The sequence below is a fragment of the Scomber japonicus genome, chromosome 17 (genome assembly GCF_027409825.1).
Source record: "Scomber japonicus isolate fScoJap1 chromosome 17, fScoJap1.pri, whole genome shotgun sequence".
NCBI classification, from domain to species: domain Eukaryota; kingdom Metazoa; phylum Chordata; class Actinopteri; order Scombriformes; family Scombridae; genus Scomber; species Scomber japonicus.
The window spans coordinates 17503262-17625157 of NC_070594.1; the positions used below are offsets into that span (position 1 = coordinate 17503262).

The window sequence follows — 121896 nt, forward strand, 5'->3', positions numbered from 1 at the left end:
GGAGAGTTCACTAGCCACTTTGTGCCTTTTGACAGACAAAATATAGTTTGTAAAACAACCATAAAGTAATAGTTGATTACACAGTATGTTGATTGTTATTTGGCTGTTGATAGTTTAACATCCTGCTGTAACACCAGCTAGAGAAAATGTAACTAGGAGGGCAATTATGCAATTTGGTGATTGTTGTCTGTGTTTAGGATTTCAAAACAATCCATGCAATGTCTTTTTGGCAATGATTGAAGTGTTACTTTTTGCAAAATGAAACACAGAAAAGATCAACCAAAATATACACGCTGCCTCTCACCACATTCAGTGGGAATGTCATGTCATCCTGTTTGTCATGGCAACAAAGTGAAGACCCCTGCCATGCTGTGTTTGTCCACAGAGTTGTAAAGATGTCCAAACCTGTAATTTGGGTTCAGGCAACAGTTTAGCCAACAACACAACAGTGTGAGATCCTCTTCTTCTTGTTTGCCCAGTACAATTAGACAAGAAGGGATACAGCCTGTTGTCAAACAAATATGGGGAGTCAAATTACAAAAGAGTGACAACTTTAAAAAATACTCAAAACATTCCCAGATCAGGAAGTAGGAACACCAGATAATGCCGCATTGGTTTCGCTGAGAGTTCCTGGGAAGGTTGCGTTGTCTGCACAAAAAGGCTTGTCAGGCAGGTGTGAGAAAATGCGTATCTGTGTGTGTGTGTGTGTGTGTGTGTGTGTGTGTGTGTGTGTGTGTGTGTGTGTGTGTGTGCATACATGGGCGGATGTGTCACAGTGTAAGCCTGTTGTTTACATGCTAGGGTGGCCTTGTATGCCCACAGATAAAACTGAGCCTGAGAAAAAGGGAGAGAGATAAATGAGGGAGGTGGCAGTTGTAATTGGATGCTTACGGTGTGTGAGTGAGTCACCTGTTCATACACACACACACACACACACACACACACACACACACTGAAGGTTTTTTTGACATTGTTTGACCCCTGTGTTGTAGTATATCACTTCCTGCAATATTGATGTAGGAAGGTACATAAACACCACCTGGAAGTTGGGATTAAAGCACCCCCCATCCTGTCACCACCCAGCCCCAGGGGTCCTAACTGAAAGCCAACAGGTGTCCAGTGAGAGCATCTGTGTTGTCCATTTGATTCTTGGTGTGTGTTTTAGCTCTTAAATTCCTTGTCCACTCCCAGGAATTTGAGAGTGGAGGTTAAACAGTTACAGTTTAGACATATAAGAACAGATTCAGGCCTTTTCTTTATGCATGTTTCTATAGAAATTAACTTTAGCCGATAAGAGACAACTGTTATGTTACATTTTATAATTAAGATATTATATAAGGAGGTTAAACCATGTGCAGCCTCGGCTCTCATGCACATGTTACCAGTCACAATATCCAGTGACACCAGCATGAGCATGGCATGGTACACGAGTTTTCTCTGCTGTGCAAAGTAATCAATAACCAATCAGATGACAATGTGCTTTGTCTCTGTTTTTTATGAAACACTCACATGGGTTTCAGCTCATACTGAAAGGCGAGGCGGTTGCAGGCAGCTCGCGAGTTACATTCAACATAGTTGAAATGCACCGGACAAGTTGGGTCATACAATTATTGTCATTAACCTCTAAGGATTATTCATTAGTTTTGATAATTAGGGTCCTGTTTTGTTCCACAGTAGAGCCAGAGTGAAGGTCGTGGGGACACTGTTAATCACTGTTAAGATAGACACATAACCTGAATCAAAATGAATTTAAAAAACAGTTTTATGGTTAATGGTTAATCACAGTTTACTCAGGCTCCAAATAGATGTCGTTTTATAACATATGATACACTTAAGTGAAGTGGAGCACTAAATATACACAGAACTGCCAGTTTCATTCAGTATTACACATTTACTGTAGCTTACATGCCAAGATATGTAAGATATATACATACCTGCTCACATCATCATACTATATATTTCCAAAACCTACTTTATTCTCTCTGCTTGTCTTCTCTCGTGTCACTCACTGCTGCTCTCCCATCACTTCTGCCTAGCAACAAGCAGCTCATCAGAGCTTATTTACTTTATCCGCCGTCCCCAATCACGCAACACCAATCATCTCAACAGCTCTGCTCTCCGTAATCATCCTCATTAGCATCGTGCTTCCCGAATCCCTTCTTCCACACCGCTGCCACATCATCTCATTGTTACAGTAGCTACCTTTTGCCAGCCCCTTTAGGAGCCATTAGCTGAGCGTATTATTCATTCACTGGTGTGTCTCTCCATAGAGATGGATGGTAATTAGTTGTGGAGATAGATGGCACTTAAAAGGGATCAAAAGCAGCATCTTTGAGCTGCCATGCTTGTAGTGATGTGCATGTGTGGAGCACCCATTTGTAATACACCATCACACACACACTGAATAAATGCCAAAGATGCAAGATAAATGAGCAGACAGGAGGGTTTTACATTTTTATGAATCAGGTATAATATTTACAGAAAGACGGTACATAAGAAGACACATGTATGCTTGTCATTCAGGCCAGAGAGACATGCATATATTTTGTCACGTTACAGTTATCTGCTTTATTTGGAAATAAATACATTTGCACTCACACTGTTTATTAGATTTCTTTATCCAGTAGGTTATAGAAATCGGCAAAAGCACACAAAACTCTTCAGTGTGTTTTTTGTTGAGGCTGTATTACTCAAATGTAATTAGCTATGAAAACACAAGACATAGAATTCATCAGTAGATATTTGCAGGAAAGAAAAAGAGGGATGATGTGCTAAATGCCCCCTGAGAAAAGGGGGGATGGAGGAGAGAGAGAGAGAAGGACAGTTCTGCCATCTGTGTGTGACAGACTGAAACTGATACCCCCTCCTCTGGTTACATACACACACATTTCTAAAGACAGCTCTTATCACACATTGGGGTATACACACATATATCACAACCCCATCACAGCAGGTGGTGATGCAAGGAGGTGTGAGAAGTGCTTGGCAGCATCCAACAGGGACTCTCTCTCTCTCTCTCTCTCTCTCTCTCTCTCTCTCTCTCTCTCTCTCTCTCTCTCTCTCTCTCTCTCTCTCTCTCTCTCTCTCTCTCTCTCTCTCTCTCTCTCTCTCTCTCTCTCTCTCTCTCTCTTTCTCTCTCTTTCAGCATCAAATGTGTTAAAATTGTGAGTTGAATGGTAAATATTACCATACATAATAGACATGTTTTACACCTGCAAAACAGTGAATAGTTCAGTTAAAGAAATACATTTTTGATCATATGTTTCTTTCTCCAAACTAAAAATTGTGTATCACCTTCTCCAAAAGCTGTGGTCTCAGATCTGGCTTCTCAAGATGAATTCTTCTCACATGGAGATTAGTTATCATATAGTTGCAGTCTTGAAGAGACAAAGTTTATAGCTAGTATCAACATGTCATTTTTGTTGCTAACATATTTTTCTCTCCCACTTTCTGCCCTCCAGAATGTGACAAGTTGAGGAAAGATGGTTTTCGGAGCTCCCAATACTACTCTCAGGGTCCCACCTTTTCTGACCCACTACAGTCCTCCAGCAGCCTGCAGGACGAGGAGGATGATGACAATGATAAGAAGGTACACATGCATACTCACTTCCATACATATGAACACTGCTTTTACACACACACAATCACATCCAGACACATAAAACTGTCCAGGTGCAACTACATTGTGAGACATATAAGTCTAGTGTGTATGTTAACAGCACTGGTGTGTCCTTGTGCTGATTAAGCAGCGCTGGACTAGTGTCATTCTGCCCTCCAGTGGCTGGAAATGGGAATGCATGTTTTATATCATGCCATCAGAATTTTGCACAGTAGCCATCTCTCAGCTCATGACTTTATCTTCTCATTCATACTAACAAACAAAATTAGCTGTTTTAAACCAAATTACCTAAAATGTTATATCTATTCAGTGGTCTAGTTCAGTTTTTGTTTAAAATAGTTTATTTCAACCAGATTTTTCCAGTGAATTCTTCCTCTCTTTATGGGATTATTTGTACTCTTTGCCTGGTCTGTCATCATTTTTTAGGCAGAGGTAATAAACTCTTAAAGACTCATGTTGTTATGTTGTCCTACACTTGGTGGGGCTGTTGTTTGACTAATGTCACAGAACTGCAATTTTCTAGGAGGGAGGGACATGGGGAGAGAGAAAGATGAAGAAGGAAGAGAGAGGTGGGGGTTAGGCAGAAAATGACAAAAGACAGAAACTACTAGTTATTGCTCTTTTGTCTGGCAGACAATTAGCATGAAGGTTAAATGGTTTGACAGCCAGATATGCCTCCTCTCCTCTCCTCTCCTCTCCTCTCCTCTCCTCTCCTCTCCTCTCCTCTCCTCTCCTCTCCTCTCCTCCCCTCTCCCCTGCAGTTTTTGTTTCTCAGTGACACAAACACCCACACAATAAGAGGGGTCCTAAAAGGGTCAGAGGTTCTCCCACTAATTATCAGGGTCTCTTTTGTCCCACAGAGCCCCTCAATTCCAGCCGTGATCGTTTCATTCCTGCCTCCACCCATGACCTTCATAGCGTGCTGTTGTCTTTCACTTTCCAAATTGCCGACTCCCATCTCTCGTTATCTGTCTTTCTACTTTCTGCACTCTCACCTCCTCTCTTTCTTTAACCCAGGCCAATCCCCTTCCTCTCTGCCTTTCTTCCCCCTTCCTCTCTTCTGCTATTTGTCCCCTTTCCCATCACTTCCTGTTGCCTTGAGGCCAGTGAGCCTAACTTTGCCTGACAGCAGCTTCAAAAGGAGAATCAGGGCTCCTTGTTGAACCACAATGATGCAAAGTAACAAGCCATTCTTGCTACCAAATTATCTATTACTGAGATTTTTTTTTACATCCATCCTCCTCTCCTCTCCTTTTTCTATAGCTCCCTCCTCCCAATTTATCCATCCATCCATGCATTGCCTGTACAAAAGCAACAATAGCCATCTTTTCCACTCATTCTAATGTTTTGGAATGCCAAGATGAACAGAGGTGGACATAGGGAATACTAGTGTAACATGTTTGGGATTATGGAAAACTTTTGCTGCACACTTTTCCATCTTTGTCCAACAAAAGGGTTAGGACTTTCCATCTTCTTTTTTTTTCGGCGGCAGAAAAGCTGAAGGTTATCCATATATGTACTGTAGGTATATGGAAAGTTTGAGTGATGCCGTCAAAGTGACAAGTAATAATTTTGCTTCTGGAATAAAAAAAAAAAAAATTGATTATCTGTGTTCACTGTGTTCTGGACTCAAGTGTGTATTCACATTCATTTTTAGAATTTAAGCTCATATTAATCAGACATTGACTTTTTGGACATGAGGATATTTTTAGTCATGTTTTCAACAGCATTTTGAGGTTCAATTTCAAGCCTAGATGTTGCTGTCTGTGTAGTAAAGTCTGTGCAATGATTGAGACCTCTTTGTGTGTGAAAACGGTTTAATGGTCGAATGATTCTCTCTCTTCCCCACTGTTACTCTCATGCTTTTATCCTGCCATCTCCAGCCGCTGTGTCAGTTTACACTCATACATATTTGTGTATGACTGTATTTGTGTGTGTGTGTGTGTGTGTGTGTGTGTGTTTGTTTCCATTCAGGCATGATTGATCACAAAACACATTTACAGCGCCACAAGCTTCTAAATGTCACAGTAGTGTAATAAAGTGTGTTTGTACGTGCCAATATATCCTGGGCAGTCGGTCAGTTACGGTTTTGGACAATTAAGTTCTATTGTTTTTTATGCGTTTCTATTCCCACTCACATTTTCTTCTACAATCTTTACATTTTAGCTTATTTTTAAAAATCTTTATCCATAATTTCTATGCTGTAATTCAATATGACTAAATCTTTGTTTTCTATTACGTTCCATTACCTTACTGTTTCCTGTCTTGTCACTTTTTCTTTCCCCACTGCATTCATTTCTCTTCCTTTACTGCCTCCCATCTCACTCACTTGTCTTCTTTTCCATTCTTTCATTCTGTAATCCTTGTGTCTCTTCTTCTATCTTTTTTTCTTTCTTCTCCTCTGTCCTCTACTCTCTTTCCATTCCTTTTCCTCCCTCTTTTTCTCCACTCCTGTCCCTCTGCACTTCAGGTTTTACAGCTTTTTAACTCCTTCTCTCTTTCTTTCTCATCCAGTCAACAGCTTCATCAGTGGATGATGACAAATCTCAGCTGTCTATGAGGCCCCAGACCCCACAGGGAGGCGGCAAAGAAGGGGAAGTGTCAGAGGTTGACGGACAGTTGGTATGGACCAAAACCGTGCCCCTCCCCACCCCAGAGGAGAAGATGAGGCAGACTGCCAAGGCCGTGCCCACAGACATAGTTGCCATCAACGTCACAGGTATGACCTCTTGGTAACAGCACTCCTCCAATCATTTTGTCCATTTCTCAACCACTAGACAGCCAATCTCTAGTGTCGGTAGTGGAAAACAAATATCCCACTCCTCTAGTTCCATTTCGCGTAGTGACCTAGAAAGATCAAACTATTTGAGTTGGATCTGGCCTCATACATCCACGGTGTTTATTCTCTAACATTAACTTCTCACCATCCATCACACATTTTGTTTTGTTTGTCTAAAAGGAATTTTCTGGCATTTTTGGAAATTCCCTTTAATATTGTCTTACTGAGAGTTTGATGAGCGGATCAATATCAATTTCATGAATTTAATAGACATGTTTTGGCTCAGTGTTACCAGACCGGGAGCTGGAGGAGACATTTCACCTCTACTAAAATTAGAAAAATAATCAATAATTTCAAAATTGTTACATTGACCATCTCCAACTCTCAGTGTTAGAACATATATAAGTCAAACAAGCTAAATGTCAGACTGTTCCTTTAATCATCAACCCTCTGTGACTGAGTTGATACAGACTAATCAATTACTGTATCCAGTCATCCACAGAGATAAAAACCTGTACTGTATGTGTCAGTCATGGACGTCTGCCTCCTGTCCCTCTGTGTGTTTTCTGCCTCCTTCCATCTTGCTTCTTGGAAATTGACCTTCACCTTCTTTTATGCGTGCGTGAGCGAGCGTTTGTGTGTGAAAATCGTTTGACAGCTTATCCAGGGGTCAAGGTTTTTTCAGTGACTTCATGTCAGATCACAGGGCATTTGACAGATGAACACTTGTGCACAGTAAAACCTGTCGAGGCAATTCCCTTGTTAGCATGCCACATTTTTTTTTGTTAGATGATTGTATGAAGGGGTATTGTGTATTATTTGGGTTATTTGACTAAATTTCAGTGTGATCATCTGAATTTAGCTACTGTCAGGGCCAATATAACTGTGATCCAACCGTTCTTTAGACACTAATGAGGGCTTTATGTGTTCCCACGTCACGCAAATCACTGTTGACTCCATCAGCTGTCACTTAAGATTACTGAGAAAGAGAGAGTGAAACATACACATACACACAGATCAGGGACTTTTCTGTCACTTTGAGCCGTGGTGTGATAGACACTATCTGCACTCATCAATTTCTATTTCCCTAACGCCTGCAGGCTGTCACCAGCAAGCTCGATAGCAGAAAGAGCAGTTCCTAGCGAGATATTGCAATTGAGAAGGATATTGAGAAGAATGAAGTATTTGTATGTGTGGGTGCATGTCTTTCTGTGTTTAAAAGAATGAATTTCAGTTTAAAAACAGTGTTGTTAGGACATTTCTGTGTTAGAAGGGCATTTTGGCCAGTCTTCATAAATTCAAAGGGCAATTTGAGGGCTAAGACTTGGTTGAAAGGTTAAGATTAGAATTGGGTTTACGTTCAGTTTAGGGTAAGAGTTGAGTTTAAGCATTTAGTTGTGATGGTTCAAGTTTGGGTAAGTCGTGAGGGAATGCATTGTGTCTTTATATCCTTGTCTTCACAAGGATATAAAAACAAACGTGTGTGTGTGTGGGTGCATGCTTCACCTCCTATCTGTCCTGTGCATGTGTCTTTTTTGCATGTCCTCAACACCTCAGATTTTTTTATATGCATGTTTACAATTTCTTTTATATTCAATATTGGAAATGAATACAGACCCAGATTTTCCAGCCTTTTTTGGGAGACAAGTTAAGTCTTTACAGTAGATTTTCTATTCTAAAGATTAAGCTTTTAAGAGTGAAAATGGCTGGTGAATGTTGTATTCTTTAAAGCATCTTGGCTTATAAAATAATCAGATCAAACCAAATTTCTCATGTATCTCTAGTGGTATCTAGCAAGGCAAAACATGTAAGATGTTGCTGCATCAATTGATACCACTAGAGAGAATAGAGGGGTTTTTTTTGGGAATTTGGCTGAACTGTCCTTATATCTTTCCTGCTTTGTTAACGCTGCATGTTCAGCTTGGGAAAAAACAAACAAACTTTCTTGCATGTTGATGAGTTTGTTCCTTCCACTAACTGACTACTGTTTGCCTGTGTGTCCGCCTGCCTTGCTCTCGCCCTCCCGGCTACCAGGGGCAGTGTTTGACCGACAAGCGAGTGTCCGGCGCTCCCTCATTAACACTGACACCGTGTCCCGCCGGCCCAAGAAGGTCAAACGCAGAAAGACTATATCAGGGCTGCCTGACAACTTCAACCAAGAGCTAGGTATGGATCACTGTGGGGCAATATGTTGCCCGTTACTGTCCACAGACCTGTACCAACACTCTGGACAAGCATCACTTGCTTTACTTCTGTCCTTTCTTAATCTCCGTAGATTTATTCTTTTATCAAGTATAAGCGTATACACTGAGTTGAAAATGAACTCACCAGCAGTATTGTGAGTATTGTAAGTCACATCGAGTGGGAGAAAATGACACATGCAAGTCCAAAGTGTTGGATCAAGGCCTTGCAGTCGTTCGCTGTTTGATTTCTGCACACCATGTGTCGCTTTGTTGCTCTTGTCCACCCTGTTTATCCACAGACAGGACTCGCTTATGAAATCATTGTCAGTAGTTTTTGTGATTTTAATTTCGCCCTTTCATCTAGAAAATGTCTGCCATTATAGAGTCTCGTGTTCAAATTTTTTCATGTTTAAAAATCAATGTCACACAAGAAAATTCAAGTACAGGGTTTCCATCATTAAATACGTATTGTGTCATAATCCTTTGGGGTCAACTCTCTTCAGCCCTATATCTGTGTGTTGTTTGTGTCTGTGTTTATGTGTGCCTTAATCCTGGGCCATGTTGAACATCTTAGTATGTTTCCCATCTGTGTCTTACTTTTATGAACTTGGAGCAGTTATTAGTAGATCAATAAAAAGGCTTCGTACAGTCTTCTTTTTTCTCTTGTTTGACATACAGTATATAGAATATATGACCCAAAGCCCCCTCAACATATGAGGACTGTATGACAAATATGAAGGTTCAGAGGTCTGCTACCCTGAGCTGAGTGTCAAGCGGGCAATAAGCTCACTAAGCTGACACTGCTGTGCTTTCGACACTGCATGGCTGATGTTTATTTACACGTCTGTGAGCTGTAGGATAGCTGCAGCGTTTCAGGAGAATGTCATTTCTTTGTGCGATAAGATCAGGAAGGCTGATAGGAAAAGAGCTTTAAAGTCTAGTTAGTGGCCAGCTGACGACAGCCCCTGAATGTCATGATTACTGGGCCGGGGTAATTGTCCCACTGCCTCATCCCTCCCACTCCTTGCAATAGAGCTGCCTGCGAAGTAGACCTGCAGCTTAATCTATCGCAGCAGCAGCAGCAGCCAAGCTGTCACTCCAGCTTTTAGCAAAAGGGGGGAAGAGAGTGTATGTGTGGATTCGAGATAGAGGAGAGAGAGAGAGAGAGAGAGAGAGAGAGAGAGAGAGAAAAGAAAGGACGCAAGAGTGTGTGTTTTGGGGATACAAGCATCAACAGGAGAGCCACCACAGATGGGAGACACACTAGACATCCTCTCCCGTTTTACAACCCATTCTTCAAATTGTTTGTTTACAAGCCGGTATGTTTGATGTGTGTCTTTTGTGATGTCCGCATGTTTGTGTGTCCTTGTCCCTGCCTCGGTCTGCTCATTCTGTATGATCTGTTCTGTATGATTGTGCATGACCATATCAAGATTATTTTTACGCATGCACATGTGTCTCTCTGTTTGTGTCTATGTATGTTTGTTTGTTGGCTGCTTCGTACCCCACCAGCTGCCTGTCCTCGACTCCAGGGGACTATTTGCTTTTCTATCAGCCTGAGACAGAGCTAGAATAGGAGGGAAAGCATATTAAGGAGTCTATTTCTCTTCTCTCTGTCACCCCTCATATCCTCTCCTCCTTAATGAAGAAGACCAGAAGTTATTAACGCATGAGACAAGGTTACAGCAAATCAAATTAATTAGCTTCCCTGTGACCACAGTTTATCTGACAGTCCAGCTGGAATAGCAGAAGGCTTTGTGGCTCAAGAAGTTAAAGAGAGGAAAATGACAGGTAGCAGAGCAGGAAGAGAAAACAACAAATATTTTTATCAATCATGTATTTCATATTTTCTGTTCTCTTTTGACAGCAGCAAAAGGCCGCGGAGGAGAGCTCCGGCCGCAATCCATGTTCATCCCGGGACAGTATTCCACTTTGGGCCGAGTTGGAAGTGTCAACTCAACGCTCCGACGTTCCCAGACCAGAGACTCAGGCTGCCAGACAGAAGAAGTGAAGATTGTACCCCCGTCTATGAGAAGAATTCGGGCTCAAAGAGGACAGGGGATCGCTGCTCAGATGGCTGGCATTTCTGCTTCCTCCTCTACAGGAAGCATATCCATCTCCAGTAGTGACAGTTCTGGAATCTTGATGCTGCCACATCAGTTTAACGGAGATCCTTCCCGTTTTCACAGTCTACCCCGACAGGGTGCCAGGGTGTCTCTCAGTGCTGATCCCATCTACAGCAGCACCCCCATTAAGTCAGAGGAACAAACTACACCCCATAGGCAGATTGGAAAGCTTCAAGTTGACAATACAGTGGTGCACATGAGGAATGCCCCAAGGACAGGCACCCTGCCCAGGCCCAAGTCTCAGGAGGTGAGGGGGACGCAGTCCAGTGAGTGGGGTGGTGGTCCAGCTTGTGTGGTCTCCCCACATGCTGCTTATGCCACCTCACTCATCCCCAATGCCACCATGTCTAGCTCTTCTGAGGTCATCACCCTCAACACTTCCAGTCAGCTCTCCAACTCTCCGGTCTCAGCTTACCCCGCAGCTCGACCGCTCAGTGTAGCTTCCTCCACCAACACTGACCCCCTGAACTCCAGTCCCACACCCTTTAGCCACAGCACCTGTCCAGCCTTGGCCACCTCCACCCCTACTCACATACCACAGGATGGTCGCCTGAATGCAGGAGGACCTGCCAGCGAGTCAGGGCATTCAGACAGCAGCGCACACAGTCACAGAACCTTGGCCCCCACACCACCATCCTGTGTGACAGAAGAGCAGTGGATCTACGACACACCAGAAAACGTGGTTGCCCAGCACCGCACTCTGACCTCCAGCTGTTCCACTCCTATAAACCAGCTGTACAGCAGCCTGGAGCTGTCCTCCAGGACCACTACTGACTCCAGCTCCGTCTATTCCCAGGACAATGACGGATATTACACCTCCATGCATGTGGACTCAGGCCTTCGCTCACGCACCCATGGCAGTGGGCACGGGGCAGCAGCTGGACGGGCGACCAGACACAGCATGTACGAGTGCCGTGAGATGGCCAATCAGGAAGACTCTGGAAGCTTGTACAGTGACCGCTCTCTATCCCGTAGCATCTCCCTCCGCAAGTCCAAGAAGCCTCCGCTGCCCCCAGCCCGTACAGACTCTCTCAAACGCAAGCCTGGTGCAAAAAAGCCCCTTGGAGGTGTCAGCGCCATCAGCGGGCCAAATGGCGCTATGCTTAATGAGACTCTTATTGCCAGCTTGCAGCAGAGCCTACAAATGGGACTCAGAGGAGGGAAAGGATGCGGCTCTCCCTCTTCACCCTCCCACAGCCCCAGTAGTGACTATGATGACCCTTGGGTGCTACGGCCACGAAGTCAGAGTAGCGTTAGTGCAGGTAGCTCTGCAGCATCGCTAGTAGCTAACACAAACTGTGGCGGTGTGTCTAATGTATACTCACTATGCCACGTGACGCCTGCTCACAGTGACACCAGCAGCTTGCGTTCCGACTACGCCGATTCCTGGGGATACTATATGGACTACCCTCGTAACCATGGAGACCAGAGGCCACAGACTCCTCTGGCCCATGCCACAGATAACATGTCAGCCGGGCCTCACCCAGGAGAACTACAGAACGGAGGTGAGATTCACAGCAACAGCCAGGGCCCTGGAGCTCCAGGCCAGGAGGGTGGGTTGGCAGTGAAACCCAAAACATCCACCTCCTCCCCTGACAGGGTGCACAGACTGACTTCCCCATCTAGTGGCTACTCCAGCCAGTCCAACACCCCAACAGCTGGAACCCCAGTACCCTCACTCATCAGGTCCATGTCTCCCTCCGGCAGCCGGCCCAAGCCTAAAGTACCTGAGAGGAAGTCCTCTCTCCTTTCCTCTGTTTCCATGTCCTCCTCTTCCACTTCTCTTTCTTCCAACACCTCTGACTCAGTTAAGAGTTCTGGGCCTCCTCCCCCACCACCTCCACCCCTTCCACCTCTTCCCCTTTCCTCATCCTCAGCTCCAAACACCCCTCTCAGCCCTCCTCCACCCTTCCCTCCCCCTCTACCTCCAAATTCAGGTTCCCCAACTCCTCCGCCAGCTCCACTATTACCAAACACTCCACAGGGTCCAACTCTGAGCCCTCCACCTGCTTGCTCCACCTCCCCAGAATTCCCTCCTCCTCCATCCCCTGAAACACTAATCCACACCAGTTTGTCTTTCAATGGGAGCTTCAGTCCTCCCCCTCCGCCTCCCCCTCCTGTTCCCACAACGGGTCCCCCTCCACCTCCTCCATTGCCTACTTTTATCCCACCTTCTTCCTCCCCATCTGTTGTGAAAGTGAAGGATGCTCCTAAACCTGCTGTTCCCAACAGTCCCACAAAGTCATCTAAGCCCCTCATCACTCCCTTTGCGCTGCAGAGTGTTCAGCTCCGCTCAGTCAAGCAGCCAGAAAAGGAGATCAATGGCAAAACGGACCACACCAAAGCTGAGGAACCAAGGGTGAACCTCATCAAGGGTCTAAAGCCCCAGACCCTGGGCAAGTCTGACTCCCAGGAACATCCCACCATATTAACCCCACTGAATTTCTCTCCAGAAGATTCACGTAATTCCTCACCGTCACCTGTATCAAAGCTCCTAGAAGAGTTGTCATTAGACTGCAGTATCACAGACGACACACCAGACTGTGCTGTCTACAATGGAATAACTGAGGATGAGAGTTGCATTCTTTTAAATGGGAAAGAAAAAGAAGAATTGCAGACGCCACCACAGAGCTCCCAAAGCTCCCCTGTCAAACAGAAGCCCCCAGTAGTCTCCAAGAAACCTCTCTTCTTTGTCCCACCTGTTAGCCCCCAACCAACAATCAAAGAACTGTTTCTATCTCAGCATGAAGATACAAACAGCCTGTCCAGAACAGAAGACCAAATAGATGCCCCGCTAATCCAAGTAAAGGGAGAAGAGAAAGAGAGGAAAAGTGAGCAACAGGAGGTGGAGAAGGATGAGGAAACTTTAGCAGAGAGCAGTATATCATCCACAGAAAACCAGGAAGGGTCCTACATCTCTGCCTCTGCCAGCCAGAACGCAAGCCTTGACCACGAGCTGCGTACAAATGGAGATGATCATGAAGAGGAAGAGGAAGAAGAGGACGGAGATGGAACGAGTAGCACGACTGGATCCATCAGCTCCAGGGAGGATGACACAGGTGAGTTATTTTAAGATGATTTGAATTTATTTATCCTCAGTTCAGAAGTAGAAATACATAGCCTTTGTGGTGAGTGAACAGTTTGAGTCAGTCACCATCATTTACCTATAACTTGAGCCCATTACCATAATCCTGTTTGGTTAGTAGCTGTGTGGCCGGCTCCTCAGGCAGCTGTGAAATTAATTTTGCCCTCCAAAGCAAAGGAGCAACACTTGAAACCACAAGCTTTAGAGGTCTGAAAACTGTGGAAAATAGCGCAGGAGAAAGGCCTTATCACTGGGACAGCAGTGCTGCATCCTCCCCGACTGTCTCTTCTACCCGTCCTTCTATATTTCATATGAGAAGAGGTCTTGTGGATGCTGTCCCATCACTTCTTTCTCCACTGCTATTTTCCTACACACCTCATCCTCCACTGTACTCGACTCCTCTCTGCCATCCATCCTTATTTCCAAATATCAATTTTTGCCTCTCTCTGTTTTTTCTTCTTCTTTTCTCTCATCCTCAGTCTGTCCTACTCAGCCCCCCCCCCTACTCTAACTCTCTCTCTTTCTCTCTCTCTCTCTCTCTCTCTCTCTCTCTCTGTCCTGCTCCCTATCTCTCCCTCCTTCTCTCTCGGAGGTAAGTGAGAGGGGGGCGGGGGGGGGGGGGGGCAGCAAGTGTCCCAAGGGAGATGCTTTTCGAGGTTGGAGGGAGAGGGGGGAGGGGCTCCATCCCATCAGAGGGGAGGGGAGCAGAACTGGTAAGGGGATGAAGGGGGAGGATGGGGGAGAGAGAGTGTAAAGTGAGACAGCCTGCAGCGGCTCAGGCAGTCGGAGCGCAGACGTGAGTGAGGAGGGTTGTGAGAAAGAGGAGGAGGAGAAAGAAAGGCTGAACTAAAGGAGAAGAAAGAAAAGGAGAGGAAAGCCAGAGACAGAAAGAGGATGTAAGAAGACAGTCCGGCACCTCCTCTATATCACTTCATATTTCATAGACAGCCAGGTTAAAGTGATGGGATGAAGTCCACATGAGTGTGCGCATGTTGTGCAGAGTTAATCTGAAGTGTGTGGAAGCTCCTGTAATTGTGTAAGTTCTAAATATTTAGTTTTTTCTCAGGTGACGTGTTCGACTCCAGTACGGTTGAATCGTCTCCGGCCCCATCTGCCAACGGGGCCTCACGGGAGATCATGGTGACCCCGACTCCCACACGGACCCGAACCACTGAGGACCTCTTTGCCGCCATTCACAGGTACCGTGATGTGCACCTCTGTCTTTTACACCTCTTGTCACTCATTTATCTACTACCACTCCAACCCTTTTTACTCCTCACTTGATGCTCAATATAGTTAGTTCCAATGTCTGGTTTATTTTTCCTTTCTCCATTTGTTTATTACCCCCCCCCCCCCCCCATCCTTCTCTATATCCGTGTAAGCATCTCATTCCCTCTTTCTTACATCCTCATAAAACCACAACGTATCACCCTGAACTCTAATCTCCTTCCTCCCCCTTCACCCTTCAACACATGATTTCTCTTTTTTCATCTCCATCCCCCCCTACTCTCATCATCCTCTCCTCCTCCTCCTCTTCCTGCCCTTTCTACCTCTCAGTCATAACTTTACCCAACGCTGTCCCATCTGAAAGCATCTGTCAAATAGCTCCTCTTCCAGAGTCTCCCAGCTCTGGAGAGAGAGTTGCTTTTTCTGGTCCTGGTCGGTGAAAGAGGCGACAATTCAGGAAGCAACACGAGTCAGTGATAAGATGTTTACCAAGGCATCTGTGTTAACGTAGTCACATTAGCGTTGCTCGTTCTCAGCAGGGAAAAAAAACGACTGTGGCTTCATTCATTATTTAACTACTCGACACCCTCTGGTCCTAATCTAGGTTAGAGGCCACCGGAGAGAGTGGCTTGTGCTTTTTTTTCTCCCTGTGTCTCCATCTCCGTCTCTCTCTCTCTCTCTGCTCCTTTGGACTGCAGTCTCTGACATATATTGCATACGTGCAGCCGCGCTTCAAAGGGAGAACGCACATAAATTTCACATGCAGCCCGCCAGTTTGTGTTTCACGGTCACGTGCAGCGGCAGTCGGGAGTTCTCTTGAGCATCACAGGATTTCATTTCACGGGATTTTATTTCTGCCGGCTACAAAGCGTCGATGTATTTATGGTGCACGTATGCGCTCGTCACGTGTACGCGTGCAATTTATTGTGCAGTTTAATTAGACATGAAGAAGATCGTGTAACAGAAGACAGAGCTCTGTTTGTTTACCATTTGCCTCACTGCTCTCCTCCTCCATTGCACCTCTCCACCACAGAACAGAGAATAACTTACAGATTTTTGAGAAGTGGGAAGTGATGATGGACTCCTGGCTGTGCTGTAAACCTCAGTTTATAATGGTGTACACCGAGTTACATTGTAAAAAGTGAAATCATTTCTGTCATTTAAGTTAAGTTAAAATCAACTTAACAATTAAGAAACATTTGTCCTTTAAGAAAATAGTATTTGATATGTCAGGACATGGATTCCAAGTAATGTTCTCACATTGACGCTGTCCACTTACATCTTCACCTCTCTTACGTTTCTTCTCCCCTTTACACATGTCCAATACCTTTGTGTTTTACTCTGTCATTTACTTTCCACATCCTGTGTCTTCTCTCTCTCTCTCCCTCTCTCTCTCTCTCTCTCTCTCTCTCTCTCTCTCTCTCTCTCTCTCTCTCTCTCTCTCTCTCTCTCTCTCTCTCTCTCTCTCTCTCTCTCTCTCTCTCTCTCTCTCTCTCTCTCTCTCTCTCTCTCTCTCTCTCTCTCTCTCTCTCTCTCTCTCTCTCTCTATGGGAAAACAGTGATGAAAAAGCTTAATGAAATGCTTTCACAGCTGCAACAGAAAACACAACTTGTCTGGAGGGAGATCCTCTAAACCAAATGTAATATAGCCAAGAGAAAGAAATCGATCAAGTACTCTGAGCAATGTTTTATATTGCAGTCTTGTTTACCTCTATAACTGAGATTGGTATCGCTGCCTCTGCTGTGTGTGTGTGTGTGTGTGTGTGTGTGTGTGTGTGTGTGTGTGTGTGTGTGTGTGTGTTTGTATTTGTGCATTTTCCATGTGAGTTTGGCACAGAGCCGTCTTGGTTCATTGGATTCAGGTGTGTGAGTGTACGCATGTGTGAAAAACTGTTATGTAATATATATAATGGGCTAATGTTGTGAGCTCAGCTCAGAGAACACTAGATGGTGGTTGAATTTAGGGCACAGACAAATACTGTCTTTTTCAGTCAGAATTCACTCTCAAACCATTTATATCCTCTCTCTCTCTCTGACCTTCACCAAGTATGTTCTCCACAGGTTTTTTGTCCTTTATGGAAGAATTTCTTTCCCCTGATCTAATCTGAGGATTAAGGATTTTGTCTCACTGCGTTCTTCACTCCTCCATTTACTTTTTGCATCAAACCACTCTCCCTTATCACAGAATCTGTATTTTTCATGCCTTTAATCATCTCCCCTCTTCTCATCTCTCCTCCCCTGTACAGAGGGGACATGCAGTGGGTGGGTGCATCCTTTCTAGAGAGGTGCGGAGTGGCAAGTAGCCCCTTACCTGTAAATAGCCAGTCCCATTCCCACCATCATGGTGACCCTACGTTTGGATTAGCAGCAGTGCAACCCCTGGACTACACATTAATAAGCCTGTCTCCCTGCTAGCCCTAATCCCCTGTACTCTGCTAGTCGCAGCTTTATTGCTATGCTTTGGTACAGGAGTTATAGACAGTGTAGGCTGAATGGCACAGTAAACTACCCTGATACCCCCTGCTGAGAGGAGGATAAATCGTCCTTGTGTGATTAAAACCGCTTTGGGCACTTTTCCCAGTTTGTGTTTTGGATTAATTTCATTGTGCCCCGTCTTGAGCTTTCCTGCAAAGTTGCAGCGTCTGCAGCTTTTAAAAAAAATAAAAACTCATTGGATCTCTTTGATGAAAATGTATAACTAGCCTCCTCATCACCCTGCCTTTCTTTTTTTTGAACATATCTGCCACTGATTGCTCCTTATAATTTTACTTTGTTAATATTCACAATGTGGTGTCTGATTGCTGGGGGCAGTACTGGCATATGGCAAATTTGGGACAAGGATTTGATGTGTGCAGGCCAAGTATTTTAAGTAAAATCTTTTCTTTTAAAGCTGCAACACAGAAACAATAAAAAGGCTGGCCTGAGCTTTCTGCTCAGTTGTGTGAAATCCCACATGCTGCAGCCGTATTTCAATTTGAATAATTTAGTTTGATGTCCTCGTTTCCTCACAAAACTGCCCCCAACTCTTGCATTTCTACGTCTAATGGATTTTCTTCTTGCGCTTCTGTCAAGTCAACGTTTAAAACTCTTTTTTACATATACAAATATATTAACCCTGCTTGCTTTCACTCACTCTGCTTGATTTCTCAAAGCATGTAATAAATCTTGGTATCCACATCTCACTGCCCACAGGTCCAAACGCAAGGTCCTGGGTCGCAAGGAGTCTGAGGAGGAAAAGTCCCGGGCTGGAAGCCAGTCACAGTCTCCACCCGTCACCCCCACAAGCGTGTCCCCAAGCCCGGTGTCCCCAAGCCCGGTGTCCTCACTGCCCCGTCAGACAGGCTCCATCCAGCGCAACCTGCGGAAATCCTCCACCAGCAGTGACACCTTCAAGGCTCTTCTCCTTAAAAAGGGCAGCCGGTCTGAGACCAGCTTCAGGATGTCTGCCACTGAGATGCTTCGCACCACTGATCCTCGCTCCCACAGGACACGCTCCGACTCAGCTTTAGACTCCCCTACTGCTTCGGCCTCCTCACCAACGTCGCCACACAGCCCCTGCGCCTCCCCTGGCCGTGGCAAGAGGGCAGCAGATGAGTGGAGCCGCTGCGAGGCATTGGCTCTGTCCTCACCAACGTCATCATCCTTCTCATTGAGCGGGTTCAAGTACGGACGTTCACGCACGCCGCCTTCTGCTGCCAGCAGCAAGTATAACGCACGCAGCCGAATCCTCAGCAGCCCAATGACAGTTATCTGTGAGCGCGAGGGTGAGCTGGCTGAGAGCGAGTACGGAGACACTGCAGACAGCCAGACTCTCCCTGTGCTCCAGGACTCTTATGGCACTTTATCTGAAGAGAGCAGAAGTTAAAGAGCAGAGAGCGCCCCACAGACACGGTGGGCTGAACTCAATCATTGTAACCAGGTAGGGGGGGGCAGGAAGAGGAGCCAATAGAAGGCCCTCTTCAGACTCTGACACCTTCCCGAGCCCCACCCCCTCAGCGCCGCCTCTGAGGGAGTGGACATGTCGGGACCTGATGTGAGGTCAGAGGTCACCCCATCATGGACCAGGCTGAAATCGGTCTGAAGTGGAGAACTTGGTTCTACTGCAGCTTTTCAAGACTCCCGTGATTTTCATTCTCTCCTTCGTTTGCTGACTCACCCTTTGTGTTAAAAGAATAGTGTTTCTTTTAAGCCTGGTGTTCTTAGTTTGTTTTTCATTGCTCAGTTGCTGTTTTATTTACTTTTATCCTGTCAGAGCTCATGTTGGCTCTCATAATATGCAGGAACCCTTTTGTGTCTTTGAAGGACATGGTGAGATGGCAAACTAAGGTGATTTGAAGGAATTGAAAAGTCACAAGGTGTTTGCTTAACTTTGCTGCTGTGGTGCTTCGTAGCTAGGCAGTTGGAAAGAGTGGAATGTAAACCTTCTCAGCCTCTGCTGCTCTTCTGTTGGCTCTGGAAAGTGTTCGAAGGCACCATGGCTCGCAAGTGTTGGCTTCAAACAGCCCATAAAGAGGAAAGAACGTGAGGACATGGTACAACGGACAGCTCCCACGGTACAACTTCAGCTATCGCCAGGGTTTTCGCTTTCTGCTCTTAGGTCAGCAGTTTAGTTTGCAGAGCTGGTGTGTTCAGTGGTCCATAGAAAGTGCAGAGGGCTCAGTGCTGCCACCTAGTGAACAGTGGTTGGGGCGTATAAAAGCTCAACCAAAACAGCAGATTAACTCTTTAAAAAAAGGCTCATAAAACCTCTATTAATTGAATTTTAGTTTGTTAGTTTTGCACTGTGCATAGGTCTTTTTCTTTGTTTGTGTATGTTTTAAAGATTGTTTTAATAAACAAGCGATGTCTTGACTTGTGTTTGGGAATTAAGTATGAATCTATAAATGTAAAGCCAGAAACAACATATGGAAAACAAAAAGCTTATTTTACTGTCTTTTAGTGGATCATGTTGGTTACCAAAGAGCTGAAAATTAAACTGTAGCTGGCTGTTAATCTGGACGTGGACACAATCTGAGAGCACAATTGCTTGTCTGTTATGTTTGCCGAGACCTAATAGAAACCTTCTATCTAGAGCTTAAACAATTTCTATAATGCTGTTTTCTGCTAAGTTTATCCGTTTGCAGTTTTATATTGTTCTGTATGTAAATACATAGAGAAATGAGTTTTAAGTAACATTTGACTTATTTTCAAAAGACTTTGTACATTTTTAGAGCCCTCTGTTTTGCTGGAAGGGAGTGGTTTCCTTTTTTTTGTAGATTATTTATTTTCACATAGCAGGGCTACAGTCCAGCACAGCATCCTGGTCAGAGTCATTGAAACAAGGTGATGGAGGCAGGACGACGAAAGATCACATTTACTAAGCTGACCCCACCAGGCGTTTTCTTTTTTTAAAAGGTGCTTCTTCAAAAATGCAATAATGTCAATATTTATGCTTAAGCCTTCTACTGCCCTTAATCTTGAGTAATGCAAATCCCACGCTGGTGCTCACAGCTGAGTAAATGTGGTCTCTTCAGAGTCATAAACCGAGGTGACAGGCGTGAGACTTCATAACCTCCTAACAGCCATAACACCCTGTGGTTTAATCACCTGTGACCAAAGTGTGTCTCCCAGCTCCAGCCATGATTGAGCACATGGGGGCCCGGGCTTATCTCATGACGAGAACGTCTCAATCCCAGTTTGTGAAGAGCAGACGGGAGGACAGACAAAGACGTGAAGTAATGGGAGTGGAGCTGAAAGGCAGGCTGCTAACGCTCTTGTGTATGTCTGTGTAATAAAACAAGGTGATATTTAAAGAGCCGGTCTCTGTGTCATTTTTCTCTGTGTGTGATTCACGGCCATCTGCCTGCCCGGCACCCCAAATCACTGCCTCATTAGCGCCGTCGCCATGGCACCCACACTCGTCCATCATCTGGAAAACTCCGGAGGCCCTGTTTACCCCTCCTGCCCTCCCCCGCAGGGTCATCCATTATCTGTCCTTCTGGACATCCTATTAGGACACACACACTGAATCATAGGCTTGGGTCTTAATAGAGCTCTCCTCTGACAACTGTTGACGTATCCTGCATGACTTGCAGTTTGTTGCCCACATCTGTCTCTGATGGCACAAAATGACAACTCCCCTCTCAACATTCCCCACAGGTCCTTGATGTTGTTTATACTGCCATGGCACGTTCTGTGGATGCTTTTCATTTGGTTAATTTATGCTTTCTCGTGTCCTCTCCCCTTTGTCCTCCGGTCATGACTCAAAAATCGATCTCCTTACGCCATTATCAGGGGTCTCCAAATCCCTTAAAGGACCAGTGTGTAAGATGTAGTGGCATCTAGCGGTTATGTTGCCGATTGCAACTAACTGACTCCCCCTCCCCTTTCATGTAGGAGAAACAGTGGCCGCAAAACTTACGAAAAACGCAAAAGGTCGTCTCTATAGCCAGTGTTTGGTTTGTCCATATAAAACGGCTCATTCTAACGTAAGAAAAACACAATTCTTATTTTCAGGTGATTATACACCTGATTAAAACATATTTATGAATCTTATACTTCCCTTTGTTCTGCTAGATATCACTAAATTCTACACAATGCACCTTTATATGAAAAGCACCCACAGAGTATTTTCAATGAGGTCCCTCCACCTCTAACTCAGCAGAGTCACCTGCATGTCCTCTGATGCTGGCTGTGTCCATCTGGCTGTCAGACAGGAATCAATACAAACTCCTCCCAGCCATAATCACACTATTGACACTCCAATGCTTCCCTACCTCCTCTTTCATTCAGCTCATACCGTACAGTTTCCTTACAAGGCACCAACATATGAAATGACAAATTAAACATGGCAGAGAGTTGAGGAAGAATTGTTTCCCAGTGTTTTTGGCTTATGTCACAGGTTGTATTCAAAAGTTCTGTGCACATCAACTGAATAAAGATGTTCCCTTCTCAGGTTTTCATTGTTAGGAAAAAACATTTTTTTTTCTTATTTCCCATTTTATGCATCAACTAGTGATCCTGCAGGATTATCATTCCCTAATTTGGGATTCCCAGGTTGGGAACTACTTGGGCCTAATGCATCCATATTCCTTATTTGCCTCTGCTATGTAACTTAAAAGATGCAGACCAGGAAATATTCACTGTCGCTCTTATACATCAAGTCTTTGCAAGTACATTCTGTATAATCTTAACAGTGTATTTTAAAATACATCGAAAACAAATGACTTCCTGGATGTGATGAAGTAAATATAGCATCCTTCTTTGGAAAATAGTTGCCAGAAATGTAAGTATCACACTTGTGCAAACAACACAATCACTCCCACATCTACTGTCACCTCCAGTTTGAGGGAGTCTCCAGTCTGCTGTGATGTGCAATTATATAGGATGTGGGAGGAAACTGGATTAAAACTATCTGTAAAAAGTGCATTACAATGTGTCACTGCATAATTTTCATTAATTTCTTCCACTTTATCTCAGTCACAAGAAAATGAGTTTTGTCATGGGAGTATTTTTACACTCCGCCCTCTACATCAACTCAAGGTCTCCAGCAGGCTTGATGGTGAAGAATAAAGCTAAAATACGAGACCGCTCTTTGGAATAAAACCATGAGCCTCGTTATGCATTTCCTGTCTGCAGCAATGTTTCATCCCGCTGAACACGAGCCAATGACATCGATCTGACTAGTGAACAACACACTAATAAGGAGAGTGTGTGTATGTGTGTGTGTGTAAAAAAAGATGTAATTTCTGCTGAGTGTCTGAACATGATATTGCGAACAAATCTGCCACAAATAAAATGAATGACTCAGCAGACATCTACCTGACAGCAGTGAGGAGAGTGGGTGAGGAGAAGGTGAACGAGGATATAAGGGTGAAATGAACTGTGGCAGGAATTTCAACCGGTTGATAAAAGGTCACGATCGAAGGACAGTCGGATCAAAAATTAACCACTGCAGTTGAGACAACTCACAATGAAGCTTTCTGTGGAAACTTCAAACACTAAATAATCCTTCACATAAAGGAGAAAACTAAAATATAATTACATAGTGAAGATGGAGGCAATTATCAAAATAATCAATCATTTCAAAATGAGTTATATTTATTATTGATGAGATAATGTTACATTGTTAAATATCAGTCATGGGCAATGTATCCCATGAATCATAAATGAGTGCAGTGCTTATGTCATTATTCTTTTTTTCCAAATAGCATGTAGTTTCCCTTCTTTAAAATTTCTAGTACATCATGAGCTTTAAAAATGAATATGAGTTCATGTATAAAAGGATGTCAAGTCAGATTAAAAAAGGCTTAACATGTATGACAACTCATAAGTGTGAATCTTTGCCAACTTCTAACACCAGCCAAGCGACAAAAATGTTGATAGGTTTGATTTTGAACCACACAGACAGGTAACTGCACACCTAATTAATTCATCAAGAGGATGTTTATTGCAAATGACACGTCAGTGATGAAGCGATGACAGTTCCTGATCTGCTATGAGTCAGACATTCATCATCATGGGTGACGGTAAGCAACTTCTGAGATCAGATAAACTGAGATTTACCAACATTTTGTCAGGCAGGCGCGACAGAGTCACCTTTGAAACGCCACCGCTGACTGACAGGAGAGACGCCTGCACTCAAACTTTGCAACTGACCTACAAAATTAAAGGATAGATTTGAAAAAATATTAACAGTCAGGTGCCCAAATGAACACTGAATCACGTTTTTATTGCTGTAATCATCCCTCCTGTTCATACTGGCCATTTAGACATCCCTTTATAATGTAAATGATGGGCAACAAAATCCACAAACCCATCAGTGCATTAAAACAAAAATATTCAAAGCTATTATGAAACTTCCAAATTAGTCAAATCAAGAGAATATCTTTCATAATTAGTCTTTTTAGTACTAAATTCCTTTTTTTATGATGATCCCGCCACTGCAGCTGCACAAAAGATTTCTTACTAAAAGAATGTAAAAAACTTAATTTGAATATCTCAGACTGCTGAAGCCATGTTATCTTATAATAAACTATTAAATCCATTTCTGCTCACATAAATTTTGTTCCCCATTACTTACATTCAAAGATCATTATGAAGGGATTTTCTAATAGTCAGTATTAACAGAAGGAAAACAGGGTGAAATACTTCTTCAATGTTCATCGGAGCACCTGACTGTTGTTGTAAAACAAACTTTTTAAAAAAAGCGAACCTATCCTTTAAAGCATAGATCCACATTTTTAAAAATGAATTCATAAAAAAATAACAGTATGCCTGTTGCTGTAATCATTCCTCTTGTTCATACTGGAGCAAAGAGATCCCTTCTGATATGGTTTCAATGTAAGAGGTGGTGGTGGTGGTGGTGGTCATCAATACTGCCCTTACTTCAAGAAAGAAGTAAGGGTTTTTAGTTACTGTTCAATAGATGTTAAACATGAGCTAAAATCAGGTGGAGATTCTTATAGTAAAATTATTTATATTATAGCATTTTGTGTACAAAATGACACATTTGTGTTTTTACGGACAGTGTTTCCTTCCTGAGCTGCAGTGGAGGAATACTGACACCAAAGAGGGAATTTATAAGATTGTCTCTTGATTAGACAAAGTTGAACAGTTGAAGACTTTTCAAAGTATTTTTGCACAAAATGTGGACTCTGGATTTTGTCCTCCAATCACAGTGCTTTTAATGTTCATGTAGGTATTGTGGAATTATTACTGAATGTGAATCTATCCTTTATTTTTTCACTCTTCAGTCTTTTCACATTAAGGGTAAGGTGTAAACAAACTACTCAAGTATTGTAAGTATTCTTTAAACTTTAAGAATTACAGAATACATAGTAATAAGCTACATGTGCAAACAATAGCTGCAATTTTAGTGTATTTGCAAGAAGTCATTCATTAAGAAGGGAAGAGGCACTTGTGGTTTTAGACCTAAGAAGATGCATCATAAGGGAGAAATGTTTTCTCACTACTTAGCTCCACCTGCTGGAATTATTGCCCCACTGTGGCCTCTTGCTTTATTCAGCAAATGATGTAGCCTGTTATCTAAACTGTGAATGACTTCAGTAACTTTTAATAAGTATTCAAGACACAGAATAAAAAAAAATATTTTAAGATGTCTTAGTATGCCTCATGTAATAACAACGATTGTAATGTGACACTGAATCTGATATGAATGTTTTCTTAAATGTGACTTTTTTCCCTTTTTGTGGTGGGCAGGGTGTTGCGTGACCACTGAACTCTCTACTTTTGTTCTTCTTCCTTCTTGAGGATCCAGACCTCGTTCGTGCGGTTGGTCAGCTTGAAGGGGCTGTCATAGCCAGCTGTGTAAAACGGCTGATCCACAAATGGGACGCCGTCCCTCTGCAGACTCTCTATAAGTTTCTTGAGCTCCTCACGCTTCGCCTTCTCCTTGGCGAAACCCCCGTATGTCCTAGAAGAAGAGATAAGAGGGGAAAAAAGTGAAATATTGTGTTATTAGGGATATGAGTTAGGCACTGAGGTCTTTTTTGTAATATTACTCCTGTTATGTAATTGGACTTGGAAGAGAAAAAAAAACAGGTTGATTTTGACATTTTTACAAGTTACTAGCTAGAAATAAATCTACCTAATCACATTAATGCCTCAGTTGTACCCTACCTGACATAAACTGTCATCTCCTTCCTGTGCTCCACAAACACATCTGAGTCGCTCGGCTCTGGTGGATTTTCCTGATGCTCCTCTGGGATGTAGAAGGATATAGTGAACTTAGATTCACATGCAGGACCGGCTCCAGGTTCCACACGACACGTCACAGGGGCCGTCATTTCTACTTTGGCCTCTGAGGAAGCAGCAGGCATGAAAAATGATCAGTTTGACATGTAATCAGCATTTATAAGATGCACAGATATTGAATTAACCAAACAAACGCTCAATTGCCAGCTGGTAGATCAAAACTTCAGTACATAATAACTGAACAGATGGCGGACATATAATCTCAATGTGTGGAGATATGTGGAGGATTAAACACCACGTTTAAAGGCCATGCTCTTCTTATACTACACATCTCAGTAGTCAACGTCTCAGACAATATGTATTCTCATAAATATTGCTTGTGTAAACTGCTGAGTAAGACAAAAGACAGAGGCGCTGTTACAAACTGCTGAGCAAGAACAAAAGTGCAGTTTTTCTTTTGCATTTATTCATAGACTCCCTTGTCTTGTCGAACCTAAAGTCAGCCATAACTTAACTCTAACATTTGAACATTATTTACTTCGCTGATCGTGTTTCATCAAGTTTAATGTCATCTTGTCAAGGTTTATAGTTTGCTTCCAGCAACAACAAAACAACCAACACATCCTAAAGCCTATAAAATACACCACGCTCTGACACAACCAATATTATAAGCTACAAAAAAAGTTTTCATTTTAGAAACTCACTGTTTTTATTTTTGCCTTGAATGTAGTTGAACAGCTTGCCGAAGCACGTTCTCACGGTTGCGTCCCACTGCATCCCACTCATAGAGGTGCTCATCCACTTAGTGGCATGATAGGTGCGGATCTCATAGTCTTGTGCCTGCAAAAAACACACATAGTCACACTTGGCCTGCAACTATTTAACAAGTTCATTCTATAAGATGACCTGATGAGCAGTTTCAGCTGCAGACATTCTTACTATGTCACAACTATGTTTTTATTTCCCTTACAAAAAAAGATGATTCTACAGGATTTAGAGAACAACTGAAACAATTAGTAAATTAATTGGTACGAAAATAGAAATAGAAAATATCATGAAAATAAAACTATGTTGTATTGGACAGCTGGTTAGACAAAACAAGTGATTATCTTGGGCTTTAGGAAAAAGTAATTGCAATTCTCACTGTTTTCTGACAGTTACTGGACTGAATGATAAAAATGTAGGAAATAATTGGCAGATTAATTGATAACGATAATTATCAGCTGATGTGATTAGGTATGATAATTAGTATGTATTATTTTATTGAAAATCAGTATTACAGTCATTATGTGTATGCAAATACTGAAATGACAATAAAATATGACACTCTACTGTTTGCATGGGTCATGGTCAAGGTCAATTTTATTATCTCCGAGGGGTAATTGCAAATATGTAATCACATATAACACACAATAATAATGGGTTACATACTCAGATAGCCATAACCTAAGGTAGTGACCCCCTAATATTAAATAGTCAATAGCATTAATAGTTATATGTTTTGAGAGGAAGCCCTGTCCATGTCCTGTGTCAAACAGTATAAAACCTAAAGTTAAATCGTAAGATGTTCAATTCATTTAGTTTGTCACATTTGGGAAGGTGGGAAAATTTGAAATCTTGCATTTATAAATAGTTTTTGTTCATCAACTAATTGATTAGTTACCTAATTACACAACATTTGAGAAAAATTAAGTGAAAGGTGACTTTGTTTGTTTTTCTGTCTAACACAGAGTCCAAAATCAAACATAAATTTACAGTTCAATAAAACAGAGAACAGCAGCACTCTCCTTGAACCTAATTATCATTTCTTTTTCTTAACAACTACTACTTCTTCTTCTCAGCATTAGTTAACTCACAGCAATCACTCCTCTAGTCATATGACAGTGTGACAAACAGACCAATTAAAATCCGGCCAAAGGTCTGAGGTCTTGTTAGGCTACTGGGTTTTCTTTTTATATAGGGTATCATATCTATAAAACGTTTACCTTTGTCTCCCCTTCCGTGAACTTGGGAGTCTGTAACCCACTGGAGAACATAGCTTTCAACATGACTGCTGCTGCTGCTCAACTGTGTGCTCTATTCAAGTTAGTCAATGAAGCTCTCCAACGCCTGTAACGAATGAGAAGTAGAGTTAGACAGTATAAAACTTCACACCGCGGTGGAACTGTAGAGTTTAGTTATGTATCTAATAACAACTGTGGAAAGACACCAATTTGATTATTTACATCATGCAAACACATGACGTCATTCTCCACCATCTATAATTTAACCCTTTGACGTGTTTTTAATTAACAACAACTTGTAAAATGATTAAATGAAGAGAGACAAACACAGTACCTGTGCGCGTGCAGCTTGTCGTTATCAGGGTGTAGTAGGTGCGAGAACATTTGTTTTCATAACCTTCACTTCCTGTTATATAAACCCAGAGCTCTGATTGGCTGAGGGACTATGGACTTCAAAATAAGAGTCCTTATCTTTAATGTAAATAAAGGCAGAATAATTCAACTTTGTCCTCCGTTTAATTTTAGATGTGGTGTGTTTGAGTTCAGCTCCCAACACACACTGTGCGTGCAGGAAATTCAACAAATGTAAATGATACAACAAAACAGAAAAGCACACTAATGTTTGCTTAGTTTAAACATTGCTTTAAAGACAAAATAATGAAAATATAAAGCAGCTGTTGAACGTTTTAAAAGACTTCAGTTGAAACATCAGACTAAAAAGTGACTGATTTAAGTAGAGAGATATCATACTGAGATATTTATTCATGTGTTTGTTTTATTAGGAAAATCTATTTATTGGCATTTCCAGTTTTAATATGTACAAATCATATATTGAATTATTTTACACAGTGAGTCCCCCAACTCCCGCCCTCCCCAACACCCACTCACAGATCCTCTGGATGAAAAATAATTTAGAAAAATGATAAATTACACACAGGTGAATCAAAAATACAGAGGAGAAAGAGGAAAACAGTAACAAAGACATTAATTATCACACTGTTGAATAATTTTGGAAAACAAAAGAAACAAACTTAATCGTGTACTTTTATACACACACAAGTACAACAAAACAAGCTGGGCCTTTCCAGATTCTGGTCAAAATGCATCCCAGTTTATTACATTAGATTATCAAAGGACATCAGAAAAGGCATCCAGACTTTCTTGAACTTAACCCTAAAGTGATTTTATCTTCACGAATTTAAGATCAAACATGACATCCCTGATCCATCTGACATCACATGGAAGTTTTGAGCTCCTCCAATTTAAGACTTTTAGACATCAGGCCAATTATGTAGCAAAGGCCACAACATTATACATGCTTAATGATGGCCAGCCACATTTTTCAGGTCTCAAACCAAATATAGCATTTTAAAGGACATAGGCCCAAATGGCAAAATGAACTTAGAGAAGGGCATGTCCAAAGCATGTGTATTAAGGTAGCTGACACCTGTTTGCACCAGTCACAAGTGGTATTGATGAAAGGTGTTGACATATTATTTTCCTTATTATTTTTAGTGTATCCTCATCATCAACATCAATTAAATTTCACCGGGCAGTCGAGAGTAATTGTTGGGAAGCACATTTCCCATTTATTTACTACATAGTATTTACATCAGAGATTGATAGCCAACTTTACAAGAAAAAAATAACTAATTTGCAGTATTTAAGAAACACACAGTCCAGGCGATATGAGGCACAATACAAAGAGATGGGGGGGTAGAAACACCCTAAAACCAAACAGGACACCTTCAAAAATCTTGACACACAAACTCAATGACAGATCACACATGAACACAGAAAAAGCTGCTACATCTGTAACTGATATGAATGTTGAAATTATCTCTCAGTTTTCATGATTAATGTGTACGTGGTGTTGTTTTGGGGGTCAAGCTAAAGATTTGCAGGAGCGGCAACAAGGAGCTTGTAGTTGTAAGAGACTGGGTAAACAGATCCTCGTTACTACGGCAATGACAGGAAGAGCAGTCGTGCTTAAAGCAGGTGTAGAGTGAGGTGAACAGAACTGTTTTCAGATATAGATGCTTAGTTTAGCATTTGTAGCTCAATCTAGCTTTATTCAATTTGCAGATGCTTCTCTCTTGTCATCGCTAATGTGACATTTATATAAAGACACACACTCACACACAAGCATAGCATGTATGGAAACAGTAAAATTTCATCTACAGGGACATGCATTTTAATGTAGAGACAATGGCTGCAGCTTTTGTCTCTATATTATCCTGTGAGGGGACTTATTTGTTTTCATTACAATTCATGGAGTCAAGGGCAGTGGAAAAGGCAGAGACAAAGTGGTTTGTCAAATGTCTTTTGTTTACAAGGAAACCAGATATCACCGCTAGAAACAGCAGAGAACTCCAGTTACAACCTGGTTATCTTTTCTCTTCAGAAACATATCATGGAGGGTTTGTGGAGGGCCTTAAAAATGGTTATGAAGCAGTTTATTAATTGATATTAACTGGACAATAAAAGCAGGGATTAAAAATTCATAATAAGCTGTTAAGTCTTTTTAATAATCCCTGAAATATCAAATAATGAACTGCACTGTAACAATTTCTAAGGCTAAGTCTCCTCCATAAATTAGTGCATTCTGTGTACAGGTAGTAGCCAGCAGAGCTTCAAGCCTTTCATGGCTGGTAATTCTGGTGGATGAAGGACAGCACATCATCTTTGGACAGTTTCTCCGGGTCCATCCGTGTCTGAGAATCATGAACGATGACTCCTTCCACCCAGGCCCAAAATAGACGCTCTGAGTGGCAGACACTGAGGGCAAAGACAAAGAGAGGATACTACTCATTCATAAGAACAAGGTTACCACCATTTTCTAATATAAAAAACACCAAATTCCCCACGATAGAGCTGACAATTTCAAATACAAAATGTCAAATTCAAGAAATACACAGGAAGAGGATGATACATACTGGAAGGGGGAAGCAGAGTTGGGTGGCATATCATAAGTTGATTCCTTGGTTGTCTTATTATAGAAGAACTTCATCTTGGAGTTTTTACTGTACGCCATTGTCCACGGCTCTAAGAGATGCATTTAAATCGATTTAACTTGGAACAGCAAAGCAAGATTAATTTGCCATTGTCTGACACTAATTTGCAGCACACACACAAACACACACACATACACACCATTGACAGTCTTAACGATGTAGAGGCCTGTCGGAAGGAAGTGTCGGTCATCTCTGCCGGTGTAGGACAGACGTGGGACACCTCCTGAACTCTTTGTTACCTTCATCTCTAGTCTGAATGAGCAAAAGACGAAAAAACATCAATGGTAGAAAATCTTTATCACTTAGAAAATCCCTTCATGTTGACTACTTGTTATCTTGTCATACCTGACAAAGATTTTCTCCATTTCCTCCAACCTGTAAACCTCCTTCACTCTGTTTAGGAAAAGAAAGTTATTAGGAGCATTTCTAACAAGAGTTCCTTCACACGTCTGCCTGGATTTCTATAACTTTTGTTTTTTAAATCACAAATGCTATACCAGTGTTTTTCAGCACCTAGAGGAGTGTCAGAAAAGTTGGATTCTGATGTCATATTGACTTTGTAAACATGTATGATTTACATAATCAGAAAAGGTGTCACTTGGTTTTACTCCCTTCTCATGAATGACAAAGTGGATTTTGACTTGTTAAAATGAAATCAAATGAATACCTGATGGGGTTCATGTCAGGTCTGCTGGGTTTGGCCACAGCTTTCACAAACTTCTCAGCCATCTGGATCCTGGACAGACAATAGGCCTCATTTACTTAAATACACTAAACTACTGTCTGGACTGATATGTGACATATGATGTGTGATATTAGTATGAGTATGATGATGGAAATGTTTAGTGCAGGGTTAGAGGCAACATTGTTGTACCTTTGGTTGAAGTGCTGATCTCTTACATCAGTGCCATTCAGTATTAACACATCCATAACATGAACAGCATTGATTCTACGCTGAGCTTTGCCCTGTGGACCAAACATGTATATAAGCAGCAAATTAGATGTCTGTTCAGGTACATTGTAACAAAATCCAGGTTACTGTTAGCTCTAATTTTTACAATCATGTTTTGAAGGAAAGAATAAGGATGGCCAAGTTCTTGATTATCACAATTTGTGACAAATAATGAGATGATTGTTGAAGCAAGAACAGAAACTGAGGCAATGATAAATAGTTTGAAATACTGGCACCCATATTCCGTCTGTTTTAGATCTTCAAACTCCCCAATCCCTCCTCTCACCTCGCCCTTCAGCTCTTGGACGATCTCCACGCTTAGAAGTGTATCTCTTGGCAGCTCTAGCTTGAAATTCTCCAGTTTCCTCCAGCGCAAAGGCATCTTTCCATCCCATGTGTATATCTGGGACTTCTATATGAGTCAGTGGATAACAGGGAAAACAGATAAGACAATGAAATCAATGTCAAATGCAGGTTATCACGCACAGAAACAGCCTCTCTGACAGTCAGGTTAGCCTCTCTATCAGGTATTTTAATCTTTTCCAGAAGAGACACATAGCCAGAATATCAGGAAAACCATGAAAAAGACAAACTGCTTGTGCATGCAAAAAAAAAGTTGAATATGGAAGTAGTGCAGTAAGACAAAAGACAAGTTCAAGATCTACATTTTCTTTAGACTTACCCCCAGCGCGAGAAGGAAGATCTGCTCTCCACCTCCCACAATGCACCGATGGTCCAGGACGTGTCGCAACTTATCAAGTGTAGTGGAATTCAGAGGTGTGAGTTTACACTGGAACGAGTCCACATCTGAATTCTGAGGTGCAACACATGTAAGTAGAAACAGACAGACAGACAAATTTAACATTTTAAACCAGCCTGCTAATAACAGCTTCTTTTATTACTACAATTTATTTGGACAGCCCACCTTAACACTCACGACAAAAGTGCATTTTTTATTTATCACTTACTGAAATGAGATATAGGAACATTATTCCTATAGATACATAGACATAAGAGATATTATTTAAACCTGAACACACAAATGTATAACAGTGCTTAACATTTTTATTTTACTTACATAATTACCAAGTGGGGGAAAAAACTATATGGGTTTCTTACTCCTATATTTATAAACTGACCTTAACCAGTTCGTAGAATTTTGACTTTGGGTCTGAAGAACCAGGAGCAACTCTGGCCTTGTCTGGGACCTGGAAAAAGACATATAATGTATTAAATCGGTGGAAATACAAAAACAATTTTTATTATTTTTTTCAATTCTTTAATTGTATTCGTTCTAGTTCTATTTAGACATCTCACACTCACCCCCCAGAGCTTGAGACACTCCTTTCTTATGCTGGCTTGCCGCGGCTCTGAAAGAGTCCTAAAGACACCAACAGAGTCACACAGTCAGTAACATGTTATACATAAACACAATCCCTACTCACCAGTGAAATAGTGTTTAATAAGGCAGGTTACTCACGGATCAACAACGAAAGCATGGATCTTAGCCAAAGCCTTGATCTGGACCGCACAGAGGCTGCAGTGAAAGATAACGTAATCACTGTCAGTCACTGGTTTAAAATGTGATAATGCTTCTTTTTTTTAGTGTGTCTCTACCTCTCATTTGAGTTGACCATATACTGGTAGAAGTCAGTGTCATCCTTGATGATGCTCATTGGGACCACCTCTGTAATGTCTCTGTCTGTGTTCTTCAGCTGGTTGAGTTTCAGGTTGATTCTGAACATGTATTCCCTGACAGCGTCTGAACCAGGCTTTAAACCACGGCACACTACGTACCTGTGAGAAAAGACATTTACAGCTTCACGTATGCAAGAATGCTTATATAACAATTCACTTCTCTTATTCTAAAATCATAAGTTGGATTGCTAACAGACGAGATTGTCAAGTTTCATCTGACTGAGATGCGGCAGAATCAACTACTCAAATATCACGTCATAAATTCAGTTTTCTGATGTTCTTTTGGATGGCAAAAGACTCTGAGGTAATGTTCAACATGGGATCCAATAATGTGTAGGAAAACCAGAATCAAATGTGCCTCCATGTCACATCATGCAGTGATGTGGCTAAGTTTTCCATTACTGTATGTTGCTGCCACTTTGTTTTACAGTCAGCACAAAGATATAAACATGAAACGAATTACAGGCATGGGTGCGTCCATGACCTATGATCTCTTTTGTAAGCCTTTCTTTGTTTTTAATTGGCTTAATATTTGGCAAATATTCATGCTCGAAAATGTATTTGGGAGAGCTCTCAAGAATTACTTCACAACCCCTGATCAGCCACAAAAAGCTGTTAATGTTAAAGAAGGGTGATGATTCCTTGTGCTACATTATATGACTTCTAGCTATGATATTCTGGTGAATCAAACTTTAAACCCCCGCCCCCCGGTCCCCTTTGCCTCCGCTAATGCGCACTACAATAGTTTTCTGATATAGTTTTCTTTTTCCCCGTGGGAGCGGCTGGAGGTGGAAGCCATGGCCCGCTTTTGTCGGTCATTGTCAGTCTTTACTGTTTGTTTACGGCTATCTCCATGGATCATGGATGTATTATAATGCCTTGGATCCACAACACACTCTCTTCTGGATGGGGGTGCGCGCGCGATTACGTAATGCAGAAGAGGAAAACAGGCAGGTCACTCGGCCAATCACATCATTCAGACCGAATGATATGATTGGTCAGAGTTTTTCACAGAATATTATGAGTGGAATGGAATAATGATGAGTTTCTATGCCTGGTGGATCTCTCTAACATTTTAGAGTGCCATTACCTTATTAATAGCATTTTAAACTAAACACAAAAATGTGCAAAAATGTAACAAAGGTATGGGTAGCTTTAAATAAATAACAAATCCACACTGATTTTGTTGCACAGATGTAGCCCCACCTCTCAGAGTTGGCAGGCCTGCTGGTGACAGGTTTGAAGATCGAGATCCTCTCGAAGCAGAGGTAGAGCAGGTAGACCAAACCCACACTGAAGGGGGTGAAGAGGTCAAAGGTCTTACAGACGAAATGGCCACCTGGAGAAGTCAAAGAGACACTAAGATTTAGCCTAGGCCTAAATATACAGTACAAACCCATACAAACTGATGAAAATACTGAATATTTTCATCAGTTTTATACTTCAGGCACACACATACCTGTCCTGAGTGTAGAGACGGCAGTGAGGAACTGACAGAGCAGCAGCTGTTTGCTCAGGATCTCCTGAATGTTCTCTTGTCCTTCCACAGAGAAACCCTGACAGTCACAGAAACAGTTATCAAACCAAAAGTCTCACAGAAAGGTAAAAATCAGTTTAACCTGTCATCTCATTTTCTGTTTGATATGGAAATTTAGGATTTCTGCATGCTTTGAGGAAGTGCAGTGATTACAAACTCCACAATTGAAGAATTGTAGAATTGTAGAACGGGAGGCAGAGCCTTCAGCTATCAGGCTCCTCTCCTGTGGAACCATCTTCCAGATTTGGTCCGGGGGGCAGACACCCTCCCTACTATTTAAGAGTAGGCTTAAAATTTTCCTTTTTGATAAAGCTTATAGTTAGGGCTCCTAGAGCCCTTAGTTTATGCTGCTATAGGCTTAGACTGCCGGGGGACTCCCATGATGCACTGAGCTCCTCTCTCCTCCTCCCTCTCTCTCTCTATCCATCCATCCATATCCATTAACATTCATGTACTATTAATTGCATTCAATAACCTAAACGTCTTCCCCAGAGATGTCTGTGCTTTCTCTTCTCACAGGTAATCTGGGCCTGGACCTTCTAGCTTCATTGTTGATTTTCATTGTGCTCCTCTATCCTTCCTTTCTCTCCTCTCAACCCCAACCGGTCGAGGCAGATGGCTGTCCACTCTGAGTCTGGTTCTGCCTGAAGTTTCTTCCTGTTAAAAGGGAGTTTTTTCTTGCCACTGTTGCCAAGTGCTGCTCATGTGGGAATGTTGGGTCTCTTTAAAGTTAAAACCTGAAGAGTTCGGTTTAGAACCTGCTCTATGTGTAAAGTGCCTTGAGATAACTCTGTTGTGATTTGGCGCAACACAAATAAAGATTGATTGATTGATTGACAATTAAAAATGTGTGTGGATAATAGTCTCACCCCATCTGCCATGAGTGAATGTAGCCCTCTTCTCTCTGTACTCTCCAGAATGAAGTTTCGGAAAGCAGTCACATTTTCTGGCCTAGTGATGTCACCGTCCCCATCCACTCCTCCCTCACCTGGGACACACAGAGGTTAAGGTTTCTCTGAATAATTTAATAATCATGTGAAACTTTTTTTCTCCACTGAGTAAGATGTGGAGGTTTTAATGACATACCGTAGTATGGCTCAAACAGCTCACTCGGCGCTGCAAAGAAATCTTCCAGTTTGAAGTCACAAGGTCCTTTCAGCGTCATGCCAAACCCCTTGGCATGCCAGCGTCTTTTCCACAGTATGAACTCAGAAAAGCCTCCAGGCCCTGCACACACGTCACCGAAGTACAGAAGCTCGCCCTCGCGGTCCTTTGTCAGAGATTTCTACATAATGAGAGACAGAGGAGACATCACCATCTGTTTTTATGGGCCTGCATATCCTGGTCTAACAGAAGTTCAAAACAGCTTTGACCAACTCACCCCTTGTGAGTCCCTTGGGTTGGTGAACATATTGTCGAAACAGTGGTCGATGTTGGACATTTTCATAGCTGCTCTAAATACAATAACACATAATACAAGTTATAATTGTCTTGGAAGCATTAGCATGTTACAGACTAACTACATACTAAAGAAGAAAACTCACTATGATGTTTATTCATATCAATTAACAGTATTGTAATGTCACTTTACTTTCACAAAATTATTGTCATGTACAAATGACATCCAACAACAAGACAACTTTTTTCTCTATGTGTCTAGATCAAATGAAAATGAAAATCCATAACAATACATTGGTATTTGTGTAAAGACTGACCTGTTGAGGAAGATACCTCCTCTGATTGTCTCGTATGGGTTGGAACGTGTCCGCGCTCTCCTCATCTCCTCGCCCTCCAGGTTATCAAATATTGTCTGACCATGGACAGAGTGTTCACACAACTCAGCAATATTAAAGTCACATAATTTGAGTCTATTCAGTGTAGAAGGTATTAAACTGAGTTTTGCCAACACAGTGAAATGCTTCATTTCTACCACTCACTACAAGATTGCAGAAAGTGTTTTTAAAATGCCAACAGTCTTTCAACAAAGGTAATGTACAGTACCACATAAAGGTATACCATGCAGTATATGTCAAAGAGAGAGAAATAAAATGTTAATTTCTGATTGTTTGATCATCGGACTACACACACACACACACACACACACACACACACTGCACAAAGGTTGACACTGAGAAGCATCATGAAAAAAACAAAATAATAAGAATATACAGGCAGAGTGCAGAGTCTCTGTAGATATATACACCATCACACACTCCTAGTGGGTCTAACTGATGACTGAGAGGGATTACTTCTGTATGAGATATGTATATGTATATAAACTTTAAAGACATTTTTTAAGGGGACAAACCTTTTGAAAGTCCACAAATATGTAACATTAACCCATCTTTCCTGAATTTTATCGAAAAGGTATACTAAACAATGAAGGCTTTTGAGGAGCTCAAACTACATGCTCTCTGTTGCCATCATAGAAATTAAAATAAATACAATTCAAACCTATTGTCAATGTAAACCACTGAGGTATTTTAATATGTAGTCTGTTTTACATTTTAAATTCCCTTAAAGTCTGTGTAAAGTAAGAATAAATATGTGTTCTGAGTTAGACATACCATGGAAAAGTGTGTTGTTAACCACCCTGCCAAATTTGAATGATTAAAAAAATCGCCAAATATATGAAATTAGGCTTCAAAGTTGTGTAAAAATCAGCCTCTTTCTCTGCTCCCAAACGCTGTGGGAGTGCCCGCTGAGTTCGCTGAAACCCCGCCCCCTACCAAGTGTCACCTATCAATCAAACTGGGTTTATGCCAATCACCGTCACGTTACATAACGCAGCAGTGATTTTCAGACCCGCCCACTAAATCCTGAACACAGAAATCTTGAAACACAGTTTGTGAAGCCTAGCTCCATAATTCAAATCTAAATGTTTGAAATGCTTTTTACACCTTTTTTAGAAATACATTTATGACCTATTTGATGTTTTTACAAGAAAATGTCACTTTACACCAGGGGTCTCCAAACTATTCCACAAAGGGCCATGTGGCTGCAGGTTTTCATTCCAACCAAGCAGGAGCACAGCAGACTTGATTCATTTAATCAGCTGATCTCAGTCTTCAGACAGCTGATTGGTCAAAAGGTGTGCTCTTAATTGGTTGGAACTAAAACCTGCAGCCACGTGGCCCTTTGTGGAATAGTTTGGAGACCCCTGCTTTACACAGTCTTTAAAGTTTCAAATATGACAGAAGTGAACAGTAGATGTTTATTTTATAACTCACCTTGCACCTTAGAAGAGTGTGCAGGAGGTCTTCAGTGCAAAACTCGGTCTCGTCCTCAATCTTAAGTTTTCTCTGCAACAAGTCCAAAATGAGTATTTACCATTTATATGATGTGCAGAGGTGAACAATAATCACTGGATTTATCTATGAATTTTCAGTGTATTTACTGATCCCAGTGTCATCCAGTCCCTCAGCTCATCTGCATCTGGCATCTCTGTGGTGCATTCAGGGAACCACTCGACTTTCTCTGTGGCACTTGGCTGGACGGACGGAATGAAATGGAAGAGAGGCAGACAAAGGGAGAGGACAGTAGAGATGACAAATTCAAATCGTGGTATATGCAGCAGAGCATGGTACTCAGGAGTCATGTCAACATAATTTACATTTAAATTATTGGCACATAATTCAAATAATTGACAGACACATCATTTAAAATACCACTGAAAACAATAAAAAGGTCATTATTTTATGCTGCATACCTCTGGTTCATCTCGCCAGTCGACATTGAGCTCCCCCTGGAAGCCCTGCAGTGTGAGGCCCAGACCCCTTCTCCCTCTCTGTGTTGAAGCCTCCACTATTTCCTTACGTCCCTGGCCAAACTTCCCCAGACCCTCGCCCTCACGGAAGCCCATTTTGGCCTAAAAGATAAGAGGTAACAGAACGGAGGAGTTAGATAAAGGAAAGTGACTTTTTTATTTCATCTGAACACTTTTAAATATATACTTGTCTAAGATAAAAGTGTCTGCAGTAAAAACTGAGTCAATTGTTAAAGACTTTGTGTTAATACATTACCATGAGCTTCTGTGACACACTGTTGTACATAGAGAACTTGGAGTTGTCTGAGGCGGCGTCTGTGTCTTGAGAATCAAAGGATATGGAGGGCATGGAGAAGCCCGGTCTGTGATCTTCCTGGTCACTGAGGGAGTCATTCTGGCTCGAGTCTGGACAGGAAAAAACCAACAGACACATTAACAATCAGATGGTGAAAGACTACAAGTACCTGGCCATCCACATCGACAACAGACTGAACTGGAAGACAGTCACTACGGCTGTTTATAAGAGGGGCATCAGCAGACTTTCTTTCCTGAGGAAGCTGAGATCCATCGTTGAAAATGTAAAATGTCAAGCACACCTTGTGTGCAGCAAGGTGTTGGAAATCTACCAGTCTGTTGTGACTCCATAATTGGCCGCAAACCAGACACTTTTGAAGTTGTGGTGTAGAGGAGGACACTGAACAAGCTGTTATCCATTATGTATAATCCTGACCACCCACTCCACCACCTACAGGACAGACAGTGCAGCACTTTCTCTACCAGACAGGTTCAGATTTGCCGTCACATGAACCAATGCAGAAAATGTTTCCTGCCCAAAGCAATAACTGACTACACCACCTCACCTCTGTCTAACAGAGTACTGTCAGAACTCTTAGCCTTATAGTTTCTGTCTCAACCAAACTCCACTCTGTTTTGCTCCTTCCATAAATTTACTCATGGTGAATTTGCACATATTTACACATTTTGCACACTTATCTCATGTATATAGCATGTTTTACTATATTTATAGTGTATTCTAGTATATTCTTTACATTGTGCTCCTGTTCTATATTTCTTGTGTTTATTTTTCTATAGATATATGTTTCTCTTCTTGTGTTAATATGTATATTTACTGAGTATTTACTGTCCCACGCAAAGTCTGGATAACCTGCAACTATTACAAAAGACATTCCCATTTAGGGATCAATGAAGTACATCCATCCATGCATCCATCTCAAGCTCAGGACATACATTATGGCGCAATAAGAGTTAACCTAAAATCTTGCAAGACTTGGGAATGGGAACAATGGGAAAATAAATTTAATAAAAATATGATCTACCTTGTCTGGATAATCTCGACTCATCATCTGAACTGCTGTCATCACGGCGCTTCTTTGACCCCAGCAGTGAGGCCGACGATGCGTCGTTTCTTCTCTTCATTATGGCTGGAACAGAGCAGAGAGAATAGTAAGAATAAGGTACTCAGAGGGATCAGGTGCAACAGCTCAGATAAAATGAACAACGATTGTATTATGGTCATTTTAAATGTGATATTGAACAGAGCAACAGAGTCAACAAATGTAGAGAATTCCACACAAGATGTATGACAGTAATGCAGATGTAGCCAAAAGCATGGTAGCATACAGTACTGAAGCTTAAATAATTAGTCAATTAACTGATGTTGATATGGAAAAATTCAGTTTTACAGTCTCAACTAGAAACTCTGTGCACACACAGAATCACACTTACATTGTACAGTAAAAATACCAAAACATTTGCTGCAGGCTTATAAAGGTGAAGATCTGCATATTCTTTAAAATGTCATTATGAAATGTATACTTTGTTGTTCTTCTTTAACTATACAACAGGACAAGTAAGCGATTTTAAGAAATCCCTGCAGCCTGTGTGCTTGACATTTTACATTTTTAACGATTCATTATCTTTTAAAAACTGTTGATTATGAACAAATGTTTTGAGCTTCAAGTGTGGCCCAGCATATAGTTACCAACACACATATAGGTAAAAGTAGAAAGCATGCTCAAAGTGTACACGGCATGTGTATGAAGACAGGAAGGTCATCACAACAGTGCCATAAATATAACTGACCTCTGGACTCAAATATGTTCTCAAAGTAAAGAAATAATGCCAAAACACTTTATTATTTTCTGTTTCATAAAGGATTCACAGGAAGAAAAACACTAACAGAATATGTATGCTTAGGTGTGTTAGGTGACAATAGTGATTTCTGTTGAAGGAAAACGTATTACCACTTGGTTATATTGGACATTTAACCTCAGTTTTTTCCTGTCATATTTGAACATTATGTTCATTAGACGTGCAGACTGGAGCGACTCAATGTATGACTTCACTTTCGAAGCCTCGTTATCACAACTTAACGATTAATAATGTTACAATCTCGAAAACTTAGTGTTAATATGACCCTTTACCTCTTGGTTATGTTGTAGTTAGCTGCTGTCAGACATTAAAATGAGGTAAAGTCTGTCCATGCCACTCTCCAAAGATGTATTTCTGCAGGATAACTCGGCTAAGGTAAACAACTCTGTGTCAAGTGTTTTCTGTGAAACGAAACTGCGCAGCTAGCTTTAGCTGTTAGCTTAGCCAGCTAGTTTATTTTACCAGCTCAGAAGGAAAAATTCACTCTTCTGTGGTGAGACAGCATCGACAGGACGTTAAATCCATGTGAGCTTCAATATTTCCCAGTTATAGTTTTGATTTCATGGAAACTTTGGAGGTAAATACGCAGTTTTTTGAAGTTTACATTAGCCCGCGTTGTATTTTCCAGTTTCCAGGGGTCCTTATCTGCTTGGCGGCACGCATTAATGATGCGCGTGACGTAACGACTGTCTACAAAAGTGCCTGTGTGTTTTTGTTTGTTTCAATTTTTTATTTCATTCATTTATTCTATTCATTTTCATCAATGTTATGTATTATAATAGCATATAGGGGCGGACATTGCTAACTATCTTAGGTTATAAATGTTGTGGTATGTGACATATGTGCATGCTATATTCTTGTCCCTATACTGTAGCCTACATACCAAAAAAACAAAACATAAAATAAAATCCATGCTTGCATAATTTCGGAACTATAACTTGAATCATAATGTTCTCGAAATGTTAACATAAAAATGTATGAAAGAACAGTAACAGTATCACTCATCATTCATCTAGAATCTAGATAATATGTTGTATATACGTGACTGCAGAGATTCAAAGAATTAGGAATTTATTTTAAAAAGTAATAACCAGGGATGTATATTTACAGTATATATATAAATCTTATAATACAACATGACAACATTGGATTTTCCCTGCAGGACTGCTTTTTCAGTTTGGAACCACAGACAATTGCTTCTCCAGGAGAGTATAGCTTTAACATGGGTGAAAACAGTTAAACATACCTTGATAAGTACCTTAAAGTTAATATGGTAACAATATTGTAAACCAAGTCAGCTTACAGTCTTTGTTATTAATGGAAAAAGGGCTTGCATTTTCATTAGCTTGGACTAATTTTGTCATAAAACTTTAATTTGTTTTTTGTTGAGTTTACGTTGTTTTTTTGTGGAATTAAGTGATTGGATTTTCTTTTAATTAGTCTTGCATGTCTGTAAGATTGGGCTAATCCACTCATGGCATGTCAGTTAAGGGATCCTGAGTTGTGCGTCAATGTTCCTCCTATTATTGGTCTATTTCTGATGGTGATTGGTACAATGTTTTGTGAAAACATTAATCTATGCTTTGTTGTAAGGCTAAATAATCTCCATGGTGTATTTTCAAAAACAGCTAGTGAAGGTTTATTAGGTTTCCCAGAAATGTTCATCTTTTCCTGATGTGGCTTAAATCAAACCTTTCGGTGCATGGCATGCCTTCATTGATAAGTCGGGGAAATCCTTCTTAGAAGAAACAGTGTCAGTTGCATGTGTCATGACACCAAAGAAATAACCCAACAAAGCAACCGAGCTCCTCTTCCTGACAACAATTCTTACAATAGCCTACAATACTATTGAAAAAACAAACAACTTTATTAATCGCACAATTCTTGGACAAATTTCCAGTTGTTGTTCAGCCTCTTTGCAGTTACATTAGAGGGCAATATTTTCTTTTCAATAGGATGATGGAGAGGCCTTCCTTAGCACATATTTTACTCAGAGTGTACCATGTTTCTGTGCTTCACACTTTCAAGTAAATTTGACAATGGTTTTGAAATCAGCATAAAAACAATACCTGCAAATGCAGAATACCAAAAAATACAAACAGAAGATCAAATTAGTTGGATGCCCATAGGTGAGAATATGTGTGTGTTTCTGTGTCCAACCATGTCAGAGGGACTTTTCTGTCTTGCCTTTTGACCAATCCATGCAAATAGAGACTTCAGCACACATGAACCTGAACAGGTAAAAGTACATAAAACGAATGGATGACTCATAACTGAGATATGAGAATGTATGTTTTTGCTTTTCTTATGCCTGTAGACGCCTTTGTCTGAATCCTTTGTGCCATTGTTGTAATGCGATTTGCCTTTTTAATTGTACCTAATTGTTGGCCTGCCTCTCATTGACCTCAGCAGACGTCATCATGCTCTTGTTTTGTCATCCTTTGATGGGGTTATGTGTTTATTTCCCACACAATTGGTGGTCAATGGATTTAGAACATCTCTCACAGGTATATTAATCCAGCACAACTCCAATGGCTCTGCTAATCCTCGGCTGACACAAATGGCACATACACACAAACACAGGCATGTATGCTAACATCATGTGACCAGCTTACACAGTGATGCCAAGGCTTTATATACTACCTATAGGGACTGGACTCCCTGTAGAGAGAACATCACAGTGTAAGGTGTGTGGATGATCTGAGTGAGGGAACAACAAGTTTCTGTGTGTGTCCCCGGCCACAGGGGAGAACTGCTGCTGCTGCCACACTGGTGAAGAGGACTGAGGCAAGAGAGACACAGAGGGCAAGAAAGGGACTCACAGCGATAAAGTTGCCTAGCAGAAAGTCCTGCGGGTTGGTTGCAGAGGGGTTTCTGTGGTGTCAGCTGTGCAGCATTGGAGAGAACAACAATGTTTTTTCGCATCCCTCGACTGACCCCTGGATACATTAGATACCTCCAGGTGCGTAAGATGCTTTAGGGTGATTTTCTTCTTTAGATAGATTAATGATTAGCCTTAGACATCTGCAGTAGTGCAACAGTAGAGTAAATTCCATTAGAGCCTCTAATAACAAACAAATGTTGAGATCTACAGTCCAGGCCCTATTTTCCCCTGTTTACCCTGCTTCAGTGAACAGTTGGCATTGAATTACAGTAAAACAGAACCTTAGAGGGTAGATTTGACATATGCCTTTGAATGTGTTGAATGTATCAGTTAAACCTTCTTATACATACCCAAAGAAAATTTGTCTTGAATTATATCATTTAGCTACTCTGAAATGTCTTTGCAAACCAATGCCATTGACTCATCATCGTCCACAAAGTGCTCGTTTGTGTGTTTGTGTCATAGCGGGATTTAGCATAGAGGATTACAGCAGCCTGTTTTTGAATGGATTTGAATTAGGGATGCCTTAGCTCCCCAGGGTCAGGTAAATGCCCTCTAATTGGATTTCCAGAGGAATAGCATTAGATCCATGTTCTCAAATCACCCTACTGGGTATTTCAGAAACCTGCATTTAGGCACCTTTTTTAAATGGGCAGTATTAGTCCTCATTATCTGTATCTCATTTCAGCTGTGTTCATGTTAGATAATACTTACTGGTTCATATAATAGTTCAGGCCATTTGCATAAACAAAACTCAAAGGGGAAAACCTTTTGTGCAGTGACGTTTTGTTTTGTGTGAAAACCATGTCTCTAAAATATCAATCAGAAAATCCATTTTTTAAATTTAGCATTAGAAATATGAGAAGTTTCTCAGTACACTTATTGCTTCACTTTATCTAAAAAATTCAAAATCAAAAAACCCAAAAAATGTGGTTATCATTATGGTGATGATTGTGCCTGGTGGTGGTGGTTGCCGTGGCTACAAGGGTTGTGACCCCTGCTTTCTCTTTCAGACTCAGGCAGCCCAGACTGTGCTGCAGAGTCGGGAGGGCCCTGTGATGCAGCGCGTGGCCGTCCTGATGGGTCTCATGGGCGTTGGCGTGTCTGGCTACAGCTCCCGCCAACTCACACTGCACTACAAGCCATCAAGTCACCTCTTTAGATAAGATGGATGGAGGGCATGGAGCACACACACGCTCACACACACGTATAATGAACAACAGCATTTGAAGACCAACAAGACTGAAAGAAGCGATGCTACCAGGTTCTTTGTTTCTGTTGTTTGTCTCTGTGCATCCCTATGATTAATCCCCTCTGTGTGGTTCAAGTTTGATCTCACCCTTGTTCTGGATTTCATTATGATTTTGTTGTGTTTGAGTTAAGATTGTTGCCTTAAGTCTCCACTTGTGCAGTAAAAGAAGTCACCATATTTAAAACTACCCCCACTTTTAAGCACAGTGGAGTCCCCCCTGCCCCATCATTTTCTATATTGAATGTGACTGACATGCGTTGTAACAGAAACACAGCTTTTGATGTTTCTGCTGAACTTGGTTGATGTTGCACTTGAACCACCCCCTAACCCCTCCATCCCGTGCCTTATCATGGGAGAATTTAGTCAGAGGTGACGTTCAAAATTTGATTCACAGGTTAAATCATAAGTAAATATGTATTCAAATATTAAATTAATCTTTAGTCATTTTTAAAGACTAAACACAGCTGAGTTGAGCCTCAAGAAATCTCCTCCAAAATCCTCCATCTCTTAATCAGTGCTACTTTTCCTCTTGACATTTTGGCAATTCCCATGATGTAACACAGATCTCCCAGGTCCCTCCTCTTTCAGAGTACAGCCAGTGGTGTGTTTGCTCTTTCTGTATTTGGAAAGATTGTACAAGAAAGAAATGGAGAGAGATATCACATCAGAAGTATCTTCAAGTCAGAGAATCAAGGCATTTTGTTATTTTTCCTATTTTGATTCTTGATTCTGGACTTGACAGTATAAGTTCTTGACTTCCTGATATCTCTTTCACAAAAAGCAAAAATCTACCAGGTCAAAAAAAAGACCTGTTTGGCTGCACTCCTGACAATGCACAGAGAAGATATTCAGACAGAAACAAGAAATGACGTTTGATGTGTAAAAACTGCTACTTTGCACCTTTTTTGTGTATATATCCTGTACATAATCATGTACATATCACTTTGATGCTGACTGAGATTAGTAGCATGTGACATTGGGTGCTACCAGCTCTTGTTATGAGCTGGACTGGGTGACATCTAGCTGGATTGACACGCAGCATTGCTGTGTTGTTGTCAGGCAGAGGAACCAGGACAGCCACCCTGGATACCACCTTGACCAACATGTGAATCCACCCAGATCTCTCCCAGTTACACACCACTGTCAAACAAGATCAATGTAGATGAATGACCAGTAAGGTCTCTTAACATAGAGAGATTTTTTCCCCTGTGTTTTTCTCTGTATCAATGCTTTGTAATAGAAAAAAAACTTTGACAGCACATGAATGTATCACCGACAAGGAATGAAAATTAGCAGTTAAACTGTGACTGTGCAGATGATTGTGTTATAATCTCTTGGCTCAAGCAATGAGAGGTTATGGCAATAGATTGAATACAGAAGAAAAGCTTAGCATGTAAACAGGTTGCAGTGCGAGCGCAGAGATACAGTGATCCTTCACAGATCCTATTACCATACATGTCTTTTTTAGACCAGCTTATACTTACATATGAGAAAGGTCGCTGACCCTGAAATGGAGAACCGGACGAGTGTGAAAGCATAAGATGCGTGTTTATGAATGTCATTGAAACAAGCAGTGGGATTCCTATTGAACAAGTAAATGTATAATATTTCCAATGGGTCATTGGTAAAGGGTGATTTTGAATTATAACCAGTTTAGCTGTGATTTAATTGCAGGTAAATCTGATCTCACAAAAGACACAGGGGTGCTTTAGCTTGGTGCTATGAAAGCGATATATTTTGTGATTTTGCATTGTAGTTAGTTAGATGGAGTTATGGTGTCATTATTCTTTAGATTTGCCTTGGTGACCTAAAGCATTACAAAGCACCTTTTAACCTGTGTTATTGTTTTATGATTTAAATGCTCTGTATGCATTATTAAATCAGTGGGAACTTCAGACAAGGTTTGGTTTGTGTGTCCTTTGACTTTTTGAAAAACACTATGAGTCTGTTCCATGACAAAAAAAAAAGAAATACTTTTTTCATGCACTAGATGTCAGCATAGATTTTCTGTCATTACCCACATTGCAGCAACAAGTCTCCATTGATAGGGTGTGCAAAAAGGCAGGTTTGTGATGACCTGACCAACCCCTACAATAGCTGTACCATTTGGTCAGCAAAGCAAATATTTTAAGGAATGAGGTGTACTTTTTTAATCCTATTCCAGAAACACAACTTTAAGAGTCAATATCTCAGTAAACAGGTTTTGTAGATTGGTTACTTTAAACTACAGTTTTTCCAACTGTATTTTCTTCTCTTAATAATTCACCCTGACTCAGGTGAGTTGATCTCTTTTCTGTTACTAGTTAGTTAGCTGCTAACAAGTCATGGCCAAGGCTAAGACACAGAGATCTGACCCAGTTGTAGCTCTAAGCTGCTTTGGGAGCAAGTCCAAATCTAGCCCAGTAGGAGCCAGTCAGGGTTACAGTTGTGCCACTGTGGATTTAATGGGTGCTTAGTTGAGCTTTATGTGGAAAAATATTTGAAAATAAACTGAGAGCCCTCAACACCTTACTATACAGTGAATAACATGGGTTTGACCAGTGGAGACTTACACACACACTTACAGCAGTGTGGTTGTCAGTGTAACACACCTGTGTGCCTGGGTTTAAAAAAAAAATCAGGTTTCCTGAAGGAAGAGAGGAGTCAGGGTCAGGCAGACACAACTTCTACTCTCCCTAGTTCACACACACACACACACACACACACACACACACACACACACACACACACACACACACACACACACACACACACACACACACACACACACACACAGAGGTCCATTGTGTGTCTGTTTCAGCGCCTTCTGCTCAGGAGGCTCTTGTTACCGTCTCTTGCAGCCAACAACAAAGACCTGAATGTCTTTGCTACCAGAGAGATGGGTGAGAAGCAGCGAGGGACTTATCCGCAAGGCCTTTTACATATTTTTAAGATCAATCCTGCAAGTGTTTGTGTGTGTGTGTATGTATGTCTATATGTGTGTGTGTGTGTGTGTGTGTGTGTGTTTGTGTGTGTATGCCTATATGTGTTCATGTAGCGTAAGTGTCCCCAGAGGAGTTTTTAACATTATGTCTCCTAATCTTACACTACCATACCTGTATCAAATGAGAGCAGATACCAAGAGTAGCCTGATATTCTGTAGGTATGTATGATGTACAGCTGCACCTGTGTTCAGCTCTGCCTCAGGTACATCAGTTTAGAAACATTATTCTGTAACTGCAAGAAAGAAATGGCAGGCTGAGTGCAGATATATATTTAACAATGTGTCAAAAGAATGCAGACAGGATGCATGTTGCTCTCTTGCACTATAGAGAGTTTCACATTGTGGAAAGAAAGGAAATGACTATAGGTTTATTGTGTGTATCTGCGTGATAAACCAGCTGCAGTTCATGCTGTTGTTAACGTGGAAAAGCAAATATTGTTCTCATGTGTCAGTAAGTGCTTTCATAATGATAGTAGAGTCCCACATTCAAACCCATACTGTATGTCTGAATCATTGTGCAAGACAGTGAAGCCTGCACAGCTCCAGGGTGGCTCCTCTGTTCCAGATCCTGATCTCTGACGTCAAGCAGATAGAGATATTCTCTCAGGGGGTCATACAGTATGCCATCATGTCTATTGCTGCAACTAAAGGTAGTTTTCTCTACTGTTTAATCTCTAATCATTCTTATCTATAAAAATAATGAAAAAGCCCATTCTAATTTCTTAGAGCACAAGACAACATCTTAAAATGTCTTGCTTAGTCAGATCAACAGTTGAAAAGATATGAAGTTTTCTACATGTTCACTGCAGTTTAAACCTGAAATTCTCACATTTGAGGTGCTGCAACCAGCAAATTTTTGGTATTTTTCCTCAAAAATGTATACAACAGTGATTCAATCATCAAAACATTTGTCGACTCATTATCTTTGCAGCTCTAATTATATCAAATCACTTTTGAGAGCTGTACATTTTTCAGTAAAATGTGTACTGATTGAGTTCATAATAAAGTTAGTCATTAATTGATAATTGATAAGGCGTTGTAGTCTTACAGTTGAAATTTAAATTTGCCCTGACTCCCTTTGGTTCGTAAGATAATCTATGAGAAAGTTTTTTTTTAATGTCCTTAATAACAAAAGTGTTTAAGAATGAGTTGGAAGGGTGAATTCATATTGAACTGGTTACGGTGAGGATGTTTGACAAGTGAACACATGCAACAAAGTAGATGTTACTCAGAGAAAACATCTGTTGCCACTCTGGATTTTAGACATTTATTCTCCATTAAAGCATGTTTATTTTATTTATGATTATTATCATTACTGTATTTATTTTGTGTGTCTACTCTTCATTAATTTATGGGTGCTGTGTTGGCCAGAGCTCTTGGAAAAATGTATTTTTAATCTTATTCAGGGCTGCTTCTTTCATTTCTCAAAGACAAGGGGAAAATATAGACAAGGCAACATTTCTCTTGTATTCACATAAATGCACTTGTGTACACATGCTGTGACATGATAAAGCACAAGTTCTTTTTTTAGCCTGCTGAATTTGTTTGTTGGGTTCGTGTGGCTGCTTCCATGTGTGTGTCTGTCCTCAGTGAAACAGTACATTTTAGCCCCCTTTAAATGGCTCCTCTGTAACAGCAGAAGAGCTTAGCCTGGCTTTAAACATGTTCTCTACCTAGCCTACTAAGTGGCTAATTATTTTCTTCAGTCTCTTCCATGCTTACATGAGTGTATGCTGTCATCCAAACACACATATTAGCAGAAACATGCATATAATGTTAAATACTGACCAATAATATGAATTGAGCTGCTATTCATTTTGTTGTGGGCTAATTTAAAGGCTGACTAGCAAAGGTGATCTGGCAGCTGTGCGGATGCGTGATGTTACCTGGCAGCTTGTTACTAAGAAGGAGGTGTGTATGCCAAGACACATCCATTCTATTTTAGGTCTCCTGTGCAGAGTTAATGAGGTGTGAGGTAAATAAACGCTCTTTTTGGAATGTTATGGGTAGCCAATTACAAGTCTTGGATATAATGCTTTCGTGAAATGTCTCTTTTAGTGAGCTCTTTTCAATTACTGAATAGTTTTTCTAGAAGATATGTACAAAAATACAAATTATAGTCCAACTGAGCGTCCACCTTTGAAAGGGTACATATTTTCCTCCTGTTCTTGTGCTAAAGCTACATTAATGACTCAGCACTACAAATTCAAAAGGGTTCAGAACTGAAACTACCTGCTCTACAGCTTCTAGACCCCCCAAACATGATGACCCCCCCTCATATATTTTACTTCTCCTCTGCCACTCCTGTCTCTGACCTTTGACATTATTCTGGCAAAGACTTTTATTTTCGCATTCTGCTCTCCTTTATCCACCTCAACGACAGGGAGCAGTGTTTAATGAGCCTGTCTTTGATAATTGTCTCTTAAAAACAGACAGGGCCATTGTTGGGAAGGGAGAAAAAAAGAACTTAAAATTCAGCTGAACCATAGTTAAATGAATGACTAAAGCAAAGACTTAGGCTAGGTTTTGTTCGTGACAGTTTGAGCAAGATAAACTGTTTAGTGGGAAAAGTGTTCATAAAAGGGATTCTTTGGCTTGATTTTGTGCGCTTAGTTTTGTGAACTCTTATATGTCCTTAATTTGTGCATACCACAATTATTTAAAGATTTAAATTCACTTCAACTGTAATTGTCTCTTGTTGAAACAAAATTTCTGCCACTGATGATTTACCTCATGATTTACTGAAAGATACTTTAGTTACTCCCTCATTTTTTGCCTCATCTTTGATCAAATTGTTTACTCTGTGGATTTAAACTACCAAAATTCTAAACCATATACAGACATATGTTCTGAAAAGGTCCTAAATGAGCAAATATGCCCAGGATTTAGATGGTGATTTTGATATTATGCAACTGTAAGTCACTGTTCAGATACCAACTGTTCATTAAAGCTGCACTGAGCAGAGCGTCTCTAAGGAACATCTTTGAGAGTTGGCGTCTGAGCATAATTAAAACTTTAATCTCTGTCCTTGGCTAACAAGTTCTGATGTGGTCCCGTGGGTTTGTCAGGAGAACCCTGTGACCTGTGAATCCCATCAGATAGTTGTTGAGTCATCGTTAATCTGAGCTGACTCTTTTCCCGGCTGTGTCACTACAACAGGCATAAATGCTATGTGAAGAAAACACCTTAAAAAAGATGTTCTAAATGTCAGATGACAAAGTGATCTCAGGTTGCAAATTGAAGCTTGCATGTTGAAAATTTCATGCAATGGGACCCAGACTTAAAACAGAAAAATATCCGGCTCTCTTGCCAGCACAGTTAGGTAGAATTAATCAATTAAGAACTTAAGCCCATTGGGCAGGTCCAACACTGTCCTAGACATTGTTGTTCAGGCCTAGATTTTTACAGCTTGGACTGTAGAGTACTCCTGTGATCGTGTGGGACATTTGAAGTAGGTTGGATAATCCTAACTGGGATTCTTCGACCTTCGCCGTGTCAGCGATCACAACAGGTGACATAACGGTCACTTCTGCTCGTCAGCAATACACACGCAGTACATGCTGACACACATTTAGTGACATGCTGTTGTTAAAAGGCCTGGATTAACCCACGAGAGGGCCCTGAGAAGATGAGGATACATTGACGCTGTAACTAGTTTGCAGTAACTTATACCCACAATTTTAGTCAGCAAAATGCTCCATAAAAAGACAGTATATGCTATAAAACTAAAACTATGCTATAAAACCCTCCACAAGATGGGACAAATGAGGTGTCGCCTTAAGGCACCTATCATTTCAGATTATATTTAAATTCTATGGTGGATACAGTATTGAACTCCTGTGGGTCTGGGGCTCCAGGGTTTTGCCTTGTTTGTAATCCATTCTTGTTGTTAAGGCATACTAATAGTCTTAGATCAGCTACATTTCCATTTTACTCAATTTAGTCAGCAAAATTTAAACCTTGATCAGTGTTTAAATAAGAAAGTTAGGCAAGTTATGGTATAGGATAGCAAAAGAAAAATCTATTGTATGGTACAGCATATAAGGGAATCGTTCATCATCCTCATACAGTATGAAAAAGAGCATGTTAGTGTCATTGTGTTGTCCCAAATCTATGGCGATAGGGCAAAGACAATTAAGAGGATTGGTTAGGGATGCACGTGTTAGCTGCCAGGGCCATCTACACTGTAAATAACCGCTCAGGAGATACTGAGGTAATGCATGTCCCAGAATTGGTCTCAAGAGGACAGTTGACCTTCAGTGTCAGAGGTCACTGACCCACCTATTGACATGTGATGGACATGTCTTAACAGCCAGTCGTGGTTTGTGTCAGCTGCCACTAATGAAGAGCTGACACCAAACCATATGAAAAGTAATGAATCAAGAGCAAACTGAACAAGGACAAGGTTGCTTACACACACATATGAATCGTGTTGGCACAGAAAGATACAATATGTCTTGAAACAGATTATTTGGGGATTTAAAGTATGTATGTGTGTTATATTGACAAGTACTGTTTTCTATATCAGTTGGTATTGCTGTAGTGTTGTTGCAGTATTCCTGTTGATTAGTTAATTAAATTATTATATTGTTAGATTTTGATTAAATGCTAAGTACAAAATTGTGCAAGAGCTTGTTTGACTAAATACACAACTGTCTAAAAACGTGACTTCAGAAAATTCAGAAAACAGAGACTTTGTGTTTCACCCGACAGTATTATTTTTCTCTTTAAGTTATTCAAACAATCTACATTCCCACCTGACTTACTGTATAATGTGCACACTATAAAGCTTTGAATCAGGTGAGTGGTCTTAACCAGAGCTAAACTGCAGCTATTTTAAGAGGTCAGCCCACCAGCATAATGTGTCATTTGTTTCCTCTGGCGTCAGAAGACATTGAGAGAAAGTATAGAAAGAGAGGGAGAGAGGGAGAGATGGAGAGATTTCTTCCCGTTTAGTTAAATACATCACCACAAACTAAACATCTAAAAAAGTGTAAATGTGTAAATTCATATTTATTTAGCCTTTTTAATGAATGGTCTATTAGTTTTCATGTCAAGGACAAGGAAAAGAGATGGAAAACTGATTTGTTTCCAGAGGCTGAGAAGATTTAGTTAAAAAAAGACTAATACTTCCAAATTTGGATTTATATATGTATATATTCATACATATATCACGTACATTTTAGGGCTTAGATTTACTCTTTATCTTTCTAAAACCCTTTACCACACTGGTTAACAATACATTATACTGTATATAAATCTTCTAAATTGTCAAAGACGAACATGCTCATTTGTATATAAAGTATGTGTACATTATTAATAATGAACCAGTAATACATACTATTATAATAATAGAGGTGCCATTCCACTGCACTTTAAAAATGTATATTTTAAGTACTTTACTGACAGTACTTCTATAAATTATATACATTTTTACTTGTATTGGATAAAAGATCCTTCTTTCACTACCGAATCAGTCTAAATATACAGTTTAATATACTTCAAACACAAACAGATTGATGTATTTGTACATTTTTGAGTCCCTGAGAGCTGAATAGGTTAAATGTTTCTAAATATCCGTTTCCGTGTTTTTACAGTGTCCTGTTCATTAAGAATGTGAACATTATTTTTCATGCATGTGTGGCTTCATGTTTGCATTGGCCAAAGATGAGACGTATGAACACACACCCCTCCACCACCACCACTTCCCTCTCTGCCATGGCAACTTCAAGGAACAGGGCCAGGGGGATGTGGGAGGAGTTTGAGGTCCAGGTGGTCGAGCCTGCGTAAAGACGCACCAAACACACGCCAAACAGTTACGAAACGAATAGTAAGCATCATTTTTTTTTAAAGAAAGAAAAAAAAGGTCGAATCTTCCAGCTACTGGCACCTCCATGAATGAATAAGCTGTTTCGGAGAGAGAGGCTCCTGGATTCACTGCTACAGAAATCACCAAAACAGCAGAACGCGCTTCGCTGGTGCGTCGCTGCGATCTCTCCACTGAACGGACCAAACTGCTCGGGGGAAACGTGAGACTTGTTTTGGGCAAAAAGTTGACAACACTTCCAAAAAACAAAGACAGCTCGTTTGAGCGACAAGTGGAGTTATGTTTAAGAAAAGCAAGAGTAAAGTGCTGGTGGATTATGCGTCAGAGGAAGACGACATGTCCTGGCACTATCATCACTCCTACAAGGTAATGAGACGGATGGAAAGGAAACTCAAACAACGGTATTTAGTGGAAACAATGACAGCAGTGTTCGGTGTTTAAAACTGCCATGATAATGAGAAATTACTGAATAGTTTTAATAACATGCATGATTACACCTGTTGAGCTTCACCTGTTACTGATATGTTTCTATAAAAGTGTATTAGAGGAAGGCTAAACAAGGGGCATAACAACAAAAACAGAAACCACTGTGTGATAGTCTTCACGCTTTTCTTTAAGACTTATATTTAGGCGACGAGTAAGTCAACATAAACCATTAGTTTGAATAGATATTTTCAATACAGTGGGTCAACACATAAGTTATTATAATAGAATAATAAATAATAATAGTAAATCAATAAAATAATAATGAATGATCAGAAATTAGACACAACACAAACAAAAAATGACACAGAACATCAGTTCTCTTACTATAACTACAATTATTCATCCAATGTTTATGACAATTTGTGACTGAAGTGGCCCAGCTTCCTTAAAAGTGACCAAAAATATCTCACACAGTTCACTTCACATGATGAAGCAGAGCGAGGAAGGAGAGGAGGACAAGTGCTGTGCTCCCACTCAAGTGTGAGGTCAGATGAGGAGAAGAGTGACAGAAAATACTGACGGTTCAAATAAAACATAATGTCAATTTTAGAGTCAAAATTGTGTGGAGTTGAATCACTTTGCATTGTTATAACCTTAAAAGTCAGACATCACTTATTTAAGAGGGAACAGATTGTATCTTTGTTGTGTTTTTGCAGTTTTTCCCATGACTCATTTGAATCAATATTCTCTGTCACTTGAAACAATAGTCTCTCATTAACTCCTGTGTACAAACTCAATCAGGTGAGCAGCAGTGTGTGAGGTCTGAAAGCCCCCATATCAGCACTTGCAAGCAGCTGGGCTCTGTCAAGGTGTTGATGGGGGGCGAGGGGCAGAGAGGAGATTCCATGATAAGACACACACACTAAAGTCTAAAGGCATCCAGCAGTGTGCACATAAAAAGAAAACTGACATTTTTATTTCTTTAACTTTTTGCAGAAGTTTCCTTTCCAATGGAGCCTGGTATTCATTTTTCTTTAAACGCAGGAAACCATGTTACTGAGAGGATTCAAGTGGAAATTCAGGTGTTGATGCCCCACTTGTCAGATTGTTAAATTAAAGGAGATGTGATATGGAGAGGTTTCTAACCTCAGTATTTTGGATAGATATCCCAATTCAAAGTCAGTATAAAGGAGAATAACAGTATCTTTTTCAGTTGAGTGTAAAATCAAACAAGAGTCAAGATAATTCGCTATCAGCTTGTTTGACTAAACATATAATCTAAACACTTGTGCAATAATTCAAGGTTTGTGGAGCGTGAGTTTTGCAGTTTTTTGGTTTTACTTCCCTGAAACTTTAACAATAGCGTTTTTAAGTGTGTTTTGTAAATCAATAAACTGAATTTTTAGATACACATACTAACGTGGCAATTTGTTAATTAACTAGATTTTGTAAAACTACATATTTGCACATCAGATTGTTTATAAAAAATACAAATAAGAGACAGAGGGGTGAAACAAATAGGGTAGTGATGTTTGATTAGTTCAAAGATGGAAAGAGTAAGTGGAATGTTTACTAGAGCATTTTGAATGTGTGATACCTTTTTTGATTTTATTCACTCCTTGCAGCTTTCCAGCAGTGTACTGCCATACAGCATTGGATGTATAAATGTGTCATGTTGTGGGCAATTGGGAAGATCAACCAACACCATTTCCCAGCATTTTTCATCTGTTGTTGTGATAATGCTGAGATCTGTGACCCTTGGCTGGGTTTATTGCCCGTTCTTAACTCCCAGCCTGGGAACTGGCGCATGTGGCCTTTACCTTTGAAGCGCTGGTCTGGGTTCAGTTTGTGACTCTGTTCCCAGTTGTCCCCCAAAATACTTGTGCTTTAGGAACTGATCTGAGGTCAGAACAGTGAATTCATCTCTAGATTCCTGGGAAAGTCATCAGGGAGGTCTCCCCGAGTCGCCATGGCAATAAAGTCCATCCAGGGGTCAGGGGTTGTATCATAAAATGTCGTAAACACAGTGAAGAGACAGCAGTGATACAGGATGAAGACAGGATAAAAGTTATGAAAACACAGTCTGGACATGCAGTCCATTTCCCCTTATTCAAACCGAAGCAGCTACACTGTCTGAACTACCCCAGTTAGTCACTCATGAGCTAGTCACAATAAAAGTACAAAAATACCTGTGTTAAGCCTCTTTCTAAACTGTACTGGATCTCAAAGGATAACCAAACATCTTTGGTTGAATTGAAGAAATATTTTCTCAGCTAAAGTTACACTTGAGGAGAAATATTAGGGAGCAGTCTGTAGGACTTGGTGACATCATGCAGTGAGGGTGCAGACTGCTACCTACTGATTATTTTCATTATAAATTAATATGCCAATTTCAATGATTCAATTCAATTATTTTCTCAATTAATCAATTAGTCTATAAGATATCAGAAACTATTATCACACGTTGTCCTATAAATGCTTTAATGGCTTCAGGGTAAGCCTCGTCTTTGTCTTGTGTTTTTTCTGGTTGGACAAAGTGGACAAAACAAAGAAAAACCGACTATCCTCGTCGTATAACATTATAAATATTCAGAGAGCTGTTGATTCAACCAAAGAATCTATTAATAGATTCTTCGGTTTCAACCTTTATTTACCAAAACAAGTTTCAGTGACACTCCTGAAAATAAAAGTCACAAACATTCACACCTGGAAGCAGCCAGAAGAACCACAGTCTGATCTGTTGGCTGTGCAGCTGCACTATAACAGTCAGGGATTCAAAGAATTGCTCAAGGGCACCTCAAGACCTGCTTTTTCACTTTCCCCACACGCATTTATGTTGCTGGTCCACCCTTCTTACCACAAGCTGACTCTTGTAGTGACGCTGTAGGTTAATAATCAAGTTGTCTTTTTCTTTTACATTGTGTACTCACTGTTATCTCTGTTTGTGCTTCATGGCATAACAGATGGAATTACATGTCGTGCCTATAAAGTGAGTTAAAACTGTACATCAGCTTTGCCCCAGAGAAACACATGGGCAGACAGCAGCAGGCAGACAGGTGGAGACAGACAAGCAGAAAGGGATAATCCATCCCCAGACACACAGAGGACAAGAGGGAGAGAAAAGGGGGGGAGGAGAGAAAATACAGGATTTGAAGTCAATATCTTTCCTGTCCTCCCTCTGCAGCGCTGTAGGGCGACTACAGACCCTGTGCCACAATTTTGCTTTCTCACCACTCACCCACGATTGAAGTTCAACAGGCTGTGAGGGAGGTGTGCGTGCCTGTTTGTCTATGGCTTAAAGGGGTAATGCACCTCAGTACTTCAATAGCACCACTCTAATTCCACTGTTTTTGAAGCAGGATCATGAGAGTACAGATCAGGTCGGAGCAAAAACTTCAGACGGCCTAATGTAAATCATTAGCGGTGATGGGAAAAAGACAGATAAGACTGAAGTCTTTGTTGAAGGGTAGAGGGTAAAGGTTTGTCTCACAAAGTTAAAACCAAATCATCACAGGACTTAATGCCAAAAATAGGGTTTGCATGAATGCACTTTACATTTAAAGAGATAGTTCAAGATTTTGGTGAATACACTTAGATGCCACTCTTACATTTGTATGTTAAATAGTCAAGAGATGTTAAGCTTAGTATCGCAAAAGGCTGGAAAGGGAGAACCAGCTGGCTAGACATACACTTAAGATGCATTCTGAGGATAAAGCTGCTTAAAAATGCTTTAAAAGCTAATGATATAGCTCGTCAGCTATAGAGTTAGTTCTGACTTCATTTTCTTTACTTTGATTTAAAAAAAAACTGTTATGACATCACAGATCTGGAAATTAGTGTGTGACATTGTCTAAGTACATTGGGTGATTTTGTGTGAGCTGGCCTCAGTGATTTCCCTCTTAAAATATGCACAGCCTAAGCCTCAATCACGTTACTGCTTCTGGCCAAGAAACACATAAACCCCTGTCAAACCACAACCTCTTGTTTTCACAACAAATGAGATATAAGGTGTTATATGAGTGGGTTTTTAGAGATGCTGATAGGTGGATTTTCTCATCTTTCAACAGATACAACATTCATGTCATACTTCTCAAACCATAATTATGAGCAGCTGAATTGGAAAAAGTGGTCACATCAGACTCTGATTTGATTCAGAAATACACAAGTGTCATCAGACTGTTGGCAACATAGCTGTATATTCATTACCACTGACAGTTACTAGATGAAACCTAACAAAAACACTGCAGTACACACAGTATATTCAGCTAACTTAAAATGAGTAATACACAGTTTGACTGTAACTGGTTTAATTTGTTTAAAAAACGCTACAAATACAGAATGTAACACTGCAAAAGTAGTTAATTAAGGCTATTGAAATGATGAAAAAGGCTATAACAAGGGTAGTGGTGGGATAACCAAGTTGGAATAACTGGAGGTTTTCCAATTCTGCTGACACTGTGGTTAGTAATGTGCAACAACAGCAAGAATCCAGTCTTTATACTAAGCTAAGCTGGCTATATTTATACTGAAGTAGTTTTTTTAGAATATAGTACGTGTCACTTATTACACTGCTGTCTTGACCAGGACTCTGGAAGGAGAGGTCCTGCATTTCAATGGGACCTTCCTGTCTTAATAAAGGATTATTTTTTTAAAATTTTAAGTGTAATATTTGGTGTAATATGTAGGCAGAAAAACGTTCTGAGTCACTGTGTTTAGAGTGTTGATGTGTGAAGGCTTTCTGAAACTTCTGTTGATTCTTTAGTATTGAAATTCACTGTGCATCTTTATTGCCTAGTAATCTGGCTTTTCTTAAGACAACACAGTGCTAAAATTCACACACACACACACACACACACACACACACACACACACACACACACACACGCACACGCACACACAAACACAGAGAGAGAGAGTGAAAAAAAACACAGCCCCCTGAGGTGCGAAAGCAGACCTCTTGCTGTCTGTCGTTAGGAGCATTTTCTGAAACACTACTCTCTGTCCCCCCCCTCGCCTGTTCACTCTCTCCCTCTGCCCCAAGTCGTTCATGCTTTTATGCTCTAACAGTAGTCAGCAATCAGTGTGTGTGAGTGTTTGTCAGTGTGCGTCTTTGATCCGCTCAGGTGGCAGAGACCCAGCAGACTTTGCTCAGACATGTCCAACCACCATTTCTCCCTCTCCCTCCCTCTCTCCCTCTCTCTCTCTATGTCTAGTGTAGTTGTAAGATGTTAGAAGTTGTAAGAAGTTCTTACAGCTTTGATCATTTTACAGGAATTCTGGCTCCACTTCAGTAATCTCTGGCTCAGCTGCATGTCTGATGACTTCTTGCTGCCCTCTTCTCATGATTTATTTTTTTGAAGTCTCTTTGGGCAAGTGCAAGTCGACTCTAAATCTTCAAAGGCAAATGTCAAATCTGTGACCACAGTAAATATCTAAATGATGTAATTCTGTGGTTAAAAGCACTCTGAACGATCAGGTTATTGTTGTGGCATCACTGTAGAGATTAAAGGTTTGTTTAAACAAAGACTAAAGGGTATGGATCTTCAGGATTGGCATGATGAGGTTTAATCCTCTGTGTAATAAGATTGTAATTAAAGGGTTAAAGTCTGATTTCTTGTCATAATCTCAGTTCAGAGTAGAGATATTTACAGGATTTCCATGAAGGTATGATGTATATTTGACACAAGATCAAGGTGACATTAATATTACTATAATAAATGATTATGTTAGTTTGGCTTAGTTTTGACACTTTGACAAGCATTGTTATATATATATAAAAAATTAACATGAAGAATATCAATGTCACCAACTTTATTTAAGAAATAAAATAATATTTATTGTATTTATTGATGACTTGGCAACAAATTTTGCTATCAGGTTCATTTCTGCTTGTATTATCTTTTAAATGTGTAACTATCTGTATATTTCTTTGATGGGTTATTATGAGAAAAAAAAGCACTTTACTCATTTATTATTATTTATCATTATTATTAGACGACACTTACAACACTTACCACACAGTTACAAAGTTCCTCAATGTAAAATAATAAAGACAAACAAAAGTATTATACAAAGGATATACTGAAAATGGAAGAAAAAAGCCTGAAGCACAATGGAACCAAAATAGCTCTGCCTTATATACCCAAATGGTGTCATGTGTGTCGTTAAAGCAATAGGTCATGGATTTGTTTTCTCTCTCTTTTGTTTGAATGTGTCCCCTGAGTTCAGTGGCTTCCCCCCTCTTTTTCCTCATTCCTCCATCCATCCCTCCATCTCGCCCTCCAAACACAGTGTGTTTATGTTACAGCTCTACAAAAAGACTGCCCTCTCTCTTCTACAGGAAAGTCTGCACACACTCCAAAAACACACACACACACACACACACACACACACACACACACACACACACACACCGCATCCCTTTTTCAAACTGTGGTTGGTGTGTGCGTGTGTTTTTGTTGGGAGGGGGGGTTGCTATTTGTGTTAACTCACCGCTGGTTTATGTGTGTGTGTATGTGTGTGTGTGTGTCTCTTAGGACAAAGACATAGAAGGAGAGGAAGAGGAGGAGGAAGCCGTCACAGCAGTGTCCAAGGTAAACAACACAACTTTGCAACTATCTGGATGTAACACAGACACAGACACACACTATCTGCTTCCCAACTTGTACTCAATTTACACAGATTGACCTCTGACATTAACCTGTCAAGATAGACCCTTCACTCGCCCAACCTGCTCTTATCTTCTCACATACTTGACTGTGCACACACGAGCAGATGTTCAGACTTACTTAATCACACTCATGGTTGTTTTATCCTAAGAGAATCAGCGGCCATATCCTGTAATTGACCTCAGCATCCCCAATTTACACACATAGACACACACGCATGCACATCAGCCACTTTCAGACCAAACAGTCCCTGAGAGGAAGAACTCACTGGGGAGCTCCCCTGAGAACTACATACCTTCAAGGACTTTTTTTTCTGTTTGCATTTGCACTGCCAATAAAAACACTGAAGTGATGTAAACTGGCCAGCAGTTGGCATAGCAACATCCCTTCTGCGTGAGATACAACAACAACAACAAGATGGAGGACCCTGTGATCGGAGCTGTGTGTATTTTTTGTGTGTCATGGGTTTCATAATAATACCAGGCTGCAAAGGAGACAAAAATATGTATATGTATTCTGTATGTAAATATACAAAAATGGCGGTTGCTAGTATTGCATTGGCTCATGTGTTTTACCAATCACTGTACGCTTTCATCACTCAAGGTTCCTCCTGTGTCTACCTTGAAGTAGGAATATAAAAAGTCCCTCAAAAATATTATTCTAACTATGATCATTCCCAGTTCAGTCAACATAGGCAAAATAAAAGTCCTCCAACAGTTCTGAAAACCATGAAAAGTGAATCAGGTCCAAAAGTGCCTGCTCTCTCTGGCTGTCTATTTTTGCCAGATGACCACAAGGTGTTACACGGTGCAGCAGAGGTAAAGCAGAGGACTGCTGAGGCTGCAATGTTTATCTGTAAACATGCCAGCCTTCAGCCTTCATTCCCGGCCTTATCCTTAACCTTATCACTTGGAAAACTGTCTTGTTTGTTGTTGTGGTACGTGCGTGTGTGTGTGCACGTGTTCTTCTTCTCTTCATCCTTATCCTAAAATGCCCTGTTTGGAACTGTGGAGTCATTTTGGTTTGGCGTTCAGTGGATTCTCTGATGTTAATGTTAGAATTAGGACTAAGGCAGTTTATGGTAAAAAGGGTTGAATGATTTTTCTGGTTTATTTCAAATTGGCTTTTATATTTGTAGCTTTGACCATCATTCTTATCAATATTAATAACATACAGGAAGTTGTTTGCCGAGATCTGGGATACAATTACATCATCAAAAGTCCAAAAGAAAGCTAATGGTCAAGTTAAGTGTATTGTTTGGCCTACTAAATATATATAATTATATTTCACAGTAATGTTATAGCTTGTGATGACTCCCTGTTAACATCATTGCATTTGACAACACTACATACACATTTCCTCACAAACAAATTTCAATATTACTAGTTAATACATTTTTTATGTTTACAGGGTTAGGGCATTTCAAAGTGAATCTACTGAGAAAGACCTCATAAACGCGTTTTCTGATGTGGGTTTCAGTAAAGTGTATGTGAAGGCAACTTTATCTGCAGCTATGCACAGTCCTATGATGTGTGTGTGAATGAGATTATGTGCTGTGTCTTTGTTCATGAGAGATATGTATGTATCTCTTGATCTATGCTGACAACAAGTCTTTACTCAAGGTGTGGTCGTGTCTGAACTCTTCTGAGCGTGGAAAGCTTGAGTGTAAACTTCGCACACAGTGTATTGTCTTTGTATCCTGGCTGGCTGCCTACTGTATGTATATCTACTGTAGGTGACTTAGTTCACAGGACATATTACATGTCCTGTTTGTGAGGATAGGGGTGCTGTGCTGGAGAAGGGAAGGAAACGCAGCATTCTTTCGAGGAGCTTGGCTATTTGGAAGGGAACAATCACTGTGGAGGAAAAACAAGGCTGAAAATAGACTGCTCTGACACTGTGGACGGCTACAATTCTTCCACCGCCGGTGGTTTTATGCTCATATTAGGACACACAAAGTAAACATGTACTCCTTACCTTTCCCTGCAATGGGGTTATAGGAGGGTGTGTATCTGCCTCTCTCTAATGCAACTTATTAAGCGCAACATTCATGATTCTGCACTCAGAAAATTATGAATTTTATTATTCAAGATTCAAGATTCAAGATTCAAGATTCAAGATTCAAGATTCAAGATTCAAGATGCTTTATTTGTCAGTCATCATGTCAGACATTAGCAGGCCTAAAGGGACAACTTTTTATACTTTGCTAGCATGTATGTCTGTTCCATGACAGCGGCCAATCTGACAAAGTGGCGATCATATTGTAAACTGTGGATTTCTGCTTTGAAGCAAAAATGAAACATATTTGTGATAATCTGTTTCATGGTGTGGTAGTAAATTAATTGATTTTGTTCATTAGAAGAACAGAAAATTGATTGCTTAATACTTTGGATTATAATTTTGTATGGGTACATCCATGACTGGTTTCACTAATCGTTTGATTTGTAAATGTTATAATAATAAACATAATATATGATACAATATAATTATGAAAAATGCCCATAACAATCCCAAGGTGATGTCTTCAAATGGCTGTTCCTGTCTGACCAACAGTCTAAAATTCAGTTTACTGTAATATATGACGAAGATTGTTCCAATTGTTCAAATAATAAATACCAGTTTCTCAAATATGTTGCTTTACTCAATTTAAAAGATATATAATTTTAACGTGAATATCTTTCAGAATTAAAAAAAAACCCCAATCTATACAAAAATATAATTAACAGGTGAATCAAAACAGAAAATAGTCAGATCCCTTAAAACGTATAGCATATAGCAGCAAGAAACAAGTGAGACGAAGAAATCTGTGGATAAACCTGAACTCATGAACCCATGCAGAGCCAAACAATACTTGAAGCTAAGGCTAAGGCTTGATTCCTGTCTCATTATGAAATTATTGTCTAATATGTGCAGTTCATACAATATTTCCAAAATGAAGTGCCTGTTTAATCTCTCAGTTTTAATCTCTGAGGTATGGATGGAAAAATCTGGTCCAATAAGAGCTCTATTGTTCTGCCAGGCATGGAGCTGTAAGTAAAGCTGTGGTGCTCCCCCACACAGCAAGCTCAGTGAGCTGCTTGGTTTACCTGCTTCTTGGCCACAGAGATTACTGGGTACTGAGCTGCTTTGGATCTCGAGGGCCGGAGGTTAATGCTGAAGAGAATAGTGAATCTGCAGGCCTCTGTATGGGCACACATGCATTCATGCACATACAAAGCTGGAATTTAGCCACATGCACACACACACAGACAATCTCTCAATCTCTTTTGGCATCTCTGGTTTCTTTTCCACAAAACCCAGCAAATCTGATCAACAGTTTACACTTGATCGCACACAGGAAACAAGAAGCAGAGAGAGAGGAGAGAGGCAGAAAGAGGCGAAAGAGGGTCAAAGTGGAGACAGTGTGTTGAAATGACTGATTTTGTAAATATTTCTGATGATAAAAAACTCCAAGAAACTGGCAGCGGTCTTGCCCTCAGGCATGTTAGTGGTGATGAGAGGCAAAAAGGAGGACATCTGATTTTTCATTTATCAGCACCAGTGCCTGCCTCTGTAGACACCAAAGTTAGTGAAGTGTTTACAGTACAAATCCATCACATGTCACATAGTTTTGAGTATGAGAAGAGCTCATGTGTGGGATCATGAGTATTCTCATGTGTGTGTTAGATAAAAGAGAGCTTGTAAAACCTATATGGCCGTAGGACAAACTGTTCTGTAAAAGTTCAACCGACGTTCTGAAGCTTGATCTCAGACTTGGTGACAGATCTTATTGTTGTGTTCCTGTTTGGTTTGAGAAACGAATGCTTTCATGTCCGGCTAGTTGTTTGCTTGTTGTAGTCGCTGTTATATCCTCTAGTCTTGAACACGGAGAACGAAACAGGAGAGATTAATCGTGTGTGTCAGTGTGCTGCACACTGCGCACCTTCTTCATAGTTAAAATATAGAAAAGAAGAAGAAGCACTCTAAAGGGGTTGTAAGGGTCAAACCCATTCATTAAATGATGTTTTTAATATTGAGAATGTTTTGATAACGGTAAAGCAAAGGCAGGCACGGATGCAAGTAGGAGTAAACGTTATGACCTTGACAGTTGACATTGTGAATTCTTCCCAGGCATGGAGAGAATCAGAGCCAAAAGTTTGTTCCATAATCACTGAGGAAGGCGGTATCTGCACTATGGGGAAAGCTGCAAGGGCAGAGAGGAATTCTGATGTGATGTGGGAGTCCGGGGGGTTTAAGAGGGAGTGGAGGGTCTTCCATTGGAATGTGGTGTACATTACTGCCAAGCTAGTGCCACTCACGCTCTTTCTTCCTCTCTGTATCTGTAACACTGACCTGGAATTTATAACATTTTGGATCAGCAGCAGTAAGAAATTTGTCCTGTCTAGTTGGTTCAGTGTTATAACCTTAACGGAACAGTTTGACATTTTGGGAAACATTCCTGCCTTTTTTTTTACAGAGAGATAAATATGCTCCATGCTTAATATGAAGCTAGCACCTGCAGCTTGTTAGCTTAACCTTGCACAAAGACACAGCTTTGAAAAGGGTAAAACAGCTAGACTAGGCCTGTCTGTAACAATATCTGCCCAAAAACTTCACTGCCAAACTTCAGTCAAGTAATAGTCCAAAACCACAACATGACATTTTTATGCTTCAGTTTTTCTAGAGATTAAACAAACAGGTTATGGGCTAATTAGTTATCTTTAGAGGTGCTTGGAGACTAATTTTGTTATCATTGGACGGAGCCAGGCTAGCTGTTTTTCCCTGCTGCCAGTCTTTACGATAAGCTAACTGGATGCTGGCGAGCTAAATATCCTATCACACAAACATGAGAGTGTTATTTTTATGAGACTGTTATCAATATTCCCATCTAACACTAGGCAAGAAAGTAAACAAGTGTATTCCCAAAATGTCAAACTCCTGAAAAAATGATTGGTGTTGCAGAAAAAAATCTTTTTGATTCCTTTTTAAACGGTCTTGTATGGATGGATGATAGATGAATATTCGGTTTGGGAGTTCAGATACAGTGAAGCCCATAACAGAATTTCAAAAATGCACGTTCATCAATCTAAACAGACAACTGTTTTTCTAGATTCCCATGAAGTTGACTTTGTGAAATCACTCTCTTCAGGGAGCATAAATCACTGACAAATAGGCATCACAGATAACAAGCTAACATGCAACAGATGATGTTATTCATTTCAGCACTGTAGTTCAAAATCCAATGCTCTTGTCTGCCAGGAGGCCAAGGTGAAGAAGATCATGTCCAAGAAGGAGAGGAGGGAGAAGAAGATGTTTTCCTCCAAAGATGATGAACACTTCTTGTTGACCGGAGTCAACCTGGCTGACCGCAGAGGGTGAGGTTACACACACAATAACTCAGCCAAAGATGATTGGTTTCTAGCAGCACCACAACCTAACTTTATCATTAAGATCTCCTACCATTAAATCAGAGGTGGAAAGTAACTATTGGCTTAAGTACTGTGCTTAAATACAATTTGAACATTTCAAGTTTGTTTCTACTCCACTGCATTTTGGAATAAAATATTATCCTTTTTTTATTTTTCACTATATTATATACAGTGTATTACTGTGTTTTTACATGCTGATCATTATGAAGATGATATTAGGAAAGGCTAAACTACTCTCAAGCATGTAGTAACACATTGTAGTGGCAAAGCTCCACCTTAATAACCTTAAAATATATCTTAAAAGTATCAATAACACTCTTCATAATGAGTACTTTTTAACATATTTATAGGAATAGTCCAACAGTTTGTAAGTTTATGCTGAAGTATAACCGTGACACTGCCAGAGTACAAATCAGTGGAAACATAACCTGAACAGACTATTCCTTGTTCACATCATGTTAACAGACAACTCAGTGGCCATTACTGAGTGTGGGCTGCAAATATTTACAAACTTGACAAGAAATAATGGAGTCACGTCCAGCTACTTGTATTTGTTTATACTGTATGTAAGGCAGAGATAAATTTTTCAGCAGTTATTGACGTTCAACCCCCTTGAGGAAGAAGAACGTGCATGAAGAGGAAAACCTTAATTAATCACCTCTCTGTCACAAACCGGGAATTCCTATGGCTCACTGTATGGGGAAAGTTCTCTGCAGTGTTAAGATGTCTGATAAACACTGGTTCCCCACCCAGCGATTGCCCTATTTATAGTTAAGATGCGAGTGGTCAAGTTAGACCCCAGTAAATGTTGTGTGACATCTCCTGCAACAGTAGCTTTAAAGTTTGTACCTCTCATCTTGTTTTTGTGTTTCTCTAAAGGTCTCACAAGAAAATCAAGGACGATGAGAAAGAGAAAGAAAAGAAGGACAAGCCAGATAAGGGCCTCTGTTTTTGGGAAAGCGTAACCATGACAATGAGGCAAATCTCACCCACTAAAAAACTGGAGAAGATGGAGGGCTGGGAGCCGCCTCAACTCAACAACTTAAACGAGACTGTGACTGACGAAGCTCCAGAGGACAAGACCCAGAAAGGGGACTCACCCATGTCATTCCCTGAATCCTTAGGCCTCCCATTGGAATTGGCTTCCTGGGCAGGCCGGGGTCAAGAAGAGGACTCCTCACGCTATGCTAACCTGTCGGATTCCACAGCTGCTGTCAGGTGGACAGCCCGCGCCAAAGTTAAGCTGGCCGGTATCAGTAGGATGAGCAGAGCGATTGTGTCAGAGAGCTCATGGGAGGGGTTTAAATAGTAGTTATTTTTTTACCTTTGATGCGTCTCCCTACTCACCTGTATACCACCAATAAAGAGGATGAAGACCTGAACCAAATATCTGCTTGTCCCTCTAGTCTAGTTCTGGACTAAACCAGTTAATGTTAACTGGTATGGAGATGCTGTAGTGTAGCCCTGAATGTAACACAAGAAGTTTGTCCATATCATTTTAGAGCTGAAGTCCTTGAAGACAATATATGTTTTTTTTTTCTTGGGCTTTTTAGGTGGGACTGCCACATTGATAAACCAGGGTTGCCAGTTCAAATCACTGACATATATGTAAATTACAACAAATGGAAGCCTTACACTACTGTGATATCCACTGGTCTGGCATTTAGATGTTTTATATTGCCAAGAAATGTTTGAAATGTATTGTGGCTGTTATTATATGCAAACCTGCAAAAATGGGTTTCATTTCATTTACGTCTATGCAGTTAGTAACAGCATCAGAGCAAAGAAAGTGGGTCTGAATCCTTAACTTAAACATCGATAATAGGCTTGAAACTATATAATACAGGAGTGTGTGTATGTGTGTGTCTGTGTCTGTGTGTGTGTGTGTGTGTGTGTGAGGAGAGGAGGTGAGTTTGTAGGTGGACATGTGTGAAAATGTGTGATAGTGAATCTCTGTTAGCATTGCATAGGAGATTTGAAAAGGTGTCTGAAGTACTGCTGTTGTATTGTGAGTATCTGTGGGTTATAAAGATCATTAACACTTTTGTGTTTACAAAAAATTAAGGCAACCCCCACAGCATCATTGATTGGTGCATATTTTAATCTTATGATGAATGATATTTATAATTTTGCTGATGAAAAGATGAAACCTACCTATATTGAAACTGTTTTTCAAAAGAGCGATGACACCACCATCCATGAAGTGCCTTGTATCAATAAAATGACATTATGCATTTCCTGTAAATTTGATGTAGACCGAATCATCCTTTGACCACAAACCTGCAATGCTTATCACAATATCCATGCAGGTGCATGTGGGTCAATCCAGTATGCACCTCTGCTGCACCAACCACTAATACAAATGCCATTAGTTCACCAGCAGGAGTAGCACAGGTGTTTGATTCAACTTCATTTATTAAAAGCTGGTCATTTCTTTAATGCTGTGTATGCATATCTGTATATTGTATAGGATTGAGACAATGAAGACTAATTTCATTTCTACAATTATTTTAATTTTCTTTTAGATGAATGAGAAAATGGCAAAAAAAATGAATGCCACTGTTCTTAGCCTCTCTCTTTTCTTTATTGTTATCTGTTTGCTGAATTTGTTTGATACTGATGTCTGCTTCATTGCAGCCAGGAGTGTACAAAGATACAGCTCCACTGCCAAGGATGTCTGTATCCTGTATTTATTCTCTAAAAGGCTGGGCCACATTTTCCCAAACAGAATAAAGATTTACTCTGACAGTCTGGCTCTACTTTTTTCAACACGTTGCAGTCTGGAGTAAATACACGTCTTGATTTACCGGACTTTGCTTTCAACACACAGATGGTTTTCACTGATACAGTGGCCAGAGCAGAAACAGGCCAGTCAAAGCCTTTATCAGAAGGGATTTGGATAATAAAAAAATGGATTATTTTTTGTCCTGTAAAACAACACTTGGCTACAACTTCCTAAGTCTTTTTCCACGATTTCCAGATCTGCACAAGAATGTGACATTTCATATCCTGCAAAACCATCTTTTGAACACATTTTTTTGAAAGTCAGCTTTTGCTGGTGCAGCATAATAGGAACCATATGAATCAGGAAATTTGTTTATGTGTTTAGTGGCAAAGAATTATCTTCAATTTTTAGGTGGATAGGAACCTAATCACTGTGATGTAAGGTCCAAATCTAAGGGCTGTAAACTATTATAAGGCCAAGTCTAAAAAAGAAGGACAAAAGGGAAACAAGTGTTTTTTTAAAAATATTTAATTAATGTATAGCTAGTTCTTGTTCCATAAAAGTCATGATAGTACCATCAAAAGTATTGGAACATTAAGGGAATATTACAAAATTTGGAGAAAGGATACAAACCCCCCCCGCCCCCTTCCCCGTCTTCATATTTCCTGTCTGTCGCTCGACAGTTCTGACATAAGTATACTGTAAAAACTTGTACGCCTAAAGGAGATTTACATTATTTTCTTTTAGTGTCAGTGCTTTCAAAGTACACAGAGCACATCAAGTACACACAAAGGACAACATACAGATTGTAAACAGAGACTCTGAGAACATAACATGCATTCAGTTATTGCAGAAAAATACCACCGTAACAAAAACGGACCAAAAAAAGGAATACTTTAAATCCATTAAATAAACAATAAACACATTACTCAGTTTATTCTGACGAACGGTAAACGGACACCTTTTGCCATTTTCTTTGAGAACTTTTTTTCCTATCATCACTTACCTAATATAAACACGCTACAACCCCCTTTACATATAAATTTATGTAACATTTACATATTATTTTTTTCTTACAGAACAAATAAGAAGACAAACATTTGTGCAGATGGAGGAAAACATAAAAGTTTCTTTTGTATTTTTTGCCCAATCCCAACATTCTCAATATCAATAAACATATACATTTGTTCTTTTCTATGTATTATGGAAACATTTGTGCGTAAGGAAAAGAAGATGTAAAAAAAGTATATATTTTTCAGTTGAAGCCCTTTGTATTTGGGTTAAAAGACATCAAGATCTTATACACACTCTTGGTTTTGGTGTGAGGGCAAACAGACGATTCTCTTCAGAATTTGAAGAGGTCAATAAAGTGCTGCGGAGAGATGGGCATAAGACAGCTGTCTGGATCATTGGCCGTGCAGGGGTGGCCGCAGTCCTGGAAGACAGTCAACAGGCAAATCAATACTATGAAAGCACAATGTTCAAATTACACATACAGTAGTACACAGAAACCTGGTTGCATCAGCTGTTAATAATTTCAAACTCTGCTAATAATGTAAATGCATATCACTTATTAACTGCCAAGTACTCTGTTGTGTAGCGACTTAAACCAACTGATAGCTTGCTACTACATAACCTGTTTAGGGTGAAGAGTATTTGTGGTAATTTGGAATATTATCGCCTTATTTTATTGTCACAATAACCTAGAAACAATAACCAGAGTTAACCAGCATTATTACAGATTTGAACTATAAATGATGAGGATGTTAAAGAAAATGGGAATATTTTGAGACCATAAAACGTACTTACAGTCAGTGATTACTTTTGATTAGACAGTGCTACAGATGTTACATGGCAACCCATTTAAACATACAGTACATTGCTACAGTCTTTACATGTTCTAAGCTATAATGATGTAACTTGATTCAGTAAATCACAAGTTTGAAACTAGTTAATAGCAAAATTCTGAGATGGATTTACAAATATCTGGTGCAACCTGATCCTGGACATTAGTGGATACATAGAAACGTTTGTCTGAGTGTTAGACAAAAAAATGACAGCTGACTGTTTTCTTTCAGACATGTGAAATTTAGACATTCAGAGGATGTTATGATCCAACTAAAACAAGGCGATCCAAGAAATGGGTTAGAGGCTTTAAAACGTCAGTGGAAAGTGTGGCACTGTTTACTAAACATTCCTCGAGCAAAACATCATGTCATCAAGTTAAACAGAGAACTGGACAAGACAAAGCTCAACAAGAAGCACAAGATAAAATCAGATCACGGGGGGAAACATGACAGGAGATGGTAAACAACAGAAAGACATGATGGGACAGAAGGTACCTTGAATAACAACGCAAGGTGGCGATCCTTAAAAAATCAGGGAGAAGGGAGAACCAGCGGGAGAGGCAGGGAGGAATGGAGACGAGCAAGGAGAGGGAGAAGGCAGAGGTTAAAACTGTTCAAGGACCAAGCCATGGAGTATAACAGGTTTTGTGGGTACTAAATAATCAAAAGGGTAGAAAAATAGGGATTGCTGCACTTTTAATGCAAGCACAAGTCAGTTTGTGTATATACAAATATTCCTCCTGATGTTATTAACTCAAACTTACATGTCTTACATGTGGTTAAAGATCATATATTGTGAGTTAATGAGGGCAAACAAGTCATTTGTTTGAGCACTGATTGCTACTTGTAAATGTATGAGCACATGAGCTCACAGAATCAATTGTACTGGTGGACAATGTGAGACTTGTTTGTTCCTGTTTGAATAGCACTGTATTGAAAACAGCATTTTTTTACGGTTAATATTGCCCCGTAGTTAGTTAAAGATGACAGGCCAAATATTTACAGTATAAAGATGGGATTTCAATAACTATTTAAGATTTATTGCTTGAAGCTTCTAGAGAAAGCTATCAGTGTGAGAGAGGCGATGTGACTGGACCAAAGTGTCTCTGAAACTTTGTCTGAGTGTACAAAATGATAATGGATGTTTTGTCTCTTTGGCTCAGAAAATACAATGTGTTCTGGTACTAACTTGAAACTACATACAGTGTAAAAGATATCAGTGATAAAGACAGGTACAATAATCTAAAACACACACATCTGCTCCAGCTTCTACTGAGTTTTGCAGCATTATAAGGTGTGAAAGCTAAACCCATCCTGTTAACCTTCTTTCAACATTGACCTCCAATATATTAGCTACGTAAGCTCCAATGTACGTCGGGAATGCAGGAACAGTTTAATCGGCAGTTAAGTACTATTAAGTGCTGTCACTTCATAAATGTGGCTGTAGGCATGTTTTATTTTCTTATTTACCTTCCAGAAGAGTATGCTACAGTGTTTGCAGAAGTGCAAGGTGTCGCCGTACTGCTCCTTCATTGGGTAACGCTTCTGCAGGGTGAAGTACATCAGCTTCCAGTCCACGTTGTCACTCTTGGTTAGGACTAAATTCCTACAGAACTGCATTTACACACACACACACACACGCACGCATGCACGCACACACACACACTTTGAAGTCATTTAACAAGCCTTTAAAACACATGGGACAGGAAGGTAATTATCACAGGAACAAAGTGTAATTAGATATAATTGAGGACAATTTCTCATTAACACTTTACCCGAGTGAGTGTTTATGTGATAAGTGTGAGATGTGTGTGTTTATGTGTGTGTGTGTGTGTGTGTGTGTGTGTGAGAGAGAGAGATATCACGGTGAATGGTGAGTAAAGTATGACAATTCTGCCCTCTACTGGTCACTAGGCCAACTCCTTGGCAGTCTTCCCTTTGGCACTGATGCCTAACCAAAAGCTACTATTTTTTAAGTACCCCTTTTAAATCCGCAGTGAAACAATCTGTATATTATGTGTTGTGTTGTTCTCTCACCTGTTTGTCTGTGAAGTGAAAGTGGCACAGGTTCTTCCACAGCGTCCTGTTCTCACTGAGGATGTGCAGAGTTGGCGAGGCCTGTCCCAGGTTAATGATGTCGTGGGCATCAGATAGGTTGTAGAGGATCTTATTGTGCATGAGTAGCGGCAAGTCGTTGAATGACTTACCATTGCACATTTGCTGTGGAGATAATCATTAGTAAGAAATGTAATATTCTTACATCACATAAGCGCTTTTCCACAGAGGCTGAAGTGTTACAATTCATCAACCGTTGAGCACTAAATGTGCAAATTAACCATATTTCACAATCCTCACTCATTAAACTCAGCTTACAAGTCAGGCAGCATGACAAGTGAGCGAGAAAAAGGAACCCAACACACATAAAGTCTGTCAACTTTCTACCTTTGGGATCTGCAGGTTGTTGAGCTGTTGTTGCCATTTGAGAATGGTCTCCAGTCGGCACAACCAGATATTGACGTTGCCCACGAGCACACACCTGCCAACATGAATAGTCAGACTGTGCAGTGTTGAGCTCAGGTCCTGCAGCAGTTCCTTGACAAGGCGCGGATTGTAGTGGTCCTCTACGACTTATGTACAAAAAAAAAGAAAAAAGAAAACATATGACAAACATTAGCAGCCAAACGCTGACCACGCAAAAAAACAATGCAACGTGATATCAGGTAGTTACAATAATGAAAATCTCTCCTTTTCCAAGATGCCACTTCAACTTAAAGAATATGGCTAGTGATTTTGCATATTTTTACTTATTGTCAACAAATCTCATGCACGGAGCCAAACCAACAATAAACTGATCTAGTTACAAGTGTTGTGTGTGTATATTCAAATCCTCATACATTGTATTCATCTGCACTGTAGACCTGCTGTTGTCCATAAACTGATAAAAACATGTCAGTGAGCCACAGTGTTGCACTGGGTGATACATTCCTTCATCACAAACAGTTTGAGCACAGCAGTTTGTTTAGAAATGAGACCACGTTTTCAGTCTCCAGAGAGTAGTTCTGTGTAAGGCGGACTGACTCTATACTACAGTTATTTGAGAAATTTACAATGTACAATGTAGTATATAGCGTGTATGTTCTGTTAATAGTCTTTGGAAACAAAATAATATGTCCAAAATGTTTTGTGGCAAAGAACCCAGTGCAGTACTGTGGCTCATTGTTGAGTTTTTATTTGTTTTTGGACAACCACAGAGGGTCTACAGCACAGAAGAATGCGATACATGAGGCTTTGGATATACACCACTAGTAAGTCGGATCAATTTATTGCTGGTTTGGCTCTGCGCATGATATTTCTTGACAATAAGAAAAAAAGGAAAATCACCAGCCGCATCCTTCAAGTTGCTTCGTAAAAGCACCTAAAAATATCTAGAACTGCATGGAAATGAACGGAAAACGTGAACATTAATGGTAATGGTAATATTTGGAAAAAAGACCTTTTATGTTCAGCTAAAAATAACCAATATTAGTCTGACACTACAGCTAGCCCCAGATTACAAAAAATAACTAAATACTTAAAAAGTACTTTTAAACCACAGTTTCAAAATAACACTTCTGAATTTGAAGTGCATTACACATTTTACCATATAACTTTCACTGTATTCTGAACATGTGGCAGGATGAACTTCAGTCTAGATCTGTAGTGTACTCCACCAGTAACCAAAACCCCATAATGATGGAGCACACTGGTCCTACAAGTTTTGTGGTTAGGCACTCAGAGCAGTGAGTGTGCTATGACTAAACATTAGTAACATCTTATGATTTCTTAGCCTCGCTATTTGGTAAAGACATTCTGTAAAATATAAAGACTCAACTAACAAGGTCTAACATGAGAAAAAGTACTTGAAAAAGGTTCTGCCTGCACGGTATGTCCACAGAACAAACACTCATATCTGTCCCACGTCTACTTACCTTTTCGCACAATTTTCTCAAGTATATTGAAATAGTTTTTCTGGGCTGCTCCACTCAAGGACGTCAGCTGAGACCTGGCGATTAGCTGGAAAAGCTGTGGGTGAGACACAGGGTTGAGACAGTCAGAGGTAGTACAACAAACTTAAAGGTATTCGTCTTTAAAATATGTGATCAGCATTGCTCACTTTTGCCACATAGTTGAATCTTCTCAAGTCCTGAATGGCACTGGAAAAGTCTAAACGGTTGAGCGCCTCACCAAGTGTGCAGTATCCATGTCGCTATATGTGAACATGAGAACACACACACACACCGTTTAATAAAGAATAATCTTATTTAAAAATAAATGCTGCTGTTTCAATCAACAGAAAGTAAAAATCTTTATGTGAAAATCCTGGAAAATGACCAAGCACTCACTTCTTTTGTGCTCCCTTTCTGCACGTAGATCCATTTATCCCTAAACACGACTTAAGATAGAAAAAAATCACAGTTTACTGGAGTGAATGTGCAGTGGTTGTACACAATATGATGAGCACATGTGCAATCTAATGCAATCTAATAAAAAACCCTCACAGCAAATATAACATTTTGTATAGATAACAGATGTTTGTTCAGTTTTATTACAGCAGTGTACTAGATATATTACCTTTTGAGTCTAAAGTCTGTGATGCTGCGCTTGATTGAATTCGATTTGTACAGTGTTACTTTAGAGGAGGCTGAAACATTATCAAACATTTAACTTGATTTTGATTTCTGCCAGTCTCAACGAAAACTGAACATGAAAACCTTCTAAAATGTTTAATTTGTTGTGGGGCTGATGTATCGGATTACATGAGATTGCACAGGTGTTAATGATATATTTCTGTATGTTCAAATCACATACAGTACCAGTCAAATGTTTGAATAGGAAAGTGTGTCCACATTTTTGACTGGTACTGTACAAAAAACAGGCTTTTAAAGGATGATCTTAGAGCATGTCTATTCCACTTCTTCAAACTGCTATTATCCTTTCAGATTAAAATGCATGAAGCACAGCTGCAAAGTTCAACTAAGGCAAAGAGAAATGTGGACTGCATTTTAGGAAGCTGACCAATCATGCAAAATGTTAATGACAGGGCGCTCTGCTTTGCTGTACCTGCCCTCAATGAATACTGAAAATATGAAAATGACTACATTCAAAGATAATATTATAGACAATTACAATTTGGGTTTGTTCTTTTTGTTGTGTGCAACATGTGTCCTTCATTATAAAAAACAACTCCTGGAATGTGAAGTTTGCTGTGATGAGAGGAGACTCAGTGGAGACTGTATGTAGAGACCTAATTATGGGAGGGGGAGATGGATAAAGCAAACCATCTGAAATGTCAAATTTATTTCTCAACATGTTTAACAGTCTAGTTAAACTGAGATCCTGTTGACAAACAGGTGTGGCATCAGGACCTGAGGCCAGCTGTACAATATTCAGCTTACATTGCTGGCCGTTGTCCTGCATGCCAGGCTGACACCAACTATCAGTGCTGCTCAGGGCTTGTGCACACCTTCAGAGGTGAAGATATATACAAAGACACTAATCCTCTAAAATGAATTCATCATTCAAGAAGAAAACCGTTGACTATTCACCATTTTTGTCTAATAGAGTTTAAAGTAAGAGGTGGCATGCATTTAGTAGATGTACAGACAACAGCAAAGTCCCAGTATCAATATACTCCATTAGAGTATACTAGAGTATATTCCATTAGAAGTGACAGTGTTACTTGGGTAGAAGTTTGCAAGTATTGCTAGCAAAATGTGTTTAATTAAAAGTACTCATTAGGCAGCATGTATGGCTCCTGTCAGTGTAATCTATGTATTTATTATATTATTGGATGATTGTTACAAATATGTAAACAGCATTTAATGTTATAGCTGGTAGCAGTGGAGCTTTATCTGTAACAGTGTGTTGTATTTTGTGAATAATAGCTTTACCTGCAAAGCAACTAGTAACTAGCTGTCAATTAAGCATTGTGGAGAAGTATAACATAACATTAACCGAAAGCAGTGAAGCATCTAAATTTGTGCTTAAGTACAGGACTAGTACAGAACAAGAGTTATAATCACTGATGAGCACTGCAAATGTAATACCCACAATTAGTCGTAACATAGGATACTGTTTATTTTTGTACCACAATTTCTCTAGATAAAGTAACAAATGAATACATAATCTTAATTAATCTCAACACAAACAAAGCTTTCAACAGGTGACAGCCACTTCACTGCAATTATGGCTTGTGCTACCAGTACTTCTGCTTGGCTTTTTTTATTCTATATTCATACCACAAACTCTTCACAAAGCCAAAATAGTGATCATATAGTATAATATAGTGGAGCTGCAACTCACATTGAGATTTGGTGTTGTTGTTGTAGAAGTCCTTTTTCCTTTTTGTGGTGGTGAGCTCACATACATCTCCAACAAACAGATTTTCTTTGTTGTCACAGCAGAGCCTGTTTAAACAGAGTGAACATGGGAGGAATTTGTTAATAACACTGCATGTGAGTGTAACCAAAGCAAGCCTTTGTAGGACATGATGGTTCCTACACAGGTGACCATGCTGCCATATTTGGTGGGGGACAAAATGTGTGAGATTTTTAATCCATTCTAAATAGCACAGCCAATGAAAAAAAAACTAAACAGGAAATAAATGCCCATCGCTTCTTCTGGTCAAAAAGCTAGCAGCTGCATTTTGGATTAATTGCAATAATGTGCAGACTGAGACATTGACGTAAAGGCAAACAAAATAGCCAAGATGTGAAATTATACTGACTCATAGTAATGGAGGAGACACTGCAGATGGAAGACATATATCAAAGTCTGAGAGACAGAATAATAGATGTGACTCAGACTGTTTTTTTCCTCAGAAAACAGGCAAAACATAATGAAATCGTGATCTAATCTCTGTTATTTCTGGCAGTCGCTCTGGGCGTTGTTAGATATATAAGTGGCCTTGTTTTTACCAATAAAATAGATCTCAACATTTTGGCAGCTGACCTCGACTTGACATTAAGTTGACATCGGATGCTTGAAATGGCTCAGTTCCAACAGACACACTAATGAAAGCATGTAACATGTAACATCATGTTAATATACTGTGTACTGATTATCAATAGATCTGTGTTGCATATGCTTTATAAATCAAGACCATATAAGCCCTTCTTGTAAGGGGGAACCACTCTACTCTTCGTATCCAGTCTTCTTAATAAAACTGTCAGATAATGGAATAATAGGAAGGTCATTGTATGCATGAGTTGAAGTTAAAACCTATAAATCTCACATAATATTCACATTTTCTCTCAAATGTGTCAAATGACTTGCTTCGGTCAGTTACTATGTCCCATATACTATCACCATCAATAATGATCTTTGTAGTTTGGGTCAGCTTGTTCTCTTTCTACATTAGAGTTACATCCACAGAGACAACAAGCTGCAGTCCCTTGTCTTGTTCTCACTCTGCCTTTTGTAATATAAATGATTGGCTTGAGCAATGCTGAGACCTTTGATCAAATGACCATTTAAAGCGCTTTGCAATACATGTCAACATTTACTGACTCACACACACATTCATATGCTGATCTATGCAAGGGGCCTGCTCATCAAGATGTAATCTAATGCACATTCACACACTCGCACACTACTGGTGCAGCCATTGGGAGCAATGTGGGGTTTAGTATCTTGTGCAAAGACACTTAACATGCAGACTGGAGGGACCAGGTTTAAACCACTGAGCCACAGACAAACCAAATCACTGTTGTAAACAGGACTATAAACAGAATATCTTTGTGAAGGTATGATGAATGAGGGAGAGTACCACCAAAGTGAGACACTTCTACTGTATTTTTCTGCAATAGAATTAGATGAAATAAAATACAGCTGAAACTGTGATTCGTACCAATATGTATTCCTCTGTAAACAGACACTCTCTAATGACCTCTAACTGACAGATCAGAGGCCTGGACTGGACTGCTGTTTGACTCTCCATGCATTAATAATACATCAGCTGAAGCTGAGCACCTGACTGGTAACCATACCAACTCAGGGGAGCATGATGTATCAGTCAGCTGATCGTTCTGAATAGTAATATCTTAAAACTATGCTGTCAGTGTTGGGGATAATATCAGAATCATGTCAAATTCATCACATTTATTTAAATAATAATAAAAAAATGTAATAAAGTAATTTAAATTACATCTGCGTTAAGGTGTGCTTTCATTTATATGTTTATTTTGTGTTTCTAGCCGACTCATTTGCTGGAAGTGGTACTGGAGCTAAATGCAATCCATGTGAGAATATAAACTTCTACTTAACTGCGTGTACTTTAATCAAAGAAGATTTATTTGGTTGCTTGGAATAGCCTGTTCTACACACAGGGCATAGAGCTACCAAGAGCTGAAATCATTAGTCTATCAATTGTATGGTCAATCAACAGAAAATCACAGTCAGTTGATCTTTTTAGTCATTTTTAAGCAACAACAGCAGACATCTGCTGGTTCCTCCTTTAATAATGAATGTGCTGCTTGTCTGTGTATGTATGACAGTAAACTGAATATCTTTGATATTTGACTTTGATTACACAACTATGGGCTCAGAGAAATTATAACGGACATAATTCTCTGTTTTCTGAATCAATTAACCAAGAATATAATCGACAGGTTAATTCTTAATGAAAATAATTGTTAGTTGCAGTCAGAGAGCTATCCTACCCCTGTCTGCACACACAGGTACCCTAAACAACCACAAGACAACACCAGAGCAGCAACACAAAGACACAATCCCTCAACAGCTTCCCACATACACAACAAGTTCTGTTTTCATGAAATGCAGCAAAGAAAGAGACTCATCTGGAAACTGAAGTTGTTCACTGATGCTTTAACTTTTTATATCAAAGTGACCAAAGTTTCTTCTTAAAAAGAAAGTGAAAGGATCACATTACGATCAACTTGACCAGACTAATCTCTGATTCTTAAATAAATGAATAGTCTGCATTTATGACAAGATTTATAATATGGCTTTACTGCTTTAGAGAAAGAATGATAAGATGATTTACATGGTTTGGACCCAGAGTACATGCAACAGGGTACTTACGCTTATAAAAAATACAAAGACTAAGTTGTGTTCTTTTGAATAACTTATCACAATGACCAAAATCTATCCAGATGAACACACCTGCAATTGGATTAAGAAACATATTTACTTTTTCTCAATCATTATGGCTTTGCTTGTCTGACTGTGAAGTCGACTAATCGGGGTGAATGAGCTCCACAGTAATCCCTCGTCTCTATCCATTTATCCAATTGCATAGGCGTACATACAAACCCACATGCAAGCGCTGTAATCTGTCACAGTGAATTACAAGTGGGGAATGTAAAAGCCTGGCATTTCACACAGGTTGCATACAAAGCAACAGCCTCCACTGGACCAATAAAAGACATCAGACAGCAGCAGGAACGTTGAGAACATTGAACTATATACTGAAATACATGAGACAGTAAGAGGAAGAGGGCTATGTGGGAAGTGAATGTGAAAAAGGAACGAAAACCTTTATATTTATTTTTGTCACTTGGTCTCATGCACTATATATAGATATTGGGTGCTGCATTCAAATGGCATCAAATAGCAATTATTATGTGTTAGAATATGACATTATCAAGGACAGTGTTAGGTAAATCATCTGTTACAGAGACAGAGGCAGTGAGGTTCAAATACTTGGCTGACACATAACTTTCATGCAGCTATCCTGAACTTGAGTGGATGCAGAGGTGTTAGCGCTAGGAGATACATGATCGAACCGACTTCTGTGACACTGTGTACCACCATGCTAATGACCACCATAATGCTCCTCTTCAGCCTACATGAGGTGATCTGCCAAATGGACCTCTGCTGCGTGAGGTCACTTGCCTTTCCGAATGAAGTTGCACTTGGAGCGCAGCCAATGTGAAGAGATGATGTCACTGGTTATTGTCTGATGGCGTGTCTTTGCCCTTTAGTGAGAAGACTGCTGAGCAAGCTAATGTGGCAATGTGAGGTTCAGTTGGTGGATCAACAGAAAAGGCAGCATTGTGACCTGAGGGAGACATCACCAACTAGCACGGAGATTCCCACTTTAAATCTGAGCCCAGTCGCTAAGAAATACAGTGATGTCATGTACAGTATGGACTAATAAATACATACATCAAACCTTCAGTGCACTAGCAAGGCATTATCTGTAATAACAAGGCATGCAATAAAATGCACAGTATATGTAGTAAGAGCAGATAAACAGACCGAAGGGGGTCTCTAGTCTCTCGTCTCTCCCTTTTATGTGACACTCATTTCCAGTTGGCATGCCCCAAAACAGTCCATGTTTCCTGTAGATATCAAGGGCTAGACTGCCCACAGGAGCACATGTAATACAGACCAGAAAAAACTAACAACAGCGGGGCATGTTTTCAGTTCAGCTGCTCTAAACAAACAGTGTTCATCTAAGTGTTTCAACCCAAAAAATACTGACTTTCTGTGCCAATCCACACGTTCCACATTTTTGACTGGTACTGTAGAACTTCAGGGATGAATTGTGCCCTGACAGAGTTGTGGAGATGCAGGATATCAGATATTTCTGTGTCTACTATACTCTTACAGCCTGAGTTAATATATTTCTGTCATTCTGAACTTACAGAGAGATAATTAACCACTTCATGTGCCAATCAATAAGCCACACTGAAAACAAACCAGGAAATCTATAGTTTTCAATTACAGGCTTTCGCTGTGTGAAGCAGGTTACATGTTATAACCAAGTTGCATGATGTATTAATTTTTGTTCATATATATCTTGAGTGCGTGTGTGTGTGTGTGTGTGTGTGTGTGTGTGTGTGTGTGTGTGTGTGTTGCTTGAGGGGTACTTTGCATTTGAAAGTCAACTCAGTTGAATTTAACCACACAAAAAACCCAGCTGACCCAGATGTGATCAAACCTCAAACATGTTACTTGGCAACAACTTCCTCTTTTTTATCTTCCACTTCATATATACTTTTAATATTTATCCTTGGTAATACACTGACATGATGGTCTCATGTTAAATTACCCTATTGTGTCTCAACACTACTCTATACTCAACTCTGTCTGTTGCCATGACACCCCTTTGTTAACAACAGGCTGCAATTGTGGGATGCAAATGACCTCATCATCAAAGGCTCTGCTGTAGTCCTGATAAGAGTTGACTGAATAATTTTCTTGCACAGAGTGAGTAGCCATGGCCTTATCAGTCTGGTCTAGAAGTATACCAGTGTTATTATCTACTGATGGCCCTGCCACTGCCTCCTTTTTCCACTGGTCAACTAAGCATTTTCACTAAAGGTCACTGGCACTGTTTGAGCTATTTCAGTTTCAACTCTATTAGTATCCTGAAGGGAAAAAACAACACACCATGGTCAAAACATATAATCTGTAGCTATCACTAGTCAAAATGCAGCAGTCAAGGCATCCTGGCAAGAACCATGTCATGTAATCACAGCATACTGGTTTTGTTGCATGTCATTCCTCCTCTATTCACCTTCATTTCCTGTCAGCTCCCTTCTGTACTCTGTTTAATAAAGGTAAAATACCCCCAAAATTCAACTAACAATGGTGTAATGTATTTTGTGGAAGTTGGAACGTCATCATTTTAGTGAGCTTTTAAATAGTCTTGAAGGGCTAATAATATTTAATCTACTCTTGGATACACTGGTTTGGTAAAATTGAATTCTGAGCAACTTCCAGCCCTGATGAGCTCACATACTGTTATTACAACTCAAATATCTAGGCTTAAGTAGGAGCACTACAATTTAATAAAAAGTATGAAACAAAGCAGTAAACTTTTGACAGATTTACTGCTGAGCTCTAAATTCATCTAAAGGCTGGTTTATATGGCCAAAATCAATAATATGATGTAAGTTAGATATCCCTCTCGCTCTCTCTCTTTACATTTTTTTTGTATATCCAAAATCACAAATGACATAATTCATTTTCAGGTTGATGTTTGACGGAATAAACTGTGTTAACTTTTCGCAGCAGAATTTTGTAAACAGTGACACAGCATGATCACATCTTCAGGATATTACTGAAAGTCGACATTAATGCATGTGATAATCATGCACTGAGGGTATAATACACTTTTACACTGTGTATGTGGTCAAGTCTTATATAACTTGGTAAAACACTTAAAATCAATAATCATAACAAGTTTCATGAAGATGGTAGTGATCTGACAACACTATTAAAAGGCAGATAAAGGTGACAAAGGTTATATGTTCTTACTCTTTCAAGTCTATCTCTCTGTTGTTGTCCTCCAACTCATGTCCATAGAAGATGATCCTCTTCCAGCCATGTTCTGTCTTTGTCCAGCTCCATCCTGGTGACCTCCAGTCCTTTCCCAAGAAAGGCATTTTAACTGGAGATAGGACTGTGAGCAGAGAGGGTCGCTGCCACCCCAAACACCTGCAGGGTTAATGAGATACTGTTATAAGACAATTTATCTTTGAACTCTGGATTGTATGAAGTAAAGAGAGGCCATAATAATATGAATCATATAAGCAACTAAACACTATTTTAGAGAATTCAAAACATTTCTATTTATCAATATGCAAAAAAACTACATTCTGGATTTAAATTCATGCCAAGACAAGTGGATAGAAAAAATGTAGGCAAAAAAAGTTTTTAAGACTGCACCAATTGAAGTTACCTCTTGGGTATCTTTTAAATTATTTTTATTTGTATTATTATTGATTTAACTTGAAACCTGACTTCATTTACCATGGTGTCAAGAAACAACAGGTAGGTAAACAGAAGAAAATAAAACAATGAATGAATGCATGTAATACAAGTAAGCAATATATTCAGTAAATGTCATAAAAAATGGTTACATTTTCACAAGTTCAATTGCTTAATTTTTTTATTTTAGTTTGGCCTTTCTTTGCTTCTACAGTTTCTGTCTAAATATCTATTATGAATATAACAACATCTGCAAAAACAGCTACCAAATAACAAATATATGTTTTAAAAAAATATGCAAAATGAAACACTGTGCCAGATATCTTTAATAGCACAGCTGACAACGACTCTGACGCATTTAGCTTCAGCTTTTGGAAAAATAACAAGAGACTCTAGCTTTAGCAAGAGCTGTCCAAGTCGATTTAACGATAAAAAATAACGATGCAGACAAACTGTCAGTCGGTTCAACACAGACACTCACAACTGGAACAACTTGAGGAACCTCGTCAACACAAACACACCAGCTAAGAATTTAAACAAACCTTAATAGGCAACTGTCTTTGTTGTGTCGTCCGTCTCTGTCTCTGTTTCTTGTCGCCCTGCCTGCAGTGCTGGAAATATTGACGGAAGTAAACACAGCGCGGACAAGAGCCTTCGTCTCCGCCTCTGCTGTTCTCTGATTGGACGACACATCAGAATTGTTCTTGTTGCTACCCTGAACAGCGTCGTGGATTGGCTGTCTGTAGCTGTCAATCACTGTCTTTTTTTAGCCTCTCTGTTTTGTCGGGGCTTTCTCCTACACGTGACAGAGGACTGCGCACATGTACTTATGTTTTGATTTTTTAGATGGGGGATGGGAGATGCGCAACTGGACAGCTGTGAAATCGAGGTACATTTCTATAACATGTTTTCAGATGCTTAATTAAAATTTCATTTTAGCAACCAAAAGCTTCAAATTTCAAACCCTATCATTATTTAATACATGAGTGCTTTATCTAGGTCATTGCTCTATTGTTGTGGATAATTCCTATTCATATTCACTGTATCATTGTAAAATGTTTGTGACACTTAAGGTTGCCATCTTTCTGGCTTTGATCAATAGTATTTGTGAGTAGTTTTTAGTTTTTGTCGTTTCAAACATTCAAGTCTCAAACCCACTGATGAAGCACACATTTCCATGTGTGATACACCAACATGAAACAACATTTCAACATTTCTCTCTTCTGTTAACCGTCAAATATTCCAGGTGTAAAGCTACACAAATTCTGCCTTTCTTTAAAAAAAAAAGAAAAAACAAACAAACAAAAAAAAAAGAACCTGATTCTGAATTTTTCATATCTCACTTCAAGTCGGGTCTTACGGGGTTCAAAGGCTGCGATGAGTCATTATTTTCATTATCTCTTTGTCTATAACATGTCAGAAAACATGAAAAATGCCCATTATGTCTTAGAGGCCAAGATGGCATCTTTAAATGTCTTGTTTTGTCTATTCAGTTTACTATTGTTTACCATCACATTTAAGAAGCTGCAACCAGATTTGTTTGTTATTTTTCCTTAAAAAAGAAGGTTATTCAAGTTATTCAATGATCAAAATAGTTGAATTTGAATCTTTTGTCAATTGACTAATTCATCTTAATCTACTAATTGTTGCAGCTCTAGATTCAAATTTTAAGTAACAGCAATCAAGAACAGGTCTCACAAGTCCTATTTTTGTGAAATCAGTCTTAAGTCTCAAGTCTACACATGCAGGTTAATCTGATTATTTACTAAACATTAATGCAAAACTTGTTGCTTTGTCACTCTCAAATTAACTAAAAAGAACATACCAAACATCTGTCCAGACTGGCTGAGTAATAATTATTCCTTTGGGCAATGTTACTTTTGATTACAGAGCAGTCAGATGTTTGGCACAGTATGACTGACCGGTTAATATGGGGTTTCATGAAGATTCAATCTTGTTGTTAAGTACTGCCCCCTTAAGGCCATATACAGTATATTCAAAACATTTTTAATCACTACAGTCTGTGTATTGTGTCTCTGTCCATGGATGACTACTCACAAACATGTCTTCTGAGCAATTTGTAAAAGTTATTCATGCATTAAAACATTTGATTACAACAGATTCACTCCTCTTTCATTTGCAACCAATCAATCAAACAAATAATTTCTCCAAAAATGAATTCAGTGGCAATTGAACAGTTTCACTTGTAAACAATACTTATTTATGTTTTATAAAACAAGATTTACATGATACTTCAGTATTAACAATGTTTAGGCAGCAGCGAAAACAGTTATAAGTGATGGTTTGAGTCAGGGGTGGGGTCATATTGCAGCTATGTGTGAAAGTATGGTAATTGGGCGTAATAAGAGCTTAACACCTTTAGAAAAGACATTTCTGAGCCAACAACAATGCAAATAGTGTACATTTTCAGTCATTTGTCTCATATTGTTAATTTTGTACATTTCTGTAGGTTGAAGCAGAGGTTATAATGTCACATAAGGTATAATACATTAGCTGAACATCAAGCATCAAGCAATAACTAAAGGGTCTTGCTAAAAACAGAGGGCAGGACATGACTTGCCTTGATGTGAAACAGTCAGATAGGCCTCTGTAGAGGTGAAAGGTGTGTCTACAGTGCAGCTGAGCAATGTGTATCCACTCACATACTGTGTACTGTACATGCAGTAATTAATGTTCGTTTCAGTGTTTGTGAGAGAGAGTGTCTGTTTGACACACTGAGTCAACAATAGTCTGTTCTATGCTTTTGTTCCACCTCATGTTATGGCCTCTAAGCTTTGATCAGAACGCAATTGCAAAGAAACCTGGCTACAAGACATGAAGAAAGAGAGAGAGAGAGAGAAAGCAGAAAAGAGACAATGCAGACAAAGATTGGGATGGAAGTGGAGATACAGTTATAACGGGTCACTGGATTTAAGCCTATCAGATTATTTAGGTACATTCCTCTCACACAAGTCTTGGGAAACAACTGATTCCTTATCTGGGAAATAACTACATCCTCAAGCTGTTTAGTTTGGCTACAGTTACATGTAATGATTTTGCCAATTGTATCACTGTCAATAAGAATCAATAATGTACAAGAAGCACAACTCTCTTATTGACTTTAAAAAAATAATGTGTGTGTGTGTGTGTGTGTGTGTGTGTGTGTGTGTGTGTGCATGTTTGCAATGGAATGCACACCTTTCACCTGGAGAGAATGGGGAGTGCACTCATTAGATTAGAAACTTAGAAAGAGACAGGTTATATAAATTGTGATTTACGGGCACTTTCATGCTTGTGGTGGTCTGAAGGCACTGTTGAGGAACTTCTGAACACAAGTATTAGATGACCTGAAATTAGAATCTCAATATCCTAACACAACATGCAAGCCAATAACTAGACTTATTTGAGAAATAGTATAAAAAATAAATAGTAATAGTATAAGAGTATTCAGGGTTCAGATAAAAACATGCAATATATTGGAGTAACAGAGTTTTTAAAATGTGAAATATGAGTGTTCTGATTTCCAGCTGAATTACATGAAACTACATGTACTTAAACATTAACGATGAGAAATGTTAGGAAAATAACAGTTAGTGTGTCTATGGGTTTTTTGGATGCCTGGAGCTTTCTTCATAGTCCAAAATTTGGCATACAGTATGCACAGAGACTGAAAGAAAGTGACACACATGCACATAAACACACACACAAACACACAAATACATACATACATACATAAATACAGTGTAAAGCCACAAATCACCTGTAACTGCTTTCTTAGAAAACACCATCTCTGAGTGAGCCATTGGACAGAAAAATACATGAACATTTCACAACATGTCTTGTCAGTGATGGATAAAATGTATCATCTAACAGTATCAGGGAAGCATTTGGCACTAAGGGCTTCGAAAAAATCATTTTTGAGAAAATCTCAATCGAGGTCTCTTAACTTTTTCCCTGTCTCTTCAGCATTTTTGCAGCTATAAAGCCATTTGATAATCCGTGCATTGCGCTCAATAACTGATGTCCCTTGGTGTGTCTTTTTATTCAAGTCATCTTCCAGTAGCCCGTCACTGTCACCGCTGTGCCTGGAGAATACGTCATCTGATGTAGAGACGCTGGCGCTTCGGATGTTTATTGCAATTTCATCCGAGCGAGCAGAGAAGTTCTCCTTCCCCATAGACTCGATGACCTCACCATCCAGCCCGCAGTACTTGAAAAAAGCATCAAAATCTGCAAAATTTTTGGAGTACCTGGAACTGATGTCAGAGTGAGAGCGACTTACACCTTTACCACATCTTCGAATCGCAGGGACCTTAAGGAGACCGGCAGATGTATTCTCAACAGCTGCTGTCACACTGACAGGAACACTGTTTTTGGTGGCATGTTGTTCCGTTACTACAACTATATTTGGGCTAAATTCCTTTGCAGGTTCCTCAGGCGTGGGGATTTTTTCCTTGTTGCCCTCAGACTCATATTCCTTATCTGCTGCCTCAGGTAGTGGAACATTTTTATTCACAGAGCTGTGTAGCAACTTGCGTGTTCTATTGTGTTTCCGGACAGTTGGAGACCCTCTCAATAATTCACATTTCTGCCTGTAAAGCAGAAGAGAGTCTGGTCGTTTTTTGGAGCTGGACCTACGTACCTGCCCCGGTGTGCAGCTTTGTGCAACACGTGTAGCCTCAGGTGAGTCACTCCTTGTGACAAGTTTTCCACCACGGTTTGAACTCCGGTTAGAAGACCCAGTGCTACTCACAGAAGCTGATCCGAGACTGATCGCTGGCTCCTGAGTCGAGTTGACCACCCGTTGGCTCTTGACATATTTTGGTTTGGTTGCTGCAAGCCTTTCCACCGCACTCATGCGCCCTTTTGCCTCATTCTCCAGTTCCATTTGCTTTCGAAGGTATTCAGGACCCTTCTCTAGGATTTTTGTGGTATCACTGGTTGTCTCCATAGTGGCTTAAGCAATTATTCAAATCACTTATTCCCAAGCAGCAGGTAAAGAAATCCTTTCGTGTGCCGTCTATGAAGTGTTGGAGGTAAAAGATTCCATTCAAGCCCGTTCTTTGCCTGAGCATGTATCCCAACAGGAGAATTCACCTTGTCTGTTCAAACACACGCACCACATAACCCCACCCACCGTGTGCAAGGATAGTTTAAACCAAACACAAGCCTGTTCAAAGTACACCTGACACCATCACAAGTGAGAACATTGAAAGCTGACACTGTCGAAGATTTTTTTCTTCTCTTTTAAAGGTGGAAATGTGGGCGCTAATCTCTGTTACTCAAAACAAAACAAAATCTTACGTTGTCTGTGTCCAAGAAAACCTGTTTCTGTCTTTACCAAATGCTTTCCACTGCTTTTATTGACTCTTTTACCAGAAGAACTGACTCATCAAACAGGCTTGGCACTCACAGTAAACACTGACCGGCTTATTCATTCCTTAATTATGCATCATGAACACGAGGTGTCAGACTAGGATTATTAATAGCAGATAGATTGTAGTTACTATCTGTGTGAGCCGTCAATTCAGTATTTTATTTTTTTGAAGACTCAGAGAAAAAATATGTCAACATTTTGGTTTTGTATTTGTACATCTTATTGGACGAGTACATAGGTTCTTTATGGGAAGTCAGGATGGTCATTCAATATTCCTGGCCTGTGAAAAACTACAGACTTAATTTGGATCATTGTTGTTGTTTGTTGGATCATTAAATATATATGCTTATATACAGTATGTATAAAGACCTTGGAGTGCTATTTTGACAATGGAATTGGCCTGTTATGTCTTTGACCTTGTACCAATAACCTACCACTGTTAATATGATCAAGGCACAAGTAGTTATACAAAACCACTGACACATTCCGACATTCTCTCATGCTTGTTCATTAATAATTGCACATTGAATCATATAAGACAGAAAACAATAGTTTTGTATAATATGTGTTGTTGGGCTCAACAAAAACTAAAATGTGGCATCTACAGTATGTGCTTTGCCAACAATAATAAGCCCACTGAGGCCATTTCCAACATGTGCTTCAATCTTCTTCAACCATAAAACAATGAATTGTAATTCAGCAGTTCTTGGTATCTATCCAAAATTAAAAAATAAAAATCATAGCTGACTTCGACAATATACATGTGTCGAATTATGTTTGCTATATCGCCCAGCCTTAGTGTGTGGTATCACATAGTCTTATTGTGAATGAAAGCAGAGCCAGCTGCACAAGCTTTTATGCAACATGTGTGCAATAAAATAATTGTGATTAATTATGGTCTCTGAAAATAAAAGAATCACTCCTGCTTTGTGTACCCAAACAAAAACTTTGGCAACAGAAAAAGGGAGTTGCAGCAACAGAGAAAACTCTCCGCTCCACTTCAACATGACTATGCTCTAAACAGCATTTTCACACACCATGCGCTGTGCAAGTGTTGAGTGATGGATTACATTTTGGCAGTTTTCCACTATTCTACCATGGGACCATCTTGGGGGTTTCCACTACAAAAGTCTACGCTACTGGTCCACCACTCCTGAAACCATATTGGACCAAAGTAAAAAATGAATAGTCAACATCACAAATTACAAATTTGCCTCAAGGGGCTTTACAATCTGTACATTTTACAAAATCCTCTATTCTTAGATCCTTGATTCAAATAAGGAAAAATCTTAACAGTAAATCAGCAGCTAGGTAACACTGCCAACCTAAGAGCTTAGTGCTTCCTCTTATTGGGTTTAAGGCTATATTTTGGCTGCATCTTCCACAGGACATGGAAACAGTACATGTGAGTGCTGCATGTGCTTAGATGTGTGAGAGAGAAAGAGGCAAGGCTTCAGCATAAATTTATGCAAAATGGTACAGATAACTTTCAATACAAACTAGTCTCAAGTGTAACACTGGCACAACAGTATCCCAAGTGTGCTGGCCTATAATAGCTGCAAGATCAAGGAACAACAAAGGGATGAAATTGGCGAAAAGAAATAGCAAATCCCATTGCAAAAATTAAGGAGGTAACAACTGACTCCCGCTCCTCTGCTTCCTTGTGCAGTTGGAAACATTCAGTGAACCAAAATGTGAAACATCTGTGTCCAAACTGAACCTTAAAGATACCAGGTTTACTTTTTCAAAAGGCAGAGGGCAGCACTAGAATGTACAGTGTGAATGTCATATCATAATAAGTCTGGCATGCTTTTGGCTTAATTACCTTACAACTGATAAGACTGTACTAAAATCCTCAGTTAAGAAGACAACATTTTTGTTGCTTGACCCATAGGCCTTTATAATTCCTCTCAAAAAAATGTAAGCAGACTCATATTTTTTTATGTTTGTACATAATTATCATACCACATCTGTTTTTTCGTATTGATTGCATATACTCAGCCATATGATTTCTTTTGACTGGCTTCCCTAAAATCAGACTGAATTTCTCTCTTGGGGATTTGGCAGTTTTTACTTGTACTTTATCCTCCCTTGACCTCTGCTTCAAATCAATCATGATTTGAAATGAAAATCCTCTCATTATGAAGTGTGAAAAACAAGTGCAAAAGGCATCACTATGATTGATGATTATGAGTGATGACAAGGCTTTAATCTTTAACTTCAGTATTAGATTAGACATATGAGGCAGACATGCGTGTTGTTCACTAATAAACACATTTTCAGAGGATAACTTTTTCCAAAGATATTTTGCTATGTTGTCAGTACTAGTTTGTGAAATGTTCATTGTTATACCACAATGTTTATATTGGCTTCTACAAAAAGGCAATGGTCAACAAGCATATGAAAATAATAACTTTCATAAATGTGTCTTTCGATTGCTCTATAAGCACCAGCTTGTCTCCATGTGCAAAACCAATTGTATCAAGATTTTACAAATGTTAACACATTGATTTGTACTACTACACTTGAAAGGACTTTGTAATCATCCATCTTCTTATCCTCACGACGGTCACGTTGGAAATGAAGCCAATCTCAGTTGTCATTGTGCGAGGGGGGGGGGTCGTAATCCGTAGACAGATCATTCAGAGAGAACCCACACTGACAGAGAACAAGCAACCTCCACAGAGAAGATTGGTGGGTTTGAACTTAGAGCCCTCCCGTTGTGAGGCACCAGTACTAACCACTGCACCATCCTGGCACTTAGCTTTAGGCGGTATACTGATATTAACAATGGATTACATGACTATCTGTATGTGAAGGTAGAAGTGGGTTGTCTGCAGTGACCAACAGATAGAGAATTATTACTTGACTTACTCTATGTAGCTTAATACCTTTCATCTCTTTGTTTTTATTTCTGGTGCACAACTTTGCTGATCATTCTCACCACTCTCATCAACATAGTTTCCATCCATAGCAGGCAGATTTTTTCAGGGAAGAAGCTCTAAAAACTGACAGTAAAAAAAAACAGTTATTGAAGGTTTAACTCTGACTATGATAACTCTAACCTTAATCCTTATCCTAAACTTAATGTACATAAACCTTATTCTAGTTTCAACCCTAAAAATTAAGTCTTAACCTTCAAGCTCTGGTGGTCAAGGGGCTTAAGGTGCCAACTATTTCTACAATGTCTCCAGTTTGACACCAGCTCAGAAACCTTTGTTGCATGTCATTGTTCATTTCTCTCCCTTAATTTCTTGTCATTTTCCACAAAGGCATGAAAATAAATTTTAAAAATCTTCAAAAAACAGTCTTAAATGGTATATCCTAAAGGGAGGACAGGCGAAAATGTCGTCACTACCAACATCTCTCTCACACACACACACACAAAACCTCCTGTCTATCCTTTGGCTCCACAGTGCAAGAGGACACAAAAACCCTTTGTCACATCTTTTGAAAGAAATGAGTTGAAACTAAGTGCAGCGGCAGTCTTTACAAGTATTTAGTATGTTGTCTGACTGATTGGTTAAAGCTGTTTCTGCTTAATTGGAAAAAGACAGAGGGAGCAGAGTCAGTGTGGGATGAAAGGGAGTGCAGTAAACATAAACACTGACACCATTAGTCACTTTCCCCCTGAGACCTCTCTCCTTTATTTAATTCCCATCTTAAGCTGCTAGTTGGAAAAATATACTCTGCACTAATGTGATACTGTATCATCTTCTAATTGTTTTTATTGAGTCATTCATAATAATTACCATCCATCCCTGGGACGTGAATGAAACTGGCTGACTCAATTAAAAATGACTTGCAAATTATCAGACATAATTGCTGCAGGCATCCTTTTGTTTGCAATTATTGTTTGAGTGTTATGTAAAGCAACTGATAATTACTTATTATGCATGCAGCACTAATTTCCATGAATAAGGTCACCTCCCTCTCAATTAATCAGTGTCTATTTATCACAAGCTCATCTTACTGTATTACAGAAAACAACTTTGTTTAGAGGATTATTGCTACAGTGTTTTGTCACAGTACATCAATGATTTTAATTTCCTTTTTCCTTTACGTAATCATTTGTTCTAGGTCTGAGGAGAGTGACATGCTCCTCTGACATCTAACACAGGGGGGTAAAGGCGTCCATTTTATTTACAGATATGAGAAGCATACTTTAAAAAGCATATAAATGTAAAGCTGCCCTAATTAATACGTATCAATGTATTAATTCTTTATTTAGTAAGAATACTTTGTTCCCTTTTAGTGGTACAGAACATTTTAGCATTTTTTAGCCTTTTGTTTTGGTTTCATGGGCCCCAACTGGTTTACTGTCTTCACTCTCACCATCTGCAGCAGGCAGATGTTTTTTTTTTTTTTTTTGTTTTTTTTTTACAAAAAAAGCCTATTTACCTAACAACAAAAAAGCAGAGCTAGAAAGTTAGCAGCAAGCTTGTGTGATCAGTATCTCTGCCAGTGATGTAATGTTTGAGAAGTCTAAATGAGTCGAAAGGTCTAGCTTTACCACTGAAGTTATCAAATGAAGAGCGATATCCTCACCACTTCCGAGTGTGTACCCTCATGCTACAATGCTACATAGAATGTAAACATAGGCTTTTCTGGTATGCGTGTTGTAATTTGTTACATCTGATTTTGTGGGGAATCTGGCCTGGTGGCAGACATTTAGAATAACTTTTAGAGGTGGGAAGTATCCAAGTATTTGTACTTTGTTACTGTACTTAAAGGTAGGGTTGGTAATGTTGGAAAGCTAGCAAGAGAGCTAGCAAGATTTGAAAATAGCACCTCCTCCTGCCTCCTCTAAGCTCAACCCCGCTGCTCCCCCTCCCGTCAGTGAGTCCGTCCAAGCCACGCCCCCACAAACTGGAACGCGCACACTGCTGCAGGGAGGAGAGGAGAGCTACGAGCTAGCCATTTCCAAGTATTTTGGACAACAACCAAACAGTCTCACGTCTCATTTACCTGTAAGTAAACTATACTATTATGTTTTTTGTTTGTTTTATAGCACATCAGTCTGTGCAGATTCAGATCCGGGACCCGGGTCTGAATCTGCTGAATCTCCCCAAGGATACGGCTGGATTCAGACCCATCAGCTAAATTACATTGTAATAACTGTTACGTGTTTTTCACTGACAAACGTGTATTTTATGTTTTTATTAGTCACGTAGCATATCTGCTATGTTTTTTATTGACAATTATGCAGGCTGATGCAGAAGTGTTAGGAAAGTAAATTTGGGCCAATATCTCAATTTTACTATAAAACTTAGACACTTATGCTACTAGGCTAACGCTATGTTTGTTGTTTCATTGTTAGAGTTTACACGATGAGAGCACTGGCTCAGACCCGAGCTACAGTCCTGAACCGAGCACGTCTTCAGCTCCAAGGGGACGCGGTCGTGCTAGAGCCAGAGGAGGCCGTGCTAGAGGGGGTGCAAGGGGCAGAGGCCGAGGAACTTGAGGTCAAGGACGTGGAGCAAGCCGGACTGCGACCGGAGAGCTTTTACAAGATGAGGATATTCAACGAGTGGAGAATCTGCAAGCTCAAAGAATTGCAGATGAGCAGGTAGCCTTTCTAAAATAGCCTCTTTTTTCCTGATCTCAACATTATCAAGAACTGTAAACAATGACCTGCCATTTACAGTGAACACAACACTTCTGAGTTTATTGTCATTCATAAACTGTTAAAGAATATAATACTATAATATAAACACATGAAACTTTTAACTCTGGTCCGGCAACATACCAAAAATATAATAAATGAAATTACAATATTAGTAATAATAAAGGACAAGATGGTGAGAGTCTAATCTTCTTGATGAACTATTTTTTACAGGCTAGAATTGAACAACTGAGATTGGAAGAATCTCATCAGTTGCTTCAGATCAAGAGACCCAAGCCTCATGTTTGATGTCCTGCAGATGCTCCTCCACCAGGCCCTCCAGCTCCACGTCTATCTACATGGTGTGTGTGCAGGAAGTGCCGTGAGATGCCCACAGATCTAGAAAAAAAGTGCTGTGGGCAACAACCTGCTTCCTAACCCTAACCCTCACCTGGAAGTATACATTTTACATTTTAAATTTGGTCTTTTATTTATATTTTGTCAGTTTTTAATAAAAATTTGAAAATGATGAATGCCTTTCATTTGACTATTTCTGCAACAGAAGCAATACATTTTCTCACCACCACATTAAAAATAAGTAAAAAATTACTACAAAATTGGTATAACCCTTTTTATTGTTACATAGATAATCTGTACATTTTCAACATGAGTGTATCTACACATTGGAAAAGGTGTTTCCAGGTAAGGCAGACAGGTCAGGCTGTGTGTAGGGAGTATTTGTCAGCGGTGGTGATCTACTCCTTTGGCAGTGATTTACCTTTAGGAAGAATATCACAATTACACATCTGACAATAATGAATACATTTTTGAGATAATCAAAGAATAAGAATACTTAGAGCTTTATTTCCCATTTATTTTGCACATAATTATGTTAGAACTTCTTCATCAAACTACAATATTGTAAGAAAACTCACCTAGGCCTCTGCTGAGTTGGGTCTGCAAAAGCTGTATGCTTTTGAGCTTAGTGGGGGTAGCATACTAGAGGTGTCAACGAGGGGGGTAGCTGCAGTAATGGCTGGGCTGGGGGAGGGACAGATGTCTGCTCAAACCAGTTGAAGAATTAACATCATCTCATCACGTCATCTCTGTGAAGATTACAAAATTAGAAAATACTGTCAACATACATTTACCCTTCATTCATAGAGGACAAAACACAGAACTTTTTATATGTAGAAATAGAAGTCTTGGGTTTGGCAGTTGGACCAAAGGAGCATAAAGATTGATATAAACTGTTGAGAAGATCCTCAGTTTGTTTCTATCCTCTCTGCATAGCATCTACCAGAGTATAGTCCATAGACAAGCTTGTAGCATGATCAATTACTCCACCAACACCACACACAGTTAGAGGTACAACTTATGCTAGCTGTGTTTTATTTTAGTGTTGATGGTTGTTGTTGTTGATGTTAACAACTCAGTGTGAAGTGCTGGACCTCCTAAGGTGAAGGACAGGTTTTATCCTCAGGCCATCACTAACATTTACTCAATGTCTGTATAATGATATAGCAGATATCACTGATGACACATATTGTATGTGCAATAATGCTGTTTTCTGAAGTACCTCAAATGGCACTTTGAGGCAAATAAAACAGAAAAAGCTAGATATGAAAGACAGATATTTATATCCCAAAGACATATTCATAGCAGCAGCAGCAAGTTGAACTCACCGGTCGGACAGAGACTCAGAAACAATAGTTGAACTGGAGGGAGAGTAGGTCTCATCAATCCGTGTTTAGACGGTGTCGAGGTTGATCGGTCCCTCTCATGGCTATGAAAACATAGATGAGCTACATCACCACAGTTGTAACGTGTAAAAGCCAATATACGTAGGTCTTTTTATCACAATAATAATGCAGACACTGAAGACTAGGGTAGAGTAATATCTTTAAAATTAATATACTAGTATAATCTATTCAATACTGGCGTCACCGACCCGTTTTAAACACACAGCAAAGCTAATATTAGCATTACGCTAATACAAGCTACAAAAGTAGCTACGTTAGCATAACTTACATATATATAACAAATCCTCCCCGAAGCAAAACAAATAATTACCTGTCCAACAGAAAGAGAGCAACCTCGGCATCACTGTTCAGGTCCTTCAGATCCCTCAGTTGTCTCCACCGCTCAAATGCTACTCCGATGTTGATTCTTGTTTGACCTCTTGCTTTATCCAGAGCCTTTTTATTAACAGTCCTTTCCTCCTCCGGCTTCTCTTTCTTCCCCTTTTCTCTGGACGAGCCGTTACAAGTAGACGTGCAAGTGGTATTTTCTCAGCCACTGCTCTTGAATAAATATTACATCCGTATTCGGTAGTTCTGCAGAGAGGTGTGCTGGTTTTTCTGGCAACAGCGACAGGTGAAGACTGTGCACGCGCGCAGTAGGCAGGGAGAGAGGGGGGCGGGGCGTAGACTGTATGCGGAAGCAAAACTAGACATGAAGCCACCTGATTGGTTTTTTCTGTTCGCACCGAACGGCTCGGATTGGTCGGGGTTTTATCAGTCCTGTGGCCGCTACAGAGCTCTGATTTTTTCCGTTCCTTTTTCTAAAGCCATAATGTATTGATACCTTTCATAATAGAAGGACCATTTCTCCCAGTATAACAAAAAGTGTTTCTGAACAGGATTACCAACCCTACCTTTAAGTAGAATCTCCAGGTATCTGTACTTTACTTGAGTATTTATTTTTCTGACGACTTTTTACAATTACTCCCTACATTTCTTGACTTTCTACTTGTCTATCTGAAAGTCTCTAATGCTGAGGCAGTTAAGATAACTGGACAGGAGAAACTAACTGAGAAGCGGGGGTGTGGGAAAGAGCAAACATTGACAAATATTGTGAAAGAATTTGAAAAGAAGATGTTGGCAGAGAAAAATAAACTGGTGACGTTCACAGCAGGAGTTTTCAAATGCGACTGCAGATGTAAAACAGAAAGAATCCAGATTATTGTCAAAGCAGCCGTTCATCATCTGGATATGAGAGGTGTAAGATGGGAGGTCAGGGATGAGTTAAGGATTCAGGCAAGTCAAGAAATACAATATTAATAGTCATAGGAATTTGAATCCTCCAGTGGAATGCAAGAAGTTTAATTGGAGGTTTAATGGCCAGGACTTTCAGAGGGAAAAAACAGACCTGTTGTGTATCCAGGATTGGTGATAAAACAAGCTTAGAGTTAATAAGAAATGGATATGTGGCAATCAGGAAAAGGTGGGGCAAGAAGTGGTTGTGTCACCTTTGTGAAAGAGTGCATCACCTATTGAACTACTGGTACTGGGACTGAGCTGCAAAGTGTGGTAATGAAGTATGGGCAGAAAGGAAGAACCCGGTGGTTATATAGTCCATGCAGAAAAATGACAACTCAGCAAATTTGAGGAAAATTGAAGGAATAAAAAGAGGATGCACTGTGTGGTGTGGAGACGTCAGCGCACATGATATGTTATGGGGGAGTGATAAAACTGATTACAATTGCCAGGTAGTTTCTGGATGAGGAAACACCTTATTTGTATTTGACTCCAGTGACCATTATTTAATATACAGTAAATTAAATGCAGCAATGGCACAGACCACAGAGAGAGCAGGTGAAAATTGGATTTTTGGAAAATCTAATTGGGGAAATTTCATGAGTCGATGTGATAAGTACATCAGATTAGTAACAATATGAATACAGAAATGTTAAACTTTATAATAATGCAGGGTATAATATCAGGAACAATGAGTTATATTCCTAAAAGCAGAGACAGGACAAAGAAGAAATTAGTATCATGATGGGATGATAATTGTAAACAAACAGTAAAGGACAGAGACAAAGCAGTCAAACTGGTCAAAAGATCCCATAAGTGTCAGCATTTGGTTCAGTACAAACAAGCAATGGATCTGGTTCTGTGTTTAGAGGATGGGGTTGTGATATCCAAGGGTAATAAGGAGACATTAGAAGTTAAGTTTTCTTTAAATGGGAATGCATCTTTATTATGACCTTTCTAAGTGGAAGGATTATTCAAGTTAAGATAGGGTCAGAGCTTTCAGAAAAACATGTAGAAAATGGTACACCTCAGGGGAGTGTTTTATTGTGCATTATTCTCAGATATGATAAATGATATATTTGAAAGTATATCTTTAGGCATGGGAAGGTCCCTGTAGATAATGAGAAAATGGAGAAAATGTATAAGAAGCATAGTGAAGAAAAGTAAGAAAGCCATCAATGTCATGAGGTCTCTTGCTGGGCTAGAATGGGGGGCTAATATTGCGTCATTGAAACATATATATGCAGCGCTAATTGGACAAGAATATTTTATGGTCGTGTGGTGTATGGCTCAGCAGCCAAGACTGTGCTGTGAGACCTGGATTTTATTCCGACTTGTGCTCTGAGGATTTGCTTAGGGGCATTACAAACGGCACCAGTGCTCTACAAGTTGAGGCAGGCGAAATGCCACTGTGGTAGGAAATGTCTGATGGCCAACTACTGGATAAATCTAAGGGGACACAAAGAAAGTCATCCAACTAAGAGAATCTTTGATGTTTGCTGGGAGAGAGAATAAGTCCAAAAAACAAGTTTTGGATGGGTAGGTAAGGGCATAACTGAACAAATGCAAATTCACGAAACTGAATTTTGTCCAATTGTGTTGTGGCCTGTGGGACTAGTCCGGATGTTGCAAAATGCTTGTGTTGACATGGAACAATTGAATATGAATTAAAACAGCAGATAGTTCAGGAATATTGCAGATGAAGGGACAGGAACTTCAGTGATTATATACAGCTTTTTACAGACGGGTCCAAGGATCCACTAACAGAGGCATCAGGGGCAGCAGTGATGATTCCCAGTCATCAGATTGGGGTCAGTAAGAGAATGTCAGATTTTTTTAGGGTGTTTGCTGTTGAGCTACGTGCAGTACTGTTAGCATTAGAGTGGGCAGAAGAAGTGTTGGCATGGTCAATCTGTAACGGCTCGGTGTCAGCACTGTCATACATATCAACTGTTATTTACTAATTCAAGTTTGAACATCAAGTTGTTTCGTCAAGAGAGGAGGAAAGAAGGCCAATGCATACAGTGTCAAGTGTGGGGACATGTGAAGGGAAAAATACTGGTCTTTAGGTTTTTGACAGTAACTGGACTCATTACAAGACTGTAATAGATTTGGACAACAGCGTATGATTAAATACAGAGGAAGGCAGTAATGCAACTGAAAGGATGCCAACTGCCATACAAACCCAAAGTAAAAGAAGAAGAAGACATTCATAGAGCTGTCCACTTGTGATCAGATCACAAGAAGATGTATGTTAATGCCAGGTGTGAAGGGGGCCTATATGTTCTCCATATAAACGTTGTAAGGAGATCATACAGTATGCCAATGTTGTACTTCCAGCTTATTGCACTGACCCAGGTGGCCTGAAAATAAATCAATTAATGCTCTTTGAAGGCTTGAAAAATATAACTTTAAACTAGTAAAATAATCTAACTGTTTTTAGAAATTGGCCTTAAAACTACAGTTAAACAATGTTGACTCAAGTTAGCTAAAAATGAGACAAATCGTTTTCAACAATAAATTAACACTGGGCTCCAGCAGTGTTTCCCTGCCCACTCTGGTTTAAATTATCTGGTGGTGGTCAGGCCAACTTTAATTTATTGTTTTAATGCCAGGGAAGAGATCTTGTTTAAACTGGATTTCCCTTTTTTGCAGTCTTGAGGTAGATCTTCAACAGATGCAAAAAAACCCCAAAAATATTAACCAACATTTCCAAGGAAGACAAAGCAAATGATATTGATTTGAATATAGTTAGACGGTCTTGCACAGTCAGCAACCGCTTTCCTCTAAAAACAAGCCTAAATGTATTTCAAAATCTAAACGAAATAATCCCACTTCAATAGGTATATAAATTTTGCGGGATAATGAGCATAATTACACTTGGACATTCATACTCATATTGAAGTCATTTGAATCTTTCACTGTGGAGAGAAATTGTGACACACAAGGCATATAAACCAGTGACATCACAATATGAGAACCAAACCTTAAAAGTTATTGTCAAGTTAGTAAGTGCCAGTAGATGAAGGAATTAATATGTTTCATGAGAGTCCTTTTTGTAATTCTGGCAAAATCTGAATCTTTACACATTGCTGTTGTAGGTAGCAATGAAACCCTAAAGCTTAATAATCATCTTAACAAGTGCATGTACTGGAATCATTGATTCTCTTTCATTAGTCCCTGTAGTCCTGGATCTTATAACAGTAGCATTACTTTCTTATTTGTTTTATCTTATATATATACTGTACACTGGACAACAGTTTCCTTTATATTAAAGCCGTGTGGAAAAGGTGTTGATGTTGTTAACACTTCACTGGGCCCCATTCACATCTGCAAAAGTGAGCACACCCAAACACGTTCTACAATATAGCAGCTGCAGTTACTTAACTGGAAATCAAGGGTCACTTGTTGTTCAGACTACAAAAACAGGACAAAAGTTCTATATAATTTATGCTGAAAACACATGTACAACAGACACAGATTGCTGGATAATGCTGTGAATTTAAAGGTAGTAACGTCAAATGGATATGTGCCCCGTAGCAGGTGGGATAATTTCTGAAGAACATCTGCAACATGTATCCTTGGAATACCTCATAATATGGAGCAGATGAAAAGACAACTGCAGGATGTCAAAGAAGATAAAGACTAACATGGGAATGGTTTTGATTGACTATATGTCAAATCACCAAAGACGTGGCCAAGAAAGGAAAGAGGAGGGTCAGCATGGTACAATACTTTTTGTTAATCAAGACAATTAAAGTTTTTTATCATGCAAATTCTCTTCATGTAATTTCTGTATACTGTATGTTTGTTATTGGTGAGCCAAAGACATTTTTCTGCCATGTTGGACAATAAAGTTCTATTCTATTCTGTTCTATCATGAAATTCCTAATTTGGAAAATTACAATGTTCAGTATAACAATACCCGTGAAATTACCTTTAATGTGATGTGCACTATTTTGGTCAAAAATTTGGTTTAATTTGACAAATAAAACCAAATAATGCTGTTGTGCAAACCACATGAAAGGTTGTGTTAATGGTAACTTGATTAATGGGAGTAGGAGATTACTGAAAAGCTGGAATCCATTGTTTTTACAGCTGATTTGGAACATTTTTTCAACATTATGGTAATGCCTTAACAATTAAGATGCCAAAAAACCTTTTCTGTCTTCCTACCCACAATCCTTCCTTTAACACCACAGTAGACCAGTTTCTTTGTTTGGCCTGTATATATATGGGCAAATTTAATAATATAATGCCCATGAATGTTTTAAGGAACACATCTGGAGAAAAACATAGCTGGCTGTGGGGAGCCAAGTGGAAAAAAGAACTACCCAGTAATTTCTCTTAAAGTACACCTCTCTGCCATGCAAATTGGTTTCGTCTGGCCTTTGTGGTGGTCTCAGTTATCACTTATAGTTCAGCAAGTAGAAGCGTTATGTTTGCTGGTTTTAACCACCAAAAATGTAAACTACTCATTTCTAATCATGTGTATGGACACATTACCCCCAGCTTTCTGTTTACTGGTTTGAACCAGAAAAATGTAAACTACTAATTTCTCTTCATGTGTATGGACACAATACATCCAGCAGCTTTATGTCTGCTGGTTTGAACCACAAAAAATGTAAACTACTCATTTCTAATCATGTATATGGACACAGTACATTCAAGGGCTTTATGTTTACTGGTTTGAACCACGAAAAATGTAAACTACTCATTTCTATTTATGTGTATAGACACAGTAGACATGGAAAGGGAGGAGCTAGTGTTAGGTTTTAGCACTTTAATTTCTGCCTCTCCTGCATCTCAGTTTTAAATGTGACACAATTTGCCATATCCCTTCTTCTTCATATAGATAGATATATATTATAGATTATACTACGACAAAAAACTTGGACTTTGCTCTCATTTAATCAATCAATAGATATAAAACACCATGTGATAAAGGAAACACTAAGTTAACCAGTTATTTACTGATTACATTTTCTCTCTCTCTCTCTCTTTACAATCAGTCTGTGTACTCCAGACTGCCTATCATCTCTTCATCATTGGTTCTAATAATGAAGACTTCCTTTGCACTCCCTTTGCAGAGCCTCAAAATACACCTGGGATAGAGAGTTAATTAGGTACAGGAAGCAGACAGTACACTTGTTGCATGATGATTGTTTCTCCCATGCGTCTCTCCAGAGCTGTTCAGTATTGGATTTAGTTTGATTTACAGCTAAAAACACACGCTGTGCTTCTTTCTCCAAATTCAGAGCGTTTATTTCTTTGGCATCTACTTCTCTGGTGTTTCTCTTTAGTCTTGCTGCCAGTACTGCAAACATTTGTTTAAGGATTTAGGGCCGGAGTTTAAGGACATGCCGTTTTAGTTATTGAGTCGCCAGCCAGGATTTGTTCTTGATCTTTACAGTTCTTAGAAAAATCTTTCCATTTTGCTTTTATCTGGGACACTGTCTGTGGAGTGACCTCCAGCTTTGCAGAGCATTTCTGGGACGTTCTTGTTAAATTTCCCCCATGATGGACATCCCTAAAGATACATGTAACATCTTTTTAGTTTTCTTTTTATTATTTATTTTATTTGGTATCACAAACATCAAAATGACCTTAATGTACAGGGTAAGAAGTGAAAAGGTGAAAGTAGAAATCAAACCTCTATGTACTGTTGCATGTAAGGAGTGTTGGTTTGGTCTCATTTTCTTCAACAAGTGCAGTTTGAACTTCCAGCATCTCCTTTAAGGCTAACTTCAGTATTGTTTTAATCACACACTTCCTTCTTGGCTTTTAGGCTTTTGGGCACAACACATATTTTAAAAGATTTGCAATGACATCCAGACTGTGCACTGTGCTGCCACGGATGGTGATATTGAAGTCAAAACTCCAGCACTTAAAGAAAGCGAAAGTGATGGTTAGAGATTTGACCTCTTCAGTCTACTCCCCTTCTTCATGGACCTTGGAAATATGTGAAGTTGTACCAGACACCCCTGCTTTGCTTCTATAGATGCTCATGTAATCAGCTTTAGGGCAGTAGATGTTAATGGAGCGTGAAACATGGTTAACAGCAGCTAGATGAGAGCAGTGCTCATTATAGCAGTGTGGCAATGTCCACCCATTGACAGTACTGACTCTGTGGAAACGCTACAACCAAAATCAACATCACATGATACATGACTAAGCTCAGTTGGCAATAGGATATTTTCCCCCCCAAATGTGCGGGAAAAACTCACAGTACAAGAATGAAAGAATGTGTAATCTGCTGTTATAATTGCTGCTCTGTCTTGGTCCAGGATTTTCTCATGACCTGCATATTTCATACAATGACTCAGCATCCTCAGAATATGGAAATGTTCCAAGAGTCTATAAATAGGGAACACTGTGTCTTATTAAAAGGCACTATGGAGCAATTAGGTAACCTTAAGTTCAGATTTGCAAGTGTTGTACTCTGATGTCATAAATCACCACTGAAGTGTGGATTTCATTAAGGAAGAGAGTTAATATACACTTGTTAATGGCTCGACTGTTTGCCAGATTATGTCAGTAATTTAGATCAAGGAGGGATCGGAGGAGTTATTTTATAAGGTGTTAAAGGGTTATTTTTTTTCTCCCTGTAACAATAACATTTATCATCAACACTTCAAAGCTGGGGTTGACTAATCTAGCAATAAAATAATAGTGAATGTTACAGGCTAGTGAGTCAGATTCGCATATGTTTCGAATCATCATAAATTTGTATTTTCCTGTCTGGCATGACCATGAATGTATTATTTATTAGGTATTAGCGGATTGGCTTGAACAAGTGATTGCAACGAATGAATCAAATCTAGAGGCTCATGAACACCTTTAGTTTTTTGTAGAGAGGTACATAGTTGCAATTGTCCATAGACAAGAGAAGAGAGAACAACCACACACTCCTTTTATTAGCAATAAACTTTATTAGAAATACAAAATTTTGGTTTAGACCTTTATCAGGTAAAACTGAGGAGCAAAGAACATTTCAGGCAGATATAGCCAACACCTCCTTAGGTGGGGCCAATCAGGGACCATGAGCAGTTAGACCATCACTCCCACAATCTGTATGTATTTAGCCTATTAGAAGGTACCGCCATCATAGATGAACATCCCACAATCTATAAAGCAACAGCTCATGTAAAAACATTGAATAATATCTGTTATTAAATTACATTTAAAATCACTTCTTCCATATGGCAAAAATAACAATATTAGGCTAATGGTAGATCTCAGGGTAACTTTATCATAATTTTACTGTTTAAGCAACCCCCATGGGTTGGGCGGCTGTGGCTCAGGAGGTAGAGCAGTCGTCCCCTAATTGGAAGATTAGCGGTCTGATTCCCGGCTCCTCCAGTCCACATGCCGATGTGTCCTTGGGCAAGACACTTAACCCCAAATTGCACCCATTGCTGCGAATGAGAGGTAGCCCCTATCATCAGTGTATGAATGTGTGTGAATGGGTGAATGAGATGTAATGTAAAAGCGCTTTGAGTGGTCGTAAGGACTAGAAAAGTCAATGTACCATTTAATTATACCTTTAAATATGCAGTAGGTTACCACAATACAAAATGTAAATATCTACATTCAATCATATAATAAAAAAAGAAAACAGGAAAAAAATAATAGCAAAAAATATGGATGTAGAAAAATCCATTGATTTTCACTAAACATAGGAATGTTGAAGACAATGTGCAAAGATCATCCAAACAGGGCTTCAATAAATAGAAGAAAACTGTGGATTATGGATAAATTTATAAATCTAGTAACAATAAAAAGGAATGTGTCCTACCTGATCCCATTCAAAACTAATCTTCACAGCATCACATTAAATAGCAACTCACTGTTAAGACTTTTGGGGGACAATTTAATGTAAAGATCCAAACAGCTTCATGTCTCTTCAGTAACAGGTCATTATCACCACCTGTAGGTGACATCTTAACCTTCTCTGTATCATTCAAATGCATAGCAACAAAATAATTATGCCACGTCACTTATGGGTAAATTAAATGGTTCTGGATCTGACAGTAGAAAGTGCCAGTGCCTGAAAAATTGACTTAAGATGTGAGCATGGAGAATATGCAGTCATGCATGTGACAGTGAACTTCTTGTTTTTATTGCTGGTGCTTAAAACTTCAGCGCAAAGTTTTTGGAATGAGTTTTATGTTGTGCACTTGGTCCACCCAGGGCATGGGATACTCTTGTTGATTTCATTTCTCTAGCTTTTCCCATAAAATCTTTAGTAGAGTGACACATCCTTTTTAGTCTATAGAATTGGCTTTTAGGCAGACCTCTCTTCAGAGATGTGGTGTGGGAACTGGTTGCCAATAAAATGTGTTTTTATCTGTCTGCTTCCTATAAAAGATTGTGGATAGCACACACTTGTATTAACTACAGTCCATACTGAAATTTAAGTTACAATCAAAAATCCATCAATTAATTTACACTCACTGACCACTTTATTAGGAACACCTGTGCAATCTAATGCTATCCAATACAACTGCTCTGCCATTAGTTCTACTCTCTGGCAAACAAGATAGGTGAAATAATATACATGAAGGGTTAGTCAGTGATGGTAATCTGCTGGTTAGATGTGCAAATGGGGCACAACTTGAGAATTGCATTTTCTGATACCTCTCAGTGTATGCACTCAGAATATTAAATGTAAGTACAGAAGTATTCGATTTGAGACACAGCACCAGGCATCCTTTTTAACTTAATGCAAATATATTTTTTCCACTTTTCTAAGTCAGACTCAACAGTCTCAACCAGCAATGTCCTCTAGCTTCTCCAGGAGCATCCCAAGGTGTTTCCAGGCCAGAAAAGATATGAAACCCCTGCAGCATGTTCTGGGTCAGCCCCAAGGTCTCCTACCAATTTCTAAAGCCATTAAAGTGCTTTAATTGTCAAAGGTTTGCACAAACAGCCAAAAACTGTAAAGAGCAGAGGAGATGTGCTAGATGTAGGGGTGGCCAATAAGTAGGGAAAGTGTGGAACAGGGGTTCAAAAACAATTCTGTAGCTCTGGAATAGCCCATAATGTGGTATATGGTGGGTGTGAGGTTATGAAACTGGATAATTATATCCAAAAAGTAAGAGTGGAAAGATAGATAACTCATGCAAAAGCTGTAAGTGAGTGTCAAGCGAACAGAACAATGCTACTAATAAACAAGGAAGAATGGGGGTTCTTGAGCTACAACAAAGAACTATTGACAAGATTTATGTAGACAAATGAACTTTAGTAACATGCATTGCATTAGTGATTAACAGTACAACTGAATACATCAAAAATGATCAAATTCAGCTGGTTGTCAGCAGTGAATCATCTAGGATTAGTTGGACTGACATGGGAACAAGTGAGGGGAAACCTTACCAATCAGTCAAGACAGGAAGCAAAATGGGTTGGTTAATATTAACTGTGGTAATTCTCTTACCATAGAATGCAGGAACTTACTGGCTGATGGCCAAAGAAATGGCTGTAAAAATGGATGAAGTATGTGCCCAGGAAACCTGAGTAAAACTATCCTCTTTGTGGTGCATGGATATACAGTGATAAGGAAATACAGAATCATGGGGGAGGATGAGGTTGTGTTATATTCATCAAATTAAATATTCCACACAGGGTCCTGGAAAATGGAGATGATCAGGAATACAAAGTGGTGAAAGTGCGGGAAAGAGGAGAGGGTGGTTATAGTTTACTACTAAAATCCATGCAAAAGGTTGCATTTGTTTAGTCTAGTTAGGATACAAAGGCAAAACAAACATGAAGTAGTGTAGTGTGCAGATTTCAATAGATCCTATGAATATAGGATGAATAGCAAACTTGTACCATGGTGGACAGAGGAGTGTTTTCACTCTATAAGACACAGGAATAGAGCATCCAGACAAGTAAAAAAAAAAAACCCAAAACAAGACACATTTGCTTCAGTATAAGACACATGGCAGTGGTGAGAAGAACAGTACGTCAAACTAAGAAGGCAAGTTGGAGAAATTTTTGTGACAAAATAGGAAGAACAACACATGTGGGAGAGGTATTGGGAGTCATAAAAAGGATGGGAGGACACACATGGGAATTGGAATATCCAGTTGAGGGAGAAACAGCAGCATACAATATGGCAGAGATCATGGCTGAGTCATTCGCAAAGATAAATAGTTCCGAAGATTTGTCAGAAGAAGGGAGAAGGAGACGGGAAAGAGCAATGAATCGGCTTCCAGGTGTGTTAGACAGGAGGGAAGAAACAGATGATATAATTGATGAACCATTTACTTTGGCAGAGATGGTGAAAGCAATAAATAGATCAAGACCAATCTCTCCAGGGAAAGATCAGATATTCTAAAGCATTTAAGGAAAGGAACTTTCTTAACTGTGCTGCACTTTTATAACGGTGTGGGAGAAGGGAAGATTACAAAGTGCATGGAAAGAAGCAGTAGTGTCTCTGATAAGAAAACCTGGAAAACATCTGTCTAAACCCATTAGTTACAGACCAATAACGCTTATATGAAATATAGGCAAGATCGTGGGGAGAATGATAAGAAAGGTTATCATATGAGCTTGAAAAGAGAGGAATGCTGGCAAGTCATGAGAGTGGTTCTAGAAAAGGAAGAAGATTGAATACCATGGATCTAATGACAAGGCTAGAGGCTGAAATAAAAAAGGCTCAATAAAGAATCGTAATTGCTGTTTTCTTTGGCATAGAAAAAGTCTGTCATGATGTTGAGGGAAGGATTGTTAATTAGGCTGCACAAGATGGGTGTTGGTAGGAGAGTTTTTAACTGAATAAAGGATTTTCTGTTCGGATCAGATTTGTAAAATCAGTACACGGTTGTAAATGGCACACCTCAGGGCAATGTGATAAGCCCACTGCTCTTCGTCATTATGACCAATGATGTCTTCCCAGAGTGCCAGTAGATAGAAGTAGGTCACTGTTTGCAGATGATGGGGCCTTGTGGAAAAGTTAGAAGGAACACGGACCATGCAGTCAGGTAAAGTAGGAGCAATTAATGAAGTGGTGGGGCGGGGTTGAATTGAGGAAATAAATGAAGCTAAGGATGTATGGAAAACAATCAGAAAGGATTGTAGAGTTTTAACCCTAACCCTAACCCCCTGTTTGATTCATGGACAACATGGGCAGACCATATCAGGAGAATAGAAGAAAAAAATGCAAAAAAGTAATAAATCGGATGTTCCAGCAGCCATGTCTCTTATAATATCTGTGTCTGATTCAGACATGAGAGGGGTGGATGAGTTAGCAAAGAGGGCTTTAAAGAAAGGAAATATAGAAATACAAATTAGTATCAGTAAAGCAGATTTAAGGTTAGGTTAAGGTTGGGGTACTGTGCACTAAATAAAACACTAAAAATGGTAGAGAAACACCAGACAGGCTTGTGTGAGGGATGTCGGGAAGAGGAGTCAGTAGAGCACATAGTTCTGAGTTGTAGGGGGTATGATGAGACAGAGAGAGAAATGATGATGAATAATCTGAGGGATTTAGGTGTGCAGGAATTCACATTAAATGGATTACTGAGCATGTATTAGAAAACACAGGTCAGCTTCTTCTTAGTTTTCTCAAGGGATACAGGGTTGTTATATGATATTAATGGATAAGAAGGAATAGGGTACTTGGGCTGACTTGGATAGGTATTTTATAGTTGGACTAGGTTGTAAAGCACTAAGGATAAAGTGTAGTTTAGAGCGTGTGTGTGTGTGTGTGTGTGGTTTTCTTTTTTTTTCCTTTTTTGAAGGGATTTATTGTAAATCTATTGTCTGACCCACACTCCAGAGCAGAAGGTGGCGGTATTGCACCAATGAGCTTGATGTCAACTGCTGTTAAACAACAACAAGAAGAAGACCCCCTGCATCTGCGTCATGTAAGCATAAATGCAAAGACGCAAATCCTTTTTCTAGGATAGCGAGGTAATAACCCGCTTTACTCAGCCTCTCATTGGTTACAACTTTCTGCCTTCGTTGGTTGGGTTGGTTAGATTTAGGAATGAGAAGTGTAATTGGTTAAGATTAGCATAAGGATACCAGGGCTAACCAATCAGAGGCAGAGTAGGGTGGGACATTACGTTACCATACTAGGAAAAAGTCAGATCAACATGGCGGCCACTGGTTCGAAGTCTGTTTTGTTTGTTTGTCTGGGTAAGAGACACAATTTTATCTAAAACACACTCATATATGACTAAAGACAACACATGCTGTCTCTACAACAATTTGTTGTGCTGCAGTAATTTATTTTGGCGTTGTTAGATGTATCTAAGAGCTCTGGTTGAAGCAGTTTCCGCGAACAGTGTTAGTTCAATGAATGAGTTACTAGGGTAGGCAGTGGAGACACTGGTATTAACGTAACCAGTGGCCACTTTACTTTGTTGGTAATTTACGCGACAACGCATAGTATTTATCAATTTTAACTTGAATCAAGCACATCATGTTCAAGTAGAAATGCTGAGTAATGTAACCTGGGCTAATGTTAGCGGGCGGTTTGGTGACAGCAACCAGGAAATTCAGTACATGTGATGGCCTTGTGACTGTGTCGTTTTTCAGGCATAGCTACATATCAAGCCAAAGTCAATAAAACTGGTTGCACAAGTCAGTACAATCAAGACCAAAGCAGCAGGAAGTTTATGAGAGTCACAACTAAGTCATAAATATTGACATCAAACGGCTGAGCTTCCTTTTCACCACTGACACTTATGAAAAAGCTGTTTAAACCCACTTTCATATACGTGGAACCTTTAGTTTGCTTATAGATCGGTACGAGGAGGCCTGGGAAGTGTGCAGTAACTTGGTGTTCTGTATGTATTTTATGTGTATTTATTGTCTGTACTCCTATACACTACGCACCTGAGTCCATGACAAATTTCCCCTAGGGGACAATAAAGTATAGTCTATTCTATTCTATTATGAAAACGGGTGATTTCATTCATATTTCTCCCTCCAGACCACATAAAACCAGGTCTAGGTCAAAAACCACTGTACTCAGACTTGTAAAATCTGGACTGGATTAACAATGGATCTCCAGGGACTCATTAAAACACAGTTTCAGATTAGTAAAAACCTTTATTCTGTTTGTTAAAACAGATGTATCATATTGATCACATTGTTTATGGTTTTGAACAGGGAATATCTGCAGATCCCCCATCGCTGAAGCAGTCTTCAGAAAGATGGCAACCGATGCTGGTGTTGCTGATAAGGTAATGTCATATAGGTCATATAGACCAATTTGACATTGTTTACAGCTTACATTATTTTTTCTAATCTCATTTTTATCAGAACTACCTTTTTTTTCTTGATATAGCCCTGAGAGTCAAATGTATAATTGTATGGTAGTTAGTTATTATAATACTAGCGCTCAACATGGAGCTGAAGGCAGACTACATTTTTGTATTCCTTTTATTCGCTGTATTTTCTCTGCTACTGTATTCAACATGAGGATTTTTTGCAGTTTCACCCCTGTGTGCAATGTTTTGTTTTCTGGGAGTGTGCAGATGGATGTTGCACCAGACTGTGTAAGTTCACTGGGCAGTCACAGAACAGTCAGTATGATGAGCACTGAAAAAGAAAGTGCAATCAGCTTTAAAAACATTATTGGTACTATCCAATTGAAGAGAAGAGAAGAGAAGTATGGAGAGCTCACAAATACCTTCATTATATAATGTTTAAATGATTTCCTATATTGTTACTGTGTATACACATATATGGTACATTACTGCTACATTATTTGAAAGCAGTATTAACAATATTAGGCAATATGAGTGGGGAAATGATGGTTATTGGTGGCTAGAGTGAGGTGATAATTACTGAATACATTTAGAAATCCATTTTGACTGAACACCTGGATTTTGAATATTAATACAGTATTTAATATGAGGTAATGAGAGCGATCTTCCTTCTGTAGCTCAAAATGAAACAATCTAAGATAAAAGATTTTACCTGTTGAGTCTCATTTCAATTATGTCTGCAAGAGTACACCATGCTGCTAATGCTGTACCACCTACCACATGTCTGTATGTGATAGTCTGAATCATTTTTTGCTGTGTTATTGTTCCCCATACTCTGCTCTGCCTAGTGGAGGATAGACAGTGCTGCCACCTCCACCTATGAGATAGGAAACCCTCCAGACCACCGTGGTCAAGCCTGCATGAAGAAGCATGACGTGCCCATGAGGCATGTTGCCAGGCAGGTACGACCACCCTCCTCTACACCTGTCTTAGTGGTAGCTAGCGCCCCCTTTTCTGTGCTCTGTTGTTGCAGTGGGTCATAGACAGTGGTGCCACGTCTGACTGGAATGTAGGCAAATCACCTGACGCCCGCGGTCTGGCCTGCCTAAGGAAGCATGGCATAGAGATGAGCCACAGGGCCCAACAGGTACAAACAGATGTCCCATGGCTCCTCTCACTTTTTTGTGTATGAATGACTGTGGCATTGGTAAGATGCCGTCTGTGAGACAGCAAGCGGCCATTGCTCTTTCATTTAGCATAATACTAGCTTACTGTTGCGTTTTCCAGTTTAATACAGGTTCAAATGAATTAGGCTTAGCTGCAGCATGACTAAGTTCAGCATGACTGCTCTGTCAAAAAGAAAGCACAGGCTAAGGTAAACTGCATCTGAAATGGATGTAAAGTCAGATGCACTGTATAAAGGGACCAGAATCAGATCATAGTATAGAAGAAGTTAGTGTTTAGGAAAGTCAGACAAATACCATTACATTTTATATCATTTATAAGATGTTCGTACATTGCACAAATATTAGTTGGTGTCTAATTTCTTGATTTATATTTCATTAAACTTTATTAGCCCCACAATCTGGTGTGGAACCTGTCTTGCAATAAATACATGATCTTTACTTGGTGAGTTGCCTCAGTAACTTTATATCAGTGACCCGTAGTTTGGCTTTCAAAATGAGTTGACACACGTGACTAATATTGAATGTACTTATGCAATACTAAATTTGGTTCACGCTTATGTGAGAAATATTTTAACTTACTGTACATCTTATATTAAGATAGTATCAGTAGACATGTCCTTTTAAACAGACTTTGACACTGTGGCCTTTAACATCAGTGATACTGTGTGTACAGCAGGTGTATCGTAACCTCAGATACACTGACCTCTTGTGACAGTTAGGTGAACTCTACATTACACAGCAGTTGAGTTTAGCTTCTGTGGTTTAAGGGACCACATGGCAAGTTACAGACAACACAGTTTTAAACTTTGTCTGAAAATCTGTCAGTGACAGACCATCAACAGCCCTCCACATTTCAGTTTACTTGAGTTTTTACTTCAGCATGTAAAATGAAGGAAGAAAGATGGCGAGCCAGTTAAAGGTCAAATGTGTGTGCCTCCAATTTACATAATAATATACTTTAATTTTCTAACTGGTGCTCTGTTTTTATGTATATATTTCACCATGTTTTTTTTCTAAATACACTGAGCATGAAAATACATGGTAAATAATCTTGTTTAAAATTTGTATCGTGAACTATCATATGTTGTGATAATGTGTGTTTGAATGTCTGTGAAAGTGAGACGAGCCTGTTTGCCAGTCTTGTGTCTATTCTGCTGTGCAAAATGACGGTAACCGTGGCGTGTATGAAATATTGATGAAACTAATCTAGCAATCATCGTATCACCTTGCAGCATGTGTTTCAAATTCTGAAACATGCCTGAAATCACACCAAGATGTTCATCCATGTAGGGCCTTCAGGCCGTACTCTGTGCTGGCTTATCCACAGTGCAACTCCTACTCCCCTGTGCCCTTAAAACACTCTTTGCTAGATATGTTTCCCTGTGAGGGGAAACAACTCAGGAGTTTCACCCTGTGCGTGAGATCTCATGTCTCGTTGGTTTGTCTCTTTACAAACCGTTCAGTCTAATCTCCTCAAAGCGGGGATGGGGAGGCTCAATTCTTGGCTTAAATCCAGCCAAATCTGCACAATGAATTTTGACAAGCTTTTGCTTTTTTCTCTCTTCTTTTATCATCCATTTCAGTACCATCAATGGCTTTTACTCACACCCTCCATTCTTTACTCTGTCTTCCAATTTTTTTTACCAAGTGAACTTTGCTGAACTTCTGCTGCTGACAGCATTCAAGCACACTGGAGAAGTGGGAGGTGGTTTGAAGACCGCTGTACCCCACATAAACAAACGTGTTTGTTTAATATTGCAAACATGCTCCGACGTGATCCATAACAAATTATGTGGAGTATTCCATGTCTTATCAGAAATTGTCAACTGGACTTAAGATTTAAGAGAGCTGAAATCTAATTTTGATACTCATCAATACGTTATCGTTGAGTCAACATTTAAGGAATGAGCGGTGCTTTTAGCCAAAATACCATCATCCTTCTCACATTAATTTTACCTGTCATCATTTGAGTTTTGATGCAGAACAGATAAGTTTCACAAGCTGAGGTAAACCCCTTGCCCAACACATTTACCGACGAAAGTGAAAATTGATTTTTAATTGTAAGCCGTTTTCGCTGTAAACATCTGTGAAAATTCTCCCCAAGTGTCAGGAAGTAGAGAAACATTTCAGACTGACACAATCTATGCCTGCACTTTGGGCTTTAATTTGATCATTTGCATTAACAAAGCCTATTATTGTGCACTAGTGCAGTGTCCATTGAAAACATGCCTGTTGGGCCAATTGCTTATTATTTCTCGAGAACTGCATATGTATGTATCAGTTGACAAACGTATCAGTTAAAACTATATTAAATTAACAAATTAAATGTTTTACATCCAGACAGAAACTTTACTAATGAGACTGATCTGAAGTTGAATTGTAGAAGCAGGTTATGGCCTTAAATTAGTTACTGCCAATCTGCGCTCCTATTGACTAGCTTTACTGCCTCAGCCTCTGTTCTTTCCTCGCTGTATATGCTTGTTCTCTCTCGGGCAGCCCAGAAGCCCCGTCCTGCTCTGATGTGACAGTTTTTATATCAAACAACCCTGTGCACTCACACACGGAGCTGAGCAGCTCGCTGTTCAGTTTATTAATATTTAATGTGTTACTTGTCCAGATTACAACAAATTCAACACTATATGTCTTTGGGTCCCCAGCAATTTGTACACCATGTGTGAAATTGATTGGATGAACGGTTTGCACACACACACACACACACACACTCAGCCAGGTATGAAGTAGATCAGATGAACGGTTTTCGAGATATGTGAAGGACAAACATACATGCATTCACACAGTGTTACAATATCATTACAATATCATCCCATTTTGAACTTGCTGAACTTGAACTACACTAAGTGTGTCTCTCACTATCATATACAGTAACAGTCTCCCAGCTTGTGCTCTGCCAGATATTTCAGATATCAAACCAAGGTCTCCATCAGCCTTGTGAAAGGGGTTGGTAGCACCTTTTTTTTTTTTTATGGGGGATTACCACTGTTTCAGTTGGAGTGTGAGAACGAAAAGTAGACAGGGGCAGTGAGATCAACAGCCTCAGTGATTATCACCACCACAGATTACCACCCTGTGTGAGAGTGTTCAAATGGAAAATGCAGCGATCAGACCCTAGTGGTTATAGCCAGGCATTCTGGGAATACACACTCGGTCATCGGTTTATCAGGTACTCCTGCAATAAATTCTACCTTGATGAAGATCTTAATGTATTTTGGTGGCTGTAGTTTGTGGTGCTGTTTGATTTCTATTGCGTTATACTGAGAGGTGTTTCTTATATTTTGTACACCCCATTTATATCAATGAGACCATGCACTACAGCCCCCAAAATGACCATAAAATTGAGTCAACACCTCTTTAACCATCTAAAAAATGACTTTATGAAGATAGGATAAATTGCAGAACTGGTGTATTAGACTGTTAGTTTTAGCTAGGCATATGTAATAAACTGGCAACTGACTTTAAACATGGATATAAAAAGTCATAATAAACATCTGTTTACTGCTGTGCTGTTACATGAATGAGAATAGCTGTGATTGAATGCATCTCAACATCTGTTGAGTTTCATGCATGCTTGCCTGTCTTGTTCTTTTGTTCCTCTCTTCTCTCATTTGTCTCCTGCCGCCCTCGCCTCCTCCCCGGCATTCCTATAAATTGACTCTCAAAATCCTTCAAAACTATTCAGGGTGCTGCCTGTTTTTTATTGCTGCTTGTTCCATTAAATCATCACCGAGCACAGTGAACACTTTGCACAACACCCCTCCACATGCTTACAGATGTGCGGCTTAGATCTCTTTCATAACCAAGTTCTCTGCCCGTCCAGAGTCATGTTAAAGTTGTACATATTTTCAGTGCTGGTGGTTGATTTGGGGACACCTCTGGTTACTGGTGGTATCAGAAAGTGTGTTTGTGGTACTACTGCAAACTTTCAAGCAGCTGCTTTGTTAGAAATACAACACAAGAGCAACTGCCGGTGTTCTTGTTGTTTTGAAAGAAGTCGGTCAGTAATAATTACAACGCTGATCCGATTTCATGCTGTGCCCAGCAGGAGTAGTTTTCCACACATTAAAGCGTCTCTGTGAAATTGGTTACCTTTGCTGATGAGTAGGAGGTGTGTAGTCTCTTGCTCGCAGTGGCTGCTCCTTCTTGTTCCATTACTCCCTTGCAAAAATTTTAAATGATCTGCTAAATATATTTTTGATGATTACAGTTGGCACTCATCTCAGTGACAAATGCATATTTTATGTTTGCCAGTTGAATGCTTTTCGTGTGCACTAGCAGCAGTTTGAAATATTTGGTTTGTGTTAGCAGTTAACTTAAAACAGCTCTTAAGTAAGTGTTTCACTAACTGTCTTGGTTGTTTTATTGGAAATGATTGATTTCACTGCATAGGATGAACCCTCTCTGCAGGCCGTACTGTGTTTCCACGCAGAGCCAAAAGTAATATTTGTTTTGTCCTGCATTTCTCTCTTACTTCCAGGTGACCAAGGACGATTTCATGAGCTATGAGTACATTCTCTGCATGGATGAAAGCAATTTGAGGTACAGTTATGTCCACCCACAGCAGTAGTGTTTATTTTCTTTGTGAATGTAGATCGCAGTGGAATGTACAGTCACTGAAAACACTGGTGTCAACCGTTAATGGTCGCCTCAAATAAAAGAAAAACATTTGCCTTGAAAGGGGTCAAACTAGGTTGTCCTGCTAACTGTCTCTCGTGAGTGGTCAGCGCTGCTTCTTCACATACACATGAAATTCACGGTAACACTGAGCTATAACTAACGTGTAGGTGAATGCCTCCTTTTAATGAGCAATATCCTTCCTTAAGCTCTTTCCAAAGGTCAGGGGGAGGGATATTTTTTGCTACTTTGAACGTTTAGGGATCATTTTGAGATCACATGCCTATGGCAGATCTGATCTGTAAGCAGCTTACTGAGTTCTTTGGATGCCTCGTCTTTGCTCTTTGGGCAGTTTTTTCCCCTTTCTCTCCCACATATTTTTTTTCTCCACCAATGTTAAGCTGACCAAACCGAGAAAATTAGACTTTGTCCTAGACAGAAAAGCTTAATTTCCTTTTAACAAAATCCATCTTAATTTAGTCAATTTGTAAAATAGTCTAGTAACATCTAAGGGTGTTGAAATCTAGCCAGAATTGTAGCCAAAATGATGGGATTGTCTTACAGTGTCGCTTTGAGAGGAAGTTATTTGTCAGTATTATGGGGTGTAAGATGAATCATTACATGTTGTAAATTCCCTTCCTTTTTCTATGTTTCTAAAGATCTTTTTTTGTTAAAATCTTGAAGCGTTTCTTATTTATTGTTCTGTTTTCTTAGAGATGCATGTTTTCTTTTGTCATGACAGTGAATTGAACAGGAAAGCAAAATCTGTGCAGAATTACAAAGCAAAGATTGAGCTTCTTGGTTCATACGACCCTCAGAAGCAGCTCATCATCAAAGACCCGTATTACGTAAGTATTCAAGTCAATTCTTATGCTGTGTGTTTTCAAACATTATAAAATGCTTGGTCTGTGTTTGATCTTACTGATCCCCATATTGGGAAGGTACAATGAACATCTTTAACATTACTAGAGCAGGAGGACTGTTTTATATTGTAAAGGTTTGTACACTAAAAAAATCAATCTGGTTTAGACACTTTGAGCTTAATGTCATCAGCATGGATTTATTTGTTAAAATAATTACTCTGCATACCGTATACCATGTCAGTGGTCACCTTTATGATGTTAGCCACCTAAAATCCATTCAAACAGTGTAAAATGTGTAGTGCAAATCATCAGACTATGGAACACAGTGGAAATATAAAGGTCACCCAAGTTTTCTCTTTCAAGAATGTTATATTTGAAGAACCTAAAAGCTTGTTTTACAGATCTTAAAGGGGATGTGTTATGCAGCCCCTCAGTTCAGCCTCTGTCTTAATAAGGCTGTTTTTAGCTCCTGTCTCTTTAAGGACAATTTCCCAAGTAACACACTCTGGTGTGGTTGGCTAGCTTCTGGCAGCTGCCTGTCCAGCGGCTCAGGAGGCTACTTACACAAACAGTAGTAGTTGGATTTCACTCCTTGTTCTCATTCTTGAAATGGAAACTTCTCATATACATCCATACATGTTTGAACCTGGATATGATCTGAGATATGCTAGTAAACAATGTGAACAACACATGGAGAACAACTTTAGCAACAACCTTCATGTTTTACATTAACATTAGTAACTTAACATCAAAGGCTATTCAAGTAGAGATCATTTTGCAAAAGAAGTGTTCAGAACAGGTTGCAGGGAATATAAAATAACAGAAAATCATAAAACCCACAATATGTCTTTTAAGGATTTGTCAATTTTAAATACTCATGACTGAAAAACAACAATGAGATTTTAGGTTTGGGGGGGGGGGGTTAATACTAAATGACACACTAGGGGTGTGGGTGTGGGTTGATCAGATTTGATTCGCAGTGGCAGTATAAGTGAAGAACCCTGCAGCTGTGACATCACTATATTCGAAATGAATCCCAGTCATTTCAAACCAGTGTGAAGAACACAGGCAGACAACAAAAGACAGAAAATCTGCCGTGTGGAACAATAAACTCTATTAACTTAGTCAGAAAAGTTTATGTGTAGAATCCAACGGCTCATAGGAAGAAGCTGAAAAAGAAAACATGTTCTCAGGGCCTTTAAAGCAAAGCATTATGAATGAAATGCTAAGTCCAACTCATCTTTCAATCTCTGTGCACTTGTTCCAGATATGAAATATCATGAGAAAGTTCCCTCATAGACAAGAAAACACACAGGAAACGTCAAACAGTGGAGTCAGTTAGCGGTTGAGCACAGTTTGGACTGACCTTGTCAGTCTTGAGGTGCATATGGCAGATGTGGAGAGAATTCACACTCCAGGGAGATATGGGATGAATTCCAGTCACGTTTCAGGGGAGTAAACAGCACCAAAACAAAACAGAATTGACTACAGCAGTAAAATGGCAGTACAGTCAGTTCCTTCCTAAACGGTAATGTAATTACTTGGACATCACCATTAAAAGTATTTTCTGGTTTCATAGTGGTTTGCCTTTTCATGCTCCATGGCTCACTCATGCTCTTTGTTCTTTTTCTTGCTTTCTCTGCAGTTGAACGTTCTGCCAGATTATTTGGACATGGCTATTGTTTTTTTTTATAGAGTGAATTGGATGTCTACCTCAGGGTTATGAGTGACAAAGGCAAGAGAGGGAGCAGTGGAAGGAGTAAAAGTTCATTTTTGGCTTGAAAGTTTGATTATTGATGATAAGTCAAAAATCATGACTTCCTCATAAGACTGTGGGTGCTCAAACTAGTTTAAATAAATAGATGGGCAGCTCAAAAGTAATCATTTCCTATGCGGTCTTGATGGAGGATGTGCAGCTAAAGTTCGGTTGGCCTAATAATGGTATATTTGTGTCTGTCTGCGGCGCTGTATTACATTTTGTGGAACCAGGATTGCGAGATAAAACAGTTGTATTATTAGTGATGCGGCTGGAAGAAGCGGTTGTGGTCGACCACAGTTTACACGACTGTAGTCAGTTGTTAGTTTGTCTCAGATTCTGGCTTTAAACACTAGATTTCTTTGTCCGGTGGTCAACATGAGTGCATCTTTGTGTACCTCTGTTAGCCAAAAGAAGGGGTGGACAGATTCTCTCTGCAGTCTATGTGGTTTTGGAATCATGTAAGTACTCTAGACACTTAACAGTTCTGGATTGTGGTCCCTCGCCAGAAACCACATGGCATGTCAGCAAAGTGAGCAAAGAAGAGCCAGGCCATCACTATCAATGTGTCAAGATAAATGGAGATACAAGTTTTATTGTCAGTTTAGTGTGAATGTAATTACGAACACCCAGCACGGCTCAAGCACCAAAGCACCTTTCATAAGATGTAATAAAGTGACTAATTGTATATTAATAATATTTCTTGTGCATTAGCAGTGCCAACAGTTGACTGTTTTTGCCATGTATGTGTTCATGGCTGACCTACTTGTGTTTACAGCTGAAATTAGTGGCTATTTTGATAATTGCTGAAATGGTTAAGTAATTTTTCCAGGCAAAAATGCCAAAACTTCTGGTGTCACCCTCCCTGAAGTGAGAATTTCCTACATTTAGTTGTCTTATATGACAGCAGAGTGAATATCTTTGGACTTTAGACTGTTTGTTAGAGAAAGCAGCGGAAAAGTATATTCCACTTTAAGCTCTAAGAAATTGTGACAGCTATTTTCCACATGTTGTATTCTTAACAATTGTTGGATAAATTGAAATAATATTCAGGAGATGAATTAATAATGGAGATTCTTGTTAGCTGCAGCGGTTGTTCTGTTGTGTCAGTTACTACATAGGATTGTGTAAAAATCGTACTTAATCTAAAATGTTGAATAGCGACATTTATGTGATTGAGAGGCCTCTCTTCTTGGTGGTTGTTGATCCACAGCTGCTATTTTTTCAGTCAGTTTATCCTTGAGCCACTGTTTTGAGACAGATTATAATCTCGTATCAAATCAAATTTCTTATCAAATCACAAAAGTAAATTTTAAGCCATGGGGTAAAATGAGTTTTTTTTCCACAAAAAAGGGGGTGCCTGCAAAAGCTCACTACTTTCAACTGTCAAGGGCAGAATTTCCAAAGTACTGTTTGATGCTTTTGGCAGTAACATATATCTCTCCCTTGTGAAATGCTATTGTGGTGTTCTAGTGCACACTAAGTGTACAGTTGAAGCCAGTTGGCATCAGAGATATGTTTCTCTCAAAGAAACTCGACAATTATTTGAAAATAGTTAAACGGTTGAGTAAGAAACTGACATTTTATTGTACTTTTAAAACCACACCGCAGAGTGGGACTCTTGATATACAGTATCGTACGGCTGTAGCTGTATTGAATATCAGCAGTTTGTTTCAGTTCTTTGCTACTGGTTAAACAAATATATGTGGTGTTTCATGTATCAGTGCTTGGCTTTAATTTTTTTTAATCAATTTTTTTTAAACTTTTTGTTCCTCAGGGAAGCGACGATGACTTTGAGAAGGTGTACGAACAGTGTGTACGGTGCTGCAAAGTGTTTCTGGAGAAGAACTCCTAACATCTGACCTTTTATGCAATCTCTGGTCAATCTGTTGGATGAACATGAGTAATCAATCAAATGTTCTTTGGCCATGTCTTATAAACACTCGTCAACATAAAATCTGTTGTGGATGTCACTGAAAGACCACCAGAAGGCTTTGTCTCAGTGTTGTAAATGCTATACAAGCCACACTGTGTACATTTAGAACAATGACAAGTTTGTAGACTGTAAATTCAGATGCTTAATAAAATAAATAAATACAGCTCTTTAAGAGTTTTATTTTTCACACAAATCATTCATCCTTGTTTTGTGAATATGCTCAAGAATTCATATGATTGCAGACGTCCTCTAGATGATAATGCCTGACTGGACAACTAAACAGTTTACGGGCCAAAGGCCAACACTGGGGTCAAAGTTAATGCTAGTCTAAATGCTAATCTTCCTGGGTATTTTGTTCGATACTTAGTGGTTTGGCTACTTTCTTGGCAGTGCTTTTGTTTGGGATAAAGCACCTTATACCAAACATGTTAGTTATTCTAAAGATGAGACATCAAATATATTTAATGGATATTTAAAAACAGAACATGAAATCTGTCCTCACTCATTTCTCTTCAGTGTTCCCTCTCTTTACTGACGTGAAAGTTGGTCTATTTTCTGCCAGTTGCCACTTAGTACTTAGACGGTGACCACTGCCCATCGGTATCAGAGATAGAAAGGCCTGTACATTAAATACGGCCGGGGCAAAATGATAGGTAAACCAATTGATGTCTTCTTTAACCAGA

General features: G+C 39.6%; 7 protein-coding genes and 1 long non-coding RNA gene across 11 annotated transcripts in view; 3 read left to right on the forward strand and 5 right to left on the reverse strand.

Moving 5' to 3' along the window:
• nhsl1b (NHS-like 1b) overlaps window positions 1-20781 on the forward strand; it is a 103361-nt gene extending 82580 nt beyond the window's left edge. The window contains exons 3-8 of the mRNA XM_053336829.1: window positions 3462-3589; window positions 6134-6338; window positions 8433-8564; window positions 10449-13766; window positions 14859-14991; window positions 18212-20781. Of these exons, the coding sequence (XP_053192804.1) occupies window positions 3462-3589; window positions 6134-6338; window positions 8433-8564; window positions 10449-13766; window positions 14859-14991; window positions 18212-18884 (4589 nt within the window). The 3' untranslated portion in view covers window positions 18885-20781. The remainder of the gene's footprint in view (window positions 1-3461; window positions 3590-6133; window positions 6339-8432; window positions 8565-10448; window positions 13767-14858; window positions 14992-18211) is intronic.
• A 4393-nt stretch (window positions 20782-25174) lies between these two features.
• Window positions 25175-28126, reverse strand: hebp2 (heme binding protein 2). Its single transcript, XM_053337169.1, has 5 exons — window positions 28052-28126; window positions 27700-27823; window positions 26419-26554; window positions 25640-25820; window positions 25175-25433 (listed from the first exon to the last, which is right to left on the reverse strand). Exons 2-5 carry the CDS (start codon window positions 27760-27762, stop codon window positions 25244-25246), a joined length of 570 nt encoding a protein of 189 aa, XP_053193144.1. The 5' UTR covers window positions 27763-27823; window positions 28052-28126; the 3' UTR covers window positions 25175-25243.
• Window positions 28127-29280: 1154 nt separating this feature from the next.
• cmtr1 (cap methyltransferase 1) lies at window positions 29281-41484 on the reverse strand. 2 transcript variants are annotated; one of them, XM_053337215.1, is made up of 24 exons: window positions 41319-41484; window positions 40022-40126; window positions 38941-39089; window positions 38628-38786; window positions 38316-38408; window positions 38149-38220; window positions 36634-36728; window positions 36300-36372; window positions 36005-36203; window positions 35788-35906; window positions 34841-34937; window positions 34588-34720; window positions 33301-33480; window positions 33164-33220; window positions 33007-33064; window positions 32823-32891; window positions 32366-32497; window positions 31970-32095; window positions 31606-31697; window positions 31399-31467; window positions 31077-31124; window positions 30871-30983; window positions 30654-30762; window positions 29281-30495 (listed from the first exon to the last, which is right to left on the reverse strand). In XM_053337215.1, exons 2-24 carry the CDS (start codon window positions 40119-40121, stop codon window positions 30360-30362), a joined length of 2478 nt encoding a protein of 825 aa, XP_053193190.1. In that variant the 5' UTR covers window positions 40122-40126; window positions 41319-41484; the 3' UTR covers window positions 29281-30359. The 2 variants fall into 2 exon arrangements, with proteins under 2 accessions (XP_053193190.1, XP_053193189.1); XM_053337214.1 differs by having other exon boundaries at window positions 41129-41484.
• A 12564-nt stretch (window positions 41485-54048) lies between these two features.
• Window positions 54049-67802, forward strand: si:ch211-225h24.2 (uncharacterized protein LOC564539 homolog). Its single transcript, XM_053337208.1, has 4 exons — window positions 54049-54168; window positions 60765-60821; window positions 66135-66250; window positions 67184-67802. Exons 1-4 carry the CDS (start codon window positions 54082-54084, stop codon window positions 67611-67613), a joined length of 690 nt encoding a protein of 229 aa, XP_053193183.1. The 5' UTR covers window positions 54049-54081; the 3' UTR covers window positions 67614-67802.
• A 2424-nt stretch (window positions 67803-70226) lies between these two features.
• fbxo25 (F-box protein 25) lies at window positions 70227-83301 on the reverse strand. Of its 2 annotated transcripts, XM_053336860.1 has the most exons (10): window positions 83144-83301; window positions 77219-77322; window positions 75259-75308; window positions 75030-75122; window positions 74845-74938; window positions 73319-73503; window positions 72914-73096; window positions 72347-72490; window positions 71372-71398; window positions 70227-70464 (listed from the first exon to the last, which is right to left on the reverse strand). In XM_053336860.1, exons 1-10 carry the CDS (start codon window positions 83269-83271, stop codon window positions 70375-70377), a joined length of 1098 nt encoding a protein of 365 aa, XP_053192835.1. In that variant the 5' UTR covers window positions 83272-83301; the 3' UTR covers window positions 70227-70374. The 2 variants fall into 2 exon arrangements, with proteins under 2 accessions (XP_053192835.1, XP_053192836.1); XM_053336861.1 differs by lacking the exon at window positions 71372-71398.
• Window positions 83302-87340: 4039 nt separating this feature from the next.
• Window positions 87341-88665, reverse strand: fam110c (family with sequence similarity 110 member C). The gene has a single exon (XM_053337147.1). The coding sequence runs from the start codon at window positions 88545-88547 to the stop codon at window positions 87525-87527; it is 1023 nt and encodes a 340-aa protein (XP_053193122.1). The 5' UTR covers window positions 88548-88665; the 3' UTR covers window positions 87341-87524.
• Window positions 88666-95234: 6569 nt separating this feature from the next.
• LOC128377350 (uncharacterized) lies at window positions 95235-96301 on the reverse strand. Its single transcript, XR_008323309.1, has 3 exons — window positions 96264-96301; window positions 95514-95684; window positions 95235-95356 (listed from the first exon to the last, which is right to left on the reverse strand). It is a non-coding gene; the product is annotated as an uncharacterized LOC128377350 (long non-coding RNA).
• Window positions 96302-109695: 13394 nt separating this feature from the next.
• acp1 (acid phosphatase 1) lies at window positions 109696-121376 on the forward strand. 2 transcript variants are annotated; one of them, XM_053336915.1, is made up of 6 exons: window positions 109696-109763; window positions 110742-110815; window positions 111691-111804; window positions 116522-116583; window positions 117401-117506; window positions 121055-121376. In XM_053336915.1, the coding sequence occupies exons 1-6, from the start codon at window positions 109721-109723 to the stop codon at window positions 121130-121132; spliced, it is 477 nt and encodes a 158-aa protein (XP_053192890.1). In that variant the 5' UTR covers window positions 109696-109720; the 3' UTR covers window positions 121133-121376. The 2 variants fall into 2 exon arrangements, with proteins under 2 accessions (XP_053192890.1, XP_053192889.1); XM_053336914.1 differs by lacking the exon at window positions 111691-111804 and adding an exon at window positions 111876-111989.
• Window positions 121377-121896: the final 520 nt, after the last annotated feature.

Bases quoted from the DNA above. Each gene is read 5' to 3' on its own strand.
- hebp2 (XM_053337169.1), bottom strand. From the start codon at position 27,762: ATGTTGAAAGCTATGTTCTCCAGTGGGTTACAGACTCCCAAGTTCACG. The intron at 26,555-27,699 runs GTAAACGTTTTA...TGTTTTTTGCAG, and splicing joins TCACGGAAGGGGAGACAAAG to GCACAAGACTATGAGATCCG. The intron at 25,434-25,639 runs GTAGGGTACAAC...CTCTTCTTCTAG, and splicing joins GAGATGACAGTTTATGTCAG to GACATACGGGGGTTTCGCCA.
- cmtr1 (XM_053337215.1), bottom strand. From the start codon at position 40,121: ATGAAGAGAAGAAACGACGCATCGTCGGCCTCACTGCTGGGGTCAAAG. The intron at 36,373-36,633 runs GTCAGTCTTTAC...TATTGTATTTAG, and splicing joins GGAGGTATCTTCCTCAACAG to AGCAGCTATGAAAATGTCCA. The intron at 34,721-34,840 runs GTATGTGTGTGC...TGACTTCTCCAG, and splicing joins CGTCTCTACACTCAGGACAG to GTGGCCATTTCGTCTGTAAG.
- si:ch211-225h24.2 (XM_053337208.1), top strand. From the start codon at position 54,082: ATGTTTAAGAAAAGCAAGAGTAAAGTGCTGGTGGATTATGCGTCAGAG. The intron at 60,822-66,134 runs GTAAACAACACA...CTTGTCTGCCAG, and splicing joins CCGTCACAGCAGTGTCCAAG to GAGGCCAAGGTGAAGAAGAT. The intron at 66,251-67,183 runs GTGAGGTTACAC...GTTTCTCTAAAG, and splicing joins AACCTGGCTGACCGCAGAGG to GTCTCACAAGAAAATCAAGG.
- fbxo25 (XM_053336860.1), bottom strand. From the start codon at position 83,271: ATGCCTTTCTTGGGAAAGGACTGGAGGTCACCAGGATGGAGCTGGACA. The intron at 75,309-77,218 runs GTGAGTTGCAGC...TTCTATCTTAAG, and splicing joins CAACAACACCAAATCTCAAT to TCGTGTTTAGGGATAAATGG. The intron at 73,504-74,844 runs GTAAGTAGACGT...TTTGTACATAAG, and splicing joins TGAGAAAATTGTGCGAAAAG to TCGTAGAGGACCACTACAAT.
- fam110c (XM_053337147.1), bottom strand. From the start codon at position 88,547: ATGGAGACAACCAGTGATACCACAAAAATCCTAGAGAAGGGTCCTGAA.
- acp1 (XM_053336915.1), top strand. From the start codon at position 109,721: ATGGCGGCCACTGGTTCGAAGTCTGTTTTGTTTGTTTGTCTGG. The intron at 109,764-110,741 runs GTAAGAGACACA...GGTTTTGAACAG, and splicing joins TGTTTTGTTTGTTTGTCTGG to GGAATATCTGCAGATCCCCC. The intron at 111,805-116,521 runs GTACGACCACCC...TCTTACTTCCAG, and splicing joins TGAGGCATGTTGCCAGGCAG to GTGACCAAGGACGATTTCAT.